A 144,179-nucleotide genomic window follows, 5' to 3' on the forward strand; every position below is an offset into this window, starting at 1 on the left:
AACGGTGCAGGGTGTTGATGACGTCCTGCAGAGCTGTCCCCAGTTGTCGGATCTGGTCATCCTGGCCGCGGACATGTTCCTCAAGCGACCCAGGTGCTGCTGCTCCTGCTGATTCCATATTTAAGGTGTGTAATTCTGTCACGAACTCTGATGCGGATGTGGTGCGAATCAATAGCAGGACACAGGAGCTCAGTTAATCCAGACTTTACTAGAAAATCCAAAATGATAACACGGGTCAAACAACCCGGAGGCGAAACATACGCCACAGTGCATAAAGTACTCCCAAACCGAACTGCGCACGAACAATAGTGCGACGGTAAAACAAAGAGAGTCTAGCAAACAGCACTGCACCAAGCGACAGGAAAACAATTACACACAACACAAGACAGAAACCACGAGAACGTATAGGACACATAATCAACACTAAACATGAACAGGTGTACTAAACAGACCAAACCAATCAAACATAGAAAACAAAGAACGGTGGCAGCTAGTACTCCGGAGACGACGACCGCCGAAGCCTGCCCGAACAAGGAGGAGGAGCAGCCTCGGCCGAAACCGTGACACCAGGCCTCTACTTCCGGTCTATACTTACTATCTACACCTTATGGACAGAGTTATTTTTACAATAATTATATTATATACATATATATATTATATATATTATTTTTTTTGCTCCTGAACTTCTTCTACTCTCAACCTCTCCGATCATTTTCATGATGTCCATCCGGTTTGCTTCTATATGCCATATCTTTCTGACTGTGCTCTTTCCCAAAAGCTCCCAACATACAACCTATATAAATCTTACCAAATGTTGCTTATTTCGGTCAGAAGCTATCGTGGCGAGGCGGAATACAAGTGCTAGTTAACAGGGCCGGTTCCATTTTTGTTTTTTTACTATACAAGTGGCACTCGCCTTGCCACGCTAGCTTTGCCCTCATGTGGGTGCTAGCAAGCAAGCTAGGTAGTGCGCTTCAATTGGTCACTCATGTCACTATATCACAGGGGATTTGCCTAAAGTTGAGCTTTCCCCAACTTTAGTCCTGCCCTGTTCAGCTCCCTCGCCCATGCTCGCTTCGCTCAATGGTCCCCCGCCCACTGCGCTTCTCTTCGCTTCTCTTCGCTTTCACCTTCCATTGAATTTGAATTGCTTCCGATGTTTCACCATGCGATGCCGCTCTATATTAATACAAGGTGATAGCTAACGTTAGTGAAGGGTCGCAGCTAACACAAAACAAATCGAAGATGTTGGCTAACATTTGCAAACTATATCCCTTGTTGAACGCACCTCTGCCCTACATTTTGTAATAGGCCTACACAAGTTTAATATCTTTACGAAGCTTAGACTCTGTGCTTTATTCATTTTTTTATTAATTCTGATATGTTGTCTACTGTTTATAATTTCTTTCTAATCAAATAATGTTAGTGTGTGAGGAGAGAGCCAAAGCCCCTAGAGCGTAGAGTGCCCTTGCCTCGCGAGGCCTGCAGTGGCGTGTCCTACGCATCACAGAAACAAACACACACATTCACACACAGATACAGAAGCTGATGCATTCTGACTGAGCTGAGGCATCTCATTTACAGCAGGGCTCTTGCCTCCAGACACACTTTCCTCCAGACTCACCTGAATCTTCATTACTGGAGAACTCCATAATAGCTCAGTCACAACTGAAAATGAAGATGAAAATATATCTGTTCATCTTTGTTTTCAATCTCATGTGTGTGGTGTGTGACAGAGAGAGAGAGCTAGGGGTTCACTGTTTTGTGATACCATTTTCTTATTGGGCATTCATGACAGTTGAAGTACTGGCTACTACTGTAATTTACCAATCAATATTCTCTATTTCTTTGTTTCCTCAAAGGCCTGTGATATTTATTTATTATTTATAGAAGTGCATTGTTGTGTTTATGGCAGAAATGTTTTTCATATCAGCCCTGTATCTTCTTGGGAAATCCAAGTTTACACCATTTGGACCTTAAAAATACATTTTGTGAACAATATTTAATTGAGATTAATAGGCTTACCGTACCAATACAGTTTAGCATACATGCAATTAAGGAATCTATATTCGATAAGTGCCTTTTTAATTGTGCGCAGCCGTGTAACCTGATGCTTGTGCTTGAGTTTCCTGCTTACTTCAGCACACTCCCTTTGTCATCAGCCTTCACACAGTGAGAACTGCAGCATTGGTCAGAGCAGATCTCACACTGATAGTATCACCGAAACCTACCGGTGCAGTCTGTCTGTCGGCGCATTTCCATACAAGATTTACCCTGTTATCATTACTTATTGTGTATTTATTATTACCTTTATTATTACGTGTTTTACTTTTCTATTATTTCTCTATTTTCTTTCTCTCTGCATTTTTGAGAAGGGCCCATAAGTAAGCATTTCACTGTTAGTCAACACCTGTTGTTTACAAAGCATGTGATTAATTAAATTTGATTACATTTTTTATTGATCCCAGTGTTTTAAGTTTTAAGTTTTAATGTTACGTGCACATGTACAGTTTAATGCCTTTCTTGCAAGCCCTTTTACAGCAAGGGTCGTTAGTGCATTTTAATAGACAAACAAAAATAAGCCTGTTTCATTTACATTTACATTTTAGTCATTTAGCAGACGCTCTTATCCAGAGCGACTTACAGTTAGTGAGTGCATACATTTTCATATACATTTCCCTTTCAGTGGAGGATGGGGAAGATTCATCTGAATGCACAGCTGGCGAAAACTGGATTACACATTGGCAGATGTATCACGGAAAACCTGTGTAGTCTGTGCATATTATAGTGTGTGCATATTTCGCTTTATTTAATGTACAGAAGGCCTACATAAAAATATATATTATATAATATATTCAAAAATATATATAAATCAATGAAGAAATGACGATAGCATTAAAATCAATGAATGCCACAGAACATGTATTCAGAGAACATCAATTGATTGCCCAAATGGAGTTCCAATGAACAAAGGGTTGTTGTGTTTGTCACGGGTGAGATGACGGAAACAAACGTGACACATATTCTTCGGCCTATAAATGAATGACGGTTTCTTTTGTTGACAGACTGACAAAGAAAGGTGTTAAGGCTGTAACAATGTTGTTGACTGTCTGAAATCAACAGAAACCCATCACTCCCTGAATACACACACACACACACACACACACACACACACACACACACACACACACACACACACAAGACCTAAACCAACTCAATAGAGCCCTCACTTCACTGCTGTGAATAGAGTCATACCACCATGAACAGAGCAGATAAGAGCCCTGCACCTCTATCATGTAGACAATGCTGTAGATAAACCACACATTGTCTGGGTCAGTAACTCAACCTCATTATAGACCTGAACCACTAACGAGACAGGCGCAGGGTAAGTCCTAAATGGCACCCTATTCCCTACATACTGCACTACTTTTCACCAGAGCTATGGCCCCTGGTCAAAAGTAGTACACTATATAGGGAATATGTACCATTTGAGACATAGCCACCCTCTCTAGTTTCCACATCTAGTAAACAATCTGCAGTGAAAAGTGTATGTTAGGTAATAACATATTTTTGATGTGATTCTAACTTCCACCCATTGATTCCTGACACTTTTATGAGGTGTCTCTCATCTCATGAGATCTCATAAATGTGATGATCTCTACAGATTGATTTACAACCAGTCAAGCAGTTTCAGCTGTTCTTATCTTCCCACTCAGGTACATACTAAGGGCTGTAACGTCAGTAGTTTCGGTGAGCACCCTACACTACACATTCAAATAGTGCATTCCTGGACATTGACATCCATCCATCCAGTGACACACACACACACACACACACACACACACACACACAAACACCCCCAGTGATAGCACACACCTCAAAATGAAAGGACAAACATGTCACCTAGCAGGTCCAGGTAGTGTGAGAGAGAGTGCACATTTGAGTTCAGCAAGGTCAACAAACAGTGTAAACAGACACTGTTAAAAATGATTTTCACCAGTGCCAAGGTACAGTGATGTATAGTCTAGATCAGCATGTGGTGTTGGAAGATGTATCTGAGAATAATCAGAAAATGTGCTGCTTCAAGTGATGAGGGCTGTGATGTGTAGCCAGTGCATTACAGACCTGACAAGGCCTTGTCAGAGAGAACACAATGTGTTTGCTACGGCCTGCATTAGAGCAGAGACGGAAGCAGAGAGGACAGGAGCAAAGCTTGGCAGCTGCCTGCTCATATCAGCCGAAGGGAAGGCACTCCATAATTAAATGCTGTCTAGACACTGTTACCTGCAGTCCTACCTAGGAGAGGAGAGAGATAGTGTAGGAATTAACTCTCTCTTGCACACACTTACACGCACCACACACCACACACACACACAACAGTATTTCTGATGACAATGTTTCATTTAGTACAATTAAATGAAGGAGCATTCAATGATAGCCTACAACAAAAAGCCTTTGTATAACCACAAATAGCCCTAGACTCAGGATCAAGGAAAACAGAAGAAGCTTGCTTTTAGACTTGTTTCAGAAGCATGCTTTTTGTCCCTAGTTGTTCCCTGTAGGAGCAAGGACGTGTTGCCTGGAAACGACTTTGGATGTTTTTTACAGCCTTGAGCAAAGGAGATGGAAAAGTACGAGAAAATCAAAGTGGTCGGAAGAGGAGCTTTTGGGTAAACCAAAAGTTATTAACTTTGAACTTCTTGATGAAACTACACCGCTAAGTCACAGCAATCTTATTCACACTTTGTTTGTGATGTTTAATTTGTCTTCCTGTCAAACTTAAGTTAGAAGTTAAAAAGTTCGCCGCTTGTCTCCTTTGCCAAATCACGGAATGTAAATATGGTTCAGGCACGCGCATATTTTAGAAATAGAATTATGCACTCATTCTATTTCTATGGCCGCCCTGTCAATATTGTACAATACTAGTACATGATGAGTGCAAAGCTACGGTGTTGTCGTTCTAGTCATAACTGTAATGTGTTATGTTATTTAACCATTATATAAATGGTCAGATTCTAGTTCTAGATTGTTTGCAAATGCCCTCATGCATGAATGCATTACAAAGCACCAATATCAGTGGCAATAATGTACAAGAGTGCACAAGCTAGTAGGCACACTGTAAGGGGATAGCCTACACCAGAACACACTTTCCCAACTCTTCCCCATGCTACTCATTCTCTGCTCTGCCTTCCCATGTCATGTGTGACAGGATAGTGCACCTGTGTCGCCGGCGCAGTGACGGGGCCTTTGTGATCCTGAAGGAGATCCCAGTAGAGCAGATGTCCCGTGATGAACGCCTTGCCGCCCAGAATGAGTGCCAGGTGCTGAAGCTGCTCAACCACCCCAACATCATAGAGTACTATGAGAACTTCCTGGAGGACAAGGCTCTGATGATCGCTATGGAATATGCACCAGGTACTAGAACATTACCCCCCCCATTGTTTGTTACATAACACATAAGGTACATAGCTCAGTGTTCTCATGTAAGTCTGACACCTATACTGTAACATAGGGTGTCAAATATGTTTTGCTTGTCAGACGTTCCCCATGAGGTGTTATTCAGTCTCATCAGATGTCAGTCCCTGTTGTAGTGCTTCAGGAGACATATGATAAAGGGCACTGCATTATGTTACATAACTCTGGGTGGCCTGAGAGCATGATCTATTCTGCTGTAACTGTATTATTTTCCTGCTTTCGTACTGTAGGTGGAACCCTAGCTGACTACATTCAGAAGCGCTGTAACTCTCTGCTGGATGAGGACACCATCCTGCACTTCTTTGTCCAGATCCTGCTGGCCCTGTACCATGTGCACAACAAGCTCATCCTACACCGGGACCTGAAGACCCAGAACATTCTGCTTGACAAGCATCAAATGATCGTCAAAATAGGCGACTTTGGAATCTCCAAAATCCTTGTCAGCAAGAGCAAAGCCTACACTGTGAGTGGACATGACGTAGCATTGGTCACCTGACTACATGTAACGGCCAAATGCGTACTCTGATGATAAGCATAGTCATAGGCAGCACTGGCAGTAGAGTTTATCTTTTGTTTTTGTTTTATTTCCATTCAGGTGGTGGGGACCCCATGCTACATCTCTCCGGAGCTGTGTGAGGGGAAGCCCTACAACCAGAAGAGTGATATCTGGGCCCTGGGCTGTGTTCTATATGAGCTAGCCAGCCTCAAGAGAGCTTTCGAGGCTGCTGTACACATCTTTTCATAATGCACTTCATACATTGTCATTCCAATTTCATAAACTGTCCTTGCACTTTGGAATTGTAGATCCAAAAATGGCATTGAAGTTAATCATATCTTACATTAGTCTTTGAAGCACTTATCTTTCCATCTCCATGTAAAATGGATTTAATTTGTGGGATGATGCCTAAAGCTTACTGGTCCAAAAGTAAACCCATAAAGAAATCAAGGCATTAGCATAGTTTGAATATTTAACTCCTCTCCGTGGGCTTACTCACACTTCCTTCTCTTACAGAACCTACCTGCCCTAGTGTTGAAGATCATGAGCGGTACCTTTGCCCCGATTTCAGACCGGTACAGCCCAGAACTCAGGCAGCTCATCATGAACATGCTCAACCTGGACCCGTCCAAACGCCCACAGCTCAATGAGATCATGGCCCACCCTGTCTGCATCAGACCCCTGCTCAACCTCTACACTGATATAGGCAACGTCAAAATGCGCAGGTAATGAATGCCACAAAAGTCTATATCCCAAATGGCACACTATTCCCTATACAGTTCACTATATAGAGAATAGAGTGCCATTTTGGATGCAACCAAAGCCTCTAGCTTCTAGTCACCAGACTCATCATAAGAAAACAACATGTATCTGATGTATACATACATTACCATTGATGGAAATGTATGTATACAATATTCAAAAGACATTTTGATTTCTGGTCCAGAATTGAGAAACCACTGTCCACCGTGCAGTCAGGAGGTCATGGTAGACCAGGAGGGCGAATGACCGGCACAAGGTCATTCAGAGGTCAGTGACATTCCACCCACATCCATGATTGAACCAGTTCTGTAATAATTAACACCTTTAGTATAATGTTCTGTCCTGTATTAGATGGACGGATGGGAACAGGAAAGTTGCACTCCCTCCCCCTGTCATCAGTGTACACATGGGGCAGTGGCATCTCTGCGCCCCTGCGTCTACCCATGCTCAACACAGAGGTGCTGCAGGTGGCCCTGGGACGCACACAGAAGATGGGTGTCACCAAGTCAGGCCGACTCATCACCTGGGAGGTCAGATTGGATTTCTTGATCCCCTTTTCCCTTCTCTGTCTGAAATAGGCTTGTCAACCTCAGTTAGGCTTCATAGATAAATATTTCCCTTAACCAACTAAGCTACTAGCTGCCTCTTTAATACCCTCAGATTATGCATTAGAATGGTTAAAGGCTGATAAGATAAAGGATTTGTTTTTAACAATATGAAAGTGTTATCTGGATAGTCTTTAGTAACACCAGTATTTACACATTTCCTAACCTAATGGTGCCGTGCCAGGCTCCGTCAGTAGGATCTGGTGAGCCCACTCTGCCTGGTGCAGTGGAACAGATGCAGCCGCAGTTCATCTCTCGCTTCCTGGAGGGTCAGTCTGGAGTCACCATCAAGTCTGTGTCCTGTGGGGATCTCTTCACCACCTGTATGACAGGTACAGGCCATAATAGCATCTCAAATTGCACCCTATTCCCTATATAGTGCACTAATTTTGACCAGGGCCCATAGGGCCCTGGTCAAAAGTAGTGCATTTATAGGGAATAGGGTGCCATTTGGGACGCACAGCATCATTGTGTTTCCTGCTGGTGAGGACAGCATCCGTGTCAGATCAGCCTCAGTAGGGGAGCTTCACTATAGGAAATCAATATTTATTCACTGTGTGTTTTTGCTGCCTCACACACACACACACACACACTGCAGTATATAATACTATCATAAAGCACTGGAGCAGCATTGGAAAGTGTGGATGTAATCACCTCTTTTACTGAACATTCATCAGTGTTTGTGTTCTCCAACCGGGATACACCGTTAGTCACAGTCAGAGTCTTGAGGGAGCTGTCATTAGTCCAATACCAAAAGCAGATAACACAGGATTAAAGAACCTCTCTGAGTCCCAGCTGTATTTCATCACCATTTATCACCGTGGTGGAGCAGAATAGTATTCCCTTGTTAGGGATTAAAACCCAAACTGTTGGCCCACACTGTGATATAGCCACACCCATCAACTCATCGTACCTATAATCTCCTCTATTTATTTTCAATTTGCAGACCGAGGTATTATTATGACGTTTGGAAGCGGAAGCAATGGCTGTCTCGGACATGGGAATGTTAATGACGTAACACAGGTACATTTGAGGTTTGTTATAAACATTATTGTCGTCAGTCGTTCTGGTGAAAAAGCTTCAAATTATTTCTCTGTATGTATTTATGTCCAGCCCAAGATCGTGGAGGCCTTACTCGGATACGAGCTGGTCCAGGTGTCATGTGGTGCTTCCCATGTGCTTGCTGTGACCAATGACAGAGAAGTATTCTCCTGGGGAAGAGGAGACAATGGTAAATGAGCAAGTTTATTTTTGGGGTTGTCAGTCACTCTCTGTCTTCTTGGTTTATGTCAGCAGTGTCTGTGGGAGAGCTTGGCATTCTAACAGAATGTTATGCTTTCTGCCCCCTCATGTTCCCTATCTGGTCCCCTCTGTGGCAGGTCGCCTGGGGCTGGGCACCCAGGACTCCCATAACTGTCCCCAGCAGGTGCGTGTGCCAGGGGAGTTTGAGGCCCACAGGGTGCTGTGTGGAGTGGATTGCTCCATGATTATCAGCACCCAGAACAGCATTCTGGCCTGTGGCAGCAACAGGTAAAGTTACCTTCTCTTATAGGCTACTTAGTAGAATATTTCAGTTCCAGTTAACCAGGAAGCAAACATCCTCTAATAGGATGAAGATGTAACAAACTAGTCTACATTTAAAATCTATTTCCTCCTCTAAACAGATGCTTGTTTTCTAGCCTAAATATTGTGCATTTATTATGACAGTAACAACCTAATTAACATATTCAGTCATTGCATGAAAGTGCTGTGAAATTGCACAGGCTTTCCACAGAGGTCACTGTTAATGCGAGTGATACTTTTCATTAACAACTCACTAAAGAGCAGCGCTCACATTAAAGGTGAAACATGCCCTTGATTTCCACTGCACCAACACCCTGCTTGCTTAAGCACTGACATAGCTCTTCATTGACTTGCTTTGTTGTGTTAAACTAAAGCATGGATGTAGAGATTATGGCATTATCTTCTGGGCCAATATCCAGTGAGGCAGCATTCTCTTACAGTGACAAACACGCTCTCTGATAGTTAACCCATCCACCAGAAATCCTCATGGGCAGGAAGCAGGGTTCTATTACAGCGAGGGTTAGGAGAATGAGCACAGTGTTATCAGACCTGGGTTCAAATACTTGATCTGTGCTTGATTGAGTTTGCCTGGTTTAATGGACCAATATAATATTCTCAAAACTGCAAACCTTGCCTATCTGCCACTACAGACAGGCTAAAGCAAACGCTCATACTATTGGAAAGAATTAAAATAGTATTTGAATCCAGGTCTGAGTGCTATAGCAGGGCAGAGTGTGGTGCTGAGTGGAGACAGCACTGTCCAGATACCTGTGGTTTAGCTACTTCCTGCCCTCCCTAACTCTCTTACCCACTCCATACTGAATATGTATCTGCCTTGAACACAGAACAAGAAACTCCCCCTCAATTAATTCTTACAGAACATGACACAGCATTTCTTAACTGTTCTCCTTACAATTGTGTAGTGTGATATTGTAGAAAACACATTTCAGCTGATAAGGTCAACTGGATCTAGTTTACTTTTAAGATATCAATGTTTCCCTTTTGATACGATTCAAACGTTCTTTAATTAATTCGCCAGAATAGTAATTTTCTTCTAAGGCTGTGTTTACGCAGGCAGCCCACTTCTGATAGTTTTCCAATAATTGGGTTTGGACCAATCAGATCTTTTGCATGCCAATAATTGGGCAAAAGATCAGAATTGGGCTGTCCATTATCCTATGAACGTGTTGCCATGAAAATAATTGCAACTCCTCTAAATGTGCTTGGTTAGGTTCAACAAGCTGGGATTGGATAAGATCAACGCTGCAGAGGAGCCAGCCCCCTGTGAACAGATTGAAGAAGTCCACTCGTTCAGTCCTGTCCAATCAGCACCGTTGAACGTGGACATGGTTGTTTACATTGACATTGGAACAGCCCACTCTGTTGCTGTCACAGGTTAAATTATATTTTGTCTTCGCCTCGTATGCCTGATATGTCACCATGCAGTTCCTGAACCCATCGTAACTAGAAACCCAAAGTTCCTATAAGCTGCAAGGACGTGACATCCCTGTGTCATGCTTACACAGTAAAACATGTAGCTGTATTGCTATATTGTCCTTTGACAATACACAATATCAATCTTCTTCCCCTGTTCCGTGTGTCCAGAGAAGGGTCAGTGTTTCACGTTTGGTAGTAACCAGCATGGTCAGCTGGGCTGTAGCTCCCGCCGGACCAGTCGTGTGCCCTTCCCGGTGCCGGGCCTACAGGGCATCACCATGGCAGCCTGTGGGGATGCCTTCACTCTAGCCATTGGATCAGGTGTGTAGGGGGCATTGGCAATCAGGGAAGATGCTTTAAGGGGATATTTTCAGTTTATATAAAATATTGGAGAAACGTGATGCCCTCAGTAAACTTTGGATGTTAGATAACGCACTTTATTAGAAGAGCTAATTGAACACTGTACCAATCTGTTTCTGTAATGTCTATGTAAAGGTGCTTTCAGAAAATGCTTTAAGGTCCTTAATATGTTGTAACAGATGTGTATTAGACATTTTCCAAAGGGTAGAGAGTTGTGGAGAATGACACAATACATGTCAGAATGTGTCAATGATCAGCTCAACCTCCCATAGGGAGATGGCAGGCACAGTCACCTCATTGTTCAGGGCTGGCTTTGTTCAGCTCTGCTCTCCCAGGGATAGATAGAGCCATTATGCTGGCATGGCAGGAGAGGAGAGGAGAAGAGAGGGGAGGGGAGGAGAAGAGAGGAGAAGAGAGGGCAGGGGAGAAGAGGTATAAGGAGAGGAGAGGGGAGGGGGAGAGTGGGGAGGGGAGGGGGAGAGAGGAGAAGAGAGGGCTGTCTGTTAAGGATTGTGCAGATTCATGAATCCTGGGGTGTGCGCTGAAGAACGTAACTATTCTGTTCTCTCTATCTTGGTGTAGAAGGGGAGGTGTATACCTGGGGAAAGGGGGCCCGTGGCCGCCTCGGAAGAAAAGAGGAGGATTCTGGGATACCAAAGGCAGTGCTGCTCGACGAGAGCCACCCGTTCACGGTGACGTCGGTGGCCTGTTGTCATGGCAACACTCTACTGGCAGTGAAACGTAATAGTTTACCTATTAACTTTTTGTTAAACAAAATGATGTGAAATAGCCCGTAGCACATACTGTTTGTGGTGAAATCAAACAGAAATCACTAATCCCGGGATGAAAGAAAAGTGAAATTTGAGATAAGCTCTTTAGATGATGCTGACAGAGATCCATGTTTTTTTCCTTGTAGAACAGAAGGTCTGAAAGAGCCTATTTGTTAATAGCTTGATAATTAGCTAACCCCACAATGCAGATTTACCTGTAGCTTTCTCCCAGTCAGTCAATTCGGAAGTGACCACCAAGCCCCATGTTTGGCTTTTTGTTTCTCCATAGCCTCAGGGACTGTAGTAACAGAGGCTCATTAACGGTGGATGAGGCAATCAGTTGTGTCTTGCTCTCCACAAGCAATAAAATGAACAACAGGGGCCTGCCTCCCTGTCATGCTTAGCTCGTTAGCCATTGGGGAGATGAGCTGGGGTTAGCTCTGTCTATAAACCTGAATGTAAAATCCAGTGTCTCTGATAATAGGCATCCTCTGTGCCATCTCCACAAAACCAGGCAGAGGGTTGGTTAGGTTGTATGTCTGTATCCATTTACACCAGTAATCATTTACTCACATTTCACTATTACCTTACTCTGCACATTTATAGTTATTGATTTCAGGTTGCTTGCATGCAGTTTATGGATCTTCAGGTAATGTGAATAGTTCCCCAACCTCAATAAGATAATGTATTATCCAGCCTGTGAGTAATGGTCCCTCTCATCAGGAATAGCGGACAAGCTAGCAATTCCTCTGCTTTAAAACAATGATGGTTTCCCAAATGGCACCCTATTCCCTTTGTAGTGCACTAGTATTGACCAGAGCCTGTAGGGCTCTGATCAAAAGTACTGCACTATATACGGAATAGGGTGCCAATTGGGACGCAACCAATATCTATTAAAATGACGCATGGATTAAACTAAAGCAACCCTCCCATTAACAATAGATGCAGATTTAGAAAGATTAAATTGCACATAAAATCTAATCAGTAAGTAGGAGAGACATCTCTAATCTTTGGAAGAGACCCAAGTTACAGTCCTGTTCCAGTGTAACTCTGACCTGGCTGCGTACCATGTGGTAGTGACCTGAAACGCCAACACAGTAGCCAGAGTGCCCTCACACAGGTCATTTCACCCACATTTGACTTCTATGGGGTTTGTTATTTTATCAATGTATGAGTAGTACATTAGTCCAGATACAGTATGACTAAATCCATGGTAGACAATGGCAGTGTGTAGGCATTCGAAACATTCTTGTGCCACCACACCTACTGCATTGTGTCTAAGTGAAATAATCAAGAAGTAAATGTGGGTGTATCTACAGTACCAGTCAAACATTTGAACACACCTACTCATTCAAGGGTTTTTCTTATTTTTTTTTACTATTTTCTACATTGTAGAATAATAGTGAAGACATCAAAACTATGAAATAACACATATGGAATCATGTAGTAACCAAAAAAGTGTTACACAAATCAAAATATATTTTATATTTGAGATCCTTCAAATAGCCACCCTTTGCCTTGATGACAGCTTTGCACACTCTTGGCATTCTCTCAACCAGCTTCACCTGACATGCTTTTCCAACAGTCTTGAAGGAGTTCCCACATATGCTGAGCATTTGTTGGCTGCTTTTCCTTCACTCTGCCGTCCGACTCATCCCAAACCATCTCAATTGGGTTGAAGTCGGGGGATTGTGGAGGCCAGGTCATCTGATGCAGCACTCCATCACTCTCCTTCTTGGTAAAATAGCCCTTACACAGCCTGGAGGTATGTTGGGTCAATGTCCTGTTGAAAAACAAATGATAGTCCCACTAAGCCCAAAACAGATGGGATGGTGTATCGCTGCAGAATGCTGTGGTAGCCATGCTGGTTAAGTGTGCCTTGAATTCTAAATAAATCATAGACAGTGTCACCTGCAAAGCACCCCCACACCATAACACCTCCTCCTCCATGCTTTACGGTGGGAACTACACATGCGGAAATCATCCGTTCACCCGCACCGCGTCTCACAAAGACACGGCGGTTGGAACCAAAAATCTCCAATTTGGACTCCAGACCAAAGGACAAATTTCCACCGGTCTAATGTCCATTGCTCGTGTTTCTTGGCCCAAGTAGGTCTCTTCTTCTTACTGGTGTCCTTTAGTAGTGGTTTCTTTGCAGAAATTCTACCATGAAGGCCTGATTCACACAGTCCCCTCTGAATAGTTGATGTTGAGATGTGTCTGTGACTTGAACTCTGTGAAGCATTTATTTGGGCTGCAATTTCTGAGGCTGGTAACTCTAATGAACTTATCCTCTGCAGCAGAGGTAACTCTGGGCCTTCCATTCCTGTGGTGGTCCTCATGAGAGCCAGTTTCATCATAGCGCTTGATGGTTTTTGCGACTGCACTTGAAGAAACGTTCAAAGTTCTTGAAATGTTCCGTATTGACTGTCCTTCATGTCTTAAAGTAATGATGGACTGTCGTTTCTCTTTGCTTATTTGAGCTGTTCTTGCCGTAATATGGACTTGGTGTTTTACCAAATAGGGCTATCTTCTGTACCTTGTCACAACACAACTGATTGGCTCAACCGCATTAAGAAGGAAAGAAATTCCACAAATTAACTTTTAAGAAGGCACACCTGTTAATTGAAATGCATTCCAGATGACTACCTCATGAAGCTGGTTGAGAGAATGCCAGGAGTGTGCAAAGCTGTCATCAAGGCAAAGGGTGTCACAAACCTTTGACTGGTAGTGTATATCTAAAATACATGAGGGAAATAATTCAATACCTTTCCTGAAACCTTTTACAAGACTCAGTCCCCTTATAGTATGTAACTGTACACATGCAGGCATTGTGTAAGATGGTATATTCTTGTATGTCTTTAGTGCTAATGTAAGTGATATGTTGATGGCTTCTCTGATTACTCTTCTCTTTCTTAGCTTTGCTTGAGGAAGCCGTCCCCAGATGATACAGCTCTGTAAACCATCCCACCACCGTCCACCCCTTCGGTAGCGGTCAAGAGAGAAACAGTGGCACAAGGTGAAGGACTGCTAGACTCCGCTGAATAACCTCTTCCAGTGGCCTGTCCTTTACTAAGACTTTAGAGGATTCCTGCACATCTTAAATAGTTTCAGTTGCTCTGTCTCAAGTCAGTTTATATTAACTTTTAATGTTATGTTTTTCATACAGTATTATGTAAACGGTGGTGCCTTATTAATGGCACAATGTATGGAACAAATGCAAATAATTCAAAACTTTTCATTTTAGAAGCTATTTAGCTTCCTAAGCTTGTGTAGCTGGTAGCTAATAGAATGCTCTACCAAAAGTATTGGAGTGAGATTGCAGGAGGAAGTCATTGGGGAGCTGTCATGCAGTAAGGCTTTGTCTTCTCTCACCAGCGAGGTTAGCATGATACAACACACAGTCCCAGGATGTCTAACTGGTTTGGTAGCTTTATTTACCCAGTATTGAGTTAGGCAAAACAGTGTGTGTGAAGAAGAAAGGCTGCCACTACAGTGTGAGCCGACTTGTCAGTCAAATGAAGCAAACAAGTACGGCACTTTAAATCTTGAGCACATTATCAGTTCTCTTATTGTGCTTTTAGGATTAGTCCTCATCAATTGGATTAGTAACTTTTGTTTTCATTCACAATAACATATGGTTTGTTTAGTGTCATAGTAAGGTACTTTTACACAACACATGAACAGTGAAAGTTTCTTTAAGACTGTTGACTAAAGGAGGCCACTTCTATAGTAAATGCAATTCAAGACACATAGACCTTTCAACCCTCAAGTGTTCATAGATTGTTTAAGATTTTTGATGTGGAAGTGTCACTAACAAAGCATGGCACAGGTGTGAGAGACACATTGAGTCAATATTGTCTCTTCAGCTGTGTGTGTGTCGTAGGCATGAGTCAGTTTGATATGATGTGCTTAATTAGAACACTGGCTTCATCCCAAAGGTCACCCTATTCTCTACATAGTGCACTACTTTTGAACAGAGCCATATGGGCCCTGGTCAAAAATAGTGCACTATATAGGGAAAAGGGTGCTATTTGGGACGCATGCACTGGCTTGATCTTACTCGGGAAAGCCTCCAAACAGGCTGGGATGGTAAGTGCTCCAGACAGAGGAAATCAATGTTATTGGCCTTCTCTTTACTATCGCTCTGTCACCCACTCTAGTATCAGTGATGTAGTGGTAAAAAAATTGGTGGGTAAACTGATCGCCGGTCGCGGTGAAAAAAGTTACTCTCCCTATACTTTCAATGCATTTTCCCCCAAAAGGTGGGTCACTGTCTAGTATCCAAGATTATGATTTCCAAGCAGATTTTTTGTTTTCCATATTGGAAGAGATGTGAATATGATTCATGTTAGTGGTTTGCCTGCAGTATTGCTAATTTGCCAAAACAATCCTATTAATTTATCTTATGTGTGGTACCACTGACAGGTTTTTCGTAACAAAATATGAAGTATCTTATTTATCAATCATTATGTAACAGATACAATGTGTATTTGCACTGTTATTACATAGTTACTGCCTTTGTTGTTGGTATATGAATATGCCATTTTATAAATTCTGTGACATAAGAGGGAATGGTATTTTCTTGTGTTTCATTATACATACCAGATAATTGATTAACAGTGAATAGGACGCCTATTGTATGTAATACAATGCCCACTTTTCTGTAACATCAACCAAATGAGAAATGAATAAGGGAAAGACATTTGAAACGTATATTCTTTGTTTGGGTTGCTATGTCATGTCAGATTACTTATAGTAAATACTGAGCTAAATAATCTGTATTGATTGTGATGAATTGAGGCAGCAATAAATCAGGAGTTAGAAAAAGTAGAAAACATGTATTGGTTTGTTCATGATTTCTATAAATCTACTGTGTATATATAGATATAGAATGTATATAGAGCCCCACAGTGGAGGTGTCATAATACCCATAAAACCTAGCGGTCAAACTGAAATGGTTCCAATCGTTTTTCCACCATACAATTTTCCCATAGGGGACTTTAGAAACACTTAAAATAAGGGCTGTGTTTCGTGTAGGCTTATCCTGGCGTGACGTTTTGATAACCATGTAAATCTCTCTCAGACAAGGTGACTTTTATCAAAATATTCGAAGTAGACATCATGCAAACCTACAAATCCCTGCAAGCTTCTGCACATTATTTCTAGCTGACACCTTTGCTAACAGGTATTGTGTCAATTTAAAACTTGCACAAGACAGTTCTCAGAATTGTCCATTTAAAGAAATGTTGCTAACATTAGATAGTTAATGCAGAGATTCTTACCTTTGCCTCGATTCGGCACGTCCAGATCATCATGGCATTTGTAGTTTTTTATGATAGCCACATTAGCAGCTAATTAGCATTTCATTTTTGGCTGATAAATACAGGCGAATATATTGATAAAAGTCACCTTGTCCTGGAGAAATTTACATGGTTATTTAAACGTCACGCCTGGGTAAGCCTACACAAAACACAGCCTTGATTTGAAGGGTTTCTAAAATCCCCTATGGGAAAAATGAATGGTGGAAAAACGATTGGAACCATTTCCCTGTTTGACCGCTAGATTTTATGGGTACTATGACTCATACTGTGGTACTCTATTGATGACAGGGTCTATGATTTAGTAATACTACAATGCTGTGGCGGGTTTTCGCCAGTTATTTGAAGAAAGCACATGTGGCTGTGCCTGTGTGATGATGTAATCCTGAAGCAACAAGGTTGGTGATGACAACCTATGGTATTGAATAATTGTAAATGGACACAATTGTAATGATTTTAAAGACAAATTGTTGTCCTGCCATTTGAAACCACTTCCGACAATTATCGAAGTCAATGTTTCATATTGATGATCATATTTATCTGCAATTTATGAATATCAGGCTCTTCTTTTTCACGTTCACCACCAGAGGGCAGCTGTTCCTAATTAGTGATTAATGTGTCTACTTAGGGTCAATTAATCAATATATGTTATGTTTTCTGTGCAGACTTTAGGATATGTCAAAACATATGTAACTTTTTTATTCAACATTAGATACTGTATCTGTACCCTTTAAGTGAACATGCTCATTTCAAGCTATTAAATCAAGCCACATAATTTGCAGGTGAAAGCCTACATTATTTCCATTCATTTTAGATTTATATCATTCATCTCATAAAAAGAGAGTTGAATTAAATAGCTGACAAATAAATCAAATCAGAGGAGAAGATGTAATTGACCCATAGCATAGAAAAGCAGATAGGCTATGTTGATTTCACTTTCGACTCCTCCCGCAAGAAAAATAGTAGGCGGGGCTATGTACCTAAACAGATGGGATGAGAGCATTGTCTTCAATCTGTCAGTGTTACCTCTGCGGAGAGACATGCGGAAGATTTTCCTGCATTTGTAGACCCAGAGGAAGATTGTCAGAAGAAGACATCGCCAGGTTTGTATGCAATACCGTTTGAACTGTCGAGGATTCCCGTTGTTTCCATGCACTCGGTCACCCGGTTGCTGGAGAGACGGCGGAGCTGAATCGGTCAATACTTTCGTCTCGCAAACCGATCTTTCTCTGACTGGCGAAGGGGACATTAATATTGGAGAATCTCTCTGCTGACGGCCATCAGAAGAGAGACATTGGTGGCATCATACCACAAATCGTGCAAGTGGACAGGACACAGAGGCGAAGGGAGAGACATTCATCTGTAGTGTATTTCTATTAATCCTGCAGCAATGCCGGGGTTTGATTACAAGTTTCTGGAGAAACCGAAGAGACGGTTTCAATGTCCCTTATGCAGTAAAGCTATGCGCGAGCCTGTTCAAGTTTCTACGTGTGGCCACCGATTTTGTGACACATGTCTACAAGAATTTTTAAGGTAAACTGCTGGTCTGTGTCTGTCTGTCTCTCTGTGTGTCTGTCTGTCTCTCTGTATGTCTGTCTGTCTCTCTGTGTGTCTGTCTGTCTGTCTCTCTGTGTGTATGACTCTCTGTGTGTGTCTCTCTGTGTGTGTCTGTCTGTCTCTGTGTGTGTGTCATAGTCCAGATACAGAGCGATTAGGCTATTGGATTGCAAATAATGATATTATGTACACATTACCCCCTCTCTCTCTCTCTCTGTGTGTGTGTGTGTAGGCTACATTTACATTTTAGTCATTTAGTGTCTTGTCTATAGGTCACACTATAGGAACTAATCATGAATGTCAAGTTTTGGTTGGAAAGTATAAATCTAAACATATCCTGTAGGCGTGTCCTTCCTTTGTAAGGCCTGTGCACTCACAGGTGAAGCAACAATATAGGTAAAAGGAAGTGGTGGTGGCTTAAACCCTTAAACCAGTGGTATTCAAAGTCAGAGTCGAAATGCAAAACAAAATGCAAAAAGAAAATGCCAAAAAAACAACAAATAAATAAATAAACTAATATATACAGTTATAAGTTTACATACACTTAGGTTGGAGTCATTAAAACTCGTTTTTCAACCACTCCACAAATTTCTTGTTAACAAACTATAGTTTTGGCAAGTCGGTTAGGACATCTACTTTGTGAATTTTTCCAACAATTGTTTACAGACAGATTATTTCACTTATAATTCACTGTATCACAATTCCAGTGGGTCAGAAGATTACATACACTAAATTGACTGTGCCTTTAAACAGCTTAGAAAATTCCAGAAAATGATGTCAAGGCTTTAGAAGATTCTGATAGGCTAATTGACATCATTTGAGTCAATTGGAAGTGTACCTGTGGATCTATTTCAAGGCCTACCTTCAAACTCAGTGCCTCTTTGCTTGACATCATGGGAAAATCAAAAGAAATCAGCCAAGACCTCAGAAAAATTTTTGTAGACCTCCACAAGTCTGGTTCATCCTTGGGAGCAATTTCCAAATGCCTGAAGGTACCACGTTCATCTGTACAAACAATAGTACGCAAGTATAAACACCATGGGACCACGCAGCCGTCATACCGCTCAGGAAGGAGACGCGTTCTGTCTCCTAGAGATGAACGTACTTTGGTGTGCGAAAAGTGCAAATAAATCCCAGAACAACAGCAAAGGACCTTGTGAAGATGCTGGAGGAAACCGGTACAAAAGTATCTATATCCACAGTAAAACGAGTCCTATATCGACATAACCTGAAAGGCCGCTCAGCAAGGAAGAAACCACTGCTCCAAAACTGCCATAAAAAAGCCAGACTGCGGTTTGCAACTGCACATGGGGACAAATATCGTACTTTTTGGAGAAATGTCCTCTGGTCTGATGAAACAAAAATAGAACTGTTTGGCCATAATGACCAACGTTATGTTTGGAGGAAAAAGGGGGTGGCTTGCAAGCCGAAGAACACCATCCCAACTGTGAAGCACGGGGGTGGCAGCATCATGCTGTGGGGGTGCTTTGCTACAGGAGGGACTGGTGCACTTCACAAAATAGATGGCATCATGAGGAAGGAAAATTATGTGGATATATTGAAGCAACATCTCAAGACATCAGTCAGGAAGTTAAAGCTTGGTCGCAAATGGGTCTTCCAAATGGACAATGACCCCAAGCATACTTCCAAAGTTGTGGTAAAATGGCTTAAGGACAACAAAGTCAAGGTATTGGACTGTCCATCACAAAGCCCTGACCTCAATCCTATAGAAAATGTGTGGGCAGAACTGAAAAAGTGTGTGCGAGCAAGGAGGACTACAAACCTGACTCAGTTACACCAGCTCTGTCAGGAGGAATGGGCCAAAATTCACACAACTTATTGTGGGAAGCTTGTGGAAGGCTACCTGAAATGTTTGACCCAAGTTAAACAATTTAAAGGCAATGCTACCAAATACTAATTGAGTGTATGTAAACTTCTGACCCACTGGGAATGTGATGAAATAAATAAAAGCTTAAATAAATAATTCTCTACTATTATTCTGACATTTCACATTCTTAGAATAAAGTGGTGATCCTAACTGATTTAAGACAGGGAATTTTTACTAGGATTAAATGTCAGGAATTGTGAAAAACTGAGTTTAAGGTGTATTTAGTGGTTAAGAGCGTTGCGCCAGTAACCAAAAGGTCGCTTGTTCTAATCCCCGAGCCGACTAGGTGAAAAATCTGTCAACGTGCCCTTGAGCAAGGCACTTAACCCTAATTGCTCCTGTAAGTCGCTCTGGATAAGAGCCTCTGCTAAATGACTAAAATGTAAATGTAAAATTACGACTTCAACTGTATATATACACAGTACCAGTCAAAAGTTTGGACACCTACTCATTCAAGGGTCTTTGTTTATTTTTACTATTTACATTGTAGAATAATAGTGAAGACATCAAAAATAAACAAAAACCCTTGAATGAGTAGGTGTGTCCAAACTTTTGACTGGTAAATATATATATATATATATATATATATATATATTACTACTGTTCAAAAGTTTGGGGTCACTTAGAAATGTCCTTGTTTTCCATGAAAACATACATGAAATGAGTTTGAATAGGAAATATAGCAAAATTAATAGGAAATGTAGCCATTGACAAGGTTAGAAATAATGATTTTTAATATAAATAATAATTGTGTCCTTCAAACTTTGCTTTCGTCAAAGAATCCTCCATTTGCAGCAAATTCAGCCTCGCAGACCTTTGGCATTCTAGTTGTCAATTTGTTGAGGTCATCTGAAGAGATTTCACCCCATGCTTCCTGAAGCACCTCCCACAAGTTGGATTGTCTTGATGGGCACATCTTACGTACCATACGGTCAAGCTTCTCCCACAACAGCTCAATAGGGATGAGATCCGGTGACTGTGCTGGCCATTCCATTATAGACAGAATACCAGCTGACTGCTTCTTCCCTAAATAGTTATTGCATAGTTTGGAGCTGTGCTTTGGGTCATTGTCCTGTGGTAGGAGGAAATTGGCTCCAGTCAAGTGCCGTCCACAGGGTATGGCATGGCGTTGCAAAATGCAGTGATAGCCTTCCTTCTTCAAGATCCCTTTTACCCTGTACAAATCCCCCACTTTACCACCACCAAAGCACCCCCAGACCATCACATTTCCTCCACCATGCTTGACAGTTGGCATCAAGCACTCCTCCAGCATCTTTTCATTTGGTCTGCGTCTCACAAATGTTATTCTTTGTGATCCGAACACCTCAAACTTCGATTTGTCTGTCCATAACACTTTTTTCCAAACTTCCTCTGTCCAGTGTTTGTGTTCTTTTGCCCATCTTAATCTTTTCATTTTATTGGCCAGTCTGAGATATGGTTTTTTCTTTGCAACTCTGCCTAGAAGGTCAGCATCCCAGAGTCGCCGCTTCGCTGTTGATGTTGAGACTGGTGTTTTGCGGGTACTATTTAATGAAGCTGCCAGTTGAGGACCTGTGAGGCGTCTGTTTCTCAAACTAGACACTCTAATGTATTTGTCCTCTTGCTCAGTTGTGCACCAGGGCCTCCCACTCCTCTTTCTATTCTGGTTAGAGCCAGTTTGCGCTGTTCTGTGAAGGGAGTAGTACACAGCGTTGTAGGAGGTCTTCAGTCTCTTGGCAATTTCTCGCATGGAATAGCCTTCATTTCTCAGAACAAGAATAGACTGACGAGTTTCAGAAGAAAGTTATTTGTTTCTGGCCATTTTGAGCCTGTAATCGAACCCACAATTGCTGATGCTCCAGATACTCAACTAGTCTCAAGAAGGCCAGTTTTATTGCTTCTTTAATCAGCACAACAGTTTTCAGCTGTGCTGATATAATTGCAAAAGGGTTTTCTAATGATCAATTAGCCTTTTAAAATGATCAACTTGGATTAGCAAACACAACGTGTCATTGGTACACAGGACTGATGGTTGCTGATAATGGGCCTCTGTACGCCTATGTAGATATTCCATAAAAAAATCTGCCGTTTCCAGCTACAATAGCCATTTGCAACATTAACAATGTCTACACTGTATTTCTGATCAATTTGATGTTATTTTAATGGACAAAAAAATTGATTTTCTTTCGAAAACAAGGACATTTCTAAGTGACCGCAAACTTTTGAACGGTAGTGTATATTTTAACAAAAAATTATGAGGACAGATTATTCTATGGGACAACATACAAAAGTTTTTGAGAAAGATAATTGGAAAAATAAAATGTTATTGAGTAAATTTATTTATTAGTTCCTTTTCATTTTGATAAGAGATACAAATGTAATGAATTGAAGGTTATTTGTTGATGTAAAAATCGAAATGTACCAATTTTTAAGGTTGTCACTATATTTGGGGTGGGGTGGGGTCACAAGAAATTATTGCGAATAAAATGTGGTATAAATGCGGAAAGAAATGGGGTCCCCACTGAAAAAGTTTGAATACCACTGCCTTAAACCATAAGGTATTTCACCTCCCCATACTATGGAATTGAAAATGTTTATAACATATTTCAACATTCACTCCTTGGAAAGTTTCACTCATGTCATTGATCCAAATATGATTTGTATATTTCTGAATCTGATATCATCCGGGTAGATATGTGTGGTATATTATGATACAGTATGATGACACAACAGCCGTTGGGGGTGTTCTTTATACATGCAAATCTCTCATGAAGTCAGTTTAGTTATTTTCCATAACTGAATTCAAGTTGGCCCAACTGGCAGAAGTCTGGGAGCCACCAATGAAAACTCAAGCTCCAAAAGGCCATTAAACAGAAGAGAAAACAATTGCTTGCGTGTATCATAATTAGGCCCAATGCAATTGTAATATTATGCATATAGTTTTCAGATAATAAAAACAGTCAAAGATTCAATGCTGTGATGAGGGTGAAATGTTTCAGTGGTTGTTGGTTTTGCAGATTTTGCTGCCATTCTAGCAGTAGTCGCCTACCATGTTATCTAATGTTAAGAACTCAGGATCAGGGACAGCCAGAGAGTGGGGAGAGGCACTTTTAAGGTTGTCTGTTGTGTGAACCTGCATGGAAATATGTCTGTGTGTAATTGTCCACGTGTGTATGCATGTTAATGTGTGTGTGTTTTCACCCGGGCAGGCAGAGAGGATCCTGGCCTATCTTCCCATCCTGTATGTCTGTCTTTTTGCCCTGAGGCTGTGGCTGTGTGCCTGCCTGACTGCGTTTTGGGTCAGGGGGAGGGTGCAGGGTGGTAGAGGTGCTCGGGTCGGGGCAGTCAGCAATGGCGCTGCCTTGGATGAGGGGGGATTAGACAGATTCCTTTATTGGAATCAGGGCACCAGTGTGCTGAGAGATTGGCAGACCATTCACTCGGAAGTCATCAAATCCGAATCACTTTATAATCATTTTATTTGTCACATGCTTCGTAAACAACCAGTGAAATGCTTACTTACAGGCCCTTCCCAACAATGCAGAGAGAAAAATAGAGAAATAATAACACGAGGAATAAATACACGATGAGCCATGTCTGAGCCCGAGAGAGGTTGCATCCCAAATGGCACCCTATCCCCTATATAGTGCACTACTTCTGACCAGGGTCCATATGGCTCTGGTCATAAGTAGTGCACTACAGTATATAGTGGATAGGGTGCCGTTTGGGACACAGTCTCGGTCACATAGTGTTAATTTTGGCAGCTATTTTAGATTTAGTTTTGAGCCACTTGAGTTCCTCATACCCCTTCACCCCTACCACATTCCTCCACCCCCATTGAAAGATGGCTGAAATACTTGGGAGTCCTACTTTATGTATATTTAATTGGATTTAAATAGTTGTTTATTGCTTCAGAAAGTATGCAGGAAGCAGAGGTGGGTCTACCTGAACTTTGTACTACGTCATCTTGGAACACAGCTTCTGTGTTATTGTTTGAGTAGACAATGACTGGACATATTTCAGTTATGGCAGGTATGGTTCCCCTTTATGTTGTTGCATTTCACTTCGTTGCCAGAGACAACCAGAAGTGGGATCTTTTTTTCACAGTATAGGTCTTATCTATTTCTCCACATATATTTAGACTATCTAGGGTTATGTCCTAAATAGCACCCTGTTCTCTGCATAGTGGAATACTATGCCCCAATGCATAGTGCCAACTGTAACATTTGGTGGAGGAGGAATAATAGTCCGGGGCTGTTGTGGCAGCAGTTTGGGGAAGGCCCTTTCCTGTTTCAGCATCACAATGCCCCCATGCACAAAGTGAGGTCCATACAGAAATGGTTTGTCGAGATCGGTGTGGAAGATTTTGACTGGCCTGCACAGAGCCCTGACCTCAACCCCATCGAACACCTTTGTGATGAATTGGAACGCCGACTGCAAGCCAGGCCTATTCGCCCAACATCAGTGCCTGAGCTCACTAATGCTCTTGTGGCTGAATGAAAGCAAGTCCCCACAGCAATGTTCCAATATCTAGTGGAAAGCCTTCCCAGAGGAGTGGAAGCTGTTAAAGCAGCAAAGGGGGGACCAACTCCATATTAATGCCCATGATTTTGGAATGAGTTGTTTGACGCGCAGGTGTCCACATACTTTTGGTCATGTAGTGTACAGTGCCTTCAGAAAGTACCCCATAATGTCAAAGTGGAATTATGTTTAGGAACATTTTTACAAATTAATTAAAAATGAAAAGCTGAAATGTCACATAATAAGTTGCATGGACTCACTCTGTGTGCAATAATAGTGTTTAACATGGTTTTTTAATGACTACCTCAACTCTGTACCCCACACATACAATTATCTGTAAAGTCCCTCAGTCGAGCAGTGAATTTCAAACACAGATTCAACCACAAAGACCAGGGAGGTTTTCCAATGCCTCGCAAAGAAGGGCACCTATTGGTAGATGTGTTAAAAAAAAAAAAAAAAACAGACATTGAATATCCCTATGAGCATGGTGAGGTTATTAGTTACTTTGGATGGTGTATCAATACACCCAGTCACTACAAAGATACAGGCATTCTTCCTAACTCAGTTGCTGGAGAGGAAGGAAACCGCTCAGGGATTTCACCATGAGGCCAATGGTGACTTTAAAACAGTTACGGAGTTTAATGGCTGTGATAGGAGAAAACTGAGGATGGATCATCAACATTGTAGTTACTCCACAATACTAACCTAATTGACAGAGTGGAAAGAAGGAAGCCTGTACAGAATACAAACATTTCAAAACATGCATCCTGTTTGCAACAAGGCACTAAAGTAAGACTGCAAAAAATGTGGCAAAGCAATTAACTTTTTGTCCTGAATCCAATACAACACATTACTGAGTACCACGCTCCATATTTTCAAGCATAGTGGTGGCGGCATCATGTTATGGGTGTGCTTGTAATTGATAAGGACTAGGCAAAATCCTAGATGAAAACCTGGTTCAGTCTGCTTTCCACCAGATAATGGTAGATTAATTCATCTTTCAGCAGGACAATAACCTAAAACACAAGGCCAAATGTACACTGGAGTTTCTTACTAAGAAGACAGTGAATGTTCCTGAGTGGCCTAGTTGCAGTTTTGACTTAAATCTACTTAAAGATCTATGACAAGACCTGAAAATGGCTGTATAGCAATGATCAACAACCAATTTGACAGAGATTGAATAATTTTGAAAAGAATAATGGGCAAATGTTGCACAATCAGGTGTGGAAAGCTCTTCGAGACTTACCCAGAAAGACTCACAGCTGTAATCGCTGCCAAAGGTGCTCCTGCAAAGTATTGACTCGGGTGTAAATTAGAGATTTCTGTATTTAATTTTCAATACATTTGCAAACATTTCTAAAAACATGTTTTCACTTCGTCATTATGGGGTATTATGTGTAGATGGGTGTATTTTTATTTTTTTATCCATTTTGAATTCCGGCTGTAACACAACAAAATGTGGAATAAGTCAAGGGGTATGAATACTTTCTGAAGGCACTGTATATTAACATATTTTAATAAGATCTCTGAAGGCAAAGCTCTCCAAATATACTGTATCAAGATGACAAGCTCGTATATAGAAAAAGAGAGACAGTTGAAGAGGAAGAGTGAGAGATCATTGGTGGTCAATGCCTTTTGCCCTTGGCTTTGTGTCTTCCTCAAAGGCCTGTCTGTCTGTGTTCTCTCTCCCAGTAGTGAAGAGAGAATATAAATCCTTTACTCCCTGCATCCCACTCAATGACTCTTTTTAAAACACAAAGACACACAGAATATTGATTTTTTTCAAGACAAAAAAAGACCAAGCCAGTGTTTTTGTAAAGTAGTGACGACTCGTGATCGTAACAGACAAAGAGAGCACGATTCAACAGACAGTTGCAGCTGCAGCATACTGTAAAGACGTGACAACCAGACAACGTCAGGGAGAGCAATCTGCACCTATTTTGTGGATTCGTAGAGTGACTAATGTTACTACCAGTTATATTTGGAGTTAATGGGGAATTGATTGCACTATTTGTTTAGCCCACATTTTTATGGATTTCCATTTCAATTTTGGTGACCTAGGATGCTTCCCAAATGGCACTCTATTCCCTACATAGTGCACTACTTTTGACCATAGCACTATGGGCCCTGGTCGGAAGTTGTGCATATATAGGGTGGCATTTGGGACGCGTACAATGTCAGTGACTTATAATGTCAGTGACATTATTGACTTGGTAAGCTTGCTAAACTGTAGCGCCAAACACAGCCAAGAGAGGGGGGCCTCTGTTTTCATAACACATTGTTTTCTCAGATCACACTGTTATTCTGAATGGTATTTTATCTTCTAAAACATTTTAGTGCCTCAGAGGTCTGTCCACAACGACTTTACTCTTCATCTGTCAGGATCCTATTGGTCCAGCTGACAGGGGGTTTAGGCTATTTGACAGCCACTTCACCACTCCATCGATATCACACAGAAATGAATCTAGTCAATTGATTAACCCAGTAAAAAGCCACACGTAGCAGAGTTCACTGAGTGTGTTTCCATTGGCTTAATTATACACTGTGCAAACAGAGTACACAGACTGTGCAATCCCTGCGTGCGCAACTAAGGGCAGTTGGGATCATTCTGGAGCAAGCACAAGTAAGCCTATACCAAAGCTCCCTGAGGTAATTTTTATACATTTTGTACACAGAGTGGATCCTCTCCCAGTGAGTCCCAGCTTTAGTGTACAGCATGTGAAATCAGTCCAGGTTTGGCAGCCTGCTTTCACTTTGACACCGATAGCTCTACCAGCGTCTCTGGGACCCACCTTGATTCACCACTCTTTTGTAACAGGCCATAAAAACAGCTTATTACTTAAGAGCATGAATCACCAAATTGACACTTCCACTTACTCATAAGTATGAATTATATATGGCTACATCTCAGCATGTCTCTCTACTTCCTCTCTATCCAAGTTTAATCTCTCATCTTCAACTTTTCCGCATGGAATCCCTTGAAACAAGTGGCCTCCACACCCTCGCTTCAGGTTTTATGCTTTTCATATGCTATCGTACAATAACTTTTCCATTTTCTCTGACAGACCCACTGCTTTTGAACTAACACAATAATTTAAATTTTTTGCTGAACCATGACTTTGTGATGAAAAGGCTTAGCTTGCCTGTCAGTCTGTCAGCGTGTTAGCATGTGATGCTAATGGGCAGTTCTTTCACCCAGGGAGAGATCGAGGGAATGGAGGAATGTTTAAATACAACAGGCCAACAGGCAGAACCCCTGGAGGTTCCCTGGCCCAGCTCTGATGTAGAGTCATGGGGTAGTAGAACGAGCACAGGCCTGAGGCTTATCACTTCTGCAATCAACTGTAAGTCACATGCATGTACCGTGTATGCTGATCGTGGTCTGCGTCCCAAATGGCACCCTATTCCCTACTTTTGACCAGGGCCGGAAGGCTCTGATCAAAAGTAGTGTACTGTATAGGAAATAGGGTGCCATTTGGGACGCAGCCCTGGTTGGCTTCAGCAAACCCCTTATCATAGGCCTGGGCAATTGGCTCAAGGCCTCATTAGCAAAGGAGAATAAACACTCAAACAGTATTAAAAAATAATAAAACATTCTCCCCATGATATAGGGTGAGAGTGGCCTTTCATGCCAAACCCATCCCATACATGGTATGATACATGGAGTCATATCTTGGGTTAGTGTGTGTGTGAGCCAAGGCAGTGTCACACTTGCGCTACTGTGTCGTCTCTGGCCTTGACAGGAGCAGTAATTGGTTTGTTCTGCCCCATAACTTCTTCCTGGATGTGTTTCCTCAACACTATGGTAGCCTACTGTAACTTCTTCCTGGATGGGCCTCCTCAACACTATGGACGCTTACTGTAACTTCTTCCTGGATGGGCCTCCTCAACACTATGGTAGCCTACTGTAACTTCTGACTTCCTCTGCTGTCCCGAGGCGCTTACAGTCTAATTGGTGTGCCATTTGGGAATAGTGTGCCATTTGGGAAATTGCCATGGGTTTTATACATGTGGTGATTAATCATCCCCACAGGCCAAGGAAGTATGAGTTGGAGTGTTATGAGAGGGAAGATGATTCATTAAACATTGGCAGCATAGTGTCCATGAGATGTGGTGATTGCGTTGTGCTGTTTTACTGATGCAGGCTATAGGCCTACTCATCTCTTCACTCTGCTCCCTGACTTGTCAGTATGGCTTCCCAGTCTCCCACACATGTAAAAACACTGAAGTCCCTTTTGATGCAGCATCACCAGCATTATCAGTGCCTCCGCAATCTCCAACTTCCTCTCTCCTTCCCCACATCCCTCTTCTTCCTTCCATCCATTCCACTGTCTGGGAAAGCGAGTGCACAAAAAGCTTATTGTGAATGAGGAAAGAGTTTTGAGGGAAGAAGGGGATGATTGATGTGAGACAGTGGAGAGATAGAGGTCTGGCTTTCGTCAGCCAAGGGAATCTGGTTGTGGTCTGAGACAGTGGAGAGATACAGGTCTGGCTTTCGTCAGCCAAGGGAATCTGGTTGTGGTCTGAGACAGTGGAGAGATACAGGTCTGGCTTTCGTCAGCCAAGGGAATCTGGTTGTGGTCTGAGACAGTGGAGAGATAGCGGTTTGGCTTTCGTCAGCCAAGGGAATCTGGTTGTGGTCTGAGACAGTGGAGAGATAGCGGTCCGGCTCTCGTCAGCCAAGGGAATCTGGTTGTGGTCTGAGACAGTGGAGAGATAGCGGTCTGGCTCTTGTCAGCCAAGGGAATCTGGGTGAGCGTCTTTGGTCTCCGTTAAAGCCAGATGAATTGACTTCTGTCTATTGTGTGTGCAGATTGATAGGGGAATGCAGAATAGAGGCACTTTTGGCCAGGGATTTAGCTAGTGTCTGTTAAATGACTAAATGGGGTCCAGGAGTACTGGTGCCCAGCTCTGTGTGTGAGCCAGGCCTGTTCTGTCAGCTGGGCCTTTGAAAAAGCGTGTGTTTGTTTGTGTGTTCAGCCGGACTAATAATGAATGGCTCAGTGAATGAGGATCTCCAGTTCCCAGCCCCACACACATCCTCTAGTATCTTCACATAGACCTTCATAGACCCTCACAGGTGTCCAAAGGAATTTATTTATGTATGGCACATGGGGATGCGGAAGGGAATGGGTTTTCGATTTGTCTATTGCTGAGCACAACGTAGTTCACTGTGCTTCGTTGAAGGGGGTTAGCGGAGTGAAAGCCCCCAGGCCTCTGCTCTGGTCTACTCTGCTCTGCTCTGCTCTGCTCTCTGGGTGGGTGTTGAAGACCTCTCAAAGCTGAGTAGTGCTGTTCCAGCCAGGCCAGCTGATGAACTGGGAATGATGGAGTCTAGAATCCATCTAGAAACACTGAGGCAGTAGTAGCCCATAAAAAGGAGTAGGGTGAAGTTGCTCCTAGACACTGATCAGTTTTGCATTTTCCCCCACTAATGGTTTCCGGTTAGGATTGATGGAGGGGAAGCTGATTATTAGATCAGTACATAGAGGAAACTTCACCCCAGAGCTAGTACATTGAGGCAGTTCCTGATATACAGTAAAGGGGGAGGCAGGGTGGACACATCCTGACATGGAATTATCCCAATGTAGGCTATCCCTATTGAGAGAAAGTAAACTAGTACTTCCTCACACGTGCATGGACTTTGAAGCGATCATTGTTTGAAAGTCCACTGATCTTTTAAAGTTGAACATGTCAGTTACACTTCCCCTCTACCTGAGCTAAGAGGCGTACTGCACCTGGTGAATCACAAATAGAGCTCTGCAAACATACAGTATGAATTATAGCTCTGGCCTTCAGAATGACTCCATGACCTATATGGTGCTCATTCACCCAAATCAACTGGTACAGTAGTCATTACTGTACATGAATGGACACACTGCTTTGATGGCCTTGGCCTCTATACAGATATGGCTCAATAAAAAAATACTTGGTCTGCATTCCATTAGGTTTTTCAACATTAGTCTTACTCAGGTAACCTGGGGAATGCGTGAACCCTTTGTTTGTTGTTCGTTTTGGATGACCTCACTAAAACAATAAACCAACAAGGTTTTATTTTGTCAACATCTATGGAATACAATACCTGGAATGGAACTTACACCACCAGGATATTTCTATTGCCCTGATAAGAGGTTTCTGTTGTGGGTGTAACTGTAAAACAACGTCTACACTTGCAAGGTTGATGATGTGTGCTTGTGTTCATGTGTGAGTGTGCGGCTGGGCGTGAGTGTATGTGGTTGAGAGAGTATTGTATACTCACTGAACATTTGTGTGTCACTCACATGGCATGATATACTGTGCATGCTTAAACCTGAAGTCACCCATCCATTTAACTTAAGGGCACCATCTTTTCTCATTCAGCTCCTTGGCAGAACATAAGCCTTACTGTTCTCTAAGCGTTTTCACATAAGACCCCCTGTACCATTAGAGGAGTTATATGGATGTGAGCCAGGACATTGAAGGATGATGTCATTGTATGGGGTCTCATGGGAGGAAGCCGAGGGACTTTAGAGGTCCAGCTGACATCGCTGAGAGAAAGTTATCGGACTGTTTCACACAGCTGCAAAGTTGCAGAGGTCCTTTATTTTTTTATTTTTTTATTTTTTAAAGTCATTTAGCAGACGCTCTTATCCAGAGCGACTTACAGGAGCAATTAGGGTTAAGTGCCTTGCTCAAGGGCACATCGACAGATTGTTCACCTAGTCGGCTCGGGTATTAGAACCAGCGACCTTTTCGGTTACTGGCACAACGCTCTTAACCACTAAGCTACCTGCCTGCCGCCCATCCTTCACACAGACTCGCTCCACATGGACCGGACGGCCCAGTTGTTATTGTCAAACTCCCTTAGTGGGAACTAGGGGTCATTTGGTTGAATGTTCTAGCAATAGTCATTTTCTATGCCTTGGTCACTGGCGTAAGGTCTTGGTGGTGCTAATTGCTGGTCTAAGCTAGGCAAATGTGAGCAAATCTATGTACTTATTCCGGTACTAAATTTCACACCTCTCAGAGGGAAAGCAGTTAAGATTCTTTGCTGGAATTTTCTCCCCCATTGAAATGTCTAGCCTCTCCAAACGCGCTGACCACATTCCGGCAACAATGCCCCAATGCTCCTGTTCTCTATATGTCAACTCTTTATCAACATTGTTGGTCAATGTGCAAACAAAGTGTGCACGAAGCATCCCTAGAGCAGGTTCGGGACTTGCTGAGACTATAGGAGGTCTTATTCAAAGGGCTCTGAGTCTGGCAGCTCTTCAGGCCAAACAAAGGCGGTAGGCATTCCAGTTATGCAGTGGAGCACCTTGCCCCTCACACAGAGAGCATGCTGGGGCCAAGCTGCCAGAGTCCCAGCCCTGTCGCTGGAGCCTGGCCAGTTGGCAGCCCTCCCCCAGCATGGCCAGTGCCTACATGTGCATGGGTATGTGTGTAATGTGAAAGGGCTAAGGTAAGGTGTTTATTGTGAAACATACTGGCCCTCGCCTCAGACTATGCCATAGCCGCTGTCTGTCACACAGCATAGTGTAATCTGCTGGAGCCTCTTCAGACCAGACAGAGCAGACCAAACCCAGGATGTGTTAGTCTACACACAGCAAATCCAGAGCGCCAACTTCTCTGGGCCAGTAGTTTTTACGATTTGTACCATTTTAATTGAGATCAGGATTAATGGACAATGTAGAACGGAGAGAGTCTGGGTTAAGGATTGTGGGAACTGGGAAGCGATGAGGGCTGTTAGGAGGTGGATGGATAGGCAGATTACCCTAATGACCAATTCAAGGTTACACAGCGGACATGGGAGGGTCTGCTCGGTAATTAGAAGCGTGTCTGTGAGGGATTGTTTATGTTGTGAGAGGCTCATTAGCAGTAGGCAGGCAGGCAGCTGACTGACTGACTGACTGACTGACGACTGGGTCTGGTTGCCGAGTGGACGCCCAGGCATGTGCGGAATCTGTGTCTGGGCTCTGAAAGGAGAGCAGCTGGCCGGGGGACAGGAAAGTGGGGAAGGTGGCGGCCCTGTCCTGCGAGGCACCTGTCTCAGTGAAAGGCTCCACTATGGAGCAGAACAGGTGTTGGCAGAGCAGTTAAGCTCTTCACTAAAAGCATACACACACATCCTGAATTATAGTCATTTATTCAGGAGAGGCCCCTTCAATGTTAAGGTCATTGCCATTCAACCCTTCCGTCGGCCAGTGAAAGGGCCGTTGTGATGATGGCTTCCTTCCTTCTGCCCTACCTCTGCTGTCCCTTAACATCAGCTAGCTGTACTTACTGTGTTGGTCAACTAACTAAAAGCTAAATGACCACCACCACCACTCTCTGTCTGTGTGGCGTCCTCCCTTCTCTCTCACAGCTCATTTCAGATATGTCAACACAGCACAATGCACAGCCTCCTCCCAACCTCCCTTCTCCTCCCCCTGCACAGACGGGCTATTGATCCTATGAAAGAGCCGAGCGGAGGAAGTAACTAGCTCACGTGCGCGGCCAGATGCATCATTCACTACCGCTCTGTTCGGGATGAGAGAGCATTTGCCTCATTACAGCCTCTCATCTCATTCATATCTTAATTAATTTCCCATTCCATCCTCTCTCAATTTGGCTTTGGTACCGTGTCACTCCTTTCAGTCGTCATCCGGACCCGTAAATCAATACCGCTGAACAAGAGAAACCTGCTGAATTCTCTCTCGCTCTCTCGCTCTCTCGCTCTCTCGCTCTCTCGCTCTCGCTCTCTCGCTCTCTCTCTCTCTCTCTCTCTCTCTCTCTCTCTCTCTTCCTCTCTCTCTCTCTCTCTCTTCCTCTCTCTCTCTCTCTCTCTCTCTCTCTCTCTCTCTCTCTCTCTCTCTTCCTCTCTCTCTCTCTCTCTCTCTCTCTCTCTCTCTCGCCATAGAAAGACTTGTGTACAAAAATAGTGTCACACCAAACTGGGCCATTGTGCTTTGTTTTTATTTAGTAAAACCACATGGCTAATCGTCCCCTCTGTTCTCCCTCGTCGCACTCTCTCTGTCTCTTTGATTCCAAAAGCTTTGTCATTTACCTCAATGTTGTCACTCCTGCCAGGAGCAGGTTAAAGAATGTGTGCAACAGGAGCACTGCTTTCGTTTTGAGACAAAGGAGTCTTTTTGACGTCACTGCCTCGCCTGGCTAAACAAAGAAAATGCATCCTTGAAAAGAGGAGTGGACGGCAGCTTGAGCTGCAGCTGAATGCTGGTTTCAAACATGTATGGCTCAAGGAGAAGGGGACAGAGGGAAGGAGGGAATTGGATTTCTCTGGCAGGTTGTTTTTGTCTCTGTCTGAATGTATGTGGGCTTCAGATTCAGGCTGATAAGGGAAACAGGAGCCACAGCATGTCTGGTGACAAGCTACTGGGCTTATCGTGTGTGTGTGTGTGCGGTCGGTGTGTGTGTCTATACTGCCGGGTAAAGCACAGACAGCAGCCCCCTGTCTGCTTACTGAGCTCACTTGACACAAAAAGCCTCACCTTCCCTCACTGTTACCATGGCCACAGCCAGCACAGGGCCCTCCCAAACTGTCACCATCAGTGAGGTGCACAGCTCAGACACACCGACTTGAAATGAATTGGCTTACTGAAAAAATAAGAAAAATTGCTTTTTCCTTCATGTCAGATCAATGGAAATGCAGGTAGAGCAGAAATATAAATTATTATTATGTAACGCTGTTTTTGCTCTGAAGTGTCGCTGTTTTTGCTCTGAAGTGTCACTGTTGAAAAGTGCCAGGGTAAGGCGTCCTTTTGATCACCTTTTTGAAGGCAAGCGGCATTTAGTGAGGGAGTTTGAAGAAGGCGAGGAGGAAAGTTTGGACAGTTTTGTGGCTGTGAGCGAGGAGGAAGCCTGTGATGAGCGACTCATGGCGTACGAGTGAAGAGAAGACGCGTGGTTGTGTTCTGTGCCATCCGCTGCAATGATGACTGTGTGTGCATCCCAAATGGAACCTTATTCCCTTCATAGGCCACTAGTTTTGACAAGTGCCCATAGGGTCTATGGGCTCTGGTTGAAAGTAGTGCACTATGTAGAGAATAGGCTGTTACTTATGCAGAGGCAGGTCACACTGCCAGGCAGGCAGGCACAGGGAGAATCCACGATCATGAACTTCTCCACCGTGCACTCCTCCTCAGATCACCACACCCTCACACAAGTTCCTCACAGCTTTACTTCTGTGGAGGAGTTGAACATAACTGATAACATGCTGTTTACTTATCTACAAGCTATACCTTCAAGGCACATTAGGACATAAGGTTCAGCAATTGGGGTTTATAATTTTGTCTATTAATTTCTCATGGTGTTTTCCTGATTTAAACATCTCTCCTTCTCTTACACAACCTGCTAATGAATGAGTTCAACAACACTAAAGGCGTGGCAGAATGTTTCCACAGATGTTCCGTTGGGATTGAGCTAAATTAAGCCTCCCAGACACCACACAGCATGGATGAAAGTAGTGTACACACACCTGGTATCTCACTCACACACACAGGCCTACTGTACATTCAGGAAGTGAGATCAAGGGACAGAGAACATCCTCTGACCTCCCTGTTGGTAAAGCCATAAATAATATAAATCTCTATGGTTCAGCATTAAGCTATGGATAAAGCATTAAGCACAGTAGATCAACTATATTCAATGTAAGCCCTATTAAGGTGAAGAAAGGAGAGCAAGTTGGAACTTGACCTTGGTGCTATCCCTTTTAACATAACTAGACATTTAATGTCAACAGGTTCTCCATTCAGTGCACCCATTCAGGCTTTTTGTATCAGCAACTCCTAAAAGGTGACAAGAAGGACATTTTATTTTTCTCCATTGTTCCCTTCAGACACAAATACAGGCTGCAATGAACCACTCAGGTCTTTACAGCCAGCGAAAGGCTTTATGGTTGTTGTGGGCATTGAGTATGAAATGGGAGCACGGTGGTGAATCACAGGTCAGATAGGTTAGAAACAAAAAAAATATTGCTTTCAACAGTCCTCAATTGTATCTTATTTGTCTAACTTACTCATCATCTATTGATGTGCCATAGAAGCAAGGTATAAATAGCTTGATGTTAACTTATTCACTGCATGCCTTGTCCCAAAAGCCTTTTGTTGCATTCTGCTGACATCTCACACAGTGAATGTTTTGAAAGTAATGAGTGGTGATGAGAGGTTGTTATACAAAAATAAGTCTCACCAGTGCCATCTTTAGCCAACACTAGCATACTGCTACATGTTGCATGTCTCTGTGCAGGCCTGAGAGCAGATGCAGGCTAATCAGATCTGTTGTCCATAAGACATTATTGGTAGCAGGGAGGGATTTTGTGTCCAGCCCACCTGCTGTCCCTGGGACAGTGTGCTAGGGAGAGGCAGCATGGAGATGGTGAGGTAATCTGCCTTTAGCCACCAGCTCCCTGGATTAGCACAATGCTAATGTGGGCCTGCCACCGTGTGATCCTGTTGGCAGGCCATTGTTGTTCTCTCTAATTTGTGTCCGTTTTTTGTCATCGCCTAAACTTTTCCATGGACCGGTGTGACGAAAGAAGTTCACGCAGGATTATAGGAGAAGGACACTTCAGATAGTGTTTTCTGCTTTCCTCTGTATAGTCTCTTTCTGTAGGACCTCATTACATTTACATTTTAGTCCTTTAGCAGGCTCTCTTATCCAGAGTGACTTACCGTTAGTGCGTTCGTCTTAAGATAGCTAGCTGAGACAACCACATATCACAGTCGTAGTAAGAACATTTTTTCCTCAATAAAGAAGTTATCAGCAAAGTCAGTGCCAGTAGGAAAAGACAAGTGCAATAAAAACATTTAAAATAAATCATTTGTTTATGACTCATCCTTTCTCTGTGTGAGGAGTAGGAACAACAGTCACTCTCTTATGAGTGCATTATTACCGCCACACCGGCAGTCACGAGTCATGACGGCAGTCAAATTCCATGTGACCGTTTAGTCATGGTAATTAGGCTTCTCCAAGCTCTGATGCTGCTGCTGGTCATTAGTAGCCTACCAAACTTGCTAACTGCCTGGTACTCAGCACTCTATTGTCCCTCTAATCACTCTGACATCAATGCAAATGTAATCAAAAATGTAATAAAACACTTAATGAGAGCCCATGAGCTCATGTTGCGCAACATTTCTATAGGGTATGCAATTGTGTGAGAAAACAACAGAGTTTTGATGGCCTCTATTAAAAAGATGAGGATCCCCTCAGCTTTCTATAGGCTAGGCCTACTATATTTATTTCTCAACTTTCCTAATATTAAGCACATTGCTTCTCTTTACAACAGGAGTATAGCCTACCTGGCTGGCATGAAAATGAACCACGGGAAAAGCGTCCTCTATTCGCTTTTTAAGTGCATAGATGACATAATTTTTTCCCCTGCCCCTGTTTTGAGACAGGTGAATGATAATGGTCCATTCTAAATCAAAACAAATTTCACACATATATTATTTAGTATATGTAAAGACAAGATTAAATCAAGAATAGTCTGATGGGTGACAATATTAACCCATCACTTGTGAATGATGCCCAGCCTGTGTGTAGTAAGGCAAGAAAATATGCATGGATTTTTCTGCAACTTTTTCTAATCGTAATCGCACACCTCATGTAGCCTAGCTCGTTGGCCTATACTGGATGTTTTGCTAATGTTTGTATCACAACTAAAGTAGCCAAATAACTAAAAAAAATAAGCATATTAATCCGCTTTACAACGGTTGTAGAGCCTGACTGGCATACATACGCATCGCGTGAGTTTCAAGTTTGGGGAAGATATTTTTCAAATTGTGAATGAAAGACTGATGAAGTGTCTACAACCTGTGCAAAAAACAAAGCAGAGCTCATGCCTTTCATGCAACTTTTTTCAAATCATTATTAGAGTCACATCATGCAACCTTAGAATATATTACAAATAAGAGCATATAGCCCAACGTTTGTATCACAACTAAAGTTACATAAATAACTCTAAATGAAGCATATGGGAGTATCTGTTTTATTCAGCTTTGTTTAATTGTATTCTTCATACTATAAAATAATACCACGGAATTCTAAGCAAATCTTGTCTGCTAAATGAACTAGTGTAGCCCACAGCCATATGGCATAGCCAGATCAGGACCTAACATAAGGACAACTCAGAGTATGCTATTCTGTTCTTCTCTGGTAGAGCACGGCGCTTGTAACGCCAGGGTAGTGGGTTCGATCCCCGGGATCACCCATACACAAAACATTTTATGCACGCATGACTGTAAGTCGCTTTGGATAAAAGCGTCTGCTAAATGGCATTATTATTATTATTATTATTATTATTATTATTATTATTATTATTCTGAAATGGACTACATTTTCTTCATATCATGTTTCTTCAGACCTGTCTAAAATAAATAATGGATTTATTGTGATGGTGTAGGCTATATTACATGGATTTATTATACTTTTTTTAATGTAGATGTTCCAAAGGTCTGCATCAGTGGCTTGTAGGCTATGTGTGCAAGCCAGGAGATGCAAAATGTGTTTATGCTAATGAACGGTCAATTACCGTGCGACTGGCAATAATTAGCTTGACAATCGGCTGACGAAATGTCATGACCACCACAGCCCTACTCATGTCTAGAGGATGATAGACGTTCTACTCACAGTACTCTGGCTGTGTTTTTTGGTGGTGGAATGCCTTCGTTATGATATGTGTCTGCTGATTACGTCATACTTCAGTTTTGTCGTAAGTATCAAGGCAACTTTTGTGGTAAGTAGTGAAAAAGTGCCATTTTAATCTCTGGCAGTCTTAGTTTTATGCCTTCGTTAGAATGTGCAGAGGATTTACTTACGCTCTCTCAGGGATGCTGTAGTCTTTATCCCTAAAGTAGCCTGTCCCATGAGGTCACAAATAGACTTAATTTCCCAACGAGGAACCATCTCACCTCTGCATTAAGGAGCTGATACCTCCAGCAGCGCCTTAACTAATCACAGGTAGTGCTTTAGGAAGCAGTTCTTTATCCTCCAGGGATGGAATGGTACTCTTCTGTGTCTCTCATCCCTCAGGATTAACACCAAACCTGCACTCTTCTCCTCTGCCGGTGAATACCTGAGATTAGTGAGGCGTTTGTAAGAGGAGTCTGAATACCTCCTGTGAGTTTGAGAAGGGGGCAGGATGTCACCTTTTATCTCTCAGATGTACTGTGTTGATGTATGCTTTACATTCTGGCTCCAGTAGCTCACTCAGGTTGGGTCCTGGTCAAAAGTAGCGCACTACATAAGGAATAGTATGCCAATTGTGACACATCCTCAGTGTTTGAGGGGTGATGGCAGGACAGTCTCTCAGTCCTATGCTATGTGTGTATGAAAAGACGAAGTGCCTCTTTTTTAATAAGCCAGTCAGCGCCCGGGCTAGTCATAAGCCAGTCTCTGAGCCCCTCTGCCCAGCGTTGGTTGGAATTCTATAGGATTACTGTGGGGGCACCACAGCCCGTCAAAGGCAGCAGACGTCGCTTGCTGCAGATCACCCCCACAGCAGACATCTGCCCCCTGAAAGCAAAGCTAGAATTAGATGTGCCATCTGTCATTAAAACGTCAGGAAATGCATTTACTGTGTGTGTGTGTACCTTAATTTGAGTCCAATATATGTAAACTGAAGATTAAGCTTCCACTCTTTCTTATAGTGCCCCAGTTTACCAGAGTTGTGTGGGTGTGTGTGCAGGTAGTAAAGAGTGTATGAGCAGACAGTACTGACCAGAGTGTGGTGTTTCACACCTCTAATACCTTGACAGGAGCTCTTAGCACTTCTTCAGAGGCAAGTGGCTCCTTCTCACATGTGTGCCATGTCAAACCCAGAACCTTCATTGGCCCCTGGTGGTAGCCAAGCACTGTGAGAAGCCCAGCCCACCCCACTCCACTACCTCCACACCCTTGGTGCATCTCAAATGGCACCCTATTCCCTATATAGGGCCCATAGGGCTCTGGTCAAATGTAGTGCACTATATTGGGAATAGGGTGCCATTTGGGATGCAGCTCAAACTAAAGATCAAAGACAACCTTCTCCTTTTTATGCCCTCATCAAGCCCCTATTCTTAGATGGGTTCTCATGGGTTCAACTGAATTGCTCAGAGCAGTGATACTGCTGGTCCTGCATGGTGGTGTGTGTACAGTGTGTGTGCTTAATCTATGCTGTGAGTGTGTTGAGTATGAGGGCGGCTGCAGTCATGCGTGGTGTGCAGCCAGAGCCCAGCTAGCTCCCAGTAGGATTGATGGGACTGCTATCCATATCATCCCCCACCCTGCCCACCCTGGACCCAGATCAGCAGGAGTTAATGCAATTGAATTGATTTCCTTGTACTTCCTGTACCGTTGTTTCAGAGTGCCCTAGAGAAACAAGCAAGTGCAGATTCGTTAGCGTCATGTTTGCACCATTACTACAGCGACAACGGCTTGCTTCTAACCCAACTAGGTCAAAAGATCTGACCCATATTACTGCCGCAACATTTTTATCTTCCTATAGTGGATCGCCAGGACCGAAGTTTACCTTCATAAACCATGTCATGGGCCGTTCTAGAACTACTTGCGCGTTATTAACTATTTGTTTACACTTTGTTCAGTCATGTTACCTCATTGGCTGGCTAACAACCTGGTAACTTTACCAGTATATCCCAAAATTTGGGGGCACGGAAAAAAGGAAAAGGGATAGCTTCTTCAGGAGATCAATAGAGAGAAATTGTAATGGCATCTTTTTGTAGGCACTAACTCTGCCATGGTTCGTTGGACAAAGCCTATCGGAAAATGTATTGTGGTTTTTGGATAGATGCCAAAAATAAGGTCTGTGGTAAACACAGGCTTGGGAGATCTGATATGTTTTGTTCTATGAGATAATCTTCATCAGCTAACGTCACTTTTTGTGGATTTTGAAGAATTTATGTAATAGAAAAAGCACATAAACACTTCATAATTCATAAAGGTAATGTTACCTGACTGATATCTCATAGAACAAAAGGTATAAGATCTCCTAAGCCTCCAGACCTTATTTTCGGCAATTATTCCAAAACCCTATTCTTACCCTATCCATTTTTCCCATAGGGATGGCTGAACGAACCAGAGGTAACTCATTTCCGGGTTTAAGGAGTACAAGCTGGTGAGCTCTATGATCATAGCAGAGAGGAAGAGGAAGAGAGAGGCCCAGCTCGGCAGAAAATCTGTCTCCCTCCATAAGGTGGCGTTTTTTCGTTGTTTCGCCCGACAAGCAGGGAGTTTTTGTATGGAGGTCAATGAGTGTGTCGAATTTGGTCTACAAAGAAATTCATGGCTTATTTGCTACGTGAGGTTTATTTGTTCTAATAGAAGTTTCGTAATGTTTAAGTTGTTACGAGTGTACTGATATAAGTAGGACGCGTGACATCCTGGCAACTTGGAGAAAAAACACTTTATATCGGAGTTGTCTGGAGATGGTAGTGCTGAGCGATTAACCAAAATGTCGATCATTTTTTGTTGCCTGACGTCGGATCAGTTATTTGAATTCCAGTTTTTTTTTTTTTATGTGAGCTCAGTGTGCACATTGCACAGTTTCTCTAGAGATAAATCAGATCCAGCCTGAACTGTGCGATGTAGTAGGGAGTTGTAGTTTCCAACAGGCCAATATTCTACATGGTAATTAACTACAATGACCATAATCCATTGCGCATCTACTTTTCAGGTCTGTTTCTTTTACGCCTGCTACGGAAGAGACAGAACAATGCACGATCGTGAGGTGGTATAGAGAGCAGCTGTTGCTTCCAGAGGTATCTCTACCAGAAAATACATGGTCTAAGTGATTGATAGTTGATTTTCAGCAGTCATAAAAGTTTGCTTTATTTACTTTGAAGAACTACTAAAATTGTGAGTTTGTCAGACAGCATAGGCAGCAGCTCTATAGAGATGAGATGATGACTTGGAATGAAATAAAGTCAGCAAATAAAACAAATGTAATATACACAACAACTGAATATATTTTATTCAAGTAAAGTAATGTGAATAAATTATAGTTAATAAGTGATAAGCAGTAATGGGCAGCAGTCACTAACATCATGGGACTTGTATAATATTTTTTATTCTGTGTTGTTACCGTGATAAAAAATAAGATAATCGAACCGACCTCAAAAAGCAGTAACGGCTCAGCACTACGAGATGGCTATGCATATATTTATGGCATAAGGCTAGTAGCATATCATCTCTCTTCATTGAATACAGGTGGTTGACGTCAACATCCCTCATCGAATATTCAAAAAAGGATTACAAAATTTGAGATTTATCCACCAATCAAAAAAAGGTTAGGCGGTAGCTAGACAGCCCGCCGTGCCGCTTTGTGGACGACTCCAATTGTTAGGGCGGAGAGACATGTATCTTGTCAGTATATCCATAATCTTTGATCATAGCAATAAATGAATGACAGTTCTCTTTCATGTCATCATCACAAACCTGACGTTTTTAAAGTTACCATTTTCAATTTAATGCATCTCAATAGGAAAATAGTGCTTTTACACAATGTAGAACGCATCACATTTGCTAATTTATTTATCCTATTTGAGTACCATCCAAGTACATGTAGGCTAAACAGTACAGTTAAATCCAGCCTTGTATGCAGTCCTTCCCATTGGAAGAGGATTCATTACAAACCCAATTTAAGCACTTAACCCTGCCAGCTGAGCTATAGATCACCAGTCAAGGGTTGCCAGTTCAAGCGAGTTCAAGGAAACCATAAAATTACTCAGTTGACAGTATTTTCATCCGATTGACTATTACAAAAGTACAAAGTCGACAAGAAAGGGTTTCATATTGCGTGGTCTGCTGAGAAGTGCTGGGTTGGCAGTTTGTAGGCTACGTGAAGATTCTGAGGTCCTTGTTCCCCTGATGAAGACTCCATGTCTATAGCACAGTCACATTGATGGAAGGAGACGGCAACAGTGATTGTGAGGGAGTGTAAGCTCCGCCTCCCCTCCTCTCACACACTTGAGCCCAATTTGCAGATTGCTGCATCCCTCCCTCTCGCCCTCCCTCCTTCTGTTCCCCCTCTCCTCTGTGCTCTGGCAGGTGGCTGGACTCTTTGGGGAGTCGCAGTGTTTTCTGTTGCGCCGGAACACAGTCGACTTGCATCAGAGCTGTGCCACTATGAGTCACAGTGTAGACTAACGGCGTAGAGCAGACGCTCCTGGTTTCAAACCGATCAACCACCTCAGATCCCTGTCTGAACAGTGTTCAGAACCTATTCCATGATGTATTCTCTGGGAACTGCCTGTGGCTCAGAACAGACGTCTGATATCATAAAAGTCAAAGAACTATCCGTCTGTTCCTTTTCTTACAAGGATGTCAGCAAACATAGCTTTGCCCTTTTTTGCTGTCAGGTTTTGACGTGCTAGCTTGTTCCCCTAAGCTCTACTCGGGGGGGGGGAAGAGCTGCTGCCATGCATGCAATTCGAAGCAGCATTCAAAAGCTTGATTATGATGCAATTCTAAAACCCTTGGAAAATATACCTTAACACATTATTACCCTTCAAAAACTGCCTGCGTTAGTGCTGCTAAACAAATATGGCATTTGAAAAACACATAGAAGTTTCGCTATCCTTTGAATGTGGCAGGACTGTGTGAATTAGCTCACAGATGGCTTGTGCTCACAAATGTCAGCACACTGAGTGCTCTGAGAAGTGCAAAGAAAAATGTACACTACTGTTCATAAGTCTGGGGTCACTTAGAAATCTCCTTGTTTTCGAAAGAAAAGCAATTTTATTTGTCCATTTTAAAATAACATCAACTTGATCAGGTCCTCAACTGGCAGCTTCATTAAATAGTACCTGCAAAACACCAGTCTCAACGTCAACAGTGAAGAGGCGACTCTGGGATGCTGACCTTCTAGGCAGAGTTACAAAGAAAAAGCCATATCTCAGACTGCCCATCTTAATCTTTTATTTTTATTGGCCAGTCTGAGATATGGCTTTTTCTTTGCAACTCTGCCTAGAAGGTCAGCATCCCAGAGTCGCCTCTTCACTGTTGACGTTGAGACTGGTGTTTTGTGGGTACTATTTAATGAAGATGCCAGTTGAGGACCTGTGAGGCATCTGTTTCTCAAACTAGACACTCTAATGTATTTGTCCTCTTGCTCAGTTGTGCACCGGGGCCTCCCAATACTCTTTCTATTCTGGTTAGAGCCAGTTTGTGCTGTTCTGTGAAGGGAGTAGTACACAGCGTTGTACGAGATCTTCAGTTTCTTGGCAATTTCTCGCAACAAGAATAGACTGACGAGTTTCAGAAGAAAGTTATTTGTTTCTGGCCATTTTGAGCCTGTAATCAAACCCACAATTGCTGATGCTCCAGATACTCAACTAGTCTCAAGAAGGCCAGTGTTATTGCTTCTTTAATCAGCACAACAGTTTTCAGCTGTGCTAACATAATTGCAAAAGGGTTTTCTAATGATCAATTAGCTTTTTAAAATGATAAACTTGGATTAGCAAACACAACGTGCCATTGGAATAAAGGACTGATGGTTGCTGATAATGGGCCTCTGTACGCCTATGTAGATATTCCATAAAAAATCAGCCGTTTCCAGCTACAATAGCCATTTACAACATTAACAATGTCTACACTGTATTTCTGATCAATTTGATGTTATTTTAATGGACAAAAAAATTGCTTTTCTTTTCGAAAACAAGGACAAGTGTATATTGTTACGTAAGCAGCGCAAACTAGTGCCGTCACTTGCATCTAAACAACTTCCATCTTTGTGCATTTTTCTACAGAGCTGTCCTATGATCAATACCTGTGTCTGTAATGGCACCCTTTCCCCTATATAGTGCTCTACTTTTGACCAGGTCTCTATATGGGAATAGGTTGCCATTTGGGACGCAGCCAGGCTCACCTCAGCCCTCTTCTTTGTCCCTGGGAGGAGAAGGAACTACCTCCACTTTCTCTATGCATGAATGGCATCACCGAGACACACAGTGGGAGTGCACTATATAAAGGGAATAGGGTGTTATTTCGGACGCAGCCAATGGCTCTTTATGGTTCACCTGACCCCCACCTGAGTTATGGGAAGCTCTCATTTAACACAAAATGGCATCCTTACCAATACTGTTTATGATTCAAAAAGTATTGTCTATTTCTGAGACACATCCTCTTTGTGTGGAATAAGGAACTGATATGATGACCTTGGTATAGGCCTACAGTTGTGGCCAGAAATATTGGCACCCTTGCACTTTATAGTATTTGGTCTCTACAATTCTTTATTTCACTGTTAATATTACAGAACCTTTGTTTTTGATTCAGAACTTAATATATCCATTTAAATCAGAAAATAAACAGAAATGGCATTGACAAAATTATTGACACCCTAGACTTAATATTTGGTAGAACAGCTTTTGGTCAGAATAACTGCAATCAAGCACTTCCTATAGCCATCGATGAGCTTCCCGCACCTCTGTACTGGCAGTTTGGCCCATTCCTCTTGTGCAAACTGTTCCAGTTCTCCCAGATTTGAAGGGTGTCTTCTCCCAACTGCTGTTTTCAGATCTCTCCATACGTTTTCAATGGGATTTAGATCTGGACTCATTGCTGGCCACTTCAGAACAGTCCAGCGTTTTGTCTTGAAACATTCCTGGGTGCTTTTTGAAGTGTGTTTGGGGTCATTGTCCTGCTGGAAGACCCATGACCTTCGACGGAGACCCAGGTTTCTGACACTGGATCTGACATTGCACTCCAAAATGCCTTGGTATTCTCCTGATTTCATGATGCCATGCACAAGTTCAAGGCACCCAGTGTCAGAGGCAGCAAAGCAACCCCAAAACATCACTGAACCTCCTCCATGTTTGACTGTAGGGAAGGGGCTCTTTTGGTTGAAGGCTTCATTTTATTTTCTGTAAACATAGAGATGGTGTGCTTTACCAAAACGCTCTAATTGGGTCTCATCTGTCCACAGGACATTCTCCCAGAAAGATTTGGGCATGTTCAGGTGTGTTTTGGCAAATTGCAGTCAGGCTTTCTGATGTCTCTCTCTCAGCAGTGGGGTCCTCCTGGGTCTCCTATCATATAACTCCCTTTCATTGAGTTGGCGATGGATGGTGCGACTTAAAACTGTCATACCTTGAATCTGTGTGGCAGTTGATCGAGGCGCTTTCTCCACCATTCGAACAATCCTTTGCTGCAATCTTCCATCAAGTTCTCTCTTGCGGCCACATCCAGGGAGGTTGGCTACAGTGGCATGGGCCTTAAACTTCTTGATAACATTACCTACGGTGAAAACAGGAACATCAAGGTCTCTGGAGATGGACTTGTAGCCTTGAGATTGTCCATGCTTGGCTACAATCCTGTGTCTGACCTCAAATAATTATGTTTATTTTTATTTTCTCCATGCTCATTGCTGTACACACAGTGACATAAAACAGGAGAATGAGTCATTTTCTCTATTCAAACTGATTGAATGAGTGATTTCTATATTGCAGGCACCTGCAACTCACCACAGGTGAGTTCAATTCCAAAGTAAAGGAGAATCACCTGCTTGAACTCGAATTATTCCTAACTACCTCTAGAAGGTGCCAATAATATTGTCCGGGCCATTTTAGGATTGTTTTGTGGAATAAGCTAACATTTAGTAAATTATTCAGATTTTTTTGTTTTGTTCAACTACAAACCAAAGACATACATATGTGGATACCATAAAAATTCAAATAAACTCAACAGTTTTCTGGAAGAAATGGTGCACTATTTGAAAAAATATGTTTATTTTGTGTTGAGCATGAAGCTCATCTTTTGGGTGGGGATGCTCACTGTCTGAATGCTATGTCTGTCTGTAGGCTATTTAAACACCGTTTTCCCCATGGGTTTCTTCTACCTTAGTCAATACCTTTCATCCTAGTGAGGAGAGTGGCTGTGTCCCAAATGGCACCCTATTCCCTTTTATAGTGCAGAGGGACCATAGAGCTCTGTGCACTATATAAGGAATAGGGTGCCATTTGGGATGCATACAGTATGTTGAAGGGAGAGCAGGAGGAGAGAGAGAGCCATGGAAACGCTGCCAGACAACCACCCACACACTTGTCCTTGTAGTATGAGGCCTAGTCAGCTTTCCTCCACTTGCATCATTTGTGCTATTGTGGCTGAGAACAACGGTAGAAAGACTCATGAAAATGCCTTAAGAGTGTCTGTTGTAGAGTAGATACATAATACATACCGTCTGGATTCAGGCTTGAACAAACTGGGTCTTGAGGAACTAGGCCTAATACTTATAAGGCTGAATCAACTCTTGTTGATGTCCGTGACCTTCAGATAGTCAGACATGGTCAGTTCACATTAAGCTGTCACTGACTGGACATGGACATTGCCAACACCAATGATGTGAGTCAGATATGATTTTACAAATAACATTTGCTGTACAAGCATGTCCTCTATGCATGATTAAAAAAGGCTAAACATAACAAGATGTGTATATACTCAACTAAGTGAGCTTTTACAGAGTGAAACCAAAATAAACTTCACAGCATGTTTACTTGCTGCACATGAAGTACTGTAGCCAACTGTATGTTTTGATTTATCCCCAAAACCCTCCGGATATGATTGGCATATCAAAAGGTCATGGGTTTCTGCACAACGTTCAACTAATCTCAGATGAATTTTCAGAAGTGTGACATTTCACGAGTCGTCATGGCACAGTAAACTAAACTCCATAATTCTCTGAACCAGTCAGGCAGTGAGGAGTTAACCCAACCCGCCACCACTGTGTGTGTCGGTGATGTCATTCATGCATAGAAAGTAGAGGTAGTTTCTTCTCCCTCCAGGGCCAAATAAGAATGCTGAGGTGAGGTGAGGTGAGCCTCGCTGCGTCCCAAATGGCACCCTATTCCCATATAGAGCCCTATGGGTCCTGGTCAAAAGTTGTGTACTATGTTGAAAATAGGGGGTGCATATTTGGGATGCTGCCCCTGCCTTTGTCCAGGTTGTAAACTGAGTCAGCATTCAGCGGGAGCAGGGAACGCTACCCTCCCATCATATTGGGTTACATAGGTACAAACACCTGCTTCACCCTGTGTCCTCCACCTTCTTTCTCGTTCAGGAGATCCCTCTGAATGCGTCTCAAATGGCACCCTATGCCCTATATAGTGCACTTATTTTGACTGGAGTTTATAGGGCTCTAGCCAAAAAGAGTGCACTATAGGGAATAGGGTGCCATTTGGGAAGCACATTCTGACTGTTCTTTGGCTAGGGGGCATTCCATCACCCGGTCACTGCCCAATGACTCTCCCTCCACTGTCCTACAGACCTCTTCACTCATGTGGATATGGAGTGTACTTCGGATCACTTCTCTAATCTCCTTTGCCTCTTCTCTGAATGAAAAGGTACAGTATATATACAAAAGTATGTGGACACCCCTTCAAATTAGTGGATTCTGCTATTTCAGCCACACCCGTTGCTGACCGGTGTATAAAATCGAGGACACAGCCATGCAATCTCCATAGACAAACATTGGCAGTAGAATGGCCTTACTGAAGAGCTAAGTGACTTTCAATGTGGCACCGTCATATGATGCCACCTTTCCAACAAGTCAGTTTGTCAAGTGTATGCCCTGCTAGAGCTGCCCCGGTCAACTGTAAATGCTGTTATTGTGAAGTGGAAACGTCTAGGAGCAACAACGACTCCGCTGCGAAGTGGCAGGCCACACAAGTTCACAGAATGGGACCGGCAAGTGCTGTAGCGCTTAAAATCGTTTGTCCTCGGTTGCAACACTCACTACGAGTTCCAAACTGCCTCTGGAAGCAACGTCAGCACAATAACTGTTCGTAGGGAGCTTCATAAAATGGGTTTCCATGGCCGAGCAGCCGCACACAAGCCTAAGATCACCATGCGCAATGCCTAGTATCGGCTGGAGTGGTGTAAAGCACGCCGCCATTGGACTCTGGAGCAGTGGAAACATGTTCTCTGGAGTGATGAATCACGCTTCACCATCTGGCAGTCCGACGGACAAATCTGGGTTTGGTGGATGCCAGGAGAACGCTACCTAGCCCAATGCATAGTGCCACTGTAAAGTTTGGTGGAGGAGGAATAATGATCTGGGGCTGTTTTTCATGGTTTGGGCTAGGCCCCTTAGTTCCAGTGAAGGGACATCTTAACACTAGAAACTAGAGGCTGATAATTTGACGTGAGTTATAATACACACACACACACACACATTCATATACTCACAAAAAACTGTTGGATTTGGGGGATTAAAGGAACTCCTGCTGAGATGAAACAAGATTCCTGTTTTCTCCCAACATTCTGGAAGCAGAAGCATGGAATTGGGATCAGCTGGGAGACTGAAAGCCAGGAAGCCTGAATAAAGGGAACTGATGGCATTTAAATTCTTGTTTGTGTAGAAGAGATAATCCACTTCTTTACTTGAAAATAAAATTATTTTGCATGAGGATGAACATAAAACCTCAGGGTAAGCTTCCAGAGAAGACAAGCAATCCAGGCCTGATACAGCTACTAGCCAGTCAAGTGTCTTGATGAGATCTTCTGAGTAAAATTACCTATGGGCCCTGGTCAAAAGTAGTGCACTATTTAGGGAATAGGGTAGCATTTGGGACGCATACAAACTCTCACAGCGATAGTAGAACTCTCTTTTGGACGTTAATGTGTCACAGACGTCCTGCTCTCCAGAACGCTCATAAACCCATCTGAGAGCTGTTTGTTTAGCTCTCCACAGCCATGCCCTCTACTATTGTAAACATGGTTAGGGTCTCCCTGGCAGTCAAGAGACCAGGCCTCAGGGTCATTCTTAATCCTCAGTCTGTGAGGTAGCAGCCATCAGGAGCCATCTCTTTCTCTGTGTGTGGTGGCTGTACTGTACTGTCCCTGACAGGCCGTCTGCAGTCTTCTGTAGGCCAACCAAACCTGGGGGATTTGTCTTGTTCTTCTTGGCGGCAGTCTGCCTGTCAGGAGGCGTATGGAGGGTGACGGAACAGTGTTGTGACTGCTGTCCTCATCGCTATCACTGGGCTCAATGGATGGCTGTTTAATCTGCTCTCAGGGCCTACAAGAGGATTTGAGGGCAAGAGAGAGGGTGCAATTAGGGGCTGGGGAGTGGGGGATGGGCCAGTGGGGTACAGGGAAATAATAGGGTGATGCTGGGGGGGGGACTTTCATCCATGGAGGGGAAATGGGAAATGCCCCTAATTAGAGCTGGGGTGAATGCTGTTGTCTGACCAGATAAGTGGATGATTTTGAACATGTAATTAGCTGTGGGGCATACTCATCCGGCCTTCTGCTGTTTTGGTCCACAGGCCTGCTGGATCTGATGTTGGCCTCCCTGTGCTGCAGCACAGCAGCTGTGGAGCATAGGCTACTCTCACGGTATGAGAGACAGGGAAAGGATGGGAACCCATTGACATTTTAATGTGCTGATTGTATTAAACACGGTATGTGGGTACTGAGCGGTTCTGTCTGCAGTGCTTTCCCAACATGAGTGGTTGGTTAGTTTGTTGTTTATCAGCCTCTCACCCTGTATAATCATTGACTTTGCTTGTGAGAGCTGTTTTCAAGTCAGGCACAGTTATCTCTGCCCTGTGTATCGTAGTAGGCACATATTTTTCTCCCGTGAAACTGTAGCCTAGTTGCAGTGAAACTGTTGGTATCAGTAGGGCCGTTGGTTGGTGAGTCAATATTGTTTATCCTCTCACAGCCACACAGTGCTGAGTGATTGGAGGTGGGCATTGAAGTAGTCAAGGGCAATGAACAGTCATTAGTGCAATCTTACTCTCCACTGTAAGGAGGCCTTCAAGTAGTCATAGAAATGGTTTGTCAAGAGAAGGGGAAGACTTGTATAGAAGCTATTATTAATCCAATGTCCCCTCCTCTCTCTGCTAATGTGCTGTCTCCAAGCGGCAGTGAGCTCCACAAACAAGCGGGCTGGAGAGTCGGGTAGCATTATGAACAGCGGGCCAAGCAGATGAATGCGTGGCTGGAGGACTTTCTCTGCGAAGCGGGGAGGGAATCATCCTGACAGCCTGTGACTACACTCTTTTCGCCTGTCTGCCTCTGTGTCAGGCAGAGCAGAGGAGCAGCCTGGGTGGGTCCTTTACCTGTAAACCCTGCTTTCCTGCGCTGCTTACATCTCCCCTGTCTAGTCCAGCAAGGAGCCCCTTTGTCTGTTTCTATTTCCTTTCTCTATATGGGGGAAGAGTTACTACAAAGCCCCATGTCCCAAATGGCCCCCTATTCCCTATACAGTGCACTACTTTTGTGGGCGCTGGTAAAAAATACTGCACTGTATAGGGAATAGGGTGTCATTTGGGATGTAGTCCACAGCTCTGCGTCATGCAGTCAGGCCGTGTGGCTCTAAAATGCATCATCAACATCAAATAGATGAGGCTCTAATGACGGAGATGAGTAAATTATTTCACAGTACATAGGAGATGTTCTTCTGACTGGACTCTTTCCCCTGACGATCGATAGATTGTCGTTTATTAATTGCTCTCCAGCTCTCTGCTGACAGAGTGACCCTAATGGACTGGACTTACTGCTGTCTCGTAATGCATTAAACTCCCCCTCCCTCACCTCTCTCTCTCTCCCTCTCTCCCCCTCCCCCTGTCATCCCTCTGGTCTGTTATTCTGCATGCAGCTGATTCCACAGCAGCTGGAGAGGCAGGCCAGGCAGCCCAGCCTGGGAAAGTGCAGGATGATCACCTGATCATGTGTTCCACCATCACGTGGCCCTGGGTCTCTGGTCCACTCCCTGGGGGCCTCAGGTTCTGTCAGTTGACATTGAGGCCAACTAGATTACAGGGTAACAAGGGCCACGGGAGCCCTGGTCAATAGGGACGTTGTGTGCATCCCAAATGGCACCCTATTCCCTATATAGTGCAAAAGTAGTGCACTATATAGGGGAAAGAGTGCAATTTGGGAGGCACCCATTGTAGGACCCTGGGAGCAGAGACCACTGCCCTCCCTGCCCCCTTCGGGCTCTTTGTTTTTCCATTAATCTATTAATGTACTTTAGAGAATGGAGAGGTCAGGAGAAGTCTGTTCATTAAAGCTTTTCTTTCTGTTGTTTACCTCGTACATGGTAGTAGGACAGACGGAGCTTCAGGGCCTTGTGGCTTCCACCCAAAACACTGAGGTTATGAAAAGGTATGCAAAGCAAAGTGTGGCCATTGTTGCAACAAGATGCCTGTCTGGCTGCGGCCTATGAAAATGATATTACGATCCCATGTATGTGCACTGGGCCACGAGGAAAGGGAAATACATCCTCATCTCATGTCACTGACTGACTGACCCTCTTGATCCCCCTGATCCATGTCCCAGCTGCCCCTATGGCTCAGCAGGGGGCCTGCAGCCCACCACTATACTACAGACAGGTCTCTTTAAGGGGTGCACACATCGCACCGAGTGTGGATTTCCTGTTCGTCTACCATTCATTCAGCACGCTGTTGACATCTGACTGCTGACATTTTCACGTGATTGTACATGGAAAATCAGTTTGCACTTGGTTCGCAAGTACTCTCAGCAGGCAACCGTTATTGGTGTGTTCGAGCCCTAATGCATCTCAGGGGATCAGCCACTGATGGCCGTTTTAAAGTTGCTCTTTGTGTCACTGATTGACTCGCTTTGCTGTAAATAAAATAAAATGTTATTGGTCACATACACATATTTAGCAGATGTTATGCGGTTGTAGTGAAATGCTTGTAAGAAATAACACACACAAACATACTGCAAAGTTGCTTTGGAGCTAGAAGCAGAGCTGACATGTCTGTCGACGCCATGTTTATAGATCTGTTGTACAGTAGATCTCTGGGCTCAGCACGCAGTGAGCTCACCCCCACTGCCTGCCTGCCTGCCTACACTACTGCAGTGACGTCATCTCCATTTATTTACCAGAGTGAATATTTAATGGTGACATCAGGACTGGAGACGTGCTGCGTTGTTACCAGAGGGCCACCGACACCCATCTCAACTGGCCCCTTGGTAAAAGCCCTCTAAATCAGGGCAGTGAGTGAGTGTTTTATTTTTGGCGCTGCCTGTGTGATAAAACCAGAGATCCCAGATCTTCATTTGGGTTTTATTGCCGCTGGAGAAAAGAGAGGCAGCAGCTAGTTGCCCAGACCCGCCACCATCCTCACTGGGAAATCAGCAATCAATATTTCCTGAGGGAGGGACAAAGACCAGGCGTACCGTCCTCCTGCTCTTTTATAGGAAGCAGGAAGTCTCTTCACACATGCTCAGATTGTCATCCCCCTGCCTTCAAAAAGAGGGGTAAAAATGAACACCTTTGACATGACAGCGAGAGAGAAAGGGAGGGGTAGGGCGGGGGCGAGCGAGAGAAGCCCTTAATGTATTCTAGATAGACAGTTCAGGCTCCAACGTGTTCTCTTTTCCTCTCCAGTAATAAAACTGAATTTGTGGATATAAATCCCTAGAGGGAGGGAAGATGAAAGGACAACTACATAAAAGCCAATGGCTCAGATAAAGTAATCTGGCTTTATTGTACAGTGCAGTGTGGTTGGGATGGGTGTGTGAGAGCAGATATGCTTTTGAAGGCAACTGAAGGAGAGGCAAGGACCTCTTAGGACAGTGGTACCCTATCATGAAAATGGATTGTCAGTGATTATTAACGTGTCCTTTCCTTCTTGTGTCTTACAGTGAGGGGGTCTTCAAGTGCCCAGAGGACCAGCTGCCCCTGGACTATGCCAAGGTACGATTAAAACCCACTTACCCACTTTCTCACATGTCCCAGACAGTCCCACCCATTCAAGTTTGAATACGATATGTGTGCCAGTTAAGCAATACTTAAGCCTACAACCATAGTTAAGCCTACAACCATAGTTAAGCCTACAACCATGCCACAATCAACAGAATTCACCCTCACTTTCTGATGTGCTCCTTCTTACAAAATCATGTCTCCGGGCTACCCAGTAACACACTGATTATGAATGTAGATCTGTGTGTTGTACCACGTCCTGGTCAGGCTAAGATGAGGCCTTATTTTAACTGTGAATATGAAGGGGTGTGACCCAAATGGCACTCTATTCCCTAAATAGTGTACTACTTTTGACCAAAAGTAGTGGACTATATAGGGAATAGGGTGCCATTTTGGACACCGCAAGGACACATGAGTCACCATGTCCCTTTCCCCAGACCCATAGACCAACAGACAGAGAGAGGGCTCAGGCAGCTAGCTACCCATCCTAGTATAGGCCCACTAATTGTGCTAACGAAGGACCACAGGGTACTCATTCCCCTTGAAATGTCAGGGTTGATGACGGTCCGTTTCTCAATGCACAAAACAGTTCACTCTCGCACACTACTGTCAACATGGAAGTTTTATAGTTTAATACAGTACACATGAAAAACAAATGAGCAGACATTATTACACAACCGGAGAGAGGCTGGGGAGTGGTAAAAGCACTCTCCAGCCTAGCAGCCAAAGTCAAAAGTTGTGTTATATTTTTAAGTATTGCATTGCTGGAGAAAAGCAGGGTATTGGGTTGATCTGATAGAAAAGGGAGGCAAAATCACTAAAACAGTAGCTCTCCTAAACCTCTTCATCCCGGTCCAGAGAAAGAATACCACATCTAAATCTCTTTAATTAAACTTTTGGCTTCTTACTCAGTCTTTTCTTTTAAGCATTTAATCAGATTGTACTGTGGGGGGAGATGGTGGCAGTCTCTATTCGTAATGAAAGAATGACTCTCTCACAAACTTGATTTCCCCATTGTGCCAGAGTGTGCAACGAAAGGATAAGGACTTAATTCTGCTCTGTGCATGAGAGGACCCCAAGCTTAACGCTTAACAAAGGAATTAAAACACCAATGACTACTAATTCATCATGTCAGTTACTGTACAGTCTCACTGGCTAGTTTTCCATGAATTAATCAATTGCCCATCATGTTCTATACTAAAACATTAGCATGCTAAAGTGTGTTAGGAGTTCAGAGGAAGTAATCCAGTGAGGTGGTGACGGTGTGGTCAATGGGGTAGTGCTGCTTATGCCGAGCAGCGACTGCTAGCGAAGCTCTTAAGAAGACTGTAGTCACGACAGAGAAGCAGAACAAGGGTCCCCACAGGGAGGACGTGCTCATTGCTAACCTGTCAGACACTGTTATTTACTGATGCCTTCACAGCCTCCCAGTCACCTGTAAATTACCCCCCTGCTGGTGACTAGGGGTGCGTCCCAAATGGCACCCTATTCCCTATATAGTGCACTTCTGTTGACCAGAACCCTGTGAGTAGTGCAGTATATAGGGAATAAGGTGCTGTTTGGGACACAATCTAGCTCCCTGGGTACAGCTCATTACACTATGTCCCTGTCCTTGCCCTCCCCTGAACACCGCTCAATTCTAATAATGCTCTCATTTCACCCAGGCAGTGCAACATGTCATTAAAATATGGCCCTGTTGTCAAAGAGAGGAAGCAGAATGTCAGTAATGTAAAGGGATGGGTTCTACTGTGAGACTGGAGCTGACTGTCTCTTCCAAAACACAGACAGACAGAGCTAGAGCTCCAAAGAGCTTTAGTTCCCTGATCCGCCAGGGACTATGTTATTAAAAGGTCTTTATTGCAGACTCCCAGGCTGGAACACTGAGGGAGTGTTGAGGATTTGGTTTCTTTGTCATCTTGGCTCAGCGCATGTGATTTCCAGTAGGAAATAGTATTGCGGTTATCTGCTTCAATCACACATCATGCATTATTATGCTGGGTACATGCTGCAGTACATTGTAAGAGACAGTGCTGTTCTGTAGCACAATACAATACTTGCTTTATTGGTCCATTTGCACAGATAGACTATTCTTTATTTAGTACCCAACCTGACACACAACACGCACATCACAGGCTGGGAGCAGCACACTAATTCTCTGCCATAGTGCTGTGCTCTTTTCAAATGGCAAAATTCTTCTCTACTTTATATTTTGATGATTTGAAGGCAGTTTTCATTACAGCATGGTTAATGTGATATATAATTAATCCTCACTAGTTAAACTGCTGTAGTACACAGCTGTTATTTACGATGACATAACAGTTCATATAAGTTAATGGACCAATAAAAATGGACCAGTGAAAAGTTTTACTTTAGATCTACTTTTGGCCCTAATGTATTATTCACTGGACCCTTTTTAATTCCACTGCACATTTACCTTTTACAATTCAGACTTTTACAGTTCTAATAGGGTGCCAAGACCATAAACATTTACAGTGTACTTATGTATGTATAAATAACATTTAGGCTCTGGTAAAACCATAGTATCTCAATGTTTTGATTCATAGCCTATAGAGAAAGAGACCGCCTCTCGTATGAAGGCGTGTGACTACAGTTGAGCTGTTATTTGTTTTAGGGACAGCTTTGACATTTTGAGGAAGTTCCTTTTCTCTTCGTGTGACAGAGGCAGCCTGGGCACCATAGGGACGGAGATGCATGCAGTGCTGCCTCACATGGGTTGTCACAGAGAGTGTGTGTGTGTGGCCTAAATCTGTAAAACCAGAGGATACTGTTCTGTAGGGAGCGGATTTGGCTTGATTGGATAGAGAAGGACCTCATCCTTCTTGATCAGTGACTATGGGGCGTTCTCTCTCTCTCTCTCCCTCCTTCCTCACTCTAATTCTCTCTCTGATGTTTTCTAAATGTCATGAACTATAATTCCATAAACATTGCAGTATGTGTTCTTGTGTTCACAGAAGTTGAATTGTTATTCCTAATTTTTGGACTGATTCATTCATGTCACATGTCCAGGACTAGTACTTTGAACTTCCTCTTCTGCTGTTTTGCTGCTGGTCGCTCAGACCCTCTTTGTCAAGGCTTCATTGTATTATTAATGCAAGCTTCCTGTCCAGGGGTTGTACTTGTACATCAAAAACCTGCCTCATGCTACAGAAACAGGAGATAGGCTGGACAAGGCGTATCTATACCTGTGAGCCAGTGCTGATCATGTCCTCATGGTTGTGTCATGGTTACAGATCTACCCTGACCCAGAGCTGGAGCAGCAGATCCTGGCTCTGCCCATCCGCTGCATCCACAGTGAGGAAGGCTGTCGCTGGACCGGACAGATGAAGCAGCTCCAGGTCAGTAGCTGCCTGCCTGGCTTTCTAACCCTTTTTACCCCCCCCCAAATCTCTCCCTCATCCTCTCCCTCTCTCATCCTGTCTAAGATACCTTTTTTGTGACCATAGCCCTGTGTCTCGTGCCTCCAGTGTATTGTGTTATCTGCTAGCGGAGGCCTGGTTAAATGCTAAATGCAGGCTGAGAGAGCGTGTCGGTGTCTGGCTGCTGACACATCCCCCCCCTCCGTCTCCCTCAGGGTCACTTCTCCACCTGCGCCTTCAATGTGATCCCCTGCCCCAACCGCTGCTCCATCAAGCTGACGCGCCGTGACCTGCCCGACCACCTGCAGCACGACTGCCCCAAGCGCAAGGTCAAGTGCGAGTTCTGCGGCAGTGAGTTCACCGGGGAGGCCTATGAGGTAAACAACAACAAGCAGAGACCTATTTTTTCTTTTTTTTACAGAGTAGCACTAGCAAGTAAACAACCTGGTTAAGGCCACATTTTTCACTGAGTGAATAGCAATCTTTGTAGTGTCTACTCCAGGAAGCCAAGTATGTAAATGACGCTCGCTTTCGATGGTAGCAGTGTATTTAGAAATAACACTTGTGTTGGCGTGAGGGGAGAGAGGTAGAACTGTGCACCTTTCATGTGTTTTTCTCTCCGTACAGGAGAAGTGGTGCCTCAGGGTTAAAGTTAGCCTCTCTCACTAACACCTCTGTTACTGTTTACAGGCTGCCCCTCCTCTGTTTATACAGGCCCAATGTGGCCTTTCCACATAACAGAATCATTAATATGGCTCCAGCTTTTTATAGGATAATTATTTGTTCATTTTCAGTGGCAGTGAGATCATAGAATTACTGAATACCAATAACTTTTTTTTATCTGACCAATTGTGACCCTCCACCTCGATTCGGTCTTATGTATCAACATTAGAAATTGTGTTTTTTACGTTGGATGAAAATTGTATATCATACACTGCAGTTGAGGAACAATGGGAAAGTAATTCTGCTTTGAAAGTTGATAAACTTGTAACCCCACTTTTGAGAAAATGGCCCTTGAATGTTTTGGTACACCTACTGGAGAGCTCTTCTTTGACTACACCCATTCAGCATCGTTCACACCCTCTTAAGCCTTAGCCTCACCCATATCTTAAAGGATTCACATGTGCTAAACAGAGTGAGCTAAACAATGAACCATAATAATAATAATAATAATAATAATAATAATAATAATAATAAAAATAATATTGTCAGAGGAAGGCCCTAAAAATTGTCAAAGACTCCAGCCACCCTAGTCATAGACTGTTCTCTCTGCTGCCGCACGGCAAGCGGTACCGGAGCACCAAGTCTAGGTCCAAAAGGCTTCTTAACAGCTTCTACCCCCAAGCCATTAGACTCCTGAACAGCTAATCAAATGGCCACCCAGACTATTTACATTGTTATTTTACTCTTGCTCTTTACCTACCACTTATTTTTCTTAAAACTGCATTGTTGGTTAAGGGTTTGTAAGTAAGCATTTCACTGTAAGATCTACACCTGTTTGTATTCGGCACGTGTGACAAATACAATTTGATTTGACCTGTGTGTGTGTCCTGTCTTCTCTCCCAGAACCACCAGGGTATCTGTCCCCAGGAGAGTGTGTACTGTGAGAATAAGTGTGGAGCGCGGATGATGCGCCGGCTCCTGTCCCAGCACAGTCTGGCTGAGTGTCCCAAACGCACGCAGCCCTGCAAGTACTGTGGCAAGGAGTTTGTCTTCGACACCATCCAGGTCAGTCAACAACACCAACACACCTCCTCTGACCGAACAAGCTCTAGGACTTCTTCCTTCCCTACATTCTCCTGCATGTCTTGTTTTACAATCATATTTGTCATCACTTGATTAATGGGTACATTTTATTTTCCATCAATGTAGTATTTGTATTACTGCTTGGAAGGCCAGACCTAAATTAGTGCCCAAACTCCGACCTGTGTGAATGAAGTGTTTTGAAGGTTTATTCCAGAGGTTTGTTATGAGTCCTTCCCCTATTTCACTGTGTGTGATAAAGGAACAGTGCAGTCTCAGTCCTGGATGAAGGAGGGTTCTCAGTCTCTGTAGAGCGGGATGGCACTGGGCCCACGGCTGCATGAACACTGGCTTTCATGGTGCCACCTTCTCTGTGCCAGCCCGATGTGTGTGCCTGCTGCTGTTTGTGCTGGCAGTGCCTGTGTCTGCACACATCCTGTCCTCAGGCCCAGCGGCCGGCCAGCCACTCGCACTCTCCTCTCATACCCACAGTTTATTCATTATGTCTCCCTTTCAGAGCACATGCTTTATGATGCAGAGATCAGCTCTGTAATCAACTCGTTTATCCCATTCATACATTTTAATAGACAGCCATTTGTTCAATATGATACACAATGTTTGTTAATCACTCATACAGTGATTCTGCTGTGAATAGTGCTTCATGTTATCTTGTCGATGCTATTTCTCTTAATCGGTGGCAAAGATGCTTGCATGATATACCGAGCGCATTTTGTTTGATAAAAAAATTCTGATCCTGGCTGTCTAAATCTGGCACATTTCCAGAAATGTTGATTTTCTATGTCAAATGAATGTAATAAATTAAAGAATAAATTAAATGACTTTTTTCTACCCTCCAGAACCATCAGTACCACTGCCCTCGGTTTCCAGTCGCATGTCCAAACCAGTGTGGCACCCCCAACATCGCCCGGGAGGACTTGGCCAATCACGTGAAGGAGAACTGTGGCAGTGCCCCCATCCTCTGCCCCTTCAAAGATGCCGGCTGCAAACACAGGGTAAGGCTGACCTGCTGCTTTTTCATTACTTCAGACTCTGAAAGAGAAACTTTGATTCTAGCTTCTTGCAAGAGGCAGAGTTTTATTTTTCATTACTGCCCACTGCTTTATTGACGTCAAGTTTTATCATTTTTCCACTCTCGGGTTGTTTTTTGTGCATGTTTCCAAAATTATATTTGGATTATTATGCTTCATGCTCCAGTTGCGTTGAAACCCAGTAACTTATGTCCAAAGCGATGATTGTCTCCAACATACAGCGCTTTCTGCCCGTCCATGCCTCTACGCTCTATTTTAATGAGAGTCACACATCTCCTCTGCTCTGACAGCGCATTTTAGTCTATTTTTGAAACTGACGTCAATCTGAGAAAATGTGGAGAGCTCCCAGAGTCAGAGCAGATAGGTTTCATTGTTTGTGTTGTCAGCTTCTGTCCTTCTGTTTGGAAAGCTCAGTCCATAGCAATGCAGATGGTCTGACAAAAATACATTAATGACTCTCTCCCCGACCGCGAAGGCATCAGGCAACAGAATACAACCAAGCGTGCAGATGTTCAGTACACCAAACACAAGTTTGTATGGCAGGGCTCCCAAAAGAGCAGCTGATCAGCAGACGGACACAACATTCACTTACTGTAGGAGGCTTGAATGTGAAACACAAACAGACAAAACAATCTAGTGTTCTGTGCATACTCTACCACATTATTAAATCCAACACATTTCTATACTGAGTTTGTACTATACAAAGTTTCACCCTCCTTGCTACACACAGTGATTGACCTCTCCCTAACCAGTCTCTCCTCTCTCTTTGCAGTGCCCAAAACTGGCGATTGGGCGTCACCTGGAGGACACGACCAAGGCCCACCTGACCATGATGTGCAGCCTGGTGGGGCGCCAGCGGCAGGAGATCCTGGAGCTGCGGAGGGAGATGGAGGAGCTGTCAGTCAGCAACGATGGAGTGCTCATCTGGAAGCTCAGTGACTACTCCCGTAAACTCCAGGAGGCCAAGCTCCGGAACAACCATGAGTTCTTCAGCCCGCCCTTCTACACCCATCGCTACGGCTACAAGCTGCAGGTGTCTGCGTTTCTCAACGGTAACGGCAGTGGGGAGGGCTCGCACCTGTCCATCTACATCCGGGTGCTGCCGGGGGAGTACGACAACCTGCTCGAGTGGCCCTTCTCCTACAAGGTGACCTTCTCCATCATGGACCAGAGCGACCTGTCGCTGTCCAAGCCCCAACACATCACAGAGACCTTCAACCCTGACCCCAACTGGAAGAACTTCCAGAAGCCGTGCAGCACCCGCAACTCGCTGGATGAGAGTACCCTGGGCTTCGGCTACCCCAAGTTCATCTCCCACGAAGAGATCAAGAAGAGGAACTATGTCCGAGACAACTCCATCTTCCTCAAGGCTTCCATAGAGATCCCGCAGAAGATCATGGCCTGAGGGAGAGCTGGTTTTGGTTTATCAGGAGGGAAGGGAGGGTGAAAGACAGGCTTGAGACTGATATGACATTTACCTTGAGAACTTCACCACACTTATCCTTTAGACACTGACTGACTGTCCATATCCATATAGCCACTCCAGTGTAGGAGCTTCTAGTCTGTTGGGTTGTTTTGGAGGACTGGAGGACCCCGCTATATTTAAATGGATGAGAATGCTAAGGGTTAGGTCTGCCGAAACCATCACTCTCTGATTCTTATTTGTAAATGTTTGTTTTCTAAAAAATTTCTTCTCAATCTGCAGAAAAAAGCCTTGGAAATCAACAGTGCCTAGAGAGTTTATTTAAAGTTATATTTTGTTGTTTTTCTGCAGCACAGATGTAAATATTAAGAAAGGATAGAGAGATGTTCTGGGGGTTGAAGTCATCCTTAAGCCTTTGCACTTAGAAATAATGTTTGGCTCTGGTTTGAACCATCCCATCTGATCACGAGCGGTCCAAAGAATAGGGTAAAGCGCAGGCTAGTGGAAGGAGCTCATCACAATCTCAAGCCCAACTGCCGTTTGTTTACATGCTCTTATAGTATCTCCCACTGATCCCTTAACAAATGCAAAGCTCTTGGTTAGCAAATTTGAGATTGCTGTTAAGCCTACTGTCAGCAAACAATATTACAGCTGTGAATTAAGTGTGTTTCTTCTTGTCACTGTTCCATCACTCTCTGTCTACAATTCGTCATTTGGCCAATTCTATAATGCTTTGAATGAGAGGATCATGATATTTAGACAAAAAACAACAATCATTTTTCACAGTCAGATTTATAAGCCTCTAAAGGGCATCTCCTGTGGGGTCCTGAGAAGATGGATACAGTAGATGGGTTCCTATGCTTTGCTGGTCAAAGGTGCTAATGTACAGTATGACGGTCTTTGAGTGGGTAGAACTGAATCCACTCAGTCCTGTCAAGAGGCGATATGGTACATGTGCACTTAAGTGTGAAGGGAAAGCCATGAGGTCTAGGTAGGTAGGTAGGTAGGTAGGTAGAGGAGCAGGCCCCATCTGATTCCCACGGGGGGCCAGTATAAAAAAAATATGTATTCACTAACTGTAAGTCGCTCTGGATAAGAGCGTCTGCTAAATGACTAAAATGTAAATGTAGGTAGGTGAGAGATGAGCTCAAGACATCAACAGAAAAACATGCATCTTTCAATGCGATACAACGTGGACCACATTTTTGTACTGTAACCTGTATTCTTGAAATCTTCTCCCCCGATACTGAGGGCTTTTTTGCAGTGGAGGAACTGTTAAACGGAACCAAATTCTTTTTATATTTGAAAAATGTGAGCAACATTTGTTGATAATGTGTCATAGATAGAAAGACATAGGAGTGAATTAGCTTAACAGAGGGCTGTGAACTAAAGTGCATTCATTGTTTTTACTCAGCCCAGGCGGGTATGGGGGCTGTTTGAAAGATGGTTTATGTGTGGTCCTGAGAATGACGTGTGGGTGCCTTGGAAAAGACTGCATCTCAATGGTGTGGTGCTGCTGGTTACCATGGCCACCAGCGTGCATCTTCACCTCAGCATGTAAGCTGGCCATGAGGAGAGGTTGAAGAGGAGCAGCCATGTGCAATTCACCTGTCATAGGCTCCATCAGACCAGTAACACCTGCTGTGGAGGACTTGATCATACATTCATGACATATGTGAATAAAATGTAAAAAATGCAGAAGCACATTCTGTTGTTTTTTATTCTACATGAAAATACCTGGTTTCTTGTTATAATACCAGTCAATATTTTACAATGTTAAAAAATATTTAAAGTAAAAAAATAAAAATAAACATTTTGTAAGATTATGTATTTTGCGAAGTACTTAAATGTTTTATACAACTTTTTGTTGGGATTGAGCTTGGGAATTTTATGGACACTTTTTAAAGTTTAATCTCTTCTGAATCTGAATAACTGGTTTGTTTGTTTCATTTGGATCTCGCATATTCTGTCTGAATTTCGTTTTTAAAAGTATTTATTTTTAGGCGCCATTACGTAAGCTTGATTAACTAGATTGCAAAAATGTTTTAATATGCTGATTGATGAGTGCTTCTCAATTTCTCTTTTAAAATAAAATACTATCTATTACCTCTTGCTTCACTATGCTGTTAATTTACTCTTTATGTCGTTGTACAGTATGTCTGAGTGTTCGCATCGCCTACTGAGCTCTCAGCTTCCATCTCATTGTTGACATTTTCCCCCCAGAAAATGTTTGACTGATTGCACTGATGATTCTGCTCGTCTTGTAGCACATTCAGTAGACCACACTAGATACAGTGCCTGGCTCAGCTGTCTCGTAGGCAGACTTCACTTGTCTTAAACTACAGCAAATGTTACCTTAACTCTTGCTTCCTTGATGAAAAGGTGCAATTTCTGTCTGACATTCCTGCCTTTCTCAGCACTTTAAGTTTCTCTGAGTGAAATGTCTTGCCCCACCATGTTTCACTTATTTTATTTAGTCCCATGCTGAGCATCCACTCCAAGCATCATAGTCTGAATTGACTTTTCACAGTAGCGCTGTCTGAGGAGCAGGCCCCATCTGATTACAACACACAAAGCCCTCCTGGTCGCCTCCCTCCCTCGCTCCCTTCCTCCCTCTGTTCCAACACCTCCAGAGATGGAGGGAACAGAGGAAAGGGGGCAGAGGGAGAGGAAGCGAGGCAGACGCATGCCCTGCTTTGATGTGGTGCCAGGAGTTTGCTGTAGCTCTCAGCTTGAATGATGTTGAATGTGGAGGTTAGGGAAGGGGAAAACCAAATCAAATGTTATTTGTCACATGCGCTGAATACAACAGGTGTAGACCTTACCGTGAAATGCTTACTTACAAGCCCTTAACCAACAATGCAGTTTTAAGAAAAATAAGAGTTAAGAAAAATATGTACTAAATTAACTAAAATAAAATAACAATAACGAGGCTATATACAGGGGATACCGGTACCGAGTCAATGTGCAGGGGTACAAGTTAGTCGAGGTAATTGAGGTAATATGTACATGTAGGTAGGGGTAAAGTGACTATGCATAGATAATAGGTAATAAACAGCGAGTAGCAGCAGCATCAATGCAAATAGTCTGGGTAGCCATTTGATTAGCTGTTCAGCAGTCTTATGGCTTCGGGGGTAGAAGCTGTTAAGAAGCCTTTTGGACCTAGACTTGGCGCTCCGTACCGCTTGCTGTGCGGTAGCAGAGAGAACAGTCTATGACTAGGGTGGCTGGAGTCTTTGGCCATTTTTAGGGCCTTCCTCTGACACGCCTGGTATAGAGGTCCTAGATGGCAGGAAGCTTGGCCCCAGTGATGTACTGGGCCGTACGTACTACCCTCTATAGCGCCTTGCGGATAGTAGGCCGAGCAGTTGCCATACCAGGCGGTGATGCAACCAGTCAGGATGCTCTCGATGGTGCAGCTGTATAACTTCTTGAGGATCTGAGGACCCAGATGAGCTTTTACCTCCGTTACTCAAATGTCCTTCAGGAAGGAGACTGTCTTTCTTCACTTGTTTTAGAATAGTTTGGGGAACTATTTTCCCCAAAAGCTAAACTTTTGAAGTTACACAAAGGGTGATGTGGAATGGCAGTTAAGCTCTACTGTCAATTCTCCAGGATATTTGGGCATAGTCCTACTTACATTTCTCTTTAAATGGCTACTTATCATTATGGGAAAATTGTTCTCAAGACAAAATATGTTTCCCTGCTGTGGGTAATGTATTCAGTGGGATGATTCATCTGTGGAAGGGAGGGGTTCTCTGGGTAGGACAATCCCCACTCTGTCTGTCCCCAGACTAATGGCTTTCCACAGAGAGAGTGGCTTAATTCTGAGCTGCCTTATATAAAGTTAAGCATAATAACCAAAAGCCATACTGACAGCCTCAAACTTTCCTGGCGCTGGGAGTTCAAACAACAACCTAGCTCGTGCTGCTCTGGGGCTGTACAGCAGCATTAAAATAGAAACGGCTAATTACATGTTAGCTTCATGTTTCCCATGCCAATGCTCAACGTACTATACAGTACTGCCCTTCTCTCTCGCTCATGTGATGCTTCACCTGGTAAATGAGCCCTTGGGTAGCCTACATCCAAGCTCTCACACTACAGTGTTGTTCCCTATAGGTTAGCTCACCCAGACATTGGTCAACGTAAAAACATGAGTGGAGTGTCAGAGCAGGTTGGGTGAAAGAGGCTGACTAAAGAAGGAGGATCCACCCCAGCCCATAAGGCTTTCCTCTGCCATAAAACACATCAAAGAGTTGTGGTGTGGGTTTGTGTAGCGGTGCCATGTTGTCGTCTGCCTCATGTTGAAGTTAAACAATGACTGGTGTGGAGCCGGAGGGAGGTTAAGTGGAGTGGTGTGTGTGGCTCGGCCCGACTGTGTCCTTCAGAGTTGAAAAAACACATCCCCTGAGTGATCAACATCTGAGCTGAGAGGCTGAGGAAACAGCCCAGCGCAACAGTGGTCTCCTCAGAGCTCTGTCTGACAGATGCCTTGCACCTTGGCTACAGATAATATGGTTGAAGAGCCAGCTGATCCAACAGAGCTTTACCAGCAGTTTTTCTATACAGTACTTTACTATACCCACAATGTCAAGTGCTGGTGCTGGTAATGAAAAATAATCTGATTGTGGATATCATGCCACTTAACTAAGTTGATTCTCTCTCCCTCTGTCCCAAATGTAAAAGCTGTGATGTTCAGTGTTGTGGCTGACTCTCCTTATTAGCACACTGGCTCTTTTTCAGTGGCAGCTTTCAGATAGATCAGATAACTGCCCCAGGAACACAGAGCAGTCCTCTCACTCTCTACATACTGTAGCTGAGCAGAGCTCCCAAGGCCAGAGACCTCGGGATAGACACTGCTTTGATTCAGGGAGTCATTCGATTGAAACTGCAATATCTTCTTATTTTGTACAGCACTACTGTTGTTGCTCAGTCATAGTTATTTTGTTTCTCCAAGACAACCACAATGGTTGCTGTCTTCCTAACTTCAATGTGAAATAGTGAAACTATAAGGAAAGATGGGGGAGATTGATTTCCATCCAAGTGCCTCCTTTCACTCAATGTTGCCCTTGATCCCAAACAAACATGATCTTTATCTTTAATGGACATGATAAAGGATTACGCCAAACTGATAACAACCACAGTCAATGGTCATGTCTCATCACGATGGCGCCGTACTGGATGGATGCAGTTTTGCAAGCTCAGACCCAACTTTGCTATTTTGTGATTCTTCTGGCATTTAACTATACATTATTTTCACAGAATGTATCTGTTATCATTTCTTATAACCGACAATAACTTTTGAACATCAGATCGGCAGTTACTTACCCAAATTCCGGCTTCAACTTCGACTCATCTACCCTGGGCTCTTTCTGTAATTCAGACCCAATTTTCGGGGTATTCAATAGGAAACGCTGGCATAACAGAGGCAAGAGAAGGGGTCCTGGTGAGATTAAGGCGAAGGGAAAACCGGCCACCTCGTCTCTCCATTCTATTGGCCAATGTACAGACACTTTATAATAAGATGGATGACCTCAGATCGCAGATTTGCTACCAACGGGACTCTCGTAATTATTTTCTGAAACATGGCTGTCGGACAAGATACCCCCCATGGCTATCCAACTAGATGGATTCTCCATTCACTGAGCGGACAGGACAGTGGAGTCACACACACTCACATACAATCTCAAATACAATCATCATATACACTGCTGCTACTCCGATTATCATATATCCTGATGCCTAGTCACCTTACCCCTATACATATCTACCTCTATCGCGCCAGTATCCCTGCACATTGTAAATATGGTACTAGAACTGACTGACCCTGTATTTGCTTACTTATTTTCTCGTGTTGTTCTTATTTTTATTTCTTGTGTGTTTTTGCTCTACCTTTATGTTATTTTTAGTGCTACATTGCTATTGATTACTGCATTGTTGCGTTTACAGCACACAAGAAAGGCATTTCACTGTACTTGTGCACGTGACATTAAGACTTGAAACTCACCACTCTCCAGCAGACTTTACCAGCTGTGTTTCTCTTACATGTGTGTGTGCGTGTGTGTGTATGCGTACGCAATGTGCGTGCTGTGCATTGAAGTTTGGAATGGGGGTAGTTGCCTGGAGATGGGAGTCTGCCTGTAGATGGTAAATCGTTTAACCTCTACGGGATCGGTGTCCCATATACGGGAGGGTTGAGCTAACGTGCGCTAATGTGATTAGCATGACTGTTGTAAGTAACAGCAAACTTTCCAGGACATAGACATGTCTTATATGGGCAGAAAGCTTAAATTCTTGTTAATCTAACTGCACTGTCCAATTTACAGTAGCTATTACAGTGAAAAAAGACCATGCTATTGTTTGAGGAGAGTGCACAACAACAAAAAACTTATCACGGCAACTGGTTTGATACATTCAACTCTGAAGGTAAATAATGTACTTACATTCAGTAATCTAGCTCAGTTGGTAGAGCATGGCGCTTGCAACGCCAGGGTTGTGGGTTCCATTCCCACGGGGGCCAGTATGAAAAATGAATGCACTCACTAACTGTAAGTCGCTCTGGATAAGAGCGTCTGCTAAATGACTAAAATGTAAATGTAATCTTGCTCTGATTTGTCCCAGAGATAAAATGTAGCATCGTTTTGTTTGATAAAATCCATTTGTGTGAAAGTTAGTGTATAAGCTAATGATCCATCATGTATGACATTCCTGTGAGTTTGTAAACTTACATTTTGTATTACCATATCATTTTTGTATGTTCTCTATAGTTATGTACTTGAAAATGTATCAATTGACCAATTCGGCACATTTGGGCAGACTTGATAAAAAATTGTCCAGTATTGCAATGTTTCACTGGATCAATCTGAAACTTTGCACACACACTGCTGCCATCTAGTGGCCAAAATCTAAATTGCGCCTAAACTGCAATATTATATTGTGGTCTTTCTCTTGCATTTCAAAGATGATGGAACAAAAAACAAATAGAAAACGCATGTTTTTTTTGTTTGTATTATCTTTTACCAGATCTAATGTGTTATATTCTCCTACATTAATTTCACATTTCCACAAACTTCAAAGTGTTTTCTTTCAAATGGTAGGAGGGGATGGCTGCAGTTTTATGGACTCTTAACCAACTGTGCTATTTTGTGTGTTTTTTGGCATTGTTTGTAACTTATTTTGTACATTATGTTGCTGCTACCGTCTCTTATGACCGAAAAGAGCTTCTGGACATCAGAACAGCGATTACTCACCTTGAACTGGACTAATCATTTTTCTTTAATGAGTTGGACGAGAGGGATTTGCTCCAGACACCCGACAGGGCCCGAATCCCTGTCATTCGCAGTAGAAAGAAAAGGAGATATCGCGGAAGGAGATCGGGGTGCCTGGTAAGGAGCCGGCGACATGTGGCTAAACTGCCTTTGCAATCGATACTGTTGGCCAATTTACAATCGCTTGATAATGAAGTGCGAACTACAAGCACGTATATCCTACCAACGGGACATTAAAAACTGTAATATTGGTGTTTGCAACGCCAGGGTTGTGGGTTCGATTCCCACAGGGGGTATGAAAAAATAAAAATAATGTATGCACTAACTGTAAGTCGCTCTGGATAAGAGCGTCTGCTAAATGACTAAAAATGTAAATATAAATGTAATATCTTATGTTTCGCCGAGTCGTGGCTGAACGAAGACATGAATAACATACAGCTGGTGGATTATACACTGTATCAGCAGGTTAGAACAGCAGCCTCTGGTAAGACAATGTGTGGCGGTCTATGTATATTTGTAAACAACAGCTGGTGCACGATATCTAACGAAGTCTCAAGGTTTTGCTCGCCTGAGGTAGAGTATCTCATGATAAGCTGTAGACCACACTATCTACCAAGAGAGTTTTCATCTATATTCTTCGTAGCTGTCTATTTACCACCACAATCCGTTGCTGCCACTAAGACCGCACTCAATGAACTGCATAAGGCCATAAGCAAACAGGAAAACGCTCATCCAGAGGCGGCGCTCCTAGTGGCCGGGGACTTTAATGCAGGGAAACTTAAATCCGTTTACCTCATTTCTACCAGCATGTTAAATGTGCAACCAGAGGGGAAAAAAACTCTAGAGACCACCTTTACTCCACACACAGAGACACGTACAAAGCTCTCCCTCGCCCTCCATTTGGAAAATCTGACCATAATTCTATTCTCCTGATTCCTGCTTACAAGCAAAAACCCAGATGGCATTGAGGAGTACACCACACCAGTCACTGGCTTCATCAATAAGTGCATCGATGACGTTGTCCCCACAGTGACTCTATGTACATACCCCAACCAGAAGCCATGGTGTTACGAACCCCGTGGCTTTGAACGTCTAGGGTGATGGACATGAGACCCGTAACATAATTCATGTAAATTATAAGTGTGGCATGGAACAGTGAGAACAAATATGACACAACAACCATGAACTACCGTCAAACACAAATGGTTTATTTCTGAACACACGGTAACGGTTTGGGAAAAAGGGCTGAGCAGGACCCAAGAAATGAAACAATAGTGTAAAACACCCCTAAACTGATCTTGCCTGCCTCAAGAACCGCTAAACTACTGCTAATCATACAAAAGTACAGGGGGTGGTCCGCTCAGGTCTAACTAGTGTTTATAGACAGTTCTTTCTACGGGAAATGTATGCCCAAGGGCAGCTAGCTCAAACTCCCCTTTTCCCAGAAACAAACAATAGTTACCAAACAGAGTAACCAGCAAATTAGTGAGTAAACAAAAACAGGACACCACAGTGTCCATACTCACATACGGAAATAGTCTCTCTCTCTAACAACTAACACAAGTGACTGGTTTTTATATAATGGGATGTGTGATTGAAAAAACGAGTAACAGGTGGTGCAATGCACAGGAATGTTCACTGATTGGTCCAATCAGCAGACACCTCAACGACCACCAATCAGGAACATACAGGACACCTGTGATTAGGGCAGAAGGAGTAGAAACACACAAAAACACAGGATACCTGTATCCGTAACACTCCCACCCTTAAAAGAGCAAACCACAATGGTTTGCGACACACGTACCATCACAACACCCAAAATTCAATAATCATCCTGCCGGAATAAAAAAAAAAACCTAGATCATTACACACGAGACAAAGCATCTGCCAACACATTATCCAACCCCTTTTTGTGGCGGATCTCCAAATTATAATTTTGCACGACAAGTGCCCAACGCATAAGGCGTTGGTTCTGGTTGTACATCCGGTGGAGAAAAACTAAGGGGTTATGGTCAGTATACACTATCACTGGTAATGCACTGGAACCAACATAAACTTCAAAGTACTGCAGAGCTAACAACAAAGCTAGAGCTTCTTGTTCAATGGTGGAATAGTTCGTCTGACATTTGTTAAATTTCCGTGAAAAATAACAGACAGGATGGTCCACTCCACTCTGGCCCTGCTGCAGTAGAACAGCACCAGCACCTCTGGCACTTGCATCTACCTCCAGTTTAAACGGTCGTTCAAAATCTGGCGCAGCAAGAACAGGAGTACTACATAAGAGTGCTTTAGCAGTGTTGAAAGCAGTACAACAATCTTCAGACCATACAAATTTTCTCGCCGGACTGAGCAAATCCGTTAATGGAGCAACTACAGCAGAGACATTTTTACAGAAACTACGGTAGTAGCCAACCATCCCTAAAAAACGGCGTAGCTTTCTTCTGGTGGTAGGTGCGGGAAATGCGTTTATAGCTGAGACCTTGGCATCTACAGGGCGCACCTGACCATGGCCGACCTGTTTACCAAGATAAGTAACAGTGGCCTTCCCAAACTCGCACTTTGCTAAGTTCAGGGTTAGAGAAGCGGTTGCTAGACGTTCACACACTACCCTTAGAGTGTTAACATGATCAGACCACTCAGTTGAATAAATTACCAGATCATCAAGGTAAGCACTACAATTAGGAACTCCAGCCAATACTGTGTTAACCAGGTGTTGGAAAGTGGCTGGTGCGTTCCGCATCCCAAATGCCATGACAGCATATTGTAGGAAGTGATCTGGGGTCACAAAGGCAGAGATGTCGGAGGCACGTGGGGTTAACGGCACCTGCCAGTAACCTTTTAGAAGATCTAGTTTGGTTACATAAGTAGCAGCACCAACAGTATCAATACAGTCATCCAGTCTGGGTAACGGGAACGAGTCGGGCACTGTGACAGCATTGACTTTCCGATAGTCCGTACATAATCTGGATGTCCCATCAGGTTTAGGAACCAGAATGCACGGAGAACTCCAAGGACTTGAACTTGGCATAGCCAGGTTATTCTCCAGCAAATAACCGACCTCACCCCTCATTATCGTTCTCTTAGCGACGTTGACACGATAAGCATGTTGCTTGATAGGTGCAGCGTTTCCAACATTAATGTCATGTTCTAACACATTTGTACATGTAGGAACATCATTAAAAAGACATGGAAAGCTGTGTAATAGTCTCACAATATCATCTGACTGTCTGTCCGTTAAATGAATCAGGCTTGACGGGAGAGACAGCAGCATCTCTGAATTGGGCAATCTAGCACACTGCTGCTGAGTATTGCGCAACTCCAAACCATCTCCGTCCACATCATTAACATGACCTCCCACTACAGCCGTAGCAGCAATAGAGACAGCCGACTCGGCCAGTTTCTCTGGACTGTCTACCTGAGTGACGGGTCTGGTGTGGTATGTCTTCAACATGTTAACGTGGCACACACGAGATTGGCGTTTTCTATCAGGAGTCTGTATCACGTAGTCAGTTTCACTTAGTTTCTTTTCAATGACATAAGGACCAGAGAAACGTGCTGACAATGACGCTCCTGGCACAGGCAACAATACAATAACTCGGTCACCTGGCTGCAGTGAACGAGAAACAGCCTGTGTGTCATAGTGTCGTTTCATCCGTTTCTGTGAGGAAGACAGCGCTTCCTTTGCTAGAGCACAGGCAGCATGTAGGCGCTCACGAGCGACTAACGTAGTCCAACACATTTTCTTTCACACACAACTCTTGTGACAAAAACTGATCCTTAAGGACTTTCATAGGTCCTCTCATGGTGTGTCCAAACACCAGTTCAGCTGGGCTGAACCCTAGGGATTCCTGTACTGTCTCACGGACAGCAAACAAAACTAGAGGAACTCCCTCATCCCAATCATTCTCAGATTCCAAGCAATATTTACGGAGCATAGACTTCAGGGTCTGATGCCAACGTTCAAGCGCACCCTGAGACTCTGGGTGATATGCGCTTGACACACGGTGTGTAACTGACAAGGATTTTAACACTTGTTTGAAAAGTTTAGAAAGGAAATTCGTACCCTGATCAGTTTGTATCACCTTAGGTAACCCAAAAGTTGAGAAGAATTTGATCAACGCTTTACTCACCACTGGAGCAGTAATCCTTCGCAGAGGAATGGCCTCTGGGTACCTGGTGGCCACACACATAATTGTCAACATAAACTGGTTACCAGATTTTGTTTTTGGTAATGGTCCAACACAATCAACCATCACATGTTCGAAGGGTTCACCTATGGCCGGTATGGGACAAAGAGGCGCGGGGAAATAACCTGGTTCGGTTTCCCAACTACTTGACAGGTGTGGCAAGTCCGACAGAACCGAGCCACATCTTGTTTTAAGCCAGGCCAAAAGAAATGTCGCAAAACTCGATCATAAGTCTTGGTGACTCCCAGATGTCCGGACCACTGGTGATCATGAGCGAGGGATAAAACATTTTGTCGAAAGGCTGTAGGAATCACTATTTGGTAAACAGCATTCCAATCTCCGCCAGCGTCAACATGGGATGTCCATTTACGCATGAGGAGATTACCATCAATGAAGTATGCCATGTTTTTCTTCTTTAGCTCCTCCTCTGAGACAACACTAGAAAAACATTTAGCCAGGCTAATGTCAACCTGTTGGTTAGCGATCAGCTGCTCACGAGTAACTGGTAACTGTATTGCCTCAGCAACAAGTTCCACATCCTTCTTCCTTTCTCTGGGCTGTTGGTCAGACTGCACCAGCTTACCAGAGGTAGCACCCGAACTATCCTCTGGGTCACACTCTCTGAATAGAATCGTGTTCGACAAATCTATCACTTCACCCACTTGTCGTGCTTGAGCACGTGTGACAGCACAAGCGGGGAACACATCTGGATAACCCTGTGCCAGCTCCTCGGAGAGAGACTGGTCACCTTTATCCAATACCTCCAATACGGGTATCACCTTTCCTCCGGCAATATCGTTGCCCATTATAAATGTCACACCTTTTACTGGCAACATAGGACGTACGCCCACTCTGAACAATCCACTGACTAACTCAGAGTGTACGTTCACAAAGTGCAATGGCACTGGGACAAATCCCATTTCAATTCCTTGTACTAACACATTGGAACCACAATATGTATTATTGGACAAGGGCAACACATCAGATAGTATGAACGACTGCGAGTATCTCGCAGGTATCTCTGAGGATTCTAACTGGACGCTGAGACGCTTCGTCATCTGATATAGAAACAAACCCCTCAAAAATGAACGGTTCATAACTGTGATCTGGGACAGGGACTTTCAAACCACATTCACTATGAGGCCTCTGTCTTGATTCCGGCCTTACAACCGTACGAATCAGCCCAACACCCGTTGGCGGCCTGGCGTGCTGAGGCATCCCCTGTTTGCGTTTAAGCAAAAAGCAATCACTAACCAAATGTCCCACCTTATGACAATAGAAACAGTGACGCACATCTTTTGGGCGTGCTGGATGTACTGCTGGTCGACTAGGACTAAAAGTTAGCAACTCCGCAGCCCTGCTCTCCGTACGAGCCGAAAAACACGCTCTTATGCGTCAACACAAACTTCGTCTGCCAATACAGACGCTTCCGACAGTGAGGATACTTTCTGTTCGTTCAGATAAACTACAATGCGTTCCGGTAAGCAATTTTTAAACTCTTCTAACAAGATTAACTCCCGTAGAGAGTTAAAATCAGTTACCTTACTAGCACTGTGCCATTTGTCAAACAGATTTCCTTTGTCTCTAGCGAACTCCACATAAGTCTGAGTAGGAGACTTTTTATGAGACCTAAATCTCTGTCGATATGCCTCAGGAACAAGCTCATAGGCACGAAGAACAGTAGCTTTGACCACTTCATAATTCAAACTGTCTTCAAGAGGTAGCGCTGCCAGAACCTCTTGGGCTTTACCTGTTAGTTTACACTGAAGTAATAGGCACCATACCTCTTCGGGCCATTTCAATGCTACCGCTATACGTTCAAACACACTGAAATAGGAATCAACCTCTGACTCCCTGAACACAGGTACCAAGGTGATCTGCCTACTAATATCAAACGTAGCAGATGACACAGCTGGTGAGGATGGCTCACTAGCAGGCATAGTATTAGCAGAGACTAACCTCGCTGTTTCTGCCTCTAGTTCCATTTTACGCATCTCCAGTTCTTGATCAAGCCTACGCGTCTCCAGTTCTTGATCAAGCCTACGCGTCTCCAGTTCTTGATCAAGCCTACGCGTCTCCAGCTCCATCTTACGCGTCTCCAGTTTGTCTAGCCTGATTTGTGCCCGCTCTTCCGCCTCCATTTGGAGCCGTGTCAAGCGGACATCCATCCTGGCATCACTGTCAGTCAGTGGGGAGAGTGGGTCATAACGGGGCAATGTGGCCGGAGCCTTAGCCTCGTCCTCAGACACTGATGGGCTTACAGGAACAGCCACCACCTCCCCTACAGGAGCAGCAGACTCAGGCGGCGGTAACTCAAGCACTCGCTCGCTCAACAATATCGCTAGCACTACTTCCCTAACTTCTGCTTTCACTAAACCCCTCGGTATGGGTACAGAAAAGTGGTCAGCCAAAACCTGTAGATCCACTCTACGGCAATTCTCAAAAACCTCCCACGTAGGGTTTTCCAAAAATGCTTCCAACTCAAAAGTAGCCATCCTACTAGCAACACGAGCCGTCGACTACTGAACACACAAAAAAAACAGGTAGGACAGCTGCCAAGCTCAACACTGAACCAGACACTTACTAATTTGCATGAGTAGCATGGGATAGTATCCCGGACGAACCCCCACTTTATGTTACGAACCCCGTGGCTTTGAACGTCTAGGGTGATGGACATGAGACCCGTAACATAATTCATGTAAATTATAAGTGTGGCATGGAACAGTGAGAACAAATATGACACAACAACCATGAACTACCGTCAAACACAAATGGTTTATTTCTGAACACACGGTAACGGTTTGGGAAAAAGGGCTGAGCAGGACCCAAGAAATGAAACAATAGTGTAAAAACACCCCTAAACTGATCTTGCCTGCCTCAAGAACCGCTAAACTACTGCTAATCATACAAAAGTACAGGGGGTGGTCCGCTCAGGTCTAACTAGTGTTTATAGACAGTTCTTTCTACGGGAAATGTATGCCCAAGGGCAGCTAGCTCAAACTCCCCTTTTCCCAGAAACAAACAATAGTTACCAAACAGAGTAACCAGCAAATTAGTGAGTAAACAAAAACAGGACACCACAGTGTCCATACTCACATACGGAAATAGTCTCTCTCTCTAACAACTAACACAAGTGACTGGTTTTTATATAATGGGATGTGTGATTGAAAAAACGAGTAACAGGTGGTGCAATGCACAGGAATGTTCACTGATTGGTCCAATCAGCAGACACCTCAACGACCACCAATCAGGAACATACAGGACACCTGTGATTAGGGCAGAAGGAGTAGAAACACACAAAAACACAGGATACCTGTATCCGTAACACATGGATTACAGGCAACATCCGCACTGAGCTAAAGGGTAGAGCTCCCGCTTTCAAGGAGCGGGACTCTAACCCGGAAGTTTATAAGAAGTCCCGCTATGCCCTCCAACGTACCATAAAACAGGCAAAGCGTCAATACAGGACTAAGATCGAATCGTACTACACCGGCTCCGACACTCGTCGGATGTGGCAGGGCTTGCAAACTATTACAGACTACAAAGGAAAGCACAGCCACAAGCTGCCCAGTGACACGAGCCTACCAGACGAGTTAAATTACTTCTATGCCCGCTTCGAGGCAAGTAACACTGAAACATACATGAGAGCATCAGCTGTTCCGGACGACTGTGTGATCACGCTCTCTGTAGCCGATGTGAGTAAGACCTTTAAACATATCAACATTCACAAGACCGCAGGGCCAGACGGATTACCAGGATGTGTACTACGAGCATGCGCTGACCAGCTGGGAAGTGTCTTCACTGACATTTTCAATCTCTCCCTGTCTGAGTCTGTAATACCAACATGTTTCAAGCAGACCACCATAGTCCCTGTGCCCAAGAACACTAAGGTAACCTGCCTAAATGACTACCGACCCGTAGCACTCACGTCTGTAGCTCAGCTGGTAGAGCACGGCGCTTGTAATGCCAGGGTAGTGGGTTTGATCCCCGGGACCACCCATACACAAAAAAAATTATGCACGCATGACTGTAAGTCGCTTTGGATAAAAGCGTCTGCTAAGTGGCATATTATTATGAAGTACTTTGAAAGGCTGGTCATGGCTCACATCAACACCATTATCCCAGAAACCCTAGACCCACTCCAATTTCCATACCACCCCAACAGATTCACTGATGATGCAATCTCTATTGTGCTCCACACTGCCCTTTCACACCTGGACAAAAGGAACACCTATGTGAGAATGCTGTTAATTGACTACAGCTCAGCGTTCAACACCATAGTGCCCTCAAAGCTCAACACTAAGCTAAGGATCCTGGGACTGGATCCTGGACTTCCTGACGGGCCGCCCCCAGGTGGTAAGGGTAGGTAACAACACATCCGCCACGCTGATCCTCAACATGGGGGCCACTCAGGGGTGCGTGCTCAGTCCCCTCCTGTACTCCCTGTTCACTCATGACTGCATGGCCAGGCACAACTCCAACACCATCATTAAGTTTGCCGATGACACAACAGTGGTAGGCCTGATCACCGACAACGACGAGACAGCTTATAGGGAGGAGGTCAGAGACCTGGCTGTGTGGTGCCAGGACAACAACCTCTCCCTCAACGTGCTCAAGACAAAGGAGATGATTGTGGACTACAGGAAAAAGAAGAGGACCGAGCACGCCCCCATTCTCATCGATGGGGCTGTAGTGGAGCAGGTTGAGAGCTTCAAGTTCCTTGGTGTCCACATCACCAACAGACTAACATGGTCCAAGCATACCAAGACAATCGTGAAGAGGGCACGACAAAACCTATTTCCCAGAAGGAGACTGAAAAGATTTGGCATGGGTCCTCAGATCCTCAAAAGGTTCTACAGCTGCACCATCGAGAGCATCCTGACCGGCTGCATCACTGCCTGGTATGGCAACTGCTTGGCCTCCGACCGCAAGGCACTACAGAGGATAGTATGTACGGCCCAGTACATCACTGGGGCCAAGCTTCCTGCCATCCAGGTCCTCTATACCAGGCGGTGTCAGAGGAAGGCCCTAAAATTGTCAAAGACTCCAGCCACCCGGAGCACCAAGTCTAGGTCCAAAAGGCTTCTAAACATCTTCTACCCCCAAGCCATAAGACTCCTGAACATCTAATCAGACTATTTGCATTGCCCCCCCTATTTTATGCTGCTGCTACTCTCTGTTTATTATCTATGTATAGTCACTTTAATATCTCTACCTACATGTACATATTACCTCAATTACCTAGACCAACCGGTGCCCCCGCACATTGACTCGTTACCAGTACCCCCTATATGTATATAGCCTCGCTATTGTTATTTTTACTGCTGCTCTTTAATTATTTGTTACAAGGTAGGGGAGGGTTTGGCCGGCAGGGATGTGGGTTCGTTTCCCACGGGGGGCCAGTATAATTATTTTTTTTTTAAATAAAATATAAAAAAACATGTATGCATTCACTAACTGTGAGTCACTCTGGATAAGAGCGTCTGCTAAATTACTAAAATGTAACTTTTATTTCGTACTATTTTATATTGTTTTTTTTGTGTGATTTTTATGGGTATTCCTTCTTAAAACTGCATTGTTGGTTAAGGGCTTGTAAGTAAGCATTTCACTGTAAGGTCTACACCTATTGTATTCGGCGCATGTGACAAATACAATTTGATTTGATTTGATTTGAATATGCATATCCTTGCTTCAGGTCCTGAGCTATAGGCAGTTAGATTTTGGTATGTTAATTTAGGCGAAAATTGAAAAAAAGGGTCAGATCCTTAAGAGGTTAAAGCCCTCTGTCTGAACGTGAGAGTGGGGAACGGGGTACGGAAGCCTGTAGCCTCTGATGTATTGATCTCCCCAGGCAGACTGTGATTCATCCAGCCAATGAGTGGTTGACCTGCTGTTTTCTACCTCTCAACAGCCAGCGGAGCAAGACCAGAGGCAGTGACCTGGAAACAGAGGCCACGGTGTGAGTCCCAAATGGCACCCTATTCACTATATAGTGCACTACTTTGGACTTTTTTCTAATGTAGTGCACTAAATAGGGAATAGGGTGCCATTTGGGACACAGCCGTGGGCCTCCCTGACAGCCTCTCCTCTCAGCAATGCCTCCCTGGATCAATGACTGACCTGCTTTACCCATTGTGGAATGGGGCTGGGAGAGGAGGCTGTGAGAGGGGTGGGAGAGCTCTGAGGCCTCCCACTCACTCACACTGCCCCCTGATCTCAATCAATACACTGCAAATTGTGTTCTGAGGTTTGGGTCTGCATGACAGGTTAGGCGAGGGATTTGTGAAAATACAGACGCATGGTGGGTGCAGTGTGTGGTTATGATTTTAAAACGCATTGTCATTTGTTTGTGTTTTTTATGTGCATAAAGCTGTGAATGATACTCTTCATTCATGGGTGGAACATGTTTTTTGTGCTCATTCTAATTCCCCTTGTATTTTGCAAATATCTGTATTAACAACCATAGGGGGGAGATGTGAGGGGCAAGGCTGGGTGGTAGTCCATGTGTAAGCATCTCACATACTTGTCCTCCCGACCTCACACAAAACTGTTATGTTTGAGCTCACCTCTGTTTTCGCCCCAGTTGAAAACACTAACACAGATTACTAAAGTTTCTCTCCTCTCACTTGCCCTCTGTACAAAAACTGTACAAAGACAACGCATACCTACAGAGGTCAGGACCAACGTCACCTGCTCCTAGTCTGCTCAGGGTACTGGGTGGTCAATGTCAAACATTAGGGATAAAGGATGAGCAGCCCAGACCTCACTGACAGTCTGTGGACTGAAGGCTGTGAGAGGAACTAACTGTATGTCTCCTGTATAGTGGTCAGAAGAACCAGTATCTGACACCTCTGTGAGGATTCCCCAACTGCCCAGATGCAAACAAGCAGTGAGGTGTCTGACTGGAGAGAAGCCATACAGCCCATCAGGTTTAGAGTCAGACAGGACTGGAGAGAGCAGGGTGGATAGATATATACTGTATATGACTGGGAATACATTTGTAAACTATGTCATATCCTCATAACGCCCTATTGGTTAGTTAAACAATTGAATCCGTAATGTTTTTGGATATGCATATTTAACAGTCAGTGTCTCTGAGAGAGGGAACAAAATAATTGCATAACAAAAAAATTAACAACAACTGGGTATACATCATGATCAATGCTACTATAGCTGCATCAAGATCAATGCTACTATAGCTGCATCAAGATCAATGCTACTATAGCTGCATCAAGATCAATGCTACTATAGCTGCATCATGATCAATGCTACTATAGCTGCATCATGATCAATGCTACTATAGCTGCATCATGATCAATGCTACTATAGCTGCATCATGATCAATGCTACTATAGCTGCATCATGATCAATGCTACTATAGCTGCATCATGATCAATGCTACTATAGCTGCATCAAGATCAATGCTACTATAGCTGCATCATGATCAATGCTACTATAGCTGCATCATGATCAATGCTACTATAGCTGCATCATGATCAATGCTACTATAGCTGCATCAAGATCAATGCTACTATAGCTGCATCATGATCAATGCTACTATAGCTGCATCAAGATCCATGCTACTTACATATTTCATACTGTTTAGTTTATTGGGGAATACTGTTTTATTCACACCATAAACAAACCATAAACAATGAACATACTTGCATACATTACATTCTCTGCACATGCAAGAGAGTCCCTACACCCCAAATATATAAAGACGACTCTCTATCTCACAGTAATTAACACAGAAGCTAAAGCCCCATAAAGACACAAAACTGACAATGGTGTGATTAAGGACCATTCTGTGGAAGAAAATAAGGATGTGATTCGGAGGGGCTGGTGTGTGTGTGTGTTTTGAGATGACAGGCAGGCTCTGAGAGATCCTTACAGAGGGAGTGTGTGTCCCTTTCAGAGGAGAGGGCCTAGGCTATCATAGTCAGGGAGGACTGATTGCATTGTACTCCATAGAGAGACCACTTCATCTCAGCAGAGAGAGGGGTTGTTTCCCAAATGTCACCCTATTCCCTATATAGTGCACTACTTTTGACCAGGGAATACTTTTGACAAGGGCCTGGTCTAAAGTAGTGCATTATATAGGGAATAGGGTGCCATTTGGGGCACGCACAACTTCATCTCACGAGAGAGAGACAGAACAGCGCTAGTGTCAGGCACAGAGGATATACTGTAGCTTGAAAGAGAGTCAGCTTCATGAGTGCATACAGTAAGAACATTCACTGTCATGACCACCATACCAGGAGCTCCATGAAGCTCCACCCTGAAGCTACTGAAAGGAGAGAAACAGACAATGCAGAACAGAACAGGTTTTTCCCAAATGCAAAATGTGTATCAGAATAATGGATTGCTTCAGGACATACAACATCGACTGTATGCATCTTGAACTTACAGTAGATAGGAAAAACTGGTTGGTTGTTAGGTTGTATTCCAGCTTAATTTCTTCTTACTCCATGCATTGGCAAGGTTCGTGGTGTGTGTGTGTGTTCCATCCCCCCACCCCAAGTGCACTGTATGATGGAACCAATGGAGCTGGTGGACAAGAATCTCTCAGGACCTACCTGGATAGCACAGTGATTAATGTTTTTCCCCATGTTAAACAAAAAGCTATTCCTCCTGAGCCAGGAAATGTTTGGTCAGGGACTACATGAGGGGTATGACCCAAATGGTACCATATTCCTTACTGCCTTCAGAAAGTATTCACACCTCTTGAAATTGAGATTTTGTTTCACTGGCCTACACACAATACTCCATAATGTCAAAGAGGAATTATGTTTTTAGACATTTTTACAAATTAATACAAAATTAAAAGCTGAAATGTCTTGAGTCAATAAGTATTCAACCCCTTTGTTATGGCAAGCCTAAACAAGTTCAGGAGTAAAAATGTTCTTAACAAGTCACATAATAAGTTGCATGGACTCACTCTGTGTGCAATAATAGTGTTTAACATGGTTTTTGAATGACTACCTCATCTCTGTACCCCACACATACAATTATCTGTAAGGTCCCTCAGTCGAGCAGTGAATTTCAAACACAGATTCAACCACAAAGAGCAGGGAGATTTTCCAATGCCTCGCAAAGAAGGGCACCTGTTGGTAGATGGGTAAAAAAAAAAGCTGACATTGAATATCCCGTTGAGCATGGTGAAGTTATGAATTACACTTTGGATGGTTTATCAATACACCCAGTCACTACAAAGATACAGGGGTCTTTCCTAACTCAGTTGCCAGAGAGGAAGGAAACCGCTCAGGGATTTCACCATGACGCCAATGGTGACTTCAAATCAAATCAAATTTTATTTGCCACATGCACCGAATACAACAGGTGTAGACATTACAGTGAAATGCTTACTTACTTAACCAACAATGTATTTTTTAAAGATTTTTAAAAAAAGTGTTAAGTAAATAAAATACAAGCAAATAACTAAAGAGCAGCAGTAAAATAAAAGAACAGTAGGGAGGCTATATACAGGGGGGTACCGGTGCAAAGTCAATGTGCGGGGGCACCGGCTAGTCGAGGTAATTTAGGTAATATGTACATGTGGGTAGAGTTAAAGTGACTATGCATAAATAATAGACAGAGTAGCAGCAGCGTAAAAAAGGGGGATGGGGGTGGGGGGGCAGTGCAAATAGTCCGGGTAGCAATGATTAGCTGTTCAGGAGTCTTATGGCTTGGGGGTAGATGCTGTTGAGAAGCCTTTTGGACCAAGACTTGGTGCTCCGGTACCGCTTGCCGTGCGGTAGCAGAGAGAACAGTCTATGACTAGGGTGGCTGGAGTCTTTGACAATTTTGAGGGCGTTCCTCTGACACCGCCTGGTATAGAGGTCCTGGATGGCAGGAAGCTTGGCCCCAGTGATGTACTGGGCCGTACGCACTACCCTCTGTAGTGCCTTGTGGTCGGAGGCTGAGCAGTTGCCATACCAGGCGGTGATGCAACCAGTCAGGAAGCTCTCAATGGTGCAGCTGTAGAACCTTTTGAGGATCTGAGGACCCATGCCAAATTTTTTCAGTCTCCTGAGGGGGAAGAGGCTTTGTTGTGCCCTCTACACGACTGTCTTGGTGTGTTTGGACCATGATAGTTTGTTGGTGATGTGGACAACAAGGAACTTGAAGCTCTCAACCTGTTCCACTACAGCCCCGTCGATGAGAATGGGGGCGTGCTCAGTCCTCTTTTTTTTCCTGTAGTCCACAATCATCTCCCTTGTCTTGATCACGTTGAGGGAGAGGTTGTTATCCTGACACCACATGACCAGGTCTCGGACATCCTCCCTGTCTCATCGTTATCGGTGATCAGGCCTACCACTGTTGTGTCGTCAGAAAACGTAATGATGGTGTTGGAGTCGTGCCTGGCCATGCAGTCATGGGTGAACAGGGAGTACAGGAGGGGACTGAGCACGCACCCCTGAGGGGCCCCCGTGTTGAGGATCAGCGTGGCAGATGTGTTGTTACCTACCCTTACCACCTGGGGGCGGCCCATCAGGAAGTCCAGGATCCAGTTGCAGAGGAAGGTGTTTAGTCCCAGGATCCTTAGCTTTGCGATGAGCTTTGAGGGCACAATGGTTTTAAACACTGAGCTGTAGTCAATGAACAGCATTCTCACGTAGGTGTTCTTCTTGTCCAGGTGGGAAAGGGCAGTGTGGAGTGCAATAGAGATTGCATCATCTATGGATCTGTTGGGAAGATTTGCAAATTGGAGTGGGTCTAGGGTTTCTGGGATAATGGTGTTGATGTGAGCCATGACCAGCCTTTCAAAGCACTTCATGGCTACAGACATGAGTGTTACAGGTCGGTAGTCATTTAGGCAGGCATATCTTAGTGTTCTTGGGCACAAGGACTATGGTGGTCTGCTTGAAACATGTTGGTATTACAGACTCAGTCAGGGACATGTTGAAAATGTCAGTGAAGACACTTGCCAGTTGGTCAGCACATGCTCGGAGTACACGTCCTGGTAATCCGTCTGGCCCTGCGGCCTTGTGAATGTTAACCTGCTTAAAGTCTTACTCACATCGGCAATGGAGAGCGTGATCACATAGTCATCCGGAACAGCTGGTGCTCTCATGCATGCTTCAGTGTTGCTTGCCTCGAAGCGAGCATAGAAGGGATTTAGCTCGTCTGGTAGGCTTGTGTCACTGGGCAGCTCGCTGCTGTGCTTCCTTTTGTAGTCTGTAATAGTTTTCAAGCCCTGCCACATCCGACGAGTGTCAGAGCCGGTGTAGTACGATTCAATCTTAGTCCGGTATTGACTCTTTGCCTGTTTGATGATTCGTCGGAGGGCATAGCGGGATTTCTTATAAGCGTCCGGGTTAGAGTCCCGCTCCTTGAAAGCGGAAGCTCTACCCTTTGGCTCAGTGCGAATGTTGCCTGTAATCCATGGCTTCTGGTTGGGATATGTACGTACGGTCACTGTGGGGACGACATCATCGGTGACTGATGTGGTGTACTCCTCAATGCTATCTGAAGAATCCCGGATCATATTCCAGTCTGTGCTAGCAAAAGAGTCCTGTAGCTTAGTATCTGCATCATCTGACCAGTCACTGGTGCTTCCTGCTTTAGTTTTTGCTTATAAGCAGGAATCAGGAGGATAGAGTTATGGTCAGATTTGCCAAATGTAGGGCGAGGGAGAGCTTTGTACGTGTCTCTGTGTGTGGAGTAAAGGTGGTCTAGAGTTTTCTATCCTCTGGTTGCACATTTAACATGCTGGTAGAAATTAGGTAGAACGGATTTAAGTTTCCCTGCATTAAAGTCTCTAGCCACTAGGAGCGCTGCCTCTGGATGAGCGTTTTCCTGTTTACTTATGGCCTTATACAGCTCATTGAGTGCAATCTTAATGCCAGCATTGGTTTGTGGTGGTAGATTGACAGCTAAGAAAAATATAGATTAAAAGTATCTTGGTAAATAGTGTGGTCTACAGCTTATCATGAGATACTCTACCTCAGGCGAGCAAAACTTGGAGACTTCCTTAGTATTAGATTTTGTGCACCAGCTGTTGTTTACAAATATACACAGACCGCCACCCCTTGTCTTACCGGAGTCAGCCGTTCTATCCTGCCGATGTAGCGTATATCCCGTCAGCTGTATGTTGTCCATGTCGTCGTTCAGCCACGACTCGGTGAAACATAAGATATTACAGTTTTTAATGTCCCGTTGGTAGGATATTCGTAATCTTAGGTCGTCCAATTTGTTCTCAAATGATTGAACATTGGCTAATAGGATTGATGGAAGAGGCAGTTTACTCGCTCGCCGTCGGATCCTTACAAGGCACCCCGACCTACGTCCACAATATCTCTGTCTCTTTCTCATGCGAATGACAGGGATTTGGGCCTTGTCGGGTGTCTGTAGAATATCCTTTGCGTCCAGCTCGTTGAAGAAAAAATCTTCATCCAATACGAGGTGAGTAATCGCTGTCCTGATATCCAGAAGCTATTTTTGGTCATAAGAGACGGTGGCAGAAACATTATGCACAGAATAAATTACAAATAATGCGAAAAAACACACATAATAGTACAATTGGTTAGAGGGCTGTAAAACGGCAGCCATCTTCTCCAGCGCCACTTCTCACAAAGACTTTAAAACAGTTACAGAGTTTAATGGCTGTGATAGGAGAAAACTGAGAATGGATCAACAACATTGTAGTTACTCCACAATACTAACCTAAATGACAGAGTGAAAAGAAGGAAGCCTGTACAGTATAAAAATATTCCAAAACATGCATCCTGTTTGCAATAAGGCACTAAAGTAAAACTGAAAAAAATGTGGCTAAGAAATTAACTTTATGTCCTGAATATAAAGCCTTATGTTTGGGGCAAATTCAACACAACACATCACTGAGTACCACTCTTCATATTTTCAAGCATGGTGGTGGCTGCATCATGTTATGGGTATGCTTGTCATCGGCAAGGACTAGGGAGTTTTTTTGGGATAAAAAGACACGGAATGGAGCTAAGCACAGGCAAAATGCTAAAGGAAAACCTGATTCAGTCTGCTTTCCAACAGACACTGGGAGACAAATTTACCTTTCAGCAGGACAATAACCTTAAACAAGGCTGTAATCACTGCCATGCGGCCAGGTCAAAAGTAGTGCACTATGTAGGGAATAGAGTGCCATTTGGGACACAGACGAGGTCAAATGGGGGAAATGACCTTCAGTGCAGAGTACCATGAGGATGCACACTACATGATTGTTTGAGAGGGAGATGGGAGAAAAAGTGGAGGGTGGGGATGATGGTTATACAGCACAAGCAGCATCATAACATGACTGAGTAATGTTGTGTCTATTCCCTACTCGACTGCACACATCAATTCACAGCGTGAGACAGTGCCTGAGCTGAAGTTGTCTGAAAGTGATATGCCTCCCACTGTGTCCCTGTTCTGTTCACTCTATTTTGTTTGTTTAAATAGGCTGTAATGCCACTAACAATAACATTAACCATTAACCTTACCATTAACACTAAACTGTTACTCTGTAATATACCTGGGGTGGTTGATGGAGATATAAGGTGCATCCCAATTGGCACCCTATTCCCTATAGAGTGCACTACTTTTGACCAGGGCCCATATGGTCAGAAGTAGTGTACTGTATAGAGAATAGGATACCATTTGGGACGCAGCCATAGGCTGTGAGAATCCTATGTTTTTGAGGTCATGACTGACGACAGTAACAATAGTCTCCAGTCTGTACACTCAGTACTGTACTGTCTATCTAGCTATACTGAACAAAAATATAAATGCAACATGTAAAGTGTTGGTCCCATGTTTCATGAGGTGCAATAAAAGAGGCCAGACATTTTTCATACGCAGAAAAAGCATATTTCTCTCAAATTTTATGGACAAATTTGTTTACATCCCTGTTAGTGAACATTTCTCCTTTGCCAAGATAATCCATCAATCTGACAGATTTGTCATATCAAGAAGCTGATTAAACAGCCTGATCATTAAACAGGTTCACCTTGTGCCGGGGACAATAAAAGGCCACTCTAAAATGTGCAGTTTTGTCACACAACAAAAAAAAATGCCACAGATGTCTCAAGTTTTGAGTGAGCGTGCAATTGGCATGTTGACTGCAGGAATGTCCACCACAGCTGTTGCCAGTGAATTTAATGTTAATTTCTCTACCATAAGCCGCCTCCAACGTCGTTTTAGAGAATTTGACAGTACATTCAACCGGCCTCACAACCGCAGACCATGTGTAACCACGCCAGCCCAGGACCTCCACATCCGGCTTCTTCACCTGCGTGATCGTCTGAGACCAGCCACCCGGACAGCTGATGAAACTGAGGAGTATTTATGTCTGTAATAAAGCCCTTTTGTGGGGAAAAACCCATTCTGATTGTGCATAGGCCCACCCACTTGGGAGCCAGGCCCACCCATGGCTGCGCTCCTGCCCAGTCATGTGAAATCCATAGATTAGGGTTTAGTGATTTTATTTGAATTGACTGATTTCCTTATATGAACTGTAACTCAGTAAAAAAGATATGGTCTGCTACATGACTGCATGGGATGCCCTTGAAATGCTTCTCATCCTGCATTAGCTCTTGTGTCTGTAATCTGTGTGTTTGGGTTTAACCATTGTCACGCTAGAATCCACAACTGACTTCTTTGGAAGTCAGTCGTCCTACAGTCAGTCAATCTTGACTCTGGCCTTTAAATGACTGCTCTGTAGTTCTGACCCAGGGCCGGCTCAAGCCTTTTGGGGGCCCTAAGCGAGATTTGGTTGGGGGGCCCCCACATCACAGAAAAAACATTTTGGTGGCCCTCCTCTTGACAGTGGAGATTTTATTCCTGCAATGGGGCAGAGAGAAAAATGCAATTTTATAACAAATTTCATGCAATTATTTTGCGATGGGGCAGGGAGAACAAATGTGCAGTTTTACAGTTAATTTCCTACAATTTAACCCATTTTGCCATGGGGTGGAGAGACATGTTTGCAGTTTTAAAGTTGATTTCCTACAATTCTACACATTTTGTAATGACTTACAATAACAGTCAAAATTTTGGACACACCTACTCATTCAATTCTTTTTTTTTTTTTTTTACTATTTTCTACATTGTAGAAAAATAGTGAAGACATCAAAACTATGAAATAACACATATGGAATCATGTAGTAACCAAAAAAGTGTTCAACAAATCAAAATATGTTTTATATTTTAGATTCTTCAAAGTAGCCACCCTTTGCCTTGATGACAGCTTTGCACACTCTTGGCATTCTCTCAACCAGCTTCACCTGGAATGCTTTTCCAACAGTCTTGAAGGAGTTCCCACATATGCTGAGCACTTTTTGGCTTCTTTTCCTTCACTCTGCGGTCCAACTCATCCCAAACCATCTCAATTGGGTTGAGGTCGGGTGATTGTGGAGGCCAGGTTATCTGATGCAGCACTCCATCACTCTCCTTCTTGGTCAAATAGACCTTACACAGCCTGGGGGTGTGTTTTGGGTCATTGTCCTGTTGAAAAACAAATGATAGTCCCACTAAGCGCAAACCAGATGGGATGGCGTATTGCTGTAGAATGCTGTGGTAGCCATGCTGGTTAAGTGTGCCTTGAACCCTAAATAAATCACAGACAGTGGCACTAGCAAAGCACCCCCACACCATCACACCTCCTCCTCCATGCTTCACGGTGGGAACCACACATGCGGAGATCGTCCGTTCACCTACTCTGCGTCTCAAAAAGACACAGCGGTTGGAACCAAAAATCTCAAATTGGACTCATCAGACCAAAGGACAGATTTCTACCGGTCTAATGTCCATTACTCGTGTTTCTTGGCCCAAGCAAGTCTCTTCTTCTTATTGGTGTCCTTTAGTAGTGGTTTCTTTGCAGCAATTCGACCATGAAGGCCTGATTCACATAGTCTCCTCTGAACAGTTGATGTTGAGATGTGCCTGTTACTTGAACTCTGTGAAGCATTTATTTTGGCTGCAATTTCTGAGGCTGGTAACTCTAATTAAGTTATCCTCTGCAGCAGAGGTAACTCTGGGTCTTCCTTTCCTGTGGCGGTCCTCATGAGAGCCAGTTTCATAATAGCGCTTGATGGTTTTTGTGACTGCACTTGAAGAAACTTTCAAAGTTCTTGAAATTTTCCGGATTGACTGACCTTCCTGTCTTAAAGTAATAATGGACTGTCATTTCTCTTAGCTTATTTTAGCTGTTCTTGCCATAATATGGACTTGGTCTTTTACCAAATAGGGCTATCTTCTGTATACCACCCCTACCTTGTCACAACACAACTGATTGGCTCAAACACATTAAGAAGGAAAGAAATTCCACAAATTAACTTTTAACAAGACACACCTGTTAATTCAAATGCATTCCAGGTGACTTCCTCATGAAGCTGGTTGAGAGAATGCCAAGAGTGTGCAAATCTGTCATCAAGGCAAAGGGTGTGAAGAATCTGAAATATAAAATATATTTTGATTTGTTTAACAATTTTTTGGTAACTACATTATTCGATATGTGTTATTTCATTGTTTTGATGTCTTCACTATTATTCTACAATGCAGAAAATAGTAAAAATAAAGACATTATTTTTAATCTTCAACATAGGAATGCTACCAAAAATAATTTATTGAAACTGGTTACAAATGACGGAGTCACCCATGATTCACCAAATGATATTTTGAAGGAGGAAACAAAGTACTTTAAGCATATGTTTTCATTTCAGTCGCCTCCATCTCCTCTAACTGAAGCAAATTGTAGAGTTTTTTTTTCTATTGATAATGTAAAATTAACAGCCATGCAGAAAGACTCGAGAAGGTGAAATTACAGAGGAGGAACTTCTGGATGCAATTAAAGACTATAAGTCCGGGAAAACTCCAGGGTTGGATGGCATACCAGTCGAGGTATACCAAACCTATCAGACACTCAAGAAGAAGGTCTGATTTCATTATTACTGAAACAGGATACAAGTGGGAAATATAAAGATCCAGTCCATTTAAAAAACTGTGTTGTGATGCAGAAATGTCAGTGTTGTGATGCAGAAATTCTAGCAAAATGTATAGCGCATAGAATTAAAAAGGTATTGTCGGACATTATTCATTCTAATCAGACAGGTTTTTTACATGGACGATACATTGGAGAGAATATAAGGCAAGTACTGGGAACAATAGAACACTATGAAACATCTGGGAAGCCAGGCCTACTATTCATAGCAGACTGTGAAAAGGCATTTGATAAAGTACGACTGGGGTTTATATATAAATGCCTGGAGCATTTCAATTTTGGAGAATCTCTTATAAAATGGGTTAAAATCATGTATAGTAATCCTAGGTGTAAAATAGTAAATAATGGCTATTTCTCATAAAGTTTTAAACTGTCAAGAGGAGTAAAACAAGGTTGTCCACTATTTATTATTGCCATCGAGATGTTAGCTGTTAAAATCAGATCCAACAATAATATCAAGGGATTAGAAATCCAGGGCTAAAAAGGTGTCATTGTACGCTGATGATTCATGTTTTCTTTTAAATCCACAATTTGAATCCCTCCACAGCCTCATAGAGGATCTAGATACATTTTCTAACCTCTCTGGATTACAACCAAATTATGATAAATGTACTATATTACGTTTTGGATCACTAAAAAATACAATTTTTACATTACCATGTAATTTACCAATAAAATGGTCTGATGGTGATGTGGATATACTCGGAATACATATCCCAAATGAAATAAATGATCTCAGTCCAATACATTTTAATAGAAAATTAGCAAAAATAGAAAAAATCTTGCTACCATGGAAAGGTAAATACCTGTCAATTTGTGGAAAAATCACCCTGATTAACTCTTCAGTATTATCCCAGTTTACCTATTTGCTTATGGTCTTGCCTACGCCTAGCGAACAGTTTTTTAAATTATATGAGAAAAAAATATTCAATTTTATTTGGAACGGCAAGCCAGACAAAATTAAACAGGCTTATTTATATCATGAATATGAATTCGGAGGACAGAAATTATTAAATATTAAAGCATTAGACCTATCACTAAAAGCTTCAGTCATACAAAAGTTATACTTAAATCCGAACTGGTTCTCAAGCAAATTAGTAAGATTGTCTCACCCAATGTTCAAGAATGGTATTTTTCCCAAATGTTTCTAAAACAAACCATAGAAAATGTAGTTGCAATTTCAATTTAATCCTCCAGAAACGACAGAACAAATAAAGGAACAAATATTGTGGTTAAACTCAAATAAACTAATTTATAAAAAACATTTTTTTTATTAAAGGTATAATCTTTGTAAATGATATTATCGGTAGGACTGGTGGAGTTATGTCACACATGCAGCTAACTAAAACATATGGAAATGTCTGCTCTACCCAAAATTACAACCAAATAATTGCAGCATTACCGCAAAAATGGAAAAGGAAAGTGGAAAGGGGAAAAAGTAAGGAACTTGTCTGTCGGCCTTGCATTAAAGAATATAATTTGTTAAAGAAAATTCTGATAAATAAAAAAGTATACCAGTTTAATTTAAGGACCAAAGGATTGACAGCCGTCCCATATAGATTGCAAAATAGTTGGGAAGAGATTTTTGACGTACCGATTCCATGGCATAGTGTTTATGAATTGATACGGAAAACGACACCTGTTTCAAAACTTAGAATTTTTCAATTTAAATTATTATATAAAATTCTTGCTACCAATATAATGTTATTTATATGAGGGATACAATCTTTCCAGCTCTGCAGATTTTGCTGCGAAGAGACAGAAACATTATATCATTTGTTTTGGTTCTGTCCATTTGTAGCTTGTTTTTGGACACAGGTCCAGGAATGGCCAAAGGATTGCAATATTTACCTGGAGCTAACCCTGCAGATAGCACTACTGGGTGATCTGAAAAGTCATAGTCAATCGATCAATAATATAATAATACTTTTAGCAAAAATATTTATTTTCAATTTACGATCTGTAGAAACAATGAGAATAGAAAGGTTTAGAACTTTTGTAAAACATCACAGTACAGTTGAAAAATATATAGCAAATAGACATCCAATATGGATGGTGTTAAGAGATAGATGGGAGGTGTTGAATGGAGCTGAAGGATGGGACTAATAACAACATTTAATAACAACAAGATAACTAATGTAAAGCATACTGTGTCCATAATAAGTATATAGGTTATAGGTTGAGAGCTTTTGTGAAAGAGCACAGTTAGAAAAATATGGCATATAGAAGCAAACCAGATGGACATCATGAAAATGATCGGAGGAAGTTCAGGAGTAAAAACAAACAAAATATAATTATGGTAGAATTTGACTGTGTCCATAAATTGTGTATAGTATGTATGGGCTGGAAGTAGAGGCCTAAGCATTGTTGTTCACTAATTTACTCCAATTGGGGAAGGGGTGGTGGAGTTGGAAAGTAATGAAGGGAAATATAATTTAAAAAAGGATATATGTGTGTGTATGGATGTATGCATATATATGTGTGTTTATACAATGGGGAAAAAATTATTTAGTCAGCCACCAATTGTACAAGTTCTCCCACTTAAAAAGATGAGAGAGGCCTGTAATTTTCATCATAGGTACACGTCAACTATGACAACAAAATGAGGGAAAGAAATCCAGAAAATCACATTGTAGGATTTTTATTGAATTTATTTGCAAATTATGGTGGAAAATAAGTATTTGGTCAATAACAAAAGTTTCTCAATACTTTGTTATATACCCTTTGTTGGCAATGACACAGGTCAAACGTTTTCTGTAAGTCTTCACAAGGTTTTCACACACTGTTGCTGGTATTTTGGCCCATTCCTCCATGCAGACCTCCTCTAGAGCAGTGATGTTTTGGGGCTGTCGCTGGGCAACACGGACTTTCAACTCCCTCCAAAGATTTTCTATGGGGTTGAGATCAGGAGACTGGCTAGGCCACTCCAGGACCTTGAAATGATTCTTACGAAGCCACTCCTTCGTTGCCCGGGCGGTGTGTTTGGGATCATTGTCATGTTGAAAGACCCAGCCACGTTTCATCTTCAATGCCCTTGCTGATGGAAGGGGCAAATCTCACGATTCATTCTTTCCTTTACACGGATCAGTCGTCCTGGTCCCTTTGCAGAAAAACAGCCCCAAAGCATGATGATTCCACCCCCATGCTTCACAGTAGGTATGGTGTTCTTTGGATGCAACTCAGCATTCTTTGTCCTCCAAACACGACGAGTTGAGTTTTTACCAAAAAGTTCTATTTTGGTTTCATCTGACCATATGCCATTCTCCCAATCCTCTTCTGGATCATCCAAATGCACTCTAGCAAACTTCAGATGGGCCTGGACATGTACTGGCTTAAGCAGGGGGACACGCCTGGCACTGCAGGATTTGAGTCCCTGGCGGTGTAGTGTGTTACTGATGGTAGGCTTTGTTACTTTGGTCCCAGCTCTCTGCAGGTCATTCACTAGGTCCCCCCGTGTGGTTCTGGGATTTTTGCTCACCGTTCTTGTGATCATTTTGACCCCACGGGGTGAGATCTTGCGTGGAGCCCCAGATCGAGGGAGATTATCAGTGGTCTTGTATGTCTTCCAGTTGATTTCTTCAAACCATGCTGCTTACCTATTGCAGATTCAGTCTTCCCAGCCTGGTGCAGGTCTACAATTTTGTTTCTGGTGTCCTTTGACAGCTCTTTGGTCTTGGCCATAGTGGAGTTTGGAGTGTGACTGTTTGAGGTTGTGGACAGGTGTGTTTTATACTGATAACAAGTTCAAACAGGTGCCATTAATACAGGTAACGAGTGGAGGACAGAGGAGCCTCTTAAAGAAGAAGTTACAGGTCTGTGAGAGCCAGAAATCTTGCTTGTTTGTAGGTGACCAAATACTTATTTTCCACCATAATTTGCAAATAAATTCATTAAAAATCCTACAATGTGATTTTCTGTATTTTTTTTTCTCAATTTGTCTGTCATAGTTGACGTGTACCTCTCATCTTTTTAAGTGGGAGAACTTGCACAATTGGTGGCTGACTAAATACTTTTTTCCCCACTGTATGTGTATGTGTATGTGTGTATATATATATATATTTGCGAGAAGAAAAAAAACATATGGGGGATTGGAAGTAATGCAGACAATTACATTGATGGAAGTTAAAATCTATCTGAAATATTAAAGCTGATCTACCCCCTAAAAAAAAAAGAAAAGAAAAAAAAAAGAAATGTAGCATTAACACTGGAGTGATAGATGTGCAGAAGATGATGTGCAAATAGAGATACTGGGGTGCAAATTAGCAAAATAAATAACAATGTAAATAACAATACGGGGATGAGGTAGTTGGGTGGGCTAATTACAGATGGGCTGTGTACAGGTGCAGTGATCGGTAAGCTGCTCTGACAACTGATGCTTAAAGTTAGTGAGGGAGATAAGTGTCTCCAGCATCAGAGATTTTTGCAGTTCGTTCCAGTCATTTGCAGCAGAGAACTGGAAGGAATGGCGGCCAAAGGAGGTGTTGGCTTTGGGGATGACCAGTGAGATATACCTGCTGGAACGCATACTACGGGTGGGTGTTGCTATGGTGACCAATTATCTAAGATAAGGCGGGGATTTTGCCTAGAAGTGATTTATAGATGACCTGGAGCCAGTGGGTTTGGCGCCGAATATGTAGTGAGGGCCAGCCAACGAGAGCGTACAGGTCACAATGGTGGGTAGTATATGGGGCTTTGGTGACAAAACGGATGGCACTGTGATAGACTACATCCAATTTGCTGAGTAGAGTGTTGGAAGCTATTTTGTAAATGACATCGCCAAAGTCAAGGAACGGTAGGATAGTCAGTTTTACGAGGGCATGTTTAGCAACATGAGTGAAGGAGGCTTTGTTGTGAAATAGGAAGCCAATTGTAGATTTAACTTTGGATTGGAGATGCTTAATGTGAGTCTGGAAGGAGAGTTTACGGTCTAACCAGACCCCTAGGTATTTGTAGTTGTCCACATATTCTAAGTCAGACCCACCGAGAGTAGTGATTCTAGTCGGGCGGGCGGGTGCAAGCAGCGTTCGATTGAAGAGCATGCATTTAGTTTTACTAGCGTTTAAGAGCAGTTGGTGTCACGCCCTGACTCTGAGGACTTGTATTTGTTGAGTCAGGGTGTGTATTTTCTGGGTTTGTGTTTGCTATGTCGATGTTCTGTGTTTAAGATCTAGAATGGGTAGATCTATGTTGGCCTGTGTGGTTCCCAATCAGAGGCAGCTGTTGCTCGTTGTCTCTGATTGGGGACCATACTTAGGCAGCCTGTTGGCACCGGTTGGTTGTGGGATCTTGTTCCGTGTAAGGTATGTTGTTTGTATGCTACCTTGGACTTCACGTTTCGTTTGTTGTTTTGTCGTGTGTTTAGTTGTTAATAAACATGAATGCATATCACGCTGCGCCTTGGTCCTTCTCGTCCGTAAGCGATCGTGACAGTTGGAGGCTACGGTAGGAGTGTTGTATGGCATTGAAGCTCGTTTGGAGGTTTGTTAACACAGTGTCCAGTGAAGGGCCAGATGTATACAAAATGGTGTCGTCTGCGTAGAGGTGGATCTGAGAGTCACCAGCAGCAAGAGCGACATCAATGATATACACAGAGAATAGAGTCGACCCGAGAATTGAACCCTGTGGCACCCCCATAGAGACTGCCAAAGGTCCAGACAACAGGCCCTCTGCAACAGAAAATAAAAACAATTGTTTCTTATTGGACATCTCTCTCTCTCTCTCTCTCTCTCTCTCTCTCTCTCTCTCTCTCTCTCTCTCTCTCTCTCTCTCTCTCATATCATCCTGAGCCTCTTATCCTGGAAACATTAGAGGCTTTAATCTCATTAGTCAATTCAGGTCAAGTAGACAAACAGGAGTAGTGTAAATGCTCCACAGGTGTCTGTGTCCTCAATATAACCCAGTTTCACTTATAACGAGCAGCAATAATGTTTGCTAATTTTTTTCTATAAGCAATGCCTTTTTTCTGGCCACTCTTCCGTAAAGCCCAACTCTGTGGAGTGTACGGCTTAAAGTGGTCCTTTGGACAGATACTCCAATCTCCGCTGTGGAGCTTTGCAGCTCCTTCAGGGTTATCTTTGGTCTCTTTGTTGCCTCTCTGATTAATGCCCTCCTTGCCTGGTCCGTGAGTTTTGGTGGGCGGCCCTCTCTTGGCAGGTTTGTTGTGGTGCCATATTCTTTCCATTTTTTAATAATGGATTTAATGGTGCTCCGTGGGATGTTCAAAGTTTCAGATATTTTTTTATAACCCAACCCTGATCTGTACTTCTCCACAACTTTGTCCCTGACCTGTTTGGAGAGCTCCTTGATCTTCATGGTGCCGCTTGCTTGGTGGTGCCCCTTGCTTTGTGGTGTTGCAGACTCTGGGGCCTTTCAGAACAGATGTATATATACTGAGATCATCTGACACTTAGATTGCACAGAGGTGGACTTTATTTAACTAATTATGTGACTTCTGAAGGTAATTGGTTGCACCATATCTTATTTAGGGGCTTCATAGCAAAGGGGGTGAATACATATGCACGCACCACTTTTCCATTATTTATTTTTTAGAATTTTTGGAAACTAGTTATTTTTTTCATTTCACTTCACCAATTTGGACTATTTTGTGAATGTCCATTACATGAAATCCAAATAAAAATCCATTTAAATTACAGGTTGTAATGCAACAAAATACGAAAAACGCCAAGGGGATGAATACTTTTGCAAGGCACTGTATACAGTATGTCTGGGACTCTTCTCCTACAGCCGAGAATCAAGCCAGCCATGTTCAGTATGCCACCAGTGGATCTGAGAGCTATCCAACCTGTTCGCCCACCCTGCCTGCCTCAATTACACTTTCAATTTCACCTGTCCCAAATGTTGTAGTTGTTCTCCTGCAATGATAGGAAGAGGAGGTCAATCTAATCCCCACTGACACTTGAAATAGTTTCAAATTGCTGTCAGTGTTTACAAAAGGAACATTTCATTTTCATTTTGGAAAATGGGAGGAAACCAGAAATACAGAGAAAATAGAAAATCTTGAGCAGATGGTCAGAGGAAAATTATCCACTGAACATGACCTGCCTGGCTCTCTGAGCCCCTAATGGGAATACTGTCATTTAGAGCAGGGATCTGCTGAACTCATCATGAAGGACAACAGTTTCTCGCGGGTCTACGTACCCACATCCACATTTCTAAATTGCACCTTGTGTATTCTACTATTCTAACTCACAAAAGTACGTTGTGACCCTGACTGAGTTTTGGTCAAGGGCCTATCCCTGCTTTAGAGTAATCAGTAGAGAAACAGGCAATACTATGTTGATATAGAGGAACTATTGCCCAACAATGAAGAGATGGCACAGTGCATGTTATGTTTGTTTGTCTGTGTGTGTGTGCTTGGAACCATGTGTGGGGTGTGGCATGTATGTGTGTGCGTATGTGTATGGTAAAGGAAGTTTTACATCAGAAAATAGTGATTTGATGTTTTGATGTATTGAAACATGCAGCACCATCCATACTTGACTTGGACAGTTTTCCTACATCTGTGCTGAGGCTCAAATGTCTCATCTTCCCCCACGAGCATCTGCTACAGGCACTGAACCCACCCAGCCCTGTTTAAATCTGGGTCAAATCTCACACTATCCCACAGTGTCAGTCTGAAACCAATAACAAAGTTATCCAAAAATAATAGTGTGGATTATGTATAATGTAGTATTCTGACGGATGACATATAAAAAGTAAATACTGTATACTGCCATGTGTTGAAATACCACCCCCCAATCTGCCACATAACCTGTCCTCCAGGGTCGCTATGCTATATGAATCAGTCTCCTGCTCCCTCCCCTGCCAGCTCTGCCTTCAGGGGGAAAGTCAGATGAGTTTACCTGAGGAATGACCAGTTTTGGTTGGCCAGTGGGTGTTGATTTTGACCATCTGACAGAGGGAGTAGACTGACTGACTGTGGGAGAAGAGAACACATCAGCTGGGAAAAGGTAGAGTGGAGTGAGTGGTTGCCAGGGTGAGCATAATCTGTTCCACTAAGCTGGCCTCTGAGAGGCCAGAGCTGCCATTGAGGGAAATAATCCTGCCAATTGAAAACAATTGATGTTTTGTTGCCAGGCCAAGCAGTCCCGACACAAAGCTGTGAGTGTCTGCTAAATGACTAAAATGTAATGTAAATGTCATTCATCTCATTAGTTAACTCTGTGAGAAGCAGACAGCCTTTTCTCCACAGAAACTGCACAGTTACCTGTGTCATCTTCTTAGAACCAACATTAAATTTTAACTCTTAACATTGTTGATTTGTACCATTTGGGACGCACACCAAGAGCACAACACTGGACTGGGCGCCATTCACAACCTCCCAGCAACCAGCAGCCAATGTTGGTAGAAAGAGGAGATTGTGGATATTATTATGGATTTAACAAGTCTGATCAAATCCAAATTGAGTCACTGCTTGTGAAAAGGATGTAGCTGGAGCTCCATCAACCTCAAACCGAACAAGTGGCCAGGGACTTTAATGCAGGGAAACTTAAATCCGTTTTACCTCATTTCTACCAGCATGTTAAATGTGCAACCAGAGGGAAAAAAACTGGCTTCATCAATAAGTGCATCGATGACGTCGTCCCCACAGTGACTGTACGTACATACCCCAACCAGAAGCCATGAATTACAGGCTCCTCCTTCAAGGAGCGGGACTCTAACCCGGAAGCTTATAAGAAATCACGCTATGCCCTCTGACGAACCATCATCTGTAGCCATGAAGTGCTTTGAAAGGCTGGTCATGGCTCACATCAACACCATTATCCCGGAAACCCACAGATGATAAAATCTCTATTGCGCTCCACACTGCCCTTTCACACCTGGACAAAAGGAACACCTATGTGAGAATGCTGTTCATTGACTACAGCTCAGCGTTCAACACCATAGTGCTCTCAAAGCTCATCACTAAGCTAAGGACCCTGGGACTAAACACCTCCCTCTGAAACTGGATCCTGGACTTCCTGACGGGCCGCCCCCAGGTGGTAAGGGTAGGTAACAACACATCCGCCACACTGATCCTCAACACTGGGGCCCCTCAGGAGTGCGTGCTCAGTCCCCTCCTGTACTCCCTGTTCACTCATGACTGCATGGCCAGGCACGACTCCAACACCATCATTAAGTTTCCCGATGACACAACAGTGGTAGGCCTGATCACCGACAACGACGAGACAGCCTATAGGGAGGAGGTCAGAGACCTGACAAAGGAGATGATTGTGGACTACAGGAAAAAGAAGAGGACTGAGCACACCCCCATTCTCATCGACGGGGCTGTAGTGGAGCAGATTGAGGGCTTCAAGTTCCTTGGTGTCCACATCACCAACAAACTAACATGGTCCAAGCACACCAAGACAGTCGTGAAGAGGGCACGACAAAACCTATTCCCCCTAAGGAGACTGAAAAGATTTGGCATGGGTCCTCAGATCCTCAAAATGTTCTACAGCTGCACCATCGAGAGCATCCTGACTGGTTGCATCACTGCCTGGTATGGCAACTGCTCGGCCTCCGAGCGCAAGGCACTACAGAGGGTAGTGCGTACAGCCCAGTACATCACTGGGGCCAAGCTTCCTGCCATCCAGGACCTCTATACCAGGCGGTGTCAGAGGAAGGCTCTAAAAGCCACCCTAGTCATAGACGGTTCTCTCTGCTATCGCACGGCAAGCGGTACCAGAGCACCAAGTCTAGGTCCAAGAGGCTACTAAACAGCTTTTACCCCCAAGCTATAAGACTCCTGAACATCTAATCAAATAGCTACCCAGACTATTTGCATTGCCCCCCCCCAACCCCTCTTTTACGCTGCTGCTACTTTCTGTTTATTATCTATGCATATTCACTTTAATAACTCTACCTACATGTACATATTACCCCAATTACCTCGACTAACCGGTGCCCCCGCACATTGACTCGGTACCGGTACTCCCTGTATATAGCCTCGCAATTGTTATTTTTACTGCTGCTCTTTAATTATTTGTTACTTTTATTTCGTATTATTTTATATTGTATTTTTTTTGGGGGGGTGGGTATTCTTTCTTAAAACTGCATTGTTGGTTAAGGGCTTGTAAGTAAGTATTTCACTGTAAGGTCTACACCTGTTGTATTCGGCGCATGTGACAAATACAATTTGATTTGATTTGATTTGAACAAGACTAGGTCAATAAAACCACAGTGTGCTGTGGTTTGGAGCAGTGGATTGGCTCTATTTACATATTTTATTGAATCAGAGCCACTTCGCAGACATACCCCCTCTCTCTCCATGTCTAAATCAGAATTAGATAACAATATCCCCCCCTTTGATTTCCTGCTTTTTGAAGTCACAGGACTGTTCTTAGGGCTCTATTCAATCCGTATTGCAGAAGGTCAGCATTACAGCGTGATTGAAATTTAAAGGCAATGTTCCCGCTTTAGCGGACACTGCATTCACGGTAAAAGCTGCATATGTTGGCTCAATCGGAAATTACCTTTATATTTCTAACGAGATACAGATTGAATAAAGCGATACAGATTGGATAGAGCCCTTAATCTAGTCAGTGAGTGAATCCAATTACAGTACACTGACAATGTGACTTGTACAAAGCAGATGAAAAACAACACAGTTAGCACGTTCCTCTCTGAGCTTGGTATCCATCAGCATTTTTCAGTTTTGCTTCTACTAATGTCTCGCTCTCTCATCCAAAAAAGGTTGAAGAGGATGCAATAAAAAATGGTAAGAAACTCTAGACAGAGTTTATTGTACGTAGTTTACTTCTGGGTACAAACGTCAGTAGCTGTACTGTAGCACTGTTCAAATGCTCTACATTACACAACCATTCTCATTACAGCACGATGCTAGCTGACATTAGCAGAGAGAGCATCAAAGCCAACCAACACCAAAGGGAGCTCTCTCTCTCTCTCTGATAACAATCCTCAGTACACACGACAACACCCAACTACATTACACTATCTCTCTCTACATGTGATTGACCTCCTGATAATGAGCAGTTTAATTTTTATGAATATATCGGCTCCCAACCCTAATCTAACACGAGGTGGCAGTGCATCCTGATTCATGCATCTCAAATAGCCAGGCGATAATTGTCAGCTGCGCATGAGTAATTTAATTGAGCGGGCACACTTAAACAATGGGCTTTAATTGCATTATTCTGGAAATTTGAGCTTGGTATCTTTTTGCTTTATAAAATTTTTGAAATAAATTGGTAAAGCAGTAGTACATTGGGCCATGACAACAATGGGTAGGCTGAAACCTGCCCTCTCAGAAGTGCTAATTGCATATGTAAATCAGCAATATTTGGCCTTAACAAGGGGGGAGAATGAATGTCCTATAGACAGACTACTCTGATTCATGTAAAGCAGGACTGGCAAGCTTTCATTTCACTGGTGTTTAGTGTGAGAGACTGAGGCTGAGCCCCATCCAGTTCCAGCTATCATCTGTGTTGGACTTGATCTGATTGCCACATACATCGCCACACGTTCAAAGATAAATGTGATTTTATGGGCTCCCTTTTGAATGATTTAGTGAACTAATCCAAACTTCCCAGGTTTTACTGGCTCACATGTTTGTGTCACGCTTGGTGGAGAGAGTGAGAGAGTGGAGGACCAATGGGGAGTAAGAGGTCACAGCTCTCCATGAATTCCCCATAGGAGTTCCACCTCTCTCTCTCTTCCTCCTCCCTCATTTTTATCATTCCCCTTCTCCTTTCAGCCCTGCTTGGAGCCAGCACCACACACACACAAGTCACATGTCCCAAAGGTCACTGATGCTACAGTTGAAGTCGGAAGTTTACATACGCCATAGCCAAATACATTTAAACTCAGTTTTGCACAATTCCTGACATTTAATCCTAGTAAAAATTCCCTGTCTTAGGTCAGTTAGGATCACCACTTTATTTTAAGAATGTGAAATGTCAGAATAATTGTCACGGATTCAGCCGAGGCTGCTCCTCCTCCTTGCTCGGGCAGGCTTCGGCGTTCGTCGTCCCCGGAGTACTAGCTGCTGCCGATCGATGTTTCGGTGTTTGTCTTGTTTAGTCTTTATTGTGTACACCTGTTTCCCATTATGTTGTATTGTATTCCCTATATTAACCCCTGTCTCTCATTGGTTATTGTGCGTGATTGTTCTTTGTCATTCCGGCAGTTGCTTTGGTGTACGGGTTATTGTGTTTTCCTCCCTGTTTGGAGGTTTGTTGTTTTTGTACTCTATTTACTGTGTTCAGTAAAAGTACGTTGCCAGCCGCTCTGTGTCCTGCGTTTGACTTCGCTGACCGCATACACGTCGCGTGACAGAATCACACACCACGACATGGAGTCAGCAGGAGCGGCGGTGCCAGCTGGATCAATGGAGGAGCGCGAAGCACAACAAGTGGCCATGATCCAGGCTCTCGGCACCGCCATGGAACGGGTGGTGAACACCATGGAGCGATGGGAAAGAGGAGGTTTGCCCACACCTCCTCCGACGATACCACCACCATCAGCTACACCCATCGCTTCACCTCCGGGGTCCAGTGGGATTCGGCTCTCGCTCCCGAGGGCTTATGATGGCACAGCGGCCGAGTGTCAGGGTTTCCTGCTGCAAGTGGAACTCTACCTGGCAACCATCCACCCGGTGCCCTCGGGATACGAGAGCGTGTCCGCCCTCATCTCCTGTCTGTCCGGCAAGGCGCTGGAGTGGGCCAACGCCGAGTGGGGGGAAATAGACGCCGCTACAGTCAACTATGCGGAGTTCACCTGCCGCTTCAGGGCGGTGTTCGATCATCCCCCAGAGGGGAAGGCGGCGGGCGAGCGTCTGTTTCACCTCAGACAGGGGAAGAGGAGCGCGCAGGAGTTCGCACTGGACTTCCGGACTCTGGCTGCCAACGCGGGATGGAATGAGAGGGCCCTCATCGACCACTACAGATGTAGCCTGAGGGAGGACGTGCGTCGGGAATTGGCCTGCAGGGACACCAACCTAAGCTTCGATCAGCTGGTGGACATGTCGATTCGCCTAGATACCCTGTTGGCTACCCGCGGACATCCGGAGTCGGGGCCGTCCATTCCATCCCCCAGCACTTCCGAGCCGAGCCCTATGGAGCTCGGGGGTGCTGGTGCTAGGGAGACCAGGAGAGAGACCAGGAGAGAGGCCGTTGTGTTTCCCGAGGTTTCTCCTCACTCCCAGCATAAGGCACTAGTAGATTCAGGCGCAGCTGGGAATTTTATCGATCGCCGGTTCACGTATAAGTTAGGGATTCCTATTGTACCAGTTGATGTGCCCTTCCCCATCCATGCCCTAGATAGCCTCCCTTTGGGGTCGGGATTGATTAGGGAGGTCACAGCGCCACTTAAGATGAAGACACAGGAGGGCCATGAGGAGATTATACGGTTATATCTGATTGATTCTCCTGCGTTTCCCGTGGTGTTGGGGCTTCCCTGGTTAACATCTCATGACCACAACATTTCATGACAACAGAGGGCTCTCAAAGGGATGGTCTGATCAGTGTGTCGGGCGGTGTGTAGGTGTTTCCGTAGGGGCAACGACGGTTGAAAGCCCAAACCAAGTTCCCACCATGCACATTCCACCTGAGTATGCCGATTTGGCACTCGCCTTCTGTAAAAAGAAGGCGACTCAATTACCACCTCATCGACAGGGGGATTGTGCGATAGACCTCCAGGTAGGCGCTGCGCTTCCTCGTAGTCATGTGTATCCTCTGTCTCAGGAGGAGACGGCGGCTATGGAGACATACGTCACCGAATCTCTGAGACAGGGATACATACGATCGTCCACTTCCCCTGCGTCCTCGAGTTTCTTTTTTGTGAAGAAGAAGGATGGGGGTTTACGCCCGTGTATTGATTACCGTGGTCTCAATCAGATTACAATCAAATACAGCTATCCTCTCCCTCTGATTGCTAGTATGACGGAGTCATTACACTGGGCGCGATTCTTCACAAAATTGGATCTCAGGAGCGCGTACAACCTGGTGCGCATTAGGGAGGGAGATGAGTGGAAGACAGCATTTAGGACCACCTCGGGTCACTATGAGTACCTCGTCATGCCATACGGTTTAATGAATGCTCCTTCAGTCTTCCAATCGTTTGTGGACGAGATTTTCCGGGACTTGCATGGACAGGGTGTAGTGGTGTATATTGATGACATTCTAATATACTCCGCTACACGAGCCGAGCATGTGTCCCTGGTGCGTCGGGTGCTTGGTAGACTGTTGGAGCATGACCTGTAGGCAAAGGCGGAGAAATGTCTGTTCTTCCAGGAGTCCATCTCCTTCCTGGGACATCGGTTGTCTGCGTCAGGGGTGGAGATGGAGATTGACCGCGTTTCAGCCGTGCGTAATTGGCAGACTCCCACCACGGTGAAGGAGGTGCAGCGGTTCTTGGGTTTTGCCAATTACTACCGGAGGTTTATCCGGGGCTTTGGACAGGTAGCAGCTCCCATCACCTCCCTGCTAAAGGGGGGCCCAGTGCATCTGCAGTGGTTGGCTGAGGCGGACAGGGCATTTAGACATCTGAAGGACCTGTTCACCTCGGCTCCGGTGCTGGCACATCCGGATCCCTCTTTGGCGTTCCAAGTTGAGGTGGATGCGTCCGAGGTGGGGATCGGTGCTATACTGTCTCAGCGCTCGGGTACGCCACCAAAACTCCGCCCCTGTGCTTTCTATTCTAAGAAGCTCAGTCCGGCGGAGCGCAATTATGACGTGGGGGACAGGGAGCTGCTAGCGGTGGTTCAAGCCCTGAAGGTGTGGAGGCATTGGCTTGAGGGGGCTAAACACCCTTTTCTCATTCTGACTGACCATCGTAACCTGGAGTACATCCGGGCAGCGAGGAGACTGAACCCTCGCCAGGCTAGGTGGGCCATGTTTCTTACCCGATTTGGATTTAAGCTCACCTATAGACCAGCGTCACTGAACGCTAAGGCAGACGCCCTGTCCCGACGATATGACACAGAGGAGAGGTCCATTGAGCCCACTCCCATACTTCCGTGGTCTTGTCTGGTGGCACCGGTGGTGTGGGAGGTCGATGCGGACATCGAGCGGGCGTTACGTGCCGACCCTACTCCCTCACAGTGTCCAGAGGGACGGAGGTACGTGCCGCTCGAGGTTCGTGATCGATTGATATATTGGGCTCACACGTCACCCTCCTCTGGTCATCCTGGTATTGGTCGGACAGTGCACTGCCTTAGTGGGAAGTACTGGTCGCCCACTTTAGCTAAGGACGTGAGGGTTTACGTTTCCTCCTGCTCGGTGTGTGCCCAGTGTAAGGCGCCTAGACACCTGCCCAGAGGGAAGTTACAACCCCTACCCGTTCCACAACGGCCGTGATCTCACCTATCGGTGGATTTTGTCACGGACCTTCCCCCCTCCCAGGGGAACACTACGATCTTGGTCGTTGTGGATTGGTTTTCTAAGGCCTGCCGTCTCATTCCTATGCCAGGTCTCCCTACAAACTGCTGACGCCCTGTTTACTCACGTCTTCCGGCACTATGGGGTGCCTGAGGATATAGTGTCTGATCGGGGTCCCCAGTTCACCTCTAGAGTCTGGAGGGCATTTATGGAACGTCTGGGGGTCTCAATTAGCCTTACCTCAGGTTTTCACCCTGAGAGTAATGGGCAGGTGCAGAGAGTGAACCAAGATGTGGGTAGGTTTCTGAGGTCCTATTGCCAGGACCGGCAGGAGGAGTGGTCGGGGTATATCCCCTGGGCAGAGATAGCCCAAAACTCACTCCGCCACTCCTCCACTAATCTTACGCCTTTTCAGTGTGTGCTGGGTTATCAGCCGGTCCTGGCACCCTGGCATCAGAGCCAGATCGAAGCCCCTGCGGTGGATGAGTGGTTTCGGCGCTCGGAGGAAACATGGAACGCTGCACATGTCCATCTGCAGTGGGCTATCAGGCGGCAAAAGGTGAGCGCCGATCGCCACCGCAGTGAGGCTCCGGTGTATGCACCGGGAGATCGGGTCTGGCTCTCGACCCGAAACCTGCCCCTTCGCCTGCCCTGCCGGAAGCTGGGTCGGCGGTTTGTGGGGCCATTTAAAGTCCTGAGGAGATTGAACGAGGTATGTTATAGGTTACAACTGCATATGAATTACCGCATTAACCCCTCGTTCCATGTGTCTCTCCTCAGGCCGGTGGTAGCTGGTCCACTCCATGAGAATGAGGTACGAGAGGCTCCTCCGCCCCCACTAGACATCGAGGGGGCTCCGGCGTACTCGGTCCGTTCCATCTTGGATTCGAGGCGTCGGATGGGGGGTCTGCAGTATCTCGTGGAGTGGCAGGGGTATGGTCCGGAGGAATGGTGCTGGGTCCCTAGGAGGGACATCCTAGATCCCTCCCTGTTGAGGGATTTCCACCGGAGTCATCCGACTCGCCCTGCTCCGCGTCCTCCTGGCCGTCCCCGAGGCCGGGGTCGGCGCATGGCTGGAGCCGCGCGTCAAGGGGGGGTACTGTCACGGATTCAGCCGGGGCTGCTCATCCTCCTTGCTCGGGCAGGCTTCGGCGTTCGTCGTCCCCGGAGTACTAGCTGCTGCCGATCGATGTTTCGGTGTTTGTCTTGTTTAGTCTTTATTGTGTACACCTGTTTCCCATTATGTTGTATTGTATTCCCTATATTAACCCCTGTCTCTCATTGGTTATTGTGCGTGATTGTTCTTTGTCATTCCGGCAGTTGCTTTGGTGTACGGGTTATTGTGTTTTCCTCCCTGTTTGGAGGTTTGTTGTTTTTGTACTCTATTTACTGTGTTCAGTAAAAGTACGTTGCCAGCCGCTCTGTGTCCTGCGTTTGACTTCGCTGACCGCATACACGTCGCGTGACAATAATAGTAGAGAGAATGATTTATTTAAGCTTTTATTTCTTTCATCACATTCCCAGTGGGTCAGAAGTTTACATACACTCAATTAGTATTTGGTAGCATTGCCTTTAAATTGTTTAACTTGGGTCAAACGTTTCGGGTAGCCTTCCACAAGCTTCCCACAATAAGTTGGGTGAATTTTGTCCCATTCCTCTTGACAGAGCTGGTGTAACTGAGTCAGGTTTGTAGGCCTCCTTGCTCGCACACGCCTTTTCAGTTCTGCCCACACATTTTCCATAGGATTGAGGTCAAGGCTTTGTGATGGCCACTCCAATACCTTGACTTTGTTGTCCTTAAGCCATTTTGCCACAACTTTGGAAGTATGCTTGGGGTCATTGTCCATTTGGAAGACCCATTTGCAATCAAGCTTTAACTTCCTGACTGATGTCTTGAGATGTTGCTTCAATATAGCCACATAATTTTCCTTCCTCATGATGCCATCTATTTTGTGAAGTGCACCAGTCCCTCCTGCAGCAAAGCACCCCCACAGCATGATGCTGCCACCCCCGTGCTTCACGGTTGGGATGGTGTTCTTCGGCTTGCAAGCCTCCCCATTTTTCCTCCAAACATAACGATGGTCATTATGGCCAAACAGTTCAATTTTTGTTTCATCAGACCAGAGGACATTTCTCCAAAAAGTACGATCTTTGTCCCCATGTGCAGTTGCAAACCGTAGTCTGGCTTTTTTATGGTGGTTTTGGAGCAGTGGCTTTTTCGTTGCTGAGCGGCCTTTCAGGTTATGTCGATATAGGACTCGTTTTACTGTGGATATAGATACTTTTGTACCTGTTTCCTCCAGCATCTTCACAAGGTCCTTTGCTGTTGTTCTGGGATTGATTTGCACTTTTCGCACCAAAGTACGTTCATCTCTAGGAGACAGAACGCGTCTCCTTCCTGAGCGGTATGACGGCTGAGTGGTCCCATGGTGTTTATACTTGCATACTATTGTTTGTACAGATGAACGTGGTACCTTCAGGCATTTGGAAATTGCTCCCAAGGATGAACCAGACTTGTGCAGGTCTACAATTCTTTTTCTGAGGTCTTGGCTGATTTATTTTGATTTTCCCATGATGTCAAGCAGAGAGGCACTGAGTTTGAAGGTAGGCCTTGAAATACATCTACAGGTACACCTCCAATTGACTCAAATGATGTCAATTAACCTATCAGAAGCTTCTAAAGCCATGACATCATTTTCTGGAATTTTCCAAGCTGTTTAAAGGCACAGTCAACTTAGTGTTTGTAAACTTCTGACCCACTGGAATTGTGATACAGTGAATTATAAGTGAAATAATCTGTCTGTAAACAATTGTTGGAAAAATTACTTGTGTCATGCACAAAGTAGATGTCCTACCCGACTTGCCAAAACTATAGTTTGTTGACAAGAAATTTGTGGAGTGGTTGAAAAAACGAGTTTTAATGACTCCAACCTAAGTGTATGTAAACTTCCGACTTCAACTGTACATTGCGGTGACACTGACTGGTTGGGTTAACATCCCAAAAATGATTGCGTCTCAAATGGCACCCTATTCCTTATGTAGTGCACTACTTTTGTAGGGAATATAGGGATATATATGGACTATGGTGCTATTTGGGACACACCCATTGATTCTGGGGTTTAATATTCACCACTTTATTCATAATGCATGAAAACAGCAATCTGGAACTCTTGCATTTTTGGTCACACAAGGAGGACCCATTTTCATGTGGCTTGAAAAGGCAATAAAGCACTGACTTACTCACTTGCTTCACATAAACATACACTGAAAGTACCCCTAAAAGCTTCTCTGATTAAAATGAACATCAGCTAAGCAAGCCAATATAAACATTAAGAGAAGTACTATTCCTAAATCTTTTAGGCCAGTCAGACCCACATGCATGTTAATTGTTCACGGCTTTTATAAACCATTCCTGTTCCACATATGAGCCTGGATCCAGTTTGTCTGTCTGTTTTAGATTAAGATGCAGCTACGTGTCTCTGGTGTAGTGGGTACAGGATCTGCATCCCAAATGGCGCCCTATCCCAAATGGCGCCCTATTCTCTATAGTGCTTTTTTATGGCACTTGCCACTCTAGGCTTTCGATCCGACATCTCCCGTAATCCTCAATGGCGTTTGGAAATGAAACATATTTGTCAGTTGAAATGTTAGTGTCCAAGTCAGTCTGTGCCTTTGTTTGTCAGCATTTAATTTGGAAGGCCATTAGAAACTAAAGAGGAGGGACGATTGCATGCTGTGCTAGGAAACAACACAACTGCCAGAGAGATGTGTCTCTGTGTCCCAAAAGCCTCTACAGAACCACAAATCATGTTTCCCAGCCCTCTCACTCCATGACAGTCAATGTCCCAACAGAAGAACATTGAGGATGCTTGAGGATGCTTAGCTCATTTCATTCCGATCTCCTCTGCATTTTTGTAGCCATTTGCTACAGCCTGTCAACTATGCCTCTGCCTATCCCTGTTCTCTCCTCTCTGCACAGGCTACACAAACAACGCACCACACCGCGCGGCTGCTGCCTCTCTAACCTGGTGGTCCCTGCACGCACCCCTCACCTGGAGTTCCAGGTCGCAGGCAGCCTCTGGAACTGCCGTTCTGCTGCCAACAAAGCTGACTTCATCCCAGCCTATGCCAACCTCCAGTCCCTCGACTTCCTGGCGCTGACGGAAACATGGATCACCACTGAAAACACGGCTACTCCTACTGCTCTCTCCTCGTCTGACCATGTGTTCTCGCATACCCCGAGAGCATCTGGTCAGAGGGGTGGTGGTACAGGAATCCTCATCTCTCCCAAGTGGACATTCTCAATTTTTCCCCTAACCCATCTGTCTATCTCCTCATTTGAATTCCATGCTGTCACAGTCACTAGCCCATTTAAGCTTAATATCCTTGTCATCTATCGCCCTCCAGGTTCCCTTGGAGAGTTCATCAACGAGCTTGACGCCTTGATAAGTTCCTTTCCTGAGGATGGCTCACCCCTCACAGTTTTGGGGGATTTCAACCTCCCTATGTCCACATATGACTCATTTCTCTCTGCCTCCTTCTTTCCACTCCTCTCCTCTTTTGACCTCACCCTCTCACCGTCCCCCCCTACTCACAAGGCAGGCAATACGCTTGACCTCATCTTCACTAGATGCTGCTCCTCTACTAATCTCACTGCAACTCCCCTCCAAGTCTCCGACCACTACTTTGTTTCCTTTTCTCTCTCGCTCTCCTCCCACACTACTCACTCTGCCCCTACACAGATGGTAATGCGCCGCCGCAACCTTCGCTCTCTCTCTCCCACTACTCTCTCCTCTTCCATCCTATCATCTCTTCCCTCTGCTCAATCCTTCTCCCTCCAATCTCCTGATTCTGCCTCCTCAACCCTCCTCTCCTCCCTTTCTGCATCCTTTGACTCTCTGTGTCCCCTATCCTCCCGGCCGGCTCGGTCCTCCCCTCCTGCTCCGTGGCTTGATGACTCACTGCGAGCTCACAGAACAGAGCTCCGGGCAGCGGAGCGGAAATGGAAGAAAACTAAACTCCCTACCGACCTGGCATCTTTTCACTCCCTCCTCTCTACATTTTCTTCATCTGTTTCTGCTGCTAAGGCCACCTTCTACCACTCTAAATTCCAAGCATCTGCCTCTAACCCTAGGAAGCTCTTTGCCACATTTTCCTCCCTCCTGAATCCCCCTCCTCTCTCTCTGTGGATGACTTCGTCAACCACTTTGAAAAGAAGGTTGACGACATCCGATCCTCGTTTGTTAAGTCTAATGACACTGCTGGTCCTGCTCACACTGCCCTACCCTATGCTTTGACTTCTTTCTCCCCTCTCTCTCCAGATAAAATCCTGCGACTTGTGACTGCAGGCCGCCCAACAACCTGCCCGCTTGACCCCATCCCCTCCTCCCTTCTCCAGACCATCTCCGGTGACCTTCTCCCCTACCTCACCTCGCTGATCAACTCATCCTTGACCGCCGGCCATGTCCCTTCCGTCTTCAAGAGAGCGAGAGTTGCTCCCCTTCTCAAAAAACCAACACTCGACCCCACTGATGTCAACAACTACAGACCAGTATCCCTTCTCTCTTTTCTTTCCAAAACTATTGAGCGTGCCGTCTTTAGCCAACTCTCTTGCTATCTCTCTCAGAATGACCTTCTTGATCCAAACCAATCAGGTTTCAGGACTGGTCATTCAACTGAGACTGCTCTCCTCTGTGTCACGGAGACTCTCCGCACTGCTAAAGCTAACTCTCTCTCCTCTGCTCTTGTCCTTCTAGACCTGTCTGCTGCCTTTGATACTGTGAACCATCAGATCCTCCTCTCCACCCTCTCCGAGCTGGGCATCTCCGGCGCGGCTCACTCCTGGATTGCGTCCTACCTGACCGGTCGCTCCTACCAAGTGGCGTGGCGAGAAGCTGTCTCCGCACCACGTGCTCTCACCACTGGTGTCCCCCAAGGCTCAGTTCTAGGCCCTCTCCTTTTCTCCCTATACACCAAGTCACTTGGCTCTGTCATATCCTCACATGGTCTCTCCTATCATTGCTACGCTGACGATACACAACTAATCTTCTCCTTTCCCCCTTCTGATAACCAGGTGGCGAATCGCATCTCTGCATGTCTGGCAGACATATCAGTATGGATGACGGATCACCACCTCAAGCTGAACCCTGGCAAGACGGAGCTGCTCTTCCTCCCGGGGAAGGACTGCCCGTTCCATGATCTCGCCATCACGGTTGACAACTCCGCTGTGTCCTCCTCCCAGAGTGCGAAGAGCCTAGGCGTGACCCTGGACAACACCCTGTCGTTCTCCGCCAACATCAAGGCGGTGACCCGCTCCTGCAGGTTCATGCTCTACAACATTCGGAGAGTACGACCCTGCCTTACACAGGAAGCGGCACAGGTCCTAATCCAGGCACTTGTCATCTCCCGTCTGGACTACTGCAACTCGCTGTTGGCTGGCCTCCCTGCCTGTGCCATTAAACCCCTACAACTCATCCAGAATGCCGCAGCCCGTCTGGTGTTCAACCTTCCCAAGTTCTCTCACGTCACCCCCCTCCTCCGCACACTCCACTGGCTTCCAGTTGAAGCTCGCATCCGCTACAAGACCATGGTGCTTGCCTATGGAGCAGTGAGGGGAACGGCACCTCTGTACCTTCAGGCTCTGATCAGTCCCTACACCCAAACGAGGGCATTGCGCTCATCCACCTCTGGCCTGCTGGCTCCCCTTCCTCTGCGGAAGCATAGTTCCCGCTCAGCCCAGTCAAAACTGTTCGCTGCTCTGGCACCCCAATGGTGGAACAAGCTCCCTCACGACGCCAGGACAGCGGAGTCACTCACCACCTTCCGGAGACATTTGAAACCCCACCTCTTTAAGGAATACCTGGGATAGGATAAAGGAATCCTTCTACCCCCCAATTGTAAAGTGGTTATCCCACTGGCTATAGGGTGAACGCACCAATTTGTGAGTCGCTCTGGCTAAGAGCGTCTGCTAAATGACGTTAATGTGCCCTTGAGCAAGGCACTTAACCCTAATTGCTCCTGTAAGTCGCTCTGGATAAGAGCGTCTGCTAAATGACTAAAATGTAATGTAAAATGAGGAGACACAAGAGAAAGCCACAAGGAGGGAGAATGCACAGCCCTCTATCCCCCCAGCCAAGACCCTCGTCTTTAACAGCCCATTTTACAGTTAATTTGGCTGTGGTGCAGCCCAGACAGACGGCTCTGAATCCGGGCTCTCTGCGGTCCCCCTACCTAGTCCCTAGTTGCATCCCAAATGGCACCCTATTCACTATATAGTAGTGCACTGTATAGGGAATAAGTGTCATTTGGGAAGAAACCCCTGTGTTTATGGTAGTGTAGCGGGCGCTTGAGGCTGGATCAGACCAGGCTGGGGGAGGACAGAGGGGGGATGGAGACGGGGACAGGGTGGTTAAGCAGCGGCCAGCGGTTCTCAGGGCTGATGGGACACCAGGGAGCCCTCCATCACTAACATGGCTGCCCATCCTGTTGTGCCTCAGCGCTCCCTCGCTCCCTCTAGCCATGTCTGTGTGTGTCAGGTTTCAAGCACATGGAGTACATTATCTGTGTGCCACTAACAGGGCGTCCACCACACACACACACACCCTGCCCTCCCTGAGCCCTGAGCCCGGGCCTTCCAGCGCCTGGTCTGATAACCCCCTGTGTGAGGATGTCCCTCTCTGTTCTCTCTACAAACACAGAGTAGATTCAAGACTTGTTGTTGCAGGACAGGGCAGGTTTACTACCGCTCAAACCCGTGTTGTAAAAATCAATTAACAGGTTGAGGAATGTTACTGGAATGTGGAGACACTCATTAATGATGGTAAACTGTTTCATTTGGAGTAAACATCTCAAATTGACTACAGTTGTGATGGATATTTTCATAAAATACTCTGACTCTGAGGTCAGTTCATTTGGGTAACCAAACGTCAAAACCCAACCAAAACCACAGCTGGGGACAAAAAGGAAGAGCTCAAAACCCCTGGTTGCATTCTCTTGTCAGTTTTATGTCATAACAGTGAAATCTCATCTGATTCCTGTCGCATAACAGCCATATCTATCAACAGGCACTGAGGCACCACTCCCTCTCCTTGGCTCCATCCCAAATGTCACCTGATTCCCTTTATAGTGCACTACTTTTGACCAGGGCCCTCTGGTCAAAAGTAGTGCACTATATAGGGAATAGGGTGACATTTGGGACGAATCCCTTGACTCTAATGTAATTGAATAATTCTCCAATGTCCTCCCCCTCTTCCTGAATAAGCTGCCGTTGCCACAATCAGTAAGTCAGGAGAGGAGAGTATAGCACTGTAACATGTGGTCCACTACTCAATTACTCGTGTACATTACTCATATATTGATTTAGGCTTTTATTAGTGGAGGGAAAAGTACAAAGGTGTCTCCATCCATCAGCTTGGATTGTTCCCAACATTCTCCCTCTTTAGCTAATGACTTCACTGTCCTTCGTTGTATACTCTCACCTTGATTCACACATTCCATCTGCATAGACTCACACTTCATCAGCAGGAGAACAGTTAAACATTAAACCATGTTAAACTTAACACGTCAAATCAGGGACTTTTCTGCTCTTGTCAGTCACCCTGACCTTGATGCACACCTATAATCTCACATCATTACATCAGTAACCCTCTCCCTCTGTATTCAAATGCCTGGCATGAACCCCAGGTACCTCACTATTCTTGGCTCTGGTCAAAAGTAGTGTACTATATTGGGAATATGGTGGCATTTGGAACTCAGCTTGTACCTGTAGCTGAAAAAGCAGCAGGGTGCCCTTCCACTTTAGCAGTGCATTTTGATGTGGTTGAGACAGGAATATGAGAGCTCAGTCAGCTGACACAGGAGGTAGCACCTGTTCCCCTGGTCTACAGCACTGAGGGGAGAGAGGGGTGGAGGGATGTGACTTTGAGAGAGAGGCCATTGTGTTCCAACCCAAAGCCTGCAGTGTAATGCTAGGTGTCCAATTTCGTGCTGTAATCAGTGTGCAGCTGAACACAACCCCGTCACTGCCTTAGGAGTTACACGGAGGGAGGAAGCGGTCTTATGAATGCTGTAAGGGGTTTTACTCCAGTAATGTGTAAAAAGCACCATGAGAGAGAGGGCAGAATTCATAAGTGGAAGAAGGGGGACTACACCTCGGCAAGTGACAAAGTACTGCAATTATATCAGCATCCTGCACTTGTCAGTCTCAGACTGTTGCTGTTTAGATGCCTATCTGGCTGTAATCATTGTCATGGTAGGGGAAGACAGTGTGGTGATCTGATCTCACCTGAGAGGCAAACTGATCAGACTTCTCCTATTCTGCCCCTGGAGCGGAGAGCTGTGTCTCTGACACATTTCCACCGCCTACCTAGACAGATCCCTGTCTCTCTGTCCGTCTCCTGGCTGCCAGCCTCTCTCCTCTCCTTTGCATCGCCGCTCTAAATGCATAATCATAGGGTGGCTTACACATACACAAAACAAAAATGTATGCACGCATGACTGTAAGTTGCTTTGGATAAAAGCGTCTGCTAAATGGCATATTATATATTATATATTATATTATATATTATTATTACAGAGCCCGCTCAAAATAGATAATGATCAAATCAAATCAAATCACATTTTATTTGTCACATACATGTGTTTAGTAGATGTTATTGCGGGTGTGGTGAAATGCTTGTGCTTCTAGCTCCGACAGGGCAGTAATATCTAACAAGTAATATCTAACAATTTCACAACATATACCCAATACACACAAATCTAAGTAAGGAATCGAATTAAGAATATATACATATATGGACGAGCAATGACAGAGTGGCATGGACTAAGATACTGTAGAATATTATAGAATACAGTATATACATATGAGATGAGTAATGCAAGATATGTAAACATTATTACAGTGACTAGTGTTCAATTTCTTAAAGTGGCCAGTGATTTCAATAGGCAGCAGCAACCTCTAATGTGCAAGTGATGGCTATTTAACAGTCTGATGGCCTTGAGATAGAAGCTGTTTTTCAGTCTCTCGGTCCCAGCTTTGATTGACCTCGCCTTCTGGATGATAGCGGGGTGAACAGGCAGTGACTCGGGTGGTTGATTTCCTTGATTATCTTTTTGGCCTTCCAATGACATCGGGTGCTGTAGGTGTCCTGGAGGGCGGGTAGTTTGCCCCCGGTAATGCGTTCGGCAGACCGCACCACCCTCTGGAGAGCCCTGCGGTTGTGGGCGGTGCAGTTGCCGTACCAGGCGGTGATACAGCCCGCCAGGATGCTCTCAATTGTGCATCTGTAAAAGTTTGTGAGGGTTTTAGGTGTCAAGACAAATTTATTCAGCCTCCTGAGGTTGAAGAGGCTCTGTTGCACATTCTTCACCACACTGTCTGCGTGGGTGGACCATTTCAGTTTGTCAGTGATGTGTACGCCAAGAAACTTTAAGCTTTCCACGTTCTCCACTGTGGTCCCGTCGATGTGGATAGGGGGGTGCATCCTCTGCTGTTTCCTGAAGTCCACGATCATCTCCTTTGTTTTGTTGACATTGAGTGAGAGTTTATTTTCCTGGCACCACACTCCCAGAGCCCTCACCTCCTCCCTGTAGGCTGTCTCATCATTGTTGGTAATCAAGCCTACTACTGTTGTGTCGTCTGCAAACTTGATGATTGAGTTGGAGGCGTGCATGGCTATGCAGTCATGGGTGAACAGGGAGTACAGGAGGGGGCTGAGCACGCACCCTTGTGGGGCCCCAGTGTTGAGGATCAGCGAAGTGGAGATGTTGTTTCCTACCTTCACCACCTGGGGGCGGCCCGTCAGGAAGTCCAGGACCCAGTTGCACAGGGCGGGGTTCAGACCCAGGGCCTCGAGCTTAATAATGAGCTTGGAGGGTACTATGGTGTTGAATGCTGAGCTATAGTCAATGAACAGCATTCTTACATAGGTAATCCTCTTGTCCAGATGGGATAGGGCAGTGTGCAGTGTGATGGTGATTGCATCGTCTGTGGATCTATTGGGGCGGTAAGCAAATTGAAGTGGGTCTAGGGTGACAGGTAAGGTAGAGGTGAAATGGTCCTTGACTAGTCTCTCAAAGCACTTTATGATGACAGAGATGAGTGCTACGTGGCAATAGTCGTTTAGTTCAGTTACCTTTGCTTTCTTGGGTACAGGAACAATGGTGGCCATCTTGAAGCATGTGGGGACAGCAGACTGGGATAGGGAGAGATTGAATATGTCTGTAAACACACCAGCCAGCTGGTCTGCGCATGCTCTGAGGACGCGGCTAGGGATGCCGTCTGGGCCGGCAGCCTTGCGGGGGTTAACGTTATTTTCCTTTTTGTAGTCCGTGATTGTCTGTAGACCCTGCCACATATGTTTCGTGTCTGAGCCGTTGAATTGCGACTCCACTTTGTCTCTATATTGATGTTTTGCCTGTTTAATTGCCTTGCGGAGTGAGTAGCTACACTGTTTTCAGGCCGCTCCGAATGCCTCTCCTTTCGCCGGCAATGTTTTGGGTCAGCCGCTGGAATCAGTTCAATTGCCCTGGGGAGAGCAAACAAAGGATCTGCTTCGGGAAAGTCGTATTCCTGGTCGTAATCCTGGTGAGTTACGACAGCAAGAATGTACATAATGATGCCAGTGCCTACGGGGAACGTGGGTGAGGAGAGGAGAGGAAGGCTGCAGCTGGTTTCGCCCACCGCTGGCTGGCTGGCTGACTGGCTATCATGTTCTGTTCCGTAAGGCTGCCTGTTTAGGTCTTCACTTCTCCTAACAATGTCTCCTCCTATGTCACAGTGAAGGGGTGTATGTGTGGAGGAGGGGAGAGCTAATAAGGTTGGCGTGGGACATCAGGACTTAGTAATGAATGACTCAGACAATGTTATCTTTAGTATGACACAGAGCTGTGGGTGAGGTCACCCTATTTTCTATCTCTCCTCATTCTCTAACACTTTCTTTTGCAACAATGAGTCTGTGTGGGACGTTTGTTTGCTGTGTTTGAGATATGGGGACTTGCATTTGTTTTTCATTTGGGTTGATGATTAAGAAGTGCTGCTTGCATACATCATGAGGTTTGTTTTGTCAAGTGCTGAAAAAGTTCCTGTATTTTTCCTGGACAGAAACAAACTCCTATGTTGCTTGCATGATACCACCATACCAATTGTAACTGTGTTGTTCATGGGCCATTAATAGTTGCTTGGAACTTAATTCAAAGTTAGTAATACCAGGGTGTGCTATAATGTTGGTATCATCTTACTGCTAGTAAAACATAGCAGGTTTTTACGACCTCAAAGTGAGAGTTAATACCCACCACCCTATAACTATATAGTGGAGAGATATGAGGGTCAGTGTAGGGCAGCAACCATCCAATTAAATCACCCTGCATGTCTTTGGGAGGCAGTAGTTAAATTTGATAGCATTTCTTGGGTTGGTTGAACACATTTATAACAGATAAATCAAAGGGGATTAATCTAGCTGTTATGCTTACTACACTATGCTTTGGATACATCATTGTATATATTTTAAAGGTCCCACGGTTTCATTTCATTCCTCACTCAGACATTCATATTCACAAAGCCAACATGACAAGCAGTATTGTCTGGAAACTGTGCTATTTCAGCAATCAATATACAACAGACAATACATTTCTATACATTTCAATAGAAAGGGTAGGAGTAAGTAGAAAGAAAATGAGAGAAAAAGGAAGGGAAAATGTTATGTTCTGCTATATTAACAGCTGCAGTCTCTGAGCCCTTTTCAATATAGTTACAGCTTTGCCTACTACCAAACCCACAGCTGAATTAATTTGCATTTTTATTGATTCATAAAAAGGCTGGATAAACTGTCAGGGAGGATCATGATTACTGTGGAAGCTTCAATTACTCTGGGAGGAAATGCAATACCTTGACCTTTCAATTCTCACTGCCACCTTCCATGTGTTTCTCTCCCTCTCTCTCTCATGTCAACTTCCTGCTCGGTCTCTTTTCACACAGAGATAATCTATGTTCTCACTGTAATCATGATACACCAATCTCTCGGACAGGGGAGCTGCAGATTAAAGCAGTTCTGTGATGATGAGACAAAGTTCTGAAGTATGTGAGAGCGAGAGCGAGAGCGAGAGAGAGAGAGAGAGAGAGAGAGAGAGAGAGAGAGTGAGAGTGAGAGAAAGAAAGAAAGAGACTGACAGAGAGAGAGAAGAGAGAGAGAGTGGCTGGTTGAGGAAATAGACTTGTGTGGTCAAACAAGGAGAATGAGAATCTCCAAACGAGGTTAGAGAGAGGGAACCTCGAGAGAAGTGCCCCAATGTGCTCAGTTACTGCTGGGTGATTGACTCGATAAGTAATATGTCAAGAGGCAGTGAGAGATTGGGCAATAACGGTGTAATGGCCTTGAGTGGGCATAAATCTGAGGCAGTGAGGCCTTCTGCAGACAGCTGAGGATGAAGGAGCTGGGGCGGAGAGGTTGTGACCTGTCTTTATGAGCCTGCTGGTGACAACTGGAATAAAGATTGATGAAGGCTAGAGGAGGTGGCTTCGTCCTCTGCCCCTCCCCCTATCCATCCTCTTCTCTGTCAGCGGCCCTACTGCTCCCCCCACACAGATACAATAGGACAGGTACTGCTCCCCCCACACAGATACAATAGGACAGGTACTACTCCCCCCACACAGATACAATAGGACAGGTACTGCTCCCCCCACACAGATACAATAGGACAGGTACTACTTCCCCACACAGATACAATAGGACAGGTACTACTCCCCCCACACAGATACATTAGGACAGGTACTACTCCCCCCACACAGATACATTAGGACAGGTACTACTCCCCCACACAGATACAATAGGACAGGTACTACTCCCCCCACACAGATACAATAGGACAGGTACTGTCTTAGCCCCACTGGACAAAAACAGAAAACAGAAAACTGGGACAGAACGGAAGCGTTGTATAAACAGGGCCTCTCTCTCACCACCCACGGCCATATTTGAACTGCAGGAGCCGGAGAGGAGACTATAGCAGGAGGAGCTTGTCTGCGTTTCAAATTGCACCATTTTTCCTATATAGTGCACTATGGGCCCTAGTCAAAAGTAGTGCACTATAAAAGGAAAAGGGTGCCGTTTGGGATGCACCCTCATCTGTAATGTGAGCTCCCTATACAGCCCTGCAGCCTGTTGGCAGATTGATTTCAGCCTGCAGATGGACAGAGTGCTCCTCCCACCAGGCAGACAGGCAGGGAGGGCCCTAACCTTTCACCCCAGCAGGACGCCTCCATCCTAGGAGGCTCTCCTGCCCCAGACCCCTCTCCCCCCTCCTCCCCCTGCTGCTGCCACACTGCTGTTTGGATAACATGACGAACACCGGGAGAATGGCCATCTGTCATCAAAATGTGCAGATCACACAGGAAATACTTCTTCATGTGCCATCAGCTCGTCGCAAGTTGCTGAACCCCCGCCCACCCACAGAACCTGCCTGGCTGGACACAGTATTGACTATTGTGAGAGTTTTACGACATCTGTGAGATGTTGAATTCGATTTATGTAATGGCAGAGCGATGGGCTTGTGTCCCAAATGGCACCAGGGGTCAAAAGTAGTACACTATATAGGGAATAGGGTGTCATTTCAAATCAAATCAAATCAAATTGTATTTGTCACATGCACCGAATACAACAGGTGTAGAGCAACAATGCAGTTCGAAATGAAGTTAAGAAAACTGAATAAAATAAAGTAAAAAATAAAATAGAAAGTAACACAATAAAATAACAATAACGAGGCTATATACAGGAGGTACCGGTACAGAGTCAATTAATTGTTCAGCAGTCTTATGGCTTGGGGGTAGAAGCTGTTAAGGAGCCTTTTGGACCTAGACTTGGCGCTCCGGTACCGCTTGCCATGCGGTAGCAGAGAGAACATTCTATGACTAGAGTGGCTGGAGCCTTTGACAATTTTGAGGGCCTTCCTCTGACACCGCCTGGTATAGAGGTCCTGGATGGCAGGAAGCTTGGCCCCAGTGATGTACTGGGCCGTACGCACTACCCTCTGTAGTGCCTTGCGGTCGGAGGCCGAGCAGTTGCCATACCAGGCGGTGATGCAACCAGTCAGGATGCTCTCGATGGTGCAGCTGTAGAACTTTTTGAGGATCTGAGGACCCATGCAAAATCTTTTCAGTGTCCTGAGGGGGAATAGGCTACAGCGTGGCAGATGTGTTGTTGCCTACCCTTACCACCTGGGGTGGCCCGTCAGGAAGTCCAGGATCCAGTTGCAGAGGGAGGTGTTTAGTCCCAGGGTGCTTAGCTTAGTGATGAGCTTTGTGGGCACTATGGTGTTGAATGCTGAGTTGTAGTCAATGAACAGCATTCTCACAGAGGTGTTCCTTTTGTCCAGGTGGGAAAGGGCAGTGTGGAGTGTGATTGAGATTGTGTCATTTGTGGATCTGTTGGGGTGGTATGCGAATTGGAGTGGGTCTAGGGTTTCCGGGATGATGGTGTTGATGTGAGCCATGACCAGCCTTTCAAAGCACTTCATGGCTATCGACGTGAGTGCTACGGGGCGGTAGTCATTTAGGCATGTTACCTTTGCTTTCTTGGGCACAGGGACTATGGTGGTCTGCTTGAAACATGTAGGTATTACAGACTCAGTCAGGGAGAGGTTGAAAATGTCAGTGAAGACACTAGCCAGTTGGTCCGCGCATGATCTGAGTACACGTCCTGGTAATCCGTCTGTGAATGTTGACCTATTCAAAGGTCTTGCTCACATCGGCTACGGAGAGCGTGATCACATAGTCATCTGGAACAGCTGGTGCTCTCATGCATGCTTCAGTGTTGCTTGCCTCGAAGCAAGCATAAATGGAATCTAGCTCGTCTGGTGGGCTCGCGTCACTGGGGAGCTCGCGGCTGGGTTTCCCTTTGTAGTCCATAATAGTTTGGAAGCCCTGCCACATCCGACGAGCGTCAGAGCCGGTTTAGTAGGATTCAGTCTTAGTCCTGTATTGACGCTTTGCCTGTTCGATGGTTCGTCTGAGGGCATAGCGGGATTTCTTATAAGCTTCCAGATAAGTGTCCCGCTCCTTGAAAGCGGCAGCTCTAGCCTTTAGCTTGGTGCGGATGTTGCCTGTATTCCATGGCTTCTGGTTGGGATATGTACGTATAGTCACTGTGGGGACAATGTCGCCGGTGACTACTGAGGTGGTATACTCCTCAATTCCATTGGATGAATCCCGGAACATATTCCAGTCTGTGCTAGCAAAACAGTCCTGTAGCGTAGCATACGCATCATCTGACCACTTCCATATTGAGCGAGTCACTGGTACTCCCTGTTTTAGTTTTTGCTTGTAAGCAGGAATCAGGAGGATAGAATTATGGTCAGATTTGCCAAATGAAGGGGCGAGGGAGTAAAGGTGGTCTAGAGTTTATTTCCCTCTGGTTGCACATGTGACATGCTGGTAGAAATAAGGTAAAACTGATCTAAGTTTACCTGCAGTAAAGTCCCTTGCCACTAGGAGCGTCGCTTCTGGATTAGCATTTTCTTGTTTGCTGATGGCCTTATACAGCTCGTTGAGTGCGGTCTTAGTGCCAGCATCGGTTTGTGGGGGTTAATAGACGGCTACCAAAAATATAGATGAAAACTCTCTTGGTAGATAGTGTGGTCTACAGCTTAACATGAGGTACTCTACCTCAGGCGAGCAATACCACTAGACTTCCTTAATATTAGACATTGTGCACCAGCTGTTATTGACAAATAGACACACAACCCCACCCCTCGTCTTTCCAGACGTAGCTGTTCTGTCCTGCTGATGCACAGAAAATGCACGGAAAACTCAGCCAGCTGTATATTATCCGTGAATATATTTGTATTATCCGTGAATACATTTGGGATGCAGCCATGGTCACAGGGGTGAGTTGACTTGCTCTGGCCCCAGCATGTTGATGAATAAATCCCAGTGGATGATGTCTAATGGGTCCCTGTAATCTGCAGGTGAAATGTTGAACATTGTCATTGTGAGGATGGGATGGGGCATGCAGATAATGCCACTGTTAGTCATAATCTAATCCCCACCTGTAATGAATGCACTGGGATCGCAGTAATCCAGGCTCTGCTGTGCAGAAGCAGGTTCATACACGCAAAGCATTATGGGAAAACTACTGAACAGGTTTCTCTATAAGGCTTCCAATAAAGGACAAAACACACCGTGCCAACAAACGACTAAAAGCAGCGTGCCGTGGTGTGTTAGAGATCACCTGCTGGGTGTCGACGAACAGTGGCCATTCAACATGTAGAACCATCTGGAAATTAACAGAAAATGATGGCCGATGTTCTAGTTAGAGGCGAAGGGACGGCTACGAGCAGCTTTTAACTGTTCGTTGACACAGTGTGTTTGGTCTTTCAGCCCCTACTCTGACCCATAGAGTCATTGTCTAACAGGTCCCACAGCCCTCTTTGAATGATTTAAAGTCTAAATGAATGATCAGTGATTCATGGACTGGCTATGCCCTGGGAGAGAATACTTTGATCATCTCTCTGCGTGTATTAGGGGGACTCTGGGCTGACCGACCGCCTCACTGTATGGAGCACCACTTCACATGCACTTGGGCAAAGTGGAGCTGAGTTCATGGAATAAAACCAGCCACAAACAGGAAAGAAAGTTTACAGTTAAGTGGCCTAAAGCAAGCTTTTACAAACCATCATGCAACAGTGGTATCAGCATTTTTTGATCCAAAATGCTTTTCCTATACTAATGTCATCAGCTAGCAGTGTTAATTTATAACTGAAAGGGACATGTATTGTACAAGGAGACAGCTTCCATTTGAACTGATACACAGACGCAGGCAGGCATAAAACACTGGTGAGGGTTGTCATCTCCTCATGAATAAAACACTGGTGAGGGTTGTCATCTCCTCATTAATAAACATTGGTGAGGGTTGTCGTCTCCTCATGAATAAAACACTTGTGAGGGATGTCGTCTACTCATGAATAAACCACTGGTGAGGGTTGTCGTCTCCTCATGAATAAAACACTGGTGAGGGTTGTCGTCTCCTCATGAATAAAACACTGGTGAGGGTTGTCATCTCCTCATGAATAAAACACTGGTGAGGGTTGTCGTCTCCATATGAATAAAACATTGGTGAGGGTTGTCATCTCCTCATGAATAAAACACTGGTAAGGGTTGTCATCTCCTCATGAATAAAACATTGGTAGGGGTTGTCATCTCCTCATGAATAAAACATTGGTGAGGGTTGTCATCTCCTCATGAATAAAACACTGGTGAGGGTTGTCATCTCCTCATGAATAAAACACTGGTGAGGGTTGTCATCTCCTCATGAATAAAACACTGGTGAGGGTTGTCATCTCCTCATGAATAAAACACTGGTGAGGGTCGTCATCTCCTCATGAATAAAACATTGGTGAGGGTTGTCATCTCCTCATGAATAAAACATTGGTGAGGGTTGTCATCTCCTCATGAATAAAACACTGGTGAGGGCTGTCATCTCCTCATGAATACAACACTGGTGAGGGTCGTCATCTCCTCATGAATAAAACACTGGTGAGGGTTGTCATCTCCTCATGAATAAAACATTGGTGAGGGTTGTCGTCTCCTCATGAATAAAACACTGGTGAGGGTTGTCATCTCCTCATGAACAAAACACTGGTGAGGGTTGTCGTCTCCTCATGAATAGAACACTGGTGAGGGTTGTCATCTCCTCATGAACAAAACACTGGTGAGGGTTGTCGTCTCCTCATGAATAAAACACTGGTGAGGGTTGTCATCTCCTCATTAATAAACATTGGTGAGGGTTGTCGTCTCCTCATGAATAAAACACTGGTGAGGGATGTCGTCTACTCATGAATAAACCACTGGTGAGGGTTGTCGTCTCCTCATGAATAAAACACCGGTGAGGGTTGTCAACTCCTCATTAATAAACATTGGTGACGGTTGTCGTCTCCTCATGAATAAAACACTGGTGAGGGATGTCGTCTACTCATGAATAAACCACTGGTGAGGGTTGTCGTCTCCTCATGAATAAACCACTGGTGATGGTTGTCGTCTCCTCATGAATAAAACACTGGTGAGGGTTGTCATCTCCTCATGAATAAAACACTGGTGAGGGTTGTCGTCTCCATATGAATAAAACATTGGTGAGGGTTGTTATCTCCTCATGAATAAAACACTGGTAAGGGTTGTCATCTCCTCATGAATAAAACATTGGTGAGGGTTGTCGTCTCCTCATGAATAAAACACTGGTGAGGGTTGTCATCTCCTCATGAACAAAACACTGGTGAGGGTTGTCGTCTCCTCATGAATAGAACACTGGTGAGGGTTGTCATCTCCTCATGAACAAAACACTGGTGAGGGTTGTCGTCTCCTCATGAATAAAACACTGGTGAGGGTTGTCATCTCCTCATTAATAAACATTGGTGAGGGTTGTCGTCTCCTCATGAATAAAACACTGGTGAGGGATGTCGTCTACTCATGAATAAACCACTGGTGAGGGTTGTCGTCTCCTCATGAATAAAACACCGGTGAGGGTTGTCATCTCCTCATTAATAAACATTGGTGAGGGTTGTCGTCTCCTCATGAATAAAACACTGGTGAGGGATGTCGTCTACTCATGAATAAACCACTGGTGAGGGTTGTCGTCTCCTCATGAATAAACCACTGGTGATGGTTGTCGTCTCCTCATGAATAAAACACTGGTGAGGGTTGTCATCTCCTCATGAATAAAACACTGGTGAGGGTTGTCGTCTCCATATGAATAAAACATTGGTGAGGGTTGTTATCTCCTCATGAATAAAACACTGGTAAGGGTTGTCATCTCCTCATGAATAAAACATTGGTGAGGGTTGTCATCTCCTCATGAATAAAACACTGGTGAGGGTTGTCATCTCCTCATGAATAAAACACTGGTGAGGGTTGTCATCTCCTCATGAATAAAACACTGGTGAGGGTTGTCATCTCCTCATGAATAAAACACTGGTGAGGGTTGTCATCTCCTCATGAATAAAACACTGGTGAGGGTCGTCATCTCCTCATGAATAAAACATTGGTGAGGGTTGTCATCTCCTCATGAATAAAACATTGGTGAGGGTTGTCATCTCCTCATGAATAAAACACTGGTGAGGGCTGTCATCTCCTCATGAATAAAACACTGGTGAGGGTTGTCATCTCCTCATGAATACAACACTGGTGAGGGTCGTCATCTCCTCATGAATAAAACACTGGTGAGGGTTGTCATCTCCTCATGAATAAAACACTGGTGAGGGTTGTCGTCTCCTCATGAATAAAACACTGGTGAGGGTTGTCATCTCCTCATGAATAAAACACTGGTGAGGGTTGTCATCTCCTCATGAACAAAACACTGGTGAGGGTTGTCATCTCCTCATGAATAAAACACTGGTTTCATCAAAGCCCACAGAGAGGGTTACTTCATTGTCCAACAGCATGGAACATTTAGTAGATAACAGTACTGACTGGGCTGTGTGTGCGTGTGCGTGTGAGTGCACTGTAGTATCCCACACAGAGTTAGCATTAGTGCACTTACCTCACCACACTGTAATAACAGCCTCACAAAGTACATTATTATAACCAGGGGTTAGGGTTAGGGTAAGGGTTAAGCTAGATTTGAATGTAAGGCTAGGGTTAGGGTTATGCCAAGATTAGGGTTAGGGTTAGTACTTTTATTCTACTTTCTATCCTACAGATGTCGGATCTTAATTTGACCAGTATTGTTGTGGCAAAATAATCCTGCAGCAACAGGATTTTAATGTTTAGTCCATAGTGTTGCTTGATCGGTGGTTAGGCTATTAGCTGGACAGAAGCAGGCTACATGATTCTGTTAATATAACCGTGTGTTAGTACAACAAAAGAGTGATCAAATTAAGATTGTACATCTGTGCTCCTCTTTGGACTCGTAAGGTGCTGGAGCTGGGCTCCTTCTGGCTCTCTCTCTGACCCAAGGTGCAGGAGCCCGGCTCCGGGTATCTCCTGCTCAATTTAGCCACTTTTTATAACCCTCAGTAATGGCACATACTCATCCCTGGGCTCATTAAAAACACTGAGCTTAACAATTAACATCAGCATTTCCCCAAAAATGGTTAACATACAGTATCAGAATTTTTTCACCACACATCTTTCTTTCCTCCCCATTCTTTCCTCTGCTCTGAGAGGGGGTTGTGCCAGAGTTTACAGCGAGCGACGCTGCTTGTGGTCTTGGCAGGCCCGCCAGGCCTTCCTGATGCCCAGGGGTGTCTGACAGGATGCTCAACAGAGGAGGTCAAACGATCACAGAGCGGCTGAGGATGAACGAGATTAATCAGTGTCCTCGGTCTGGAGAGGTCTTTCATCAGGGAGGTAATATGTCACTGTCACCACCAGAGAGCAAGGAGGTGTAGGCTACATCCCAAATGGCACCATATTCCCTATATAGTGCAATACTTTTGACCAGGACCCACAGGGCTTTGGTCGAAAGTAGTGCACTATGTAGGGAAAAGGGTGCAATTTGCAATGCAGACATAGTGATCAGGTAAGGGTGTGAGGAGGTGCGGAGAGGCAAGCCAAGCAAGGTCTGAAGAAAGAGTTGAGTATTCTGTTTGGGTGTTTTCCTTTGTAGTCTGTCCTTGTGGGCTCTGTTGTTGTTGGGCAATATGGAGATTAATTAGCACACAACAGTACTACAACACCACATTTACATTGGAAAGCAACAGAGTATTGAAGGTGTAGCCAGCTTTCTCCACGTGTCTAGTATCCGGCATGTACTGTATATGACCAATCCAACCGCCTCTGAGTATCAGCAGCTATAAGGTATAGAGACAGGGGTGTTATTATGTGACATCCCTGTTATTGCTCTGTTGAAAAAAGGGACACTGCACGTGGTGGCTCTGCACTGTAGGGTGGCTGCCTTAGGAAGCATTTGGAAGATAATTATTTCTGCATCCCAAATGTCACCCTATTCCCTACATAGTGTACTACTTTTGACCAGGGCTCATAGGGCTCTGGAGAAGACATCTCTCGCTGCCAGAAAACAGCATTGCCAATGAGCTCATATTAAACTCAGCCTGCGCCCATGCCAGCAGCCTTGGCAGGAGGCTTTACTCAGAGTTTACAATGTGTCCAGTGTCAGCCCTGCTACTGCTCCCCAAACAGACTGCTCAATTAAGAGCGTCTGCTAAATGACTAAAATGTAAAAATGTAAATGTTAAAACACAACAACACTCAAACAGTAGACCTCCATTCCGGGTGCATTCTGTTTAGGGGTCAAGAGGCCTAGTGGTTATTGTTCAAACCCTTGGTTCCTCACCAGCTCGCTGAGATGGTGTTGGGCTGTTAGACATCACATACTGAATACTCACTCACTAGACCCCTATGCGTGTGTGTATGTGTGTGTGTGTTTGTGTGTGTGTGTGTGTGTGAGAGAAACAGAACTCAATAGCCCACTGGATGTGCGTGTGCCTCGCTGTGTGTCCCGCTGTGTGTTGAGTGAGATAAGTGTGTTGTTCAGAGCCTTGCGCCAACCAGGGGCCCATTCAGGCAGGAAGTCCTAGGCCACATGCAGGAAGTGTGTAAACTGATCTGGGACAGCGGCAACAGGAAGAGAGTAATGGATTACAGGTTGTCTGCGATGGAAAGAGGGGTCTGTGTCCAAAATGGCACCCTATTCCCTATATAGTCCACTACTTTTGACCAGAGCCCTGGTCAAAAGTAGTGTACTATATAGGGAATAGGGTGTCATTTGGGATACAGTGTAGACAAGGTATATACTGTATCCCCCACTCAATCAAGCAGATGGTCTCCCAGCAGTTAAGCACTGTGGATGGGGCAAGACAGGAAGAAGAGTTGCTGTGGCCACACTGGGTCAGTCAGTTCATCTGGCTTTTTTAAACTAGTTTGGAGAGTCACCAAGCATTGTGTGGCTTGGAATGGATCTCTGAGGCATTTGTAATTACAAAAATGTTTCCAAATTAAATGTGCAAGATTTCCTTTTGTTGTTTGCCAGGAGTAATTTGGCATATTGATATTCTGAATTGTCAAGGAAATAATTGTCTCAGCGTGCAACCAAAAGTTTGGTGTTCAATAGCTTGAAGCCCTTTTACTTTGAATTAGTCAAATACTAACTTTAATTTTCATCCACCGGATTATTCCACAATGTTCTGTTCTCATATATTTAATCTTACGTCTATTGAAATCTTTACTCAGTGCTGACATCACACATTGTTTGCTAAAAAAAACATTGATCTGTCTGTACCGCATGTCTGTAGGCATTATTCTAGTCAACAAGCTCAACCCCTCTATAGCCCTTTACACTCGTTGTTGCTTTACAGTAACATGCTATACATGAGGTCAGAGTTCTGTTTCTGCTCTTCACAGCGCTGTATGGGTTTTGACTAACAGTCGTTCTGAATTTGAGGACCGCGCGCAACAAGAAGTTGCCCCCATCCCTCCTGGTAATTGGGCAACTTGTGCCAAAAAAAATTGTCTGAGTGAAATGCTGTAAATGAAGATGACTCGGTGTAGTTTGAAAGATTTGATGTTGATGATTATCATAAATACCGCTTTGATATCATACAAGCAAGCCAAACACCCGTGAGTCCATTTCCAAATCATAAAACTCACGTCATATACAGTGTCAACATTTCTGTTTTTCTGAATTGCCTTGTGAAAGCCTAACACTGTAAAATGGTATTATATAACTTAGCTAGTCATTTTGGCAATATAACAAGCTTTCGAATCATGCCCACCTGACCCAGATTGTGATTTATAATGGAACGTTTTTGGATTGCGTAAACAACAACAGTAATTGTGTGATTGTGGGGAAGCAGAGTTGTGTTCCAAACGAAAAAACTATAAGTATGCTTGCTCTAGATCCTAAACAGCACAGCTAGGAGAGCAAAAAAAAAAAGTACCTTATAGTTGAAAACTCTTCTTTGAGTCATAAAAGTGCATTAAAATTGCTTAGGAACTGTGCACACTTTGGAGAGGTGTGTGGCCACTTGGAGACACAAGTTAGTCCTCTCACTCAAACCCTTGTCATTTGTTTGTTTTATGTTGCATCTACCCCACATTTTCCAGGAATAGTATTATCATGTTACTGAATGTATCCAGAGTATTTTCGTTATCAACAAATGTGGCGAAAAATACAGTAAATGTAAAATACACATAAAAACAACAGTATAATGTTTGTATTCAGTCTTGTGTCAGATTAACTGTTGTGCACTCACCTTTGGTCTAATAATTTTTACAGTATCTTTAAACTGTTCCCTTTCAATTGCTACCATGCTTATGCATATGCATTTCATATTTCTTCTGTAAGAACCATTTCAATTTTGCCCTATCCATATAGGCCAATTCTCAGGAGTGTAAAGGGTTAATGGAGTTGTCACTTTGAGTGGCAGCTTCAGAGAGTTTGACTGGCCTTAGTATGATGTGGTTCATTGGTCCAGACAGGTAATCCTAACTCAATGAAACCTGCCTGTGGTCAGGGCAGTAACAGTTTCCCAAACCATGGTGGTCTGATGCCTAGGTCATGGCTACTTGTGCTGCTCAGCAGAGACAGGTGGTGCTGCCGGCAGCCACATTTATCTAAAGGCACCTGCTGCTGACAGGACAGGACAGGAGACCTAGCAGGCCGTTTCAGTCAACTGCCTCATAGAGACCCAGTCTTGTCCCAAAAATGCACCCTATTCCCTATATAGTGTACTAAGTAGTGCACCATGTAGGGAATAGGGTGCAATTTAATTAACACTGACTAGAGAGATTCCACACAGGAAGTGAGTGATGGATTACAGGTTATTCCACACTCATAGGGGTCTGTTTCCATGCCAAGAAGATCCTGGCCAAACATAGCCTCATGGACAATCGATTCCTCAGTGTCGAAAAGTGCTTATTACAGTAATGAACACGCGTGATGCAGTGCTTCATCAGCAGTATGCTGGTGTTGAAAAATATTGTTGCTCCATTTTGAAGTTTTATGTGTTTCTTGCTGGTATAATATTATGGTATATGGTCCTAGCAGTAAAACATCAACTCTTCTATGATAGTTTCACAATTGTTTCTAAGACCTAATGTAGGGACATAGAACACAGAAACAATGCTTAGAATCTGAAATATCATGAATCAACACACTGAATACTGATAACCAAGAAAAGGTTTAAATAGCCCAAGGGAATTTGCATGAACAATTTAGCCATAATCATCCCAGTATACATGGAGTAACACCACTGAAAGACACTCATTAAATGTGTCATAAACAGGCAGTATTCTAATTTGACCCGTGACATTAACCACCCAGTTGGCAAATGAGCCACCTAACCACCCTGCTGGGTTTTTGTTAAAAAGGAAAAGAAAATGTGCATGTTCAGAAGATGTATACCAATTTTGTGCCAAGTTGCCTCCCTTCCTACTGCAGAGAATGGATTGTTCATAATTAATTTGGGAGTTAATTAAATATGGTTTGGGCGGGTCTGGGAGGGAGGAAAGGAAGGAGTGGGACGATTGGTGGAAGTGGCATGGTGCCTGTCACTAGTTGTGCTATCCTGTGCTTTCTGTCTGTCTGGCAGCAAGTGGGGGTCTTAATGAGCTCTCTGCTTCAGGGGAGATAAGCCTATTACAATTATCTAAATTAACCAGTCAGTCCATACCTGCTGATGGGACTGATACACCAGAGACTGAGCTGGCTGGCTGGCTGGCTGGCTGGCTGACTGGCTGAGCTTACTGAGCTGATTGGCTGGCTTGCTGAGTGGTTGGCTTGCGGATTGGCCAATAGTTTCACTATGCATCTATGAGTACTGTACCTCCTTCATGCAAAAATGATCTCGCAATAAGTTACACAGACATTTCCAACACTGCAGACTATGCAGATCTCTGTTTTCCTCAGTCTTTTAAAAGCATTAACACACATGTATGAGGTCACACATTAACAGTTTTACCACAGCTGTAACACCAGTAGGATTTCAGTTTTTGAAAGCATTGATTCACCATGTTGTGTTTGGTAATCTGATGTTGAAAATACACAATCAGTTTCACGAAGCCATCTGATGGATTACAGTGCACAACAATGGTATTTTCAATCATTGCAATTGTTAAAGACACACTGCCAAAAGAAACGATGGTAAAATGATTATCTGTATATAGACACAGTAGACAATGCCAGAGATGGCACACCCCACAGCTGTGTGTGTGTATGCGTGTGCGTGTGTGTGACTTCATTGTGTCCATTAATTGTACTGATAGACTCCTCAGGCTGTGTTCTAACATGCCTGTATGTGTATGTGGTAGGGGCTCCTAACCATCACGGATTACAAAAACAAAGCCAGCCACATCGTGGTCACCAACTCCACCCTACCGGACGAGCTAAACATATTTTTCTCACGATTTGAGCACAATGACCCTGAGTTGCCGAGAAGAGCCCCCGATGACAGCGTGGGCTACACACTCACAGTCTCCACTGAGGACATAAGTAATTCATTCAAAAGTGTTAACCCTCGCAAGGCTGCTGGCCCAGACAGCATCCCTAGTCGTGCCCTCAGAGCATGTGCAGACCAGCTGGCTGTTAAGTTCTCTGACAATTTAAATCTCTCCCTAGCGCAGGCCGCTATACCCACCTGCTTCAAGATGTCCACTATCATCCCCATGCCCAAGAAAGGGAAAGTAACTGAACTGAAAGCACTCACTTCTGTCATAATGAAGTGCTTTGAGAGGCTCGTCAAAGACCATATCACCTCCTCCCTCCCAGACACACTCAACCCTCTTCAATTCGCCTACCGCCCTGACAGACCCACGGACAACGCAATCGCCATTGCACTGCACACTGCCCTTACCCACCTGGTTAAAAGGAATGTATATGTGAGGATGCTGTTCATCGACTACAGCGCTTCCTTCAATACTATAGTGCCCTATAAGCTCATCACAAAGCTCACGGCCCTGTGTCTGAACTCCTCCCTATGCAACTGGGTCACGGACTTCCTGACGGGCCGCCCCCAGGTGGTGAAGGTAGGATACTTTACCTCCTCGACACTGATTCTCAACAAAGGGGCCCCACAAGGGTGCATCCTCAGTCCCCTCATGTATTCCCTGTATACCCACAACTGCGTGGCCTCACACAGTTCCAACTCCATTATCAAGTTTGCTGACAACACGACAGTAGTAGGCCTGATTACCAACAACGACGAGACAGCCTACAGGGAGGAGGTAGGCACTCTGACTGCGTGGTGCCAGGTTAACAACCTCTCCATCAATGTTAACAAAACAAAGGAGCTAATTGTGGAATTCAGGAGGAACCAGGCTGGACACGCCCACATCCTCATCAATGGGGCCACCGTGGAGACGGTCAATAACTTCAAATCCCTCAGCGTACACATCTCAGAGAAGCTCAACCTCAGGATGCTCCCCCTATGGTCATCCCCCCCCACCCCGTCAACAGTCTTTACTCTGCCTCCACCCCAATTCTATTGTTGTTTTTATTACCATTTTCATTCTTTTATTTAACTTAGTCCTGCATGTTGGAGCTTGGAGCCTAAGATTTTCACTGTACCCTGCAATCACACCTGCAACCCTGTACATGTGACTATTCAACTCTCTCTCTCTCTTTCTCTCTCTCTCTCCTGGCAGACACAGCTGTGGTGGCTCTAAAACAGTGGTCCCACTCACTACTGACACATTAACGCCACTGGGAGAATTCTGGCCTTGCGACCCTTCACACCTTCCAGATTCCATTTCACTGTCACAGGAAAACCATAAGTAGTGCACCATACAGTGAATAGGCTACCGTTTGGGACTCAGCCTTTGTGGTGCTGCACATTTTCAATGAAACCTGCATGAGCTGTGCTCCAGCTCGAATGATGTGGCTGGAGTCTGGACCATACCAGAGTAATGCGTTTCAGACACCCTATATTATTCCAGTTCATTATAAAATAATGAAACATTCTAGAATCAAGGAAGCAGCAGCAAAAGATTGGCCAGAGTTTCTTAAGGCTATGAAAGCCTACTACTAATAGGGTCCACAGAATAAGAACAACTTCCGTCTTATAGGCTGGAAATCCCATTACAGTAAGTGACATAACAGTTGCTTTGGCATGTCACTGTCCTATGGGCAAACACACCAACAGTCACACACACCTACAGGGCAGGCGAACACACATGCTGTAACACATAACAGGGTACAGACATCTGCATGCCTCTCCTGTCTCCCTGTAATCAGCGTCCTGACTACTAGAGATAAGGCCTGGCTGGTGCTCTGGTCTGGGAGGCAATGAGTGACACAGGCTCCTGTGTCTGTCCCCCCTGGCTGCTCCCTGCTATTGTACTGGAGTAGAGACAAGCCTGGTAGCGATGGAGGAGAGAACTACACCTCACACAATTTGTAATACAATATTGTTACTAGACTAATTACAATGTTACTACACAGGAATAAGAGTACCAATGTAGGAGGCAAAGTCATATTTTAGTGCACAGCCTAAGAGTCATTTAATTTCTAACTGTGTTTGGAATATTTGCCCCAAGTCAGCACTATTTTTGTCAAAGTTAGGAAGCCCCTCTACTCTCTTTCCTATACTAAACAATACATTTGAACTGAGTCAGCTCAGTCAGGAGAATCAAACCCATGTGTTAGTTCTGTATTGCATAAGTCAAGTGAAAAAGCCCAGGGCATTAAAACGTGTAGTGATGACCCTGTGTGGCTCTGTGACTGAGGGTCTGCGTCCCAAATGGCACCATATCCCCTACATAGTGCACTACTTTTGAACAGATCTGGTCCAAAGTAGTGCACTTTATAGGGAATATGGTGCCATTATGGATGCAGGCAGGGGCTGGATGTTCTGCAGTCATGCAGCGTCCCATCTTTATGGGCCCTCAGACACAATCACACTGGAACATGTGTTTCTGATCTGCTCATGTGCGAGGCTGCAGCCAGTTAAAGCCCCAATACACAATTATTATTCTCTCCACTGTGTGCCATGGCAATCACAACCACATGCCTCTCTCTGTCTGTCTCAACCCAAACGCCCAAACCAACCAACCCCCATCAGTCCATGCCTGCTCTGTTTACAATCCTGTCCCAAAGGAATCCTGTTCATACGCTCAATGCCTTCTTATTCATTACATTCTAAAGCAGTTATGGGCCTGCCCTTCTCAGTTATGGGCCTGCCTGGTTCATTGTCATATTGGATGTCTGCAGAAGGAGAATGAAGGGGGATAATTCGTTGCGGTTGGATGTGTCGATATTTTACGCTGTCAGATATGGAGTGGGAGACTGGGCATGTTGAATCCAAATCTGTTCAGGCTTCACAACCTCCTCCTCACGCAGCAAACATGGCTCTCTTTCTCTTCCACTCATCTGTTTATCCCCATATCGCCTCTTTCCTCTCTCACAGATGCTCTGATTTCATCAGCAATAGTTCAGTATACACACTTCTCTCTCTCTGTCATTCTGTTCAAATCTCCATACAAAATCTACATGCAATTAACTTGTCAATCTTCAGTGCTGTTGATCATAAACTACTGATAGTGCTGGCTTATCCAACCTTATTGGCAGTTCCCCCATGATCTTCTTGAATCTGTAAAGTCACCCCGGTCCCCTCTCTCTCCCTGTCTGGACTAAGACATCTGAGTCAGCGGCGACAGCATGTCTGCTGTAATGCTCTGTCAGCGCATTGATCAGCATTCGGATTGAGGTGCTCTAATTTAGTGCTGGGCTCATTGACCGCCGCTAACAATCTGTTAATAGTACTCTTGGTACTCTAGTGAACAGTCAGCTGGGTAATGTTCCCCTCTCAAGCCCCACCACCCCACCTCCACCCTGGGAGCTGTCTAATCTCCTCCACTTTCCCAGGATCGCTCTACACACCTTCACTGAGCCCACTATTGAAACACACTACATGGAGAGTAGTGCTGAGTGATTAGTGCTTTTTGAGGTCGGTTCGGTTTCGGTTTGATTATAAAAAAATAATAATGGTTTACGATTTCGGTTTCGCACATTTTTTTTGACATGAAATGCACTATGCATTATGTGGGTTGAATGCTGTAACAACACAGAAAAAAACAATTAACAAAAGTCCCATGATGGTAGTGACTGCCCATTACTGCTTATCACTTATTAACCATCATTTATTCACATTACTTTACATTAATAAAATATTTGTTTTATTTTATGACTTTATTATTTCATTCCAAGTCATCATCATCACATCTCTATAGAGCTGCTGCCTATGCTGTCTGCCAAAATCACTATTTTAATAGTTCTTCAAAGTAAATAAGCCATACTTTTATGACTGCTGAATATCAACTATCAATCATTTAGATGATGTATTTTCAGGCTCGCGAAGCAACTGCTTTCTATCCCTCTCGATTGCGTGTTCTCTCTTCTCTGTCTCCCTTCTCTGTCTCCATGTCTGCTCCCAACAGACCGGACAAGTTTAAGCGGGCGCGCAATGGATTATGGTCATTGTAGTTAATTACCACATTTTGTTGCGCTAAACTATGTAGAATATTGGCCTGTTGGAAACTACAACTCCCTACTACATCACACTGTTCAGGCTGGATCTGATATATCTCTACAGAAAATGCAAGAAATTGAATTCTAATAATTGAACCAACCTTGGTCAATTAATTGATTAAAAAACGAAAAATAACCGACATTTCGGTGAATCGCTCAGCACTAATGGAGAGTGCTGTGCCTGTGCTCCCTTGCTAGTGTTGCACATTTCTGCTGTGTGGTAGAAAGTGATAGGGTGGACAGGTCATGACCCATAACTGGTGGCCTGTGGGAAGATGGGAGAGAGATGAGGCTTGTCCCTGTCTGTCTGTGTACCAAATTGCACCCTATTCCCTTCATAGTGCAATACTTTTGACCAGAGCCCATATGGCCATAGTGCACTATACAGGGAATAGGGTGCCATTTGGCAGGTAGACTCTATGTGCACTGTGCTGAGTGCCAACTCTAATCTGCTGTTACATTCCAGCTCTGACCCTGAGCTTTCATTGCTCACTTCTACTCCTCAACACAAGAGCATGTGGCCACTAAGAATCCTTTCTCTCTAGTGACAGGTTGCATTTCGCCAGAGGGAAGACCTGGGTGATGATATGACTGACATTTATCTCTGCTTGTTGCCACAAGTCATCAGTTGTTTTTTGCAAGGCTAGCCATATTTTCAAATGAGGACATTTAATCAAGCATGGGATACCTTGTCACAATCCACTACAGCCATAACCTCAGGCAGGGCACAAAGTTATCTCTGCTCAGTGCAACAGTTTATCCTTATTCAAAACTCTTTACATTGTCCCGAATGATCCTTTGCTGTGATTACTATGCAATCTGTCAGACTCCACCCTAAATAATACCCATCGCCATTCTTCCTCCAGATTAGTGTTAGGGGGATATTGTGTTAGAGAGTGTGCTGTACCAAATGGCACCCTATTCCCTTTATAGTGCACTACTTTTGATCAGGACCCTGGTCAAGACTTGTGCACTATAAAGAGAATATGGTGCCATTTGGGACACACCCCCAGAGAGGCTCAATGGGCTGGTGTGACCAGGCTGTCTGTGGTGTCTCTGTCTCCTCAGGGCAGCTGTGGAGTGGGGTGGGAGAGCAGGAGTGTGGGAGCGATCAGGCCCTCCTCCACTGATGTGCTCTGACAGTGTTGTGGCAGAGCCGCTCTGCCGTGAAAGGTACAGATAAAACAGCAAGGCCATTCACATCGGGTGCTCTCTCTGTCTCTGCAGCTGCAGTTGTAGCTTAACCTCCGTGGGGTGGACGATGTGTGTTTGTGTGTGTTTGTGCATAAGCAAAAGGGATTTCCTGATTCCAGAAATGCACATTATCCACCAGTCCCCTCTAGACTCTCTTCACATTTGTCTCACTCCTCTTTCTCCCTCTTTCTCTCTCTCTCTCTTTCTGTGTTGTGTTTGATTTAACCCAGTGGCTCCTCAAACACTGTGGCTCATTGGATGCAGCCCCAGGGCAGCCCCCTGGAATTCCCGTCTCCTGGGCAGAGGCCCGATACGTGTTTTCTCAGAGCTTATATGTGTGGAGGTGCTCACTTCGTAGGAAACACGCACATTCCACACTCACTTGTTGACCTTCCAGCTCTCAGCTCTTAGGATTCACACAAAATAAACCCCACAACACATTGGTGTGGGAGCCCATAGATGAAGTTGGCTCGCTGTGGATATACAGTGAGGAAAAAAAGTATTTGATCCCCTGCTGTTTTTGTCCGTTTGCCCACTGACAAACAAAGGATCAGTCTATAATTTTAATGGTAGGTTTATTTGAACAGTGAGAGACAGAATAACAACAACAAAATCCAGAAAAACGCATGTCAAAAATGTTATAAATTGATGTGCATTTTAATGAGGGACATAAGTATTTGACCCCTCTGCAAAACATTACTTAGTACTTGGTGGCAAAACCATTGTTGGCAATCACAGAGATCAGACGTTTCTTGTAGTTGGCCACCAGGTTTGCACACATCTCAGGAGGGATTTTGTTCCACTCCACTTTGCAGATCTGCTCCAAGTCATTAAGGTTTCGAGGCTGACGTTTGGCAACTCAAACCTTCAGCTCCCTCCACAGATTTTCTATGGGATTAAGGTCTGGAGACTGGCTAGGCCACTCCAGGACCTTAATGTGCTTCTTCTTGAGCCACTCCTTTGTTGCCTTGGCCGTGTGTTTTGGGTCATTGTCATGCTGGAATACCCATCCACGACCCATTTCAATGCCCTGGCTGAGGGAAGGAGGTTCTCACCCAAGATTTGACGGTACATGGCCCCGTCCATCGACCCTTTGATGCGGTGAAGTTGTCCTGTCCCCTTAACAGAAAAACACCCCGAAAGCATAATGTTTCCACCTCCATGTTTGACGGTGGGGATGGTGTTCTTGGGGTCATAGGCAGCATTCCTCCTCCTCCAAACATGGCGAGTTGAGTTGATGCCAAAGAGCTCGATTTTGGTCTCATCTGACCACAACACTTTCACCCAGTTCTCCTCTGAATCATTCAGATGTTCATTGGCAAACTTCAGACGGGTCTGTATATGTGCTTTCTTGAGCAGGGGGACCTTGCGGGCACTGCAGGATTTCAGTCCTTCACGGCGTAGTGTGTTACCAATTGTTTTCTTGGTGACTATGGTCCCAGCTGCCTTGAGATCATTGACAAGATCCTCCCGTGTAGTTCTGGGCTGATTCCTCACCGTTCTCATGATCATTGCAACTCCACGAGGTGAGTACTTGCATGGAGCCCCAGGCTGAGGGAGATTGACAGTTCTGTTGTGTTTCTTCCATTTGCGAATAATCGCACCAACTGTTGTCACCTTCTCACCAAGCTGCTTGGCAATGGTCTTGTAGATTAAAATTATAGACTGATAATTTCTTTGTCAGTGGGCAAACGTACAAAATCAGCAGGGGATCAAATACTTTTTTCCCTCACTGTAACTTCCTGATATAACAATGCCTGCAGTAACGTTAACTTATACTGTCTGTGGGTGTAGGAGGTCGACAGAGGACAGATTCCAAATGATATTAACATTGCACTGTGGTAGTTATGCCTCAAGGAACTTCTGCCCCAATCTTTTATATCGTAAATGAATAAAAGGGCATGACATTAAGGGGGCTTCAAACATCCTCCCAGGCTTTATTCAGGGGGTAATTAGTGCTATCAAGTGAGATATGTCATTAAGTAAAGCGCTCATTAGACTATTAAGCACATCCCACTCCCTCAGCAGCAGGAAATACCCAATGTCAGAATACCAGGATATTGACAGGAAGTTGAGATGAAAGCAAACAAGTAAAACAGGAAGGTGGACTCCAGTAGAGACTCTCACTATTTTCAGACCTAAATATCAGGGTTGTATTCACAAATAATCGCAGAGGAGTGCTGATCTAGGATCAGTTTAGCCTTTTAGATAATAATAAATATGATTATGTGGACTGAGGGGAACTGATCCTATATCAACACTCCTAATCTGAGATACGTTACAGGCTGTTTATTTTCCCCTGGTCACAGATGAATAATGTTTTAAAAAATACTAGTGCCACCCTGAGACCCTGTGTATTGCGTGACTGAGAGGTGCTCCTGAGAGGTGCTCTGGGTCACTGTTGGAATGTCAGCCTCTTTCCATGCCGTTTTGACCACGTTTTCGCAACATAAGACTTCTCTGACAGCTGAGATTTGCATGTGATTAACATGGTATGCGTCCAAAATGGCACCCTATTCCCTTTATAGTGCATTTCTTTTAACCAGGGTCCATACTAGTGCACGGTATAGGGAATAGGGTGTCGTCCATGGCCATTAGGATATACTCTCCTCTTGTTTTAATAAACCAGATGGTAGGTCAACACATCAGTTCAAAGGGATCTGTTGATGTTCAAATTATTATTAATTTTTTTCATTTTTAGTAATTATCCAGAGCGACTTACAGTTAGTGAGTGCATACATTTTTTTATATATTTTTTTCATACTGGCCCCCCGTGGGAATCGAACCCACAACCCTGGCGTTGCAAACACCATGCTCTACCAACTGAACTACATCCCTGCCGGCAATTCCCTCCCCTACCCTGGGCCAATTGTGCGCCGCCCCACGGGTCTCCCGGTGGCGGCCGGCTACGACAGAGCCTGGATTCGAACCAGGATCTCTAGTGGCACAGCTAGCACTGCAATGCAGTACCTTAGACCACTGCGCCACTCGCAGGTTTTTTTTTCATTAAAACAACTAGCTAGAGGAGAACAGTGAGATTCATTTTCTTTGTAACAGATACTGATTAACATTGGGTGTTTCACACACAGTCATTAAAGACTAATATTAAATCCCATAAAAAATCTTTGTGGCTCTGGAGCCCAGCCATCAGATCGGCCTGGGTTCATGCCATGCATACTACCGTCTCCTCCTCCATCCCTGAGCAATCACCACCAGAGAGTAATGCAGAATCCCTGATTCGTCTTCATTTTCATTTTAGTCATTTAGCAGACGCTCTTATCCAGAGCGACTTACATTATCTTTTTATTTTTCATACTGGCCCCCCGTGGGAATCGAACCCACAACCCTGGCATTGCAAACGCCATGCTCTACATCCCTGCCGGCCATTCCCTCCCCTACCCTGGACGACGCTGGGCCAATTGTGCGCCGCCCCATGGGTCTCCCGGTCGTGGCCGGCTACGACAGAGCCTGGATTTGAACCAGGATCTCTAGTGGCACAGCTAGCACTGCGATGCAGTGCCTTAGACCACTGCGCCACTCGGGAGATTTTCTTCAAGCTATGTTTGACATAATACTATTACCCCTGTTATTATGCTGCTTTTTCTTAACGAAATATTGGCTCATGTTTATAGATATTTGTTGTGATGTTTGATGTATTTTGATAGATGGCCTGCTTTATTACCATCATTTATCTTTATTTACAGTGCATTCAGAAAGTATTCAGACCCCTTCACTTTTTCCACATTTTATTACATTACAGCCTTATTCTAAAATTGATTAAATAAAAAAATGTCCTCATCAATCTACACACAATACCCCATAATGACAAAGCGACAACAGGTTTTGACACATTTTAGAAAAATGTATAAAAAATAAAAACAAACCCCCTCTGACACTGTTGCTTAGAGGTGTAGAGGTAGAGAGAGAGAGAGAGAGAGAGAGAGAGAGAGAGAGAGAGAGAGAGAGAGAGAGAGAGAGAGAGAGAGAGAGAGAGAGAGAGAGAGAGAGAGAGAGAGAGAGAGAGAGAGAGAGAGAGAGAGAGAGAGAGAGAGAGAGAGAGAGAGACTGTTCCCTCTCCTCCCTGCATGCAGCTCATTAAGCAGCAGCTGTGTGTTAATTAGGGTGAATGGGCAGGTATCTTAATTAATCAGAGGTGAAAGCAGCCTTTACAGAGTGATTATGCAATTACTGACAACATATCATGAGCTTAATCCTAAATTAAAGAAATTAGGACAAAAAGGGTTTTGGAGATAACCTTACTGTTTCATCCATTAAACACAGGATACAGCATGTTGTGTTTGTAAACAGAGATGAGGGATCCATCTGTATGGCCACAGTGGGATGATCATTTTGATCCCCTCCGCTTGATAATCTATGTACTGCTGCACTAATCAAAGTGAAACTCAACATCCACTGAACACTATGACCCCCAATAGAGCTGGCCATTAGGCCACACTTCAGAGGAGGCTGGTGGGAGAAGCTATAGGAGGATGGGCTCATGTAATGGCTGGAATGGAATTAATGGAACAGAGTCAAACATGTGGTTTCCATATGTTTGATGTGTTTGATACCACTCCATTGATTCCATTCCAGCCATTACAATGAGCCCCATCCTCCTATAGCTTCTCCCACCAGCCTCCTCTGATGCATTTGCTTCCCATGGCTTTCTTATGCGTCTGGATTAGAGGGTAGATAGGCTTTTCTAGGCACTATCAACCACTCCTCTTAGGATTGGTTCCAGGCTCTAATGTCTGTTAAACTGGTCTGATCTGATTGGCAGATGCTGTACTGATCAGAGCTCCAGATATAGCTGTAGCTTCAGTCCCTCTCTGCCTGGCTGGTGCATTAATGCCGTGGTGAGGTCGTAACGCCGTGCCATGCTCATCATCATTAAGGGACTGTGTTGCTGTGAGGGACTGTTAAAGCAGAAAAGCCTAATGGACCAGACATGATCAGAGAGCGGAGAGATAATGAGATCATTGTCATTGCTATCCGGAATCCTTGGGACATCCCTACCCTAAACCCTAACACCTACCCTAACCTTAACCATAACACAAACCATAACCATAACCCTTACCTAACATAACCCTTACCTTAACCATTTGAAATGTCAACTTCAATGGTGTAGGGACATCCCAAGGATACCGGATAGCAAGGCCATGAGATCATGGCTATTTTTATTTATTTTATTTATTTATCAAGGCAAGTCAGTTAAGAACAAATTCTTATTTACAATGACGCCTACTTCTAAAGCCCCCCCGGCCAAACCCTCCCCTAACCCGGACGACACTGGGCCAATTGTGCGCCGCCCTATGGGACTCCCGATCACGGCCGGTTGTGATAGAGCCTGGTATCGAACCCGGGTCTGTAGTGACGCCTCTAGCACTGCGATGCACCCATCAATTCCATTTTAGCCCACTTTACTTTTTCAAAGGACTTAATCTTGTTACAGGACATCTCCATATCTCCACGCTTGAAATTAGTATTCTGCTCTGATGAGAGGCTCTGGGGTGTGTGGCAGATGCCCTCCTTTCTTCATGGGACCCTCATTTAAATCACAGCAGCTGGGGAGTGCAGGGGTGAGGGGTAGTGGAGATGGTAGAGAGTGATGGAGGAGGGGAATGGGGAGTAGGGGGCATCTGTTTGGCTAGTGCATAATCTGGCACACTTCTATACACAGGAACCCCAAGGCTTTGAGTCCTTTGATCCACAAAGGGGCCTGCAGGGCAGGGGTGTGCCTGGTCTGTCTGGCCTTTCTCCAGGGCTCGGAGGCAGGGGTTGGGAGCCACAGGGTAGGGGCGGGGGGCCATGGATGGAGAGATGGCCGGTTGTCTGCCCACAGACAGTGGTGCTGCAGTGGGGGTTGTACAGAAGCACACGAATCAGTCTGTGTGATGCTCACTTTATTCCCTTTGTTAGCCTCCTCCATGTATAATGGATGCAGCCCGCGCTGCACTCTCTGGATGTGATTTTATATGCCACCACATATGATAACCTGGCATGAGTAACAGAGAACTGCAGTGGTAATTTCAAGTATTTTCGGAATAGGTTGATGGATGGTAAGTGCATGCTCTCCTGAGGGAGACAGTGGGCTATACCACATGTCAGGTTCCTGAGAGAGAGAGAGAGAGAGAGAGAGAGAGAGAGAGAGAGAGAGAGAGAGAGAGAGAGAGAGAGAGAGAGAGAGAGAGAGAGAGAGAGAGAGAGAGAGAGAGAGAGAGACAGAGACAGAGACAGAGACAGAGACAGAGACAGAGACAGAGACAGAGACAGAGACAGAGACAGAGACAGAGACAGAGACAGAGACAGAGACAGAGACAGAGACAGAGACAGAGAGAGAGAGAGAGTAGTTCACCGCTTTCTGACTGGTGAGATAACTGGTGCACCATCAGAAAATGACTGGTGCAGGATCATCACCTTGTGGTAAGAAAGAGTATGGCCAAAAAAGAACGGCAGGGACACCAGGCTCGGTGGTCTCTCATTCCTGGTATTTACATTCTTTGTTAATAAAAACTAAGACACCAAGTGTCCCACTGCTTTTCAATTATGATCAAGTCAAATGCCATGGTTTGACAAGGCAGTGTAGCTTCTGGACAATGTTCTCAATCAGTCTAATTTACAAATTTAAGCCAGCCTTTTGACCATAAATGGGAGTTATAAACAAGGCCATATTTTTTTAATAGTTCAATTCTGTAGTGAGTAATCTAATTATATAACCACATGTACATGATAAGTATCTGTTCCTGTTCTTAAGTATCTGTTCCTGGACACTCCTTGGAATTCAGAGTATGAAAAGGAAGTCTTGAAAAACATTTGATCAACAGGCTCATGATCTCAAGCTTTGTTTAACCGGAGAAAAGGAACATGAACAATATTTGGATAGATAATAATAACGTTTAACTGAGTCAGTTTGAACTGAAAGGACATCTATGCAATAACTAGTGGAGTTTTTTCTCAAGGGCACTATCCTAAGGTAAGGAAACTGTGGTACATACATTTTCAGCATTGGTAGCACTTTATTTGGATAGTCTCAAGTAGATGGCTTGTAGATGTTCAGTAGATGTTCAATAACTGTCAACAACATTTCAACTAACTATCCACTAACCATAACCCTAACCCTAACCCTAACCTTAACCTTAACCCTTAGCCTAACCAAGTGTGACCTCAGCATTTCTTAAATAATTAATTCAACCGAACACTTATCCTACATGCAAATTCAAAACAGGTACATTTCATTTATAGATATAAACTTTTCTGCTTTAGAAACAAGTTACAAATTAGCATGAGTTCAGACTACAGTACTCACATTGATGACGTAGGTCACAGTGACACACTTTCATAGCGACACCCTTTTGCATCTATTCAAAAACAATGGCACATGAGAGTCTTCTAGAAGAAATGGTAAATTTCTGACTTAAGAAATGTATGCTAAATTTGGTCGCTAAATAAATAAAAAATTAGGCACAATAGGTTAACCTACTGGATTGTACATTATTGGCACACAGGTGTACATTATGGGGCCTCTAGAACTCCTCTCAAACCTAAATCTACCGTCATGGCGGCAAAACAGTTGAATAAACCACTAATAAGCAGCTTGATAATAACGCGACTATGTTCAGTATAGTACACTGCAGACATTAGTTTAGTCATTGCAATCAATATTGACAAAAATATATGGGGCATATTTGTTCTTAGAAGGATGTCTTAAAGACAACAACAGCAAAAGCAGGAAGTGATGCCGAACATGAATTACCTTAATTTGACCAGTGTGACCATAACATAACATTTTAAAAACACTGTGAGTCC

The 144,179-nt window shown here is 44.3% G+C and overlaps 2 protein-coding genes and 1 long non-coding RNA gene across 4 annotated transcripts in view; all 3 read left to right on the forward strand.

Annotated features, from left to right (window-relative positions):
• Positions 1–4,597: 4,597 nt before the first annotated feature.
• LOC121567952 (serine/threonine-protein kinase Nek8) lies at positions 4,598–14,585 on the forward strand. The gene is made up of 15 exons (XM_041878357.1): positions 4,598–4,670; positions 5,210–5,415; positions 5,706–5,938; positions 6,071–6,202; positions 6,488–6,696; positions 6,918–7,000; positions 7,085–7,263; positions 7,523–7,670; positions 8,285–8,361; positions 8,452–8,569; positions 8,718–8,868; positions 10,133–10,296; positions 10,507–10,659; positions 11,281–11,439; positions 14,388–14,585. The coding sequence occupies exons 1-15, from the start codon at positions 4,624–4,626 to the stop codon at positions 14,414–14,416; spliced, it is 2,088 nt and encodes a 695-aa protein (XP_041734291.1). The 5' UTR covers positions 4,598–4,623; the 3' UTR covers positions 14,417–14,585.
• Positions 14,586–17,754: 3,169 nt separating this feature from the next.
• LOC121567953 (TNF receptor-associated factor 4-like) lies at positions 17,755–62,038 on the forward strand. The gene is made up of 7 exons (XM_041878358.2): positions 17,755–18,322; positions 53,325–53,376; positions 56,634–56,738; positions 56,975–57,136; positions 58,326–58,487; positions 59,360–59,515; positions 60,324–62,038. Exons 1-7 carry the CDS (start codon positions 18,180–18,182, stop codon positions 60,954–60,956), a joined length of 1,413 nt encoding a protein of 470 aa, XP_041734292.1. The 5' UTR covers positions 17,755–18,179; the 3' UTR covers positions 60,957–62,038.
• Positions 62,039–143,159: 81,121 nt separating this feature from the next.
• The window catches only part of LOC121568382, a 6,614-nt gene continuing 5,594 nt past the window's right edge, over positions 143,160–144,179 (forward strand). For both annotated transcript variants that reach the window (XR_006001242.1, XR_006001243.1), the window contains exon 1: positions 143,160–143,346. This is a non-coding gene — a long non-coding RNA (uncharacterized LOC121568382). The remainder of the gene's footprint in view (positions 143,347–144,179) is intronic.

Source organism: Coregonus clupeaformis, chromosome 6 (assembly GCF_020615455.1).
Source record: "Coregonus clupeaformis isolate EN_2021a chromosome 6, ASM2061545v1, whole genome shotgun sequence".
Taxonomy (NCBI): Eukaryota; Metazoa; Chordata; class Actinopteri; order Salmoniformes; family Salmonidae; genus Coregonus; species Coregonus clupeaformis.

Coding starts and splice junctions, on each gene's coding strand:
- LOC121567953 (XM_041878358.2), top strand. CDS start 18,180: ATGCCGGGGTTTGATTACAAGTTTCTGGAGAAACCGAAGAGACGGTTT. Junction 56,739..56,974: donor GACAGATGAAGCAGCTCCAG/GTCAGTAGCTGC, acceptor CGTCTCCCTCAG/GGTCACTTCTCCACCTGCGC. Junction 57,137..58,325: donor TCACCGGGGAGGCCTATGAG/GTAAACAACAAC, acceptor CTTCTCTCCCAG/AACCACCAGGGTATCTGTCC.
- LOC121567952 (XM_041878357.1), top strand. CDS start 4,624: ATGGAAAAGTACGAGAAAATCAAAGTGGTCGGAAGAGGAGCTTTTGG. Junction 5,939..6,070: donor GCAAGAGCAAAGCCTACACT/GTGAGTGGACAT, acceptor ATTTCCATTCAG/GTGGTGGGGACCCCATGCTA. Junction 8,570..8,717: donor CTGGGGAAGAGGAGACAATG/GTAAATGAGCAA, acceptor CCTCTGTGGCAG/GTCGCCTGGGGCTGGGCACC.